General features: G+C 35.6%; 1 protein-coding gene across 3 annotated transcripts; it reads left to right on the top strand.

Moving 5' to 3' along the window:
* The first annotated feature begins 19,757 nt into the window (after positions 1-19,757).
* Positions 19,758-115,450, top strand: htr4 (5-hydroxytryptamine receptor 4). Of its 3 annotated transcripts, XM_042738606.1 has the most exons (8): positions 19,758-20,215; positions 39,122-39,203; positions 55,016-55,129; positions 60,290-60,490; positions 75,843-75,996; positions 79,898-80,454; positions 96,787-96,871; positions 114,682-115,450. In XM_042738606.1, exons 1-7 carry the CDS (start codon positions 20,140-20,142, stop codon positions 96,848-96,850), a joined length of 1,248 nt encoding a protein of 415 aa, XP_042594540.1. In that variant the 5' UTR covers positions 19,758-20,139; the 3' UTR covers positions 96,851-96,871; positions 114,682-115,450. The 3 variants fall into 3 exon arrangements, with proteins under 3 accessions (XP_042594540.1, XP_042594539.1, XP_042594541.1); XM_042738605.1 differs by lacking the exon at positions 96,787-96,871; XM_042738607.1 differs by lacking the exons at positions 96,787-96,871; positions 114,682-115,450 and adding an exon at positions 82,059-82,118.
* The last annotated feature ends 5,193 nt before the right edge of the window (positions 115,451-120,643 follow it).

A 120,643-nucleotide genomic window follows, 5' to 3' on the forward strand; every position in this document is an offset into this window, starting at 1 on the left:
TCAAAATGATCTGAAGTGGCCTTTAGTCTAACTTCTGACTTGAATCCTATAGAGACGCTGCAGGAGCTGAAAAGAGCAGTTCATGATTGAGGATCCAGCAATCCGAGCAAAGTTCTGTGAGGAGACTTGCACAAGGTTCCTCAACAGAAATACACAGTTTTCTCTCAGAAATTGCTAGTAAATTTCACAATTAATTACTAAGAAAAATCAATTAACAAAAAAACCCAAATAACACATTAACAATAAATTTACATTAAAAATTTACTCCATTAAAAATTTTCATCCACAAAATAATATTATGTGTAACTTTTTCATTTACAGTGAAAACATTATGTGTAATGGGGCTCTTAAGTTTCCTCAAGTATGATATGAGGCCGTAAAAACTATTTTCAATGAAAGAACAAAAATACAAACTGAAATGCTTCCTTTTGTCTTTACTCAAGATCCCTGTGTACCATATTTATTTTTCAATATTTCAAATTTTCACAAATATAGTCCCAATATAATATTATAATACAACTACTGAGAGAAGGAAAGAGCATTTCTTTGCAACACAAAATGTTTGATTTTCAGAATGTTTCAACGTTCAATGTCAGTTTGAACAATTTTTACACAATTAATTCTCATAACACCCATTGCGTGTCGTCTACTACCCTGTAGCATAACTCAGCCCATAAAATATAATGACAATTTAATGTCTTGCAAACAGTGTGAAAAAAGCGGAACAATGTTTGAGTGCCTGTAAACATAGTATTGCATCCGAATGCATTATTCATGCATTATTCAAGTTTACACAAAGCACAAACGGTGCTTTTCCCCACACTTTATGCAGCAGGTTTCTGGCAGCTCTGTCCTAAGTTATCTCAGCAAATAATTAAACTGCCCTCCTAATTGCCTTTGCTATGCTGTTGACAAAGAGGTGCAGGAGTCTGTGCTGGGAAAATGATTAATGTGGCGAACTGTCCCCTAATACCCAATGTGCAGCCAATTCAAATTTAGAAACTACGTCATCCATTTTCTTCCAGTTCAAATCCACCTGATAGTCCATGACTGGCACACAAGAACCCATTTATGACACAAAGGCCTAATGATAAAGTGTTTGTTTTGGCTGTGTTTGGAATTCGTAGTATCCCACTCCCTCTTCTGTTAAAGAGGCCAATGCGAAGGGTCCTCACCCTACGAACCATTTAATGAGACAAACACAGCAGATAAAGGGAGAGGAGGTAAATTAAACCGAAATGTCTGTCAGATGAAGACCTTTAAAGGGTAATTGTGTGGTTTATCAAAGATGCAGTGTTTGTTTGATAGAGCAAGGCTCATTGAGGCGTATGTGTTCAGCAGCTGGGGATATCAAACACAACATTTAGAAGCCACTGCAACATGTTTGTTTAGCGCCTGGCATATTAATTGCCTCCTTCAATTCCATTCCTACTGATGCTATTTCTGGCTGACTAAAGGTCTGAGACATGAGTGGGCTGCCCTTTTGCCAACTCCCCCCCACCAGTCCATATTGTTCGCTGAGCAATCCAATAATGTTCTTCTCCCTGTCGCACCGCAGGATGTCATGTAAATTCATAAGTGGCCCATTCATAACAACCAAGCGTCACAGATTGTCTTTGTATTGTGTCTTGTCATTCACTGGGATAAAGAATGAGCATTTGTGTTTTGGATTTTGAATTCGTCTGGGGAACTATGGGGAGCGGAGGCTGAACTATCGGCATGATCAACCCTCCTGCCAAACCTATGGAAGCCTGTTTTCGCCACTGAATAAACAATATAAAAAGTAATTATGACTTTTTTTCTTTTACATTTATGAATTCTGGCTTTTTTTCTCTGAATTGTATGATATAAACATGCAATTGCATGAAAAGAAGTTAGATTTGCAATAATTCTTGGAAAGAAGTTGGAATTGCATGTTATAAATTCAGAATTGCGAGATATAAACATACATTTGCCAGTTATAAAGTCTGAAATGCTAGATATAAACTTGCAATTTCGAGTTATAAAGTCAATTGCGAGATATAAGTCAGAATTGCAAGATATAAACTTTTAATTCTGATTTTTTTTTCTTACAATTGTGTGATATAAACTCGCAATTGCAAGTTAAAAAGTCAGACTTTTGTGATAGAAATTTTAGTTATAAAGTTACAAACTCAATTCTGAGAAATAACGTTTATAAAGCATTTCTGACTTTTTTCTCTGAATTGTTTGATAGAAACTTACAATTCTGCCTTTTTTCTCAGAATTTTGTGATTTAATGTCACAATTGCGAGTTATAAAGTCAAAATTTGGTGATATAAATTTAAGTTATAACAGTCAGAACTACAAGATATAAGCAGTTCTGGGTTTTTTCTTCTTCTTGCAATTGCAAGGTCAACACAATTGTGAGAAATATAATTACTATTACATTAAAATTATTATTTTAAAAAAATTCAGTGGCAGAAACTGGCTTCCATACAAACCACCCCTCATCTAGCATAAATGGAATTCTGGTATAAGTAGAGCCCGTCAGATTGGAGAAGAAATCAGGCTTTGATGTGAGACCCTTGACATTTAGGCTTGTCTACTCACACAGATACTCCCACATAGACTGTGTGATGAACTGAGAACGGTTTATCCACAATCCTTATCCAGAAATGTCAGAGGCACCTTGTCAAATCTTTGAACGCCTGATGTTGGCCTCTCCTGTAGCTTAGAAAAGTGCCTGAATTTGGTTTAAGGCTGTTTTTGTTGTATTGCATTGGTGCGAAGCCGTTTACGATTATACCCCTTTTCCTGCCCCTGCTGGTCTCTTTTCACATAGTACTTTTAAGACTGAACTGAGGTACGCTTGCACCATCAATGTGAGTAGCTACCGCCAAGAGTATGTTCATAGTGTATCTAGGTAATGACTAAAGACAAAAATGCACCATTGTTCTATTCATGTCACATTGGATTTATCACCAAAAGTTTAAACTTTGCGCAGGGGCATACAGTAGCTATAATCCATGGCTCAGGAAAGAAATAAAGTCACCCAAACCACACTATTGCAAAGAGACTGGCTGGTTTGTTCATAAAGGGCTTTGATAACATATTTTTGAAAATAAAATGTATTTTCAGAAAGAGTGAGATCAAAGTCTGTGTTTGAGACTGTTTACCAGTTAGTTGAACCAAACTTGAGAATAAAACTGGCCATTTTCCACCCACTTCAAAGTAATCTAAACAAAAAGTAGTATTTCATCAGGTCTAAATATATTTCAATCATAATAACCATTGTAAGATTTTAGCATGGTGATGGACATGACAATGTTAATGTATTTGGTCTTGGTGGAATAGATCTGCTGCTCTGCTGCTGCTGAATTGCTGCTCCTGTTGGTTATTGCTGTAGTTGTGGATTATTGCTGCTGCTGCAAGCAAGTAGAGGAACTTGCTACTGCCAACGCATATGGCGATACGGTGCCATGAGTATTTAAGACATACTGCTGCTGCACAAATAGCATATAAAATAACCCGTAGCAGATCTACACAGGTGGAGCTGGGGAAGTTGGAGGGTTGTAGAGAAACTCTGAAAGCACGCTGCAAGAATCTCAAGTGAATTCTAGCCAAGCATATAAATGCAAGCATGAGCTCTCTGAATATCATCATTTACAATAACAACCCGTCAGCCTGCACCATCTAGATTTCCATGACTGAACTATACATATATATATATATATTTCTATTTATTTACATTTGATTCATTTCCACATTAATCTGCCTCCATTCATTTTTGATTTTGCTCTATTTTCAATTTATATACTGCATTAAATAAATCAGTTGTTTACATCACCAACTCTTAATGCATTCTGTTGCCTTCTTGAACATTAGTAAATGTTTTCACCTTCTGTAATAGTTGTGTATGAGTCCCTCAGTTGTCCTCAGTGTAAAAATATGGATCTTAAAACAATACAGTCACTTTTGAAAAGCGTTCAGTTTTGTCTTGTGGAGTATGTAATCATCTGTTATGTGAAATAGCTTGTTCAGGACAGTACTAAATAAAATAAAAAATGTGCAATTTTCATGGCCCCTCTTATTTGGTTTCAATAATTAACATTATGCACATAAAATGTTTATGATTTTATATAAAAATTTAAGCCAAAAGCTCATCACCAAACACCAATGACTTGTACTTACTCTGCACCCATAAGCTCTAATGTAAAAGCATCCTAAAAGAAGCAAGGCATGCAGGCCCAGAATAGTGGCTGACTCATAAACTCACATACTTTATCCGCAGACGACTTTGCCACATTCTTCATTACTAAAATTAAAACTATCAGTTCACAGTTTTCCACACCACAATCTGTCAAGCACATCTTACCAGTAAACATACACTGGTTCACATCCTTTTCTTCACTCTCTGAGGCAGAAGTTTCCAAACTCATCCTTTCTATTCATCCTATTACTTGTCCGCTTGATCCTATTCCATCTCATCTTCTTCAAGCCATTTCTCCTGCAGTTGTGCCTTCACTCACTCGCATCATTACCACATCCCTTCACACTGGTGTTTTTCCCTCAGCATTTAGACAGGCTTGTATAACCCCAGTACTTAAGAAACCCACCCTTAACCCATCTCTTTAGAGAACTACAGATCGGTTTCCCTTCTTCCTTTCATTGCAAAAACACTTGAACAAACTGTGCTCAACCAAATCTCTGCCTTTCTCACACAGAACAACCTCCTTGACAACAACCAGTCTGGTTTCAGAAGTGGACATTCATCCGAGACTGCCTTGCTCTCAGTTGTTCAAGCCCTAAGACTGGCAAGAGCGGATTCCAAATCTCCAATACTTAGGACATCTCAGGAACCACACTCCAGTGGTTTGAGTCTTATCTCTCAGTTACATATCTTGGAGAGGTGAGGTGTCCAAGTCACAAAATATAACTACTGGGGTGCCTCAGGGCTCAGTTCTTGGACCACTTCTCTTCTCTGTCAACATGGCATCACTAGGTTCTGTCATTCAGAAACATGGCTTTTCATATCAGTGCTATGCTGATGACACTCAACTCTACCTCTTATTCCCTCCTGATTATCCGAAATAGCTGCTCGCATCTCAGCTTGTCTAACAGACATTTCTTGCTGGATAAAGGACCATCACCTTCAACTCAACCTTACCAAGACAGAGCTGCTTGTGGTTCCATCAACCCATCGTTTCATCACAGGCCCTTTCTTTCGGAACATGCTTCACTTGTTATACCACTTGCATATCATTGCTCTTTTGTTGATTTTGATTGCTTACATTGTCCTCATTTGTATGTCGCTTTGGATAAAAGCGTCTGCTAAATGTCTAAATGTAAATATACTTTGCTTCAGGAATTTGCCCTCCAACATGCAGGATGCAGGTATCTGCATTCTTGAAGCCCTTTAAACAGAAAGGTCCTCATCAAAACACAGTTTCCACTCTGCTCTTTTCACTTTGACTAATTTAAAGGAACGAGACTTTACTAGATGACTGACCTGTACGTAACCCTGCATCAGTGACATTTGGCTGAATGAACTATGAATAGCTATGTCTCAAGGGCTCGGGATACATTAGAAACACTTTTTTCCTCAGCCCGGCAGCGGCGGACGCGTGTACTTTTGTAAAGACATGACCCTTGTTCAGATGGTTGTAGTTTTAGCCCTTGCTCATAAAACACGCACCGCACACACATAAACCCATGCTGCTTTTCCTCCCAGCAAGGTTGTTTTCCTTCTTATTCACATGAGAGCCACATCATATTGATATCAGATAGATTGGATGGTTAAACAATTATTTGTATGTGTATGCATTATTGGGTAACACTTTGTTAGAATTAGTTAATGCATTAGTTTTAATGGACTTTAATATAAAGCATTTTTTCATTGTTGTTAGTGTTACTTAATAGAAATATAATTATTTATTGTTTGTTCATGTTCCTTCCCTTAACTCATGTAAATATATAAAAGACTCAATTCAAGAATTGATTAGCAAATGTTGAACTTAACATTTAAAAAATGAAAATTTGCTGAAAATGTACTTACCCTGAGGCCATCCAAGATGTAGATGAGTCTGTTTCTTCATCAGAACAGATTTGGAGAAATGTAGCATTCCATCACTGGTTCACCAATGGATACTTTGCAGTGAATGGGTGCCATCAGAATGAGAGTCCAAACAGCTGATAAAAACATCACAATAATCCACAAGTAATCCACACCACTCCAGTCCATCAGTTAACATCTTGTGAGGTGAAAATCTGTGTGTTTTTAATAAATGCATTATTAAGACTTTTTAACTTTAAACCATTGCTAAAATATGAGTCCATAATCCAATATTGCTTTCTCCAGTGAAAAAGCTCGTCTGAATCAGGAGAAAAATATGCACAGATCAAATACAGTTTACAAGCCAAAACAGCTGTAAACAAATATCTCAGTGGATTTTGATTTGAGAGAATAGCAGGAGATGGACTTCTTAACTGGAGGAAGCATTATTAGGGATTATGGAATACGATTATGGATTATTTTGTCCAGAAGTGACGGTTTAAAGTTAAAATACCTTAATGATGGATTTGTTTATTACAAATACACAACTTTTTTCAGAAGATGTTAATTGATGGACTGGAGTGGTGTGGATTACTTGTGGATTATTGTGATGTTTTTATCAGCTGTTTGGACTTGTATTCTGACGGCACCCATTCACTGCAGAGGATCCATTGGTGAGCAAGTGATGTAATGCTACGTTCCCCCAAATCTGTTCTAATGAAGAAACAAACTCATCTACATCTTGGACAGCCTGGGGGGGGGGGGGAGTACATTTTCAGCAAATTTTTGCTGAATTATTCTTTTAAATCAAATTAATAAATGCTTTAGAAATAGGCTATTGTTCATTAGTTCATGATAACTAATTTATTTAACAAATAAAGTCTTAATGTAAAGTATTATTGAATTGCTAAAGCTGTGACAAGACTAGAGAAAAATAAATGGCTTTGATGGCAAGCAGACGCTGGGGAATATTTGCTGCAGGACAGATGAAGATCCGTGTGTGAGAGATGTGTGAAAAATGAGTCTTTGCACTCCCTGCAGAGTTCATGATTATACCAGGTTTCATAATACAACTTCTACAAACCATAGCTTAAAGATATCTACAGGTGGTGGCATTTCATTTCGCTCTCTCCACCTACATTGCAACCTACCCACACACACTATTGAGTCTTTGTCTGTGGGAATAATCTGCGCTGTAATCATCTTACTAGTTCTCAGCAATAGACTGTTTAATCATGTTACAATGAGCCTGAGACACTTTGAAAACTTCTTGTTCACGTCAAGTTCCAGAAATCATTTCCTGCAATTCTTTCGAAAATGATTGCATCTACGTAGAAAAATATTTGTCTAGCTGGAAAGTGAGGAGAGTCAGAGTTAGAAGTGCATTTGAAGAAACTCTATCCCCTCGAGATGGTAAAGGAACGAGTGCTTCAGTCTGGACGCCTCAAGGAGAGACACAAGCGCTCAGCAGGGAGTCAAAGGCGCCTTTGTACATTTTACTCTGATGGGAAGTTTGCTTGCTCCATTGCTATTGTGCATTTACATTCCTGATCAGGGTTAAGTAGTGACTGTTCCTCACATTATGGATATCATTAGGGTAAGTGTGGGTGGACAGGATGTCTAGAATGAACAGCAGGGACAGTAAAGCCATCGGTTTTGAAACTGCAATGATCTTTATGCAAAAAGAGTGTCAGGTCTAAGTGCAGATAGGTAGTGTGGGGTAAGCTGTGCCACTTTTTGGCCTTTATTTTAAAGGAGATGCAGGTAAAGAAGTATATGTATGTGTACTTATACTGTACTAATGGTCAGACATTTTTAATATTTATTTATGTTTTTGAAATAAGTCTTATGTTTTTTAAATAAACAAGCCTCTTAATACAGTAAAAACATTAATATTGTGAAATATTATAGCAATTTGAAACAAGTATTTTCCGTTTGAATATATTTTAAAATATAATTTATTCCTGTGATGCAAAGTTGAATTTTCAGCATCATTACTCCAGTCTTCAGTGTCATATGAAAAAAATATTAATTGAATTTAATATATTTATTTAAGGTAAGTGGTTGCAATCAGTTTATTTTAGCTACATTTAAATAAACAAATTTTGCTGAAAGTTAGTCAACTAAATTTGTTTATTTAAATGTAAAATAAATTCTAAAATAAATTGATTGAGTATAGTTTTTTCAGTGTATGCTGATGTTCTGCTTAAAAATATTATTAGTGCTCAGTTGGTTATGGTTCTTATTAGTTTTTATGCTTAATATTTTTGTGTATGTTTTCAGGATTTTTTGATGAATAAAGTTAAACAGCAGGATGAGAAATGTTTCTTGAGCAGCAAATCAACATATTAATATGATTTCTGAAGGATCATGTGACACTGAAGACTGGAGTTATGATGCTGAAAATCCAGGTGTGCATCACAGGAATAAATGTCATTTTACAATACCGTATTTTTGATCAAACAAATGCACTCTTTCAGTCCTACTGACCTTAAAAATTTAAATTATATTTTGTATATTTACTGTATAATTTGACATTTAATATGACATGTAGATAATTTACTGATATTCAAAAACAGTTTTCAGCATAAAGCTTATCACTTTTCCTCCATGTGTTTATTCATCACAGGCAGGTCGATATGATTTTTAATTTATGGTCACATGGCAAAAATTCTGCGTTTTGATGGATTAAGGGGGCAATACATCTCACCCCCTGACACATCTCGCCTGCATTTTTCAGACCTCAGAGTTTATTGCATTTGCTGTGATCAATTTTTGAACATTGTTTCTGACCGACCCTGGTTTGATTCATTTCTTTTTGTCTGTATTTGTTCAGTAGCAGCAATAGGGCTGTTGTGTTGTGTAATCTGCTTGTGTTAGCCACACATGTATAGTTGTTTGACATGCAAGCAGCCTATGTCTGCACTTCTCTCTCCATCTCCCCTGCAGTTTGAAGCCACACAACCTGATTAGTGTTGTCAGCCTGTTTACTCAGAGACAGACAAGATCTACTTCCAACTGCCAAGTCGTAACAGTGCTAACAACCTCTGGGATGCCTTAAGACACTCACACAGAACTTTTCATTCACAGGCACTTAGCTTTTTGCTCGTATTGCATAATTTTGAACGTTTTTTAATGTTGTGTAGTCAGCATTAGCCAACACAGCCTTGTGGAATTGCTGTGGAAAACAAAAACAACAACAAAAACATCTAAACATCCTTAACAAGAAGCAGTTTCCTGAAAAGCAAACTAGTGTAAGATATTAAGACTAAACTTGCATAAGATATTAAGACTTGTTTTCACAGAATATTTGTATATCTTGAATATTTGCCAGTGGAGTAAGAAAAATTTATCAAATAGAGTTTTTTGTTGCATTTTTTCCCTGTATCTTATATCTAAGCATAATTTTATCTATCTATCTATCTATCTATCTATCTATCTATCTATCTATCTATCTATCTATCTATCTATCTATCTAGTATTTATATTTTGTGTTGTTGTGTTTATTAGTTTTTCTTTATATATATTTTATATACACTTTTTGGTCCCCACAATGTAGCATAAACAAGTACACACACACACACACACACACACACACACACACACACACACACACACACACACACACACACACACACATTAGGGGATCTAAAATATGGTCATGCAGAATAAGACGTTGATTAAGTACGTATAAACAGCCAATATGCTAGCAATATGCATGTTAAAAAGCAACTGATACTGAGCCAGTTGTTAATACTGAGGATTGATCCTTAAAATGAAGTGTGGGGTTTTTTTTTTTGTTTGTTTGTTTTTTTTTTTGTTTTGTTTTTTTTCACAGAGTGTGTTTAACCAGTCTTGTTTTTTGAATTTCTTGGGTTGCTGCAAGTATGAAAGTGGACCAGAGTCTCAGCGGATCACATTTTCCAGCCTGACCTGTGTCACCTGAGGGTTAGGTTCCAGGGAAATATTTGTACAGAATACAAATTAGCGAGAGTCGGCAGCAGCAGCCGGTTCGCTGAGATATCAAGTTTGGCAGTATGTTTAAAGTCATCCCAATGTTTGCTCAAGAGATGCCGGTGAGGACGTAGAAACTTCATGTTGCTAATCTAAAAAAGTGGAAACATTAAATGTTATTTTTTAAATGAGAAAATGAGTGTTTGGAGTTCAGGTGATAATTCTCTCTTTCTCTTGAGCGTCAGAGTTATTTGAAGTATTTGAAGCAGGTGTTCTTTAGTTAAATATGACGAATAAAAGGGAAGATCATTTAAACTGCACACATTTAGTCTCCTCTAGCTTTTTTGATGTATATGCAAAATCATCTGAAAACCTTCCAAGGCCTCATGTATTTGATCAGTCATTGTTATTGGAGAGCCTGGTGGTTCATTTGGTTTAATGAATTTGACAAAGGAGCATAATAAAGACACAAGCACTGCGTGACCTGGGCTGGTGCCAAAAGACAGTGTAATTAGCTTGAGATTTCAACAGGTAGTGCTTGTTGGGTTTTAGATGAAGGATGTTTTTATAGCATAAGGGGCTCTTATAATAAACTATGCAAATGTTCACTTGTCAAAAACCTCAGGGGCGCCAGGTCTGTCTGGTTAGCTTTAGCCCCTGCTTGAAAATACTGTAACTACTATCAGGTTATCATTTGACAGCACATATTCAAAAGTCACTGTGTATTCTGATTTTACAGTGTTTATTGAACAATGCGCTTGAAACATGTTTGTATTTGTTACAGAATGTGTAAAAATGCTACACCAAAACAAAATTGGTGGTGATATTTTCACTTTTTTTTTTTAGAAATTGCTAGTAAATTTCACAATTAATTATAAAGAAATAGAAAGTTAAATTAAATTAAACATAACATTTTGAAATACAAAGATTAAAATTATGTTTTATTGTTAAGCGTATTCCAGTAATCTTTAATTTATCACTTTGAAAAGCAATTTGTTACAGTGAGTGTATAGTTAAAAAAATAAACTGCCATATATGGTAAAAAACTGTAAATGGTTTGACATCACATTATATGTAATTTTACTCTAGCTACTGATACTGGTAAATTTTGGTTTTTGCAAAAAGAAACTATGAATTACAAAATAATTTATGGTGGAAAACAGTAAAAAAGACATTTCCAGAACCCCCTGCTTGACATACAGTATCATTATGTTTTCTTCTTATTTTTGTTATCAGTAATGTACATTAGAGTGTTTTGTATTAGAATGATTTTGCATTATTTTAGTGTTGTGTGTTACCATGATGACGGTGTTTTGTCTTTATGTGTTTGACTCTGTGCATCATCTACAGTACATACGAGTATTGGCCGTGCTTTATAACAACGATTCATTTACAGTGATTCATCATGTGGCTTTGTGTTGTACCACTTTTATTATCATGGTGGTGGTTATCAGTACATTTGAAGAGATGATGGTAGTTAACCTAGACTGGTATAGCCACATAATCCTTTTCTCTTTTTCTTTTTTTTTAACCATAAATTTATCTAAATATTTCTTCCTTGAAGGAACAGCCGTAAGATCAGTTTCTGTCCTGAGAGCAGAATTATGATGGGGCTTGCTGCATAACATGCCAGTATTATCATGCTCTTTCACACAACTTTGCGCTTGCTTGACTTAATAACTCACTTTCCCACAATGTGTGGAAATACTGTTCACGAATATACTTCAAGCACTTCAGTCAGTATGATATCTGTCTTATATGGAGGGTATGAATGAGATGCTGTAATGTCAAATTATGGTTACTTTGAGTATTCAGGCTTACTAGATTCAGTCTTCACATTAGCTAACAGTTCCACAAACTCATCAGTGTGAAAGTTTCACTTGGTCCTGACAGGCTTTTGTTGTGTGAATCTCTTTGTGTGTCTTTTGGCACAACTCTGCACTTGTTATATCAGCACAGTTGTTTGTCCACGCTTGATAAATGACACCCAATTAACTCAGCAGAACAAAACGCATTGTCTGCCGAATAATTTTATAGATAATTATTCGTTCAATTATATTCCCTGTGAAGGTTGTGTTTTGTCATACCGTACGGCTTGTATGTTGTCCGCAAATGTTATCTGTTTTCGGCGGAAGTGAAAAACCAATTTAAAATCAGCTAGCTTCATGAGCATCTGTGCTGACCCTGACCCCAACTCATCTCACAAAGGATGATGAGAGGTTTGATCTCAAAGAAAAGTGAACAGCACATAGTTTCTTCCAAAGAGAACAAAACAGACACATTGAATTGTTCAGTCAACGTAAATTGAATTGGGTGAATTTCTAAGGTGTTTGTTTTATGACCGTGTTTCTCAAATAGTGGGTCATGGACATTTGGTGAGTTTGTGCATTTATGGTGCTATCAATGAATTTTTCAGTCTTCAGTTTTTCATCAATTACTTTTGTCTGATAAACAATTCTGCTGCTGGGTTTGGGTCACCAACTAATGTCTGATATATTTGGAAGCTTTGGACTTTATAGCTCTCACTTGTGAGTTTATATTTCACAGTTAAAAAAAAAAATCTGAATTGCAAGAAACAAGACAGAATTGCGAGATAAAAACCTTTTACCCATTTATTCAGTGGCAGAAACGGGCCTCCATAGATATAAAAGCAAAACTACTTTCTATGGAAAGTCTGTAAGAACAGGGCATAATGTTCTGTTGAGATGAAGGAATTTTCCACAGTTGTTTTACCTGTATTTTGAATTATGCATTGTTTTGTGTTTTAGGGTTTAAGGAAATGTTCTTAAAAATGTCCTAGCAGAAAATTATCAGTATCTTTTTCTTACAGTGCAGTTGAGAACCACTGATGGGGCAAACAAAAGAAAATATACCTGCAGTCTTTGAAAGTGCATGTGGGGTGACTATAATTTCTCGAACAATTATGTAAACTCAGTGTGCAGCTAACAGGCCTCATAAAGAGAAGGTATTTGTACAGAACGTAGTCATTCTTGCACAGTTAGCTCATTGAGTTAATTATCCTCATGCATTGCTGCCCACCAACAGAATGTGCCAGTGAAACGACTGGAAAAGTTTGAGAATTGCATTTCTATAGGCAGAAAGCTTGTGCATTGTGTATTAGTTACTTAGAAGTCTAAGGGGACGTGAGTGCTTATTCATGTGGGATTGTTATTTCTTATTGAATGCATTGATCCGCCTGCTGTAATTGCAAGTAGCATTGCAAGTATGTATAAAAAGAAACAGCGTTCTGTGTTACGATAGTTACCGAAGTATTTCAGCTTTATTGCAGACAGACTGTGACAGTCTCTATTTGTCACAGACATCATAATACACAACGCACAAGCTCTGCAGCTCTGGTGAATGAGTAATCAAGTACGTCACTCTCCTCTCATATTAACCGTGCTGGTATTTTTGTCAGTTGTGCTGAATGAATGCGGAATATTATCATTTAACTGAGTACGTTGTTTGCCTTCCTCCCTAATCGACTGGCATCAAGAGGAAGTTAAAAATGAGATTGAACTAGTTTCTGTCTGTGATTGATTGACATTGTAAAAATCAGCTCATCAAGAGAGAGTGTTACATGGAACGATTAAATAACACCCTATACAGAATATAAAACCTCAACGGAGATATCTTTAATATCTCAGATGTTTCTCCCAGACAGCTGTGGGATTGATAGAGAACAAATGGAGACTTTTGGTTAAATCTTATGAGAAAAACGCCAGGGTTATCTCACAGGTGACATACTCTCTGCCAGCAATTGTATAAGATTTATTTCTCCTAGTGCAACAGTCTTGAAATTTAAGGGAGTCAGTGGAATAGTTAGAAATATATATATAGTGTCATTTATTGTAAATAAAATAGTGTAATAGTGTAATTATATTCAAATGAAATGTTAAAATTGACAGAATTTGACTTTATTACTGTTTTATTTATATACTGTATTATTCTGTTGATAACAGTGTGTGTGTGTGTGTGTGTGTGTGTGTGTGTGTGTGTGTGTGTGTGTGTGTGTGTGTGTGTGTGTGTGTGTGTGTGTGTGTGTGTGTGTGAAAAGTTTGAAAACATTATGATTTTTAAATATTTTATTGATGTCTCCTATGCTCACCAAGGCTGTATATACTTGATCAAAAATACAGTTAAAACAGTAATATTGTGAAATATTATTACAATTTAAAATATCTATTTTCTATTTGATATTTTAAAATGTAATTTATTCCTGTGATGCAAAGCAGAATTTTCAGCATCATAACTCCAATCTTCATTATCACATGATCCATCAGAAATCAATCTGAATACACAGATTGAATACACATTTGCATTGGTGCATCGGCACAAGAGTCAATAATGCAATGTATCGATTTTAAAAAGTGTGCATTGGATTCAAGTTGGCATTTGTATCGTGATGTATCATTTCTAACATAATATATATATAACCCTAATATATGTGTTTACAGTATATTTTGCACTGTGAGAGTGTTTTGTTTGCCACATTTTGGATTGCAAAAGATGGTTGAATTATGTGAAATAAATTACCTCTTGATCCTACATGTTGTATGAAGTGTTTGGAGAAATAACATTTAGCCACACATGATTATAAAGGGAATAAATGTCATGATACAACCTCGATTCCTAGTTTACAACTCTCATCATGTAATCTCTCTGTTACTATGGCACTGCGAGAAAGGACACTCAGCCAGCTTCACTTGTGCCCTTCCCACTGCATTTGCATAAATCATTTTGCATTTTAAACTTTAATTAGACCTCTACTCTTGCCTGCCAAGACCATACCTGACGACGGCAAACAGCAAAATAATATTACTCATTACAGCGGTCTGTCAGACTCCCCTCTGTATTTTGAGTGAATGACAAGTACAGTAATCTTAATTCATCAAACGCTGTATTTATATTCCCCCATCTATTTACTAAAAGGTCTATTTGGCATCCAGACTTGTATAGGACACACACCGCATATGCAGCGACATCAATTTGGATCAGACACACACACAAACAAAGATGTGTGGGTGGATGCTGAGAAGCTGAGGCCAGTTGTTATATAGAGAAGCAGTATTTTTTGTCGTTTGTTTGATGTTGATCAGCTAACTTTAAAAGACCAGAGATCTGGACACAGACACAGCTGTGAACTTCAGGAGAAAAAAAGATGATCAAAACCGAGACTGTCCGGCACAACAAACACACAGACATGCAGCATCAGAGTCCACGTCTGGCTCATGGAGCAGGCTTGTGTATGGTGTTATGAGTTTATTTTTCATGATTTATCCTTTCTAAGACGCACTGTGGGAATTCAGTTCTTGCATATAATTTACCGCTGCAAAATAAACTTTGCCTTAATATTACAGTCGCTGATTAGTGAGCATGTCCTCATATAAACTTTCAGAATATGCCAAAATACCCTGTTTATATATATTGTAAAGGTCATTGAAATATATTTTTGCAAATGAAAATATGTTTAGTTTAAAACTTCATATGCCAAAATACATTTGCAAATGTGAATAGTCTACTACAAATCAAAACTATAAATTTATAGTGATATAATAATGTTTAATTTATACAATTGATGTAATTATTATTATAATTGATGTAATTATTATTATAATTACTTTTTTTTCATATCGGTAGACCCTGTAAATGTAATGTTGCTACAAATTCCAAAGTGAAGTCTGTGAAAAGGCAAGATGCTCCATAAAAGTGCAATGGCTGCAATGTAGATAAGCTAAAAGCCAGTATCCCATAGTCTAAATGCATTTGTCTGGGTGAGACATTAAATATCATTAAGAAAGAACCACTTGATCACTTAATAGTCTGAGCAAACACACAAACACATTATCCAGTTTGCTTTCCACTTTGTGCTTGGTGTGCATCATAAGCTAAGAGCTCGTAAAGTACAGTGAGATGGAAAATTTTAGCCATCCAAACAAGTTCAAACAACTGAGCTGCAAATAATCCTTGTTTGTCCCTGGTGCGAGGACAACTTAAATCCAATAATATTGCACAGCATAACTTCTGAATCAGACTTGATTCCTCTGGGTACAGCAAACCCTTATGGTTCAGGAGGAATATTTGCTGCCTTAAGCATTGGCAGATGCTTTCTCTGAAATCCTAGCCAGGTGTGGGTAATAGTGTGGAAGGGCAGAAGAGCCAGAGAAGTGTTTCTCAGCCTCATCTCTTCCTTTATGCTCCCCGACCTTTCTTTCGTTCTCTCTGGGGAGTCGCTAACTTCTCTCATCTCAAGCAAATCACAGGCCCCTGATTGCGTCCATCAGAGGAATTGTACCGGACCTAACTAGTGCGCTCTGACACCAGCCACTGTGAGGAAGGGCATGACCGAGCAGCCTGCCATCAATATTGACATTTTTAACACGGAGTCAATAAAACATGTGGGTCAAGGGTTAAGTTGTGTCTGGAAGAAGCTGAAGATGGAGCGCTTTCTAATATGTCAGTCATTATTGATTATCCTTTAAGAAGGTTGTTTGGAGATGATATTAACTAAACGCTCGCATAACGACCTGAACTACATCTCAAGGAATTGCTTAATCTTGAAGGGAAACAGCTCTTTTATTACAGTTAAATGGAGAGTTAGAAAAAAAAAAAAAAAAAAGCTCTTTGGGGGGGGGGGGGGGGGATAGTTGAGAAAAAAAAAAAATGTCAGAGTTTTTATCTCTAAACACTGGAAGTCAGTTACCAACATTCTTCAAAATATCTTGGGTTTCGCAAAAGAAATAAAACCATACAGGTTTGGAATTATGTGAGGATGAGTAAATGATGACAGAATTATAATTATAATATAATATCGTTTTGAGATTTGTTAAAAAAATTGAACGGTATGCAAAGTTAAATATCTAATATCGGCCGATATTGGAAGTCAGTAACCGATATGTGACTAAAATTTGTGCATCCCTACACAAATTGTGTTGATGGAAGCATCTGCATTCACATACCGTACTTGTGCTGCATTTCATTTACCTTGGAAGTTAGACGCTCTAGCTGGAGAAAGAAGATAACTTGAGAAATGTCAGGGTTTTTATTCTCTATACAATAGAAGCCCATGGTCGCCAAATTGTTTGATTACCAACCTTCTTCAAGATATCTTGTGATTTGCAGAAGAAAGAAAGTCATACAGGTTTGCAATGACATAAGGATGAGTAAATAATGACATAATTATAATAATAATATATTTTCATTTTGACATTTGCTAAATATTGCACTTAGCATGCACAGTATCTAATACTGGCCGATATTATAAGTCTGTAAACGATATGACTCATGAGGGTGAGTAAATGATGACACAGAATTATCATTTTTGAGTGAACTATTCCTTTACCATCATATTTAATTAGATGCCCCCCCCCCTCCAAAAAAAAAAAAAAAAACAACAACAACAAAGCTATAAGTGAATTTTAGACCTGAATGCATATTGTATGCTTATGATGGTGGTTGTTCCATTTGTCATTTTATGGTGCTCTTTTGTGGCTATTGGGCCCATTTTTTTAATGATAATAACTGTTATAGGCACCCTAAGCAACATTAAGAATGGAGTATGCAATTACATTGTGGTTTGAATTATAGTCTGGGGTATTTTGGAAAACAATGGCACATTAAAATACCAGGATATTGGATTGTTAAGAACAGTTGATAAAAACACTTTAAAAGCTTTTTTTGCACTGATAGTACTGAAATATTCAAGGATGTGTGCACCACTGAGTTTATTGAGACACAGAAGTGCTGATAATCAATATATTACTTCTGTTGATGTGCTGAGCAGAAGGTTTGGATTCGAAGTCAGGTTTAAAATTCAAAGTTAAACTTGGAATTTTCAATATCAGATAAATGGATCACACCACTGCATAGATGTTTCAGACCTTAAACTGGCATTGGTTAAACTGATTAAGAAAAGAAAACTCTTATCATATTTGTTTGTCTGGTGGTATAAAGATAGCTCAAGAGCAAACTTGAATATATACTTCATGTCGGCACAAACAGGTGAACACACAATCATGAAAGATGTATGAATAACCTTTGAATGTGCTGGCTGCTTATTCACCCTTTACACATACCTAGAGGGAAGCAGTCAACCTATTTTCCATAATGAAGAGAAATACCAGCATTTGCACATTTCTCTAGTAACGCAAGTGGCATTGTACCAGGATGGTGAACAGAAAAGTGACTGTTTTGAAGAGGAATCTTTTTCAATTTTTCTGCCACTCTGTTGGAGAAGTGGGAGTGAGATTTCACAGGAACAATGAATAGGTGCCTAAGTAATTCGGCTCTGCACATGACAGCACAGAAAGACCTGAATGCAAGAGAATTATATACTTTGTGCGGGAGGATATGTTACAGGTCTAAGGTGAAGGTTTACGGTACTCATAGTGCCATTCATAACATATAGTGAACTGAATGCTACTGTAAGCAGAGCTTGCTCGTTCTCAGCACACTAGCCTCTCTGTTTTTGTTGATTTAGTAAAAAGTGCCTCCAATTTATATATGGCAAGACAGAGTACCGGAGGCGTAATAATGGTTCTGTCTGGCTGATGACTGGACTGGACTGTAATATCGGTTACAAAGAGAGAACACAAAAAAAGGAGAAGAAAAATGTGTGAGGCTCAGTGCATGGAAAAAAATATGCTGTCTTAATGAAGTCTTTTCAAAAATATCATTAATTCCTCCAGGAAATAATTTCAGGAGACCTCCGGTTCTCATGCCCTCTTGACTCTTTACCACATCAACAAGGTCTTGTTGACAAGACCACGAGGGATCTTGGTGGTTCTATGTTCTATTTTCTGAATTGCGTAAAGAGATTCATTTGTTATCACAGTTATATTTTCTCTGTAAGATTTTATAACTTATTTTTGTAAAATAATGTATGTAATAAGAGTTGTTGGACCTAGCCTTTCAAGCTTGATATGCCTTATGTAAACCATTTTTTGAAGCTACCTATAGATTAGAGACGCTGACAAAGGTTGTAAAACATGCAGATTAAAAAGGTTAGATACAGAGGATCAAGGGAGTAGAGCAAATCCATGTTTTACTGCAACAATAGAAAAAAAAAAGAAAGTGAATGACATTTCATGTTATTGATGTCCCTAGTTCCAGTTTTTGTTAAGATGTGTGCTGTTTTCAGTTCCCTTTTGCATGTCTTTATCTTCCTTAATACCACTCCAAAGTGAAATGTATAATGACTGCTTGTTCTGGAAAATACATTGTCATCACATGATAATATAATATACATAAATATATTCTGTAAAACTATATATATATATATATATATATATATATATATATATATATATATATATATATATACACACACACACTTTAACCCAAAAATTGCCCAGTCAAATGGACATCCGATTTTTTTTTTTTTTTTTTTTTATCATGATTTGGTGATACCGGCTGGCATTTCAGAATATTTGATAATATTTGATAAACATTTAGTGTTCTATTTTTACTTTAAAATATGTTTTAATACAGTTTTATCATATTAATAGCCTACCTCTATTGTATGGAGGATCTATTTCCAAAACTATTTTCCATTTGTAGTTTAATATTCCTATTTATCACAGCTTGCTATTTAAATGAGTAAATAGCAAACTGTCACATAGCAGGAGTTTTTATTTTTAAAGAGTTACTTATAGTCGCAGATCCTCTGGAGCAGCTTGAGGTTAGTTTCACACAAACGTCTAAATGATCATTAATAATTATTTATTTTAATTGACTGGGCTATATGTATCGTATGCATTACAGGGGGAAAAGTTTGTAATGCGTTGTGATTGTTAGAATACTACCCTGATTATGTGTTGAGTAGGTTATTGGTGCACACTGCACGCTAGTTGAAACGCAAACGCGCGTGCTTCTTCTTGACTTGCGTGTTGTAGGCACGCATGACAACGACACCGGACACGCGTTTCTTGAAAAGGGCAATAGACACACTGGAGGTGGAAGTGGTGTGAAAGAGGAGGGACCTGAGACTTCAGTTTGCGTTTCACTGTGCAAACTGAAGGGCGCTCACGCTCGGCTCTCCTGGACTGACCGCTGAGCCACGGAACTAGTTTGTGCTGACATTGCCTTCAGACGTTAAACTCCCACAGCTGTGCTCACCGCCGACCCGATGAAGCCTAGAAGTTGTCCGTTTCTTCCTAAAGCGCCACTCTTCCATGCGAGGATGTGAATTTTCACGGGAGGATTCAGAGTCGTGCCATGGTTTTGACCCGCGCGCTCCTCACAGAAATGGTGAGTGATTCATTCATCATTAACGCGCTTTATAATTGCCCTGAAATGCTGAAAACTATTCATTCGTCTGTGTGCTTTCTGTGCTAGAGATGAATACACCGAAATGTTTGAACTGCTATGAATCACACAGTGCTTAAAAGAGAGAAGTGTCCTTATATGGGAGTTATATATTAAATTATGCGCTCATTTGTTAGACAGCCTTTTAGTTTTTTAATGAACAAATGCTTGGGGTGTAGAAGAAATATGCATAATAAGTGTCAAGGAATCATACCACGTTAGGAAACGTTACTTTCTCACATTTGACAGTTTCTGTAGCCTACTTATGATATGAAGCATACTTTAATTCAGAACTACTTCATTAATATTCTAAACAGAAACAACTTTCACAGTTCTTAATCAAAACACACACGCATATTTATGTTCATTTTTAACCAGAAATCGTGTTTTTCAACAAGTGGCTTGGAAATAACGCTGTCTTTGTTAATGCTTCTCATATCATTTATTGTTCATAAATACAAATGTCATGTAACAGACATAACTTCATATTTGACATAATCTACATCGACTGACAAAGTGGACGTGTGTACCTTGCCTGAAGGTGCAAGAAGCCAGATAGTGTGATTCTCAGGTGCATAAAATGTGGATTAATTAAAGCTTACATTAAATATTAATTCTTTATGATATTTAAATATTAAGAGGCTTTAATGATACATCAAGCACTTGAATAGAGCCTCATAGTGTCATTCTGTTGTTATTGTTTTTAGTTGAGGTTGCATAGCAATATCTGTTTTATTTGTATTTTTTCAAATATGTCTTAATTTTCACTTCTCTGTTCAGCATTTTAATGTGGATTTAGTGGCTTTCAATCAACATTTAAATAATCAGACTGGATGCTGACAGTTCGGTAAATTTAATGGCAAGGTAATTTCATGATTGTCACATTTGAAAAAACGCTCTTTCACCATCACCAGGCGGTAATCCTTCTCCATGATTTGTAATTATGAAGTTCTCCAGTGACGCGGAAAGAGAGAGAAGAAAGAATGAACACTTTAGAGTTGTCTGTGTTTTTGATATATGAACGATTTTAAACCTCACAGAGTGATGGTACTGTAAAAAAGTGTTGAGCCCTTCTGAATGATCTCTAATCTGTATTGAATGTAACTTCATTTGTGAACGAGTCACAGAGCATGTTTTTGTTCATAAAAGGCGGAAATAGTATGTGAACCTGTAGAATAATCAGCTCTGTAAAGAGAGTAATTTCTGCTAGATGTTTTGATCAATGAGACGACAATCAGGTGCGAGTTTCAGCGCCGTTCCCCATAAAACAAACACAGACTTTGGCTGTTGTCATCTGAGAATATACTCCCAACTATATGTTTACAAAGTCGATCATTCCATGATTAAATGAGACTTCCAGAAAAAAGATTTGTCGATATTAATAAGACTCGGATGACTTACAGGGCCATTCTTAAGAATAAAGACTTTGACTCCCATAAACTCACGGTCATCCAGATAGCATTCAAATGAGGAAATCCAAAAGCATTGTTTCTCTTCCCATTAGTGTTCAGCTGACACGCAATACTAAATGCACAAGACTTCAGGAGCTCTCAAAGAACTGAGGGTTTCTTAGAAGTTGTGGCTATTTTAGTTATTTAGTGTATATTTTTTTGTCTTATTTCTTGCAATTGCTAACTATGAAAGCCTGTTTTCGCCACTGAACAAAAATTAAAAAAGGTAGTTGTGACATTTTATCTCACAATTCTTTTTCCTCACTATTAATAATAATAATATATTTATTAATTTTGAGATATAAACTCGCAATTGCATGTTATAATGTCAGAATTACAAGATATAAACTTTGAGTTTTAGAAAAAAAATGTAAACTCGCAATTTGCGAGAAAAAGTCAGAATTGTGAGATAAAAAGTCGCAATTACCTCACAATTATCTTTCATTCGCAATGCATAAGGCCCAGATAAAGATTCGCAAATGAATCGCACTTTTGATGCAGTTGGTCAAACGGATTTGCAAAAAAGTCTGAGATTGTTTGCAATTTATTTTCATTCTTTTGGACAGTTCACTCATTTGTACAGGATATTTCATAAGACTAAAAACAAAAAGAGCCTGGATGAGGTGGATGTTTACCTACAATCCAATAGGAAATAAAACCTGCAAATGTCAATGACGAAGCAGCACTTAATTGGCTTTTTATTGCGCAAAAAAGAGTAGCCAATTAAAAAAAAGCATCAAACCCCCTGGATGGGAGTATCATGAACTGGGTTTTTTTCAGCACCTGGAAGGATATAGGCAGCTTGTCTGTGTCACATGTTCAGTTACAACTCTCATTTTATGTTAAATGATCATCTTGTGGGATGCTTCGGGTAGTGTGTCTTAAAACTAGTCCTCTGTGCTGATATTCAGACCGTTAGCAGTAGGAGGAGTTCATCACTTATCCAGAGATCTCCTAGGTTAATTCGCCTTTATGCAATAGTGAGTGCAGCGGTCAATATTAGCGTCCCAAGCATGGAACGAATGTGTTTTGATAGATGGCTTAGTAGGGAGCTCTGGCCAGAAGATCGATAAGCTCTTTTTTTACATTGCATTAGGGCCCCACGTAGAGCCTTAAAACAAAGGTGAAGCTCGGCTGATGCCAACATGCTGCTCGCTTTACATTTCCCGAAGCTTCCGAATCAATTTTCTCTTCTGTTTTATCTTTTTCTGACCACAAGGTGTAAATCCATTAAATAAAGTTTTCCATTTTCATTCTCTGTGCCTCGTGTCGATCAGCTTGTAGTGGAAAGATCATTGGTTGGTCTAGACTAGAAAAAAAACTTGAAGATTCAGTTCACTGCTGTCAATCACAGTGTGTTAGAGCAGTGTTAATGGTCTCAGTGTTTAAATTACTGCAGTATTAGGAAGACTTGGGAGGTTTTAATGAGGTGGCGGCACAATTTTATCAGTGTAAACAAAGGGTTGTGTCTTGTCTCACTTCACTCTCTGTTTGTCCGAATATTTTTTAAATTATTCTAATCCACTCTAAAAAGTTTCAAAATTGTTACATTAAAAAGCATTACATTACATTACATTACATTACATTTTTTTTTTTGCTTTCTTTAATTGGATAGTTCACCCAAAAATGAAAATTCTGTCATCATTTACTCACCCTCAAGTTGTTCCAAACCTTTATGAGTTTTTTTGTCTCCTGTTGAACACAAAAGAAGATATTTTTGAGAAAATATTATAAAAGTCAATGGCTACCATGCATCAAAATATCTTCTTTTGTGTTCATCGGGAGAAAAAAATAATACCGGTTTGGAGCAACTTAACTTAAAATTAGTTTTGTTGTTGATATAAATTAATATATTTCTGTTGACTCAGTGATTCTAAATATTTTTATTTAAGTAAAACAAGTTACTTTATTATTATTATTGATTTTCTTTCAGAATTTAGATATAAATAAAATGATGCATTACTTTTTTTTTTTTACTAATTATTCAAATTTATATTTTTTTAATTAATAAATTAGAGTAATAATTTATGTTACAACAAATCATGCAAGGTCTTGGACTTCTCATTGCTTTTCTCAGGACATGCAGAAAAACTGTAAAATAATGTTTTAAAATGTAGTTATACATTTTGCAACCTATTGTTCTTGAATTCACAGAAAACATCATAAAAATTAGGTTTCTAATAACAGCATTGTGTCATTTCATGCTGCAAAATTATGAGAAAATGATTACTAGTTCATTCTTTTTACATCTTTCAGATTTAAAATACATATATTCATACTGTACATGTAAATATTCATGTAATATTGATTTTCCTTCAGCTAAACAGCCTGTTTGTCCTTTGGGTTATTGATGTTCCTGAATAAGAATTCCTATTACAGTTTCACAGTCATTTACAGCGGTGCAGCTTTGAAAAAATCCAGGGGCTCTGGTGCCTAGTGTGAGATATCAGAGGACTGATGGCCACAGTATTAGAGTGGGACTCACAGGAGGCATGAACCCACAGAAACACCTTGAGTTCTCTTCATTAGGCTTATGATGTCCAGCAGCATTACAGTGCATATCAGAGAAGATCACAGCAGACCCTCTCCTGCAGCGCTGGAGCCACGAAAGCACCGTTATTAGGAGGGGGCCTAAAAGGCTCTAGTTAGTTATTTCTGAGAAAGTACATTTTTACAGTGGCTTAGAGACATCGGCACTGGAGTAGTATGTACTAAACAGAGTTGTTTTATGGACTCAATTACGCCACTGCTTTAACAATTTCAAATAGTTCTTGTTCTGTGTGTAAGTCGTCATATGCTTTGAATTTTGGCTTTGCTTGCTTGAAAACATCCACTCAGATCTCTCTGTAAACGATAGGACATATTTGGTACTGTAGCATCTGGGCCCTTTTCCAAGATAAAGGCTTGAGTTTGTTTTGAACGTGTGCTTAAAGGAAATCAATAGTAAGAGAGATGCAAAACTAGACAATTAAGTATTTGACATCGATTTCCAGTGTGCATATTAGTTCAGGAAATGTACCTAAGGTTTGTCTGTAAAACACTCTAGGAGTTGCAAAATGATTTTTAAATTGTTTATCAAAAAATAAGCTTTAATTAAAGTCTCACTCGATCTGTGCTTGCTGTTCTGCCGTGCACCAACACTACTTAGGAGACTTGGAAAAAACAAGCTTGCTGCTGTCAGCTCTCGCCTGCCGGTGGACAGAAAACAAACCCAGGAACGAAGCACTTACGCTTCCGCATGCTCTCCTGGCTTGCGTAAATGTGGCCGACCCTGACGCTGATTTATCTCTGTCAGTCGTCTCTGGACTCAACTGAAGAAATCTACAGTTTATAAGTGCGTTCAGGAATGTTAAAACGTTTCGTATGCTTTAGATCTTAACCAATGCAAATGCAAATCTTACTTTAATTTGCATGGTTAGGAGACAGAAGTATGCGACATGACTTATGGGGGCAGCAGTCAATGAGTGGGGTATTGACACAGTAAGGATAATATTTGTTCTGCATAATACCAGTAGACCTTAATAATTACACTTTTTTTATTGCAAGTACTTTTACTGTGGCCAGGGCTCAATAAAGCTGCCTTTCTCTTGCCATTTGTGCGCTACATAATCGGTTGCTCTTTCTTGAAGGTGACCTCTTTGTCCAAATAGTCGAAAGTTGATTTTATTTTCCTTGCATTGTGCATCGGAATTTTAATTCATGCAGAGCAATGCGTCATCTCAGCTGATTCCAAGAAAAGTCATTATTTCAGGGTGATATGTAAATCCATGCCACCGGGTGTTGTAGTTAGATTTAGGGAGCTGCTTGCTACCTGATAAATCCGGCACCTCCAGCTGCTTGTATCTGATCCCTGCATATTGTTATACAGTGCTGTGCAGTTCCGTTGCACATCGCTTTGCCTCTGCAACTGCTCTTAGCTCAGATAAAGCAGCCTGGCTTTAACCCTAACAAAAACAGCGCTCCGCAATCCATCCAAGTCTTCTCGTCGCGTCTGCTCTCCACACGAGTTTGCACAGAGTCTGAATTCCAGGTCTGCAGCAATCCAAAAACTCCACATCTGACACTTAGACTAGGAGTGCATGAAACCCAGACAGCAAACTGTGAAGTATTTACCTCTGAAGAAAGGCAAGAGAAAAATCATCATAGTTTACCCCTTCAGAAGTGCACCAGCTTTATAACCCCTATAAGAGATGCCACCACGTCCTCCGCACCCGCTGACTCCAGAAAATAAACACTTAGAGCTACAGCCCACTTCCCGACGTGAAAATGGATTCCCCTGAGCTTTTACCCCCCTCCGGGCTTCATCCATTAAATCCATTTGGATGTGCAGCACAAATAGGGTTTGCAGATTGGCGTATTTTGTCAGGCTTTTTGCTTTGTGCAAATTCTTTTAAACAAACTTGATTTAATGAATGGATCCCCCTGAAATGTTTAATGTGTGGATGATTTGTTTTACAATGAAGATGGAATAAAATACTCCAAGCGGCCCAAAGGATGCTTTTGCTTTTCCACACATCCCTACTAAATCATTGTGATTCTTAAAAATATATTGAAATCTTTCTCTGTAAGCTCAGCATAAGATTTCAAAGCATTACTATGGAAGCCTGTTTTGACCACAGAATAAGAAATCAAGAGAGAAAAAAAATCAGAATTGAAAGACATATAACAGAATTGCAAGATATGTGCTCTAGCAAAATCTAGTTTGCAAATCACAGTTCTTTTTTGTTTGTTTGTTTGTTTCCATCACAGAGTAAAGAATAAAAACATTTAAAAAAGTTATTGCGACTTTTTATCTTGCAATTCTGACTTTTATCTTAGAATTTAGTTTTTCGTATCGTAGTTCTTTTTTTGTTTCTTTGTTTCCACCACAGAATAAAAAATAAAAAAAATAATTGTGAATTTTTCTTGCAATTCTGACTTTTATCTTACAATTCCAAGTTATTACACATGAACGTACATATCACAGTTCTTTTTGTTTGTTTATTTCCACCACATAATAAAAAAAGGAAAAGAGAGAGAGAGACAATTAGGATTTTATATCTCACAGTTCTGACATTTCTTTTTAGAATTCTATTTTTTTTTTCAGAATTGTGAGATAAAAAAGGAAACTGGTTTCCGTACGTTACAGTACATTACAGTTTTGTGTAAATAAATTAAGCCAGTGTGTACAGTTTTGTACATCACTTTGCATCTATTATAATAATTACTCCAATAATTTCATCACACCACATTATTCTTATAATATATCAAACAAAAAAAAAAAAAAAAATGAATACAAATAATTTTTTGGTGGGTTTCCTTTGGTGATTCTAAAGAGGAAAGGTAACAAAAGAATTTTCTGTGATTTGTTATATAACATTTTCTGGTCTAACATGTTGAAATACTAAAGCATTAAAGTAGATAGATCTGCAGTGCTTCTTTGATTGCTGTACCCTTCTTCATTGAGAAGAAAAATGTATAGTTAAGACTATGATTATGACTGCCACAATAATGAATTAGCTACATCTCTACTAATTGTTTCTGAACAAAAAAAAGGAGAATCATCTGTGTTGATAACTCTTTCCTGCTTACATTCATGCATTTGTCAAACATCCTCATGTTCAGCCACTTAGCACATTTACGTAAGTAAAGAGCCACAACACAATCACTGGTTGCTGTGATGATTCATTTTCAGAATGTACTTTTAAAGATGCCAATTCTCAGTCAAAAAAGTATTGAGGTTTGCAGGTAGACTCGAGCAGATAATAGAGCGCCTACAGTACCGCCCGCTTTTCCAGCTGTCTTTGTTCTGGAAGTATTCTTCTCATTCATTTTCTCCATTTCAGTAAGTTCTTCAGTAAAGCGTTTCAAGCCATCAACCAAACCAACCATCTCTGAGATGAATCACAACATCACTAACTTTGTTTTGAAGAAAGTTGTGAAAAGACATCAGGAGAATGACGTCATTTGCAGTGCTTCATGGGAGTGAGCAGTCACTGATGAGCTCTTTTGTCGTGATTTCCATTTCCGTGGTAACAGCGAGTTCTTTGGTCACGCTCAGTTAAGGATTATGGGTTTGGAAGCATATATATTCATGTAACCTCTGAGCTCCACTACACAAGCTAAACATCTGCAGTAAAGCTACGGAGTAAAATTTCAGCAGGATTGATTTTAAAATATATCACTGAATATCACTCTGGCATTAGTCTGCCGTTTCAGTCCAGGCAGGCAAGCTAGAGCAATATCTGTCCTGACGTCGTTCACTGATGTATGAAACTGGCAGGAGCTCACCTTCAGTGCCTGCAAATTGAGATCTCAGCTCAGTAGATAGGAGAGCTGAGAAACGTGGTTGCTATTATTAAACCCTCCATGAATTGAAATGATATGACAGAAAATTACAAAAGATATTGCAGTTATTGGTGAAGAAGAAAAAAGGATTGCTTAAACTTTTTGTAAGGACACATAAATAGTCATCTCTCAAATCTGGGCTAATTTGCAGGATCGGTGTGAATGATGACAAGCCTAATTTGAAAATTGTCCTGTGTTAGGCAGGACGTCGCTTTTTGTCTTTTTCAGCTGTGGGCACTTCTATGTCTCAGTTTATTTTTTTTTACTAAATCAGATTTCCATTTTTTAATGCACCCCCTTTAAATATGTCTTGTAATAAATACATTAATATTTTGTATATATATGTGTGTATATATGTGTGTGTATAATATATATATATATATATATATATATATTTAAGATTTCATATGAAAATGCCCAAAATATCAGTTTTTATTCAAGTTACAACTGATCCTCTGATCCATAAACTACAATTTTGCCTCAGAAATAATGTTTTAGGTGTCAGTGAAGACAGTGAAAAATTTTAATATCAAAATGAATTTTTTTGTGTGTTCTTCCAAATCAAGCTGTATTTTTGTGAAATTCTGTAGAAAAAAATTATTGCTGTGAAATTTGTCTCAACAACAAATTATTTCACATTTTCAGCATGTTTCGGCAAATCCATCCATCTCCACCACATGTAAAGTTGTAGTATGTAATATTGACAGCTAGAGGTTCTGCAGTCCAAATGAAAAATATTAGAGAGAGCTGTTTCTCCCATCCCTCCTCCTCAGACTTGATGCTCACACAGGTTGCCAGATTGATGATGAGCTCTACACTGTAAGTTGATGAGTTGATTTATCAACTTTTTTTATATTCCTATGGTCATAGAGCTTTTTAGATGGATGCCGGGGGATTTTAGGTCAGGCAGAATTTGCAATCACTCGCCCAGCTCGTTTGCTGGCTTACATGGCTGCAAAATGCTGTGTTCTTCAACAACTGGCAACCCAGAGTGTTGAAATACTATTGGGTAAAGTAGCAGTGGGTGGAATCACACAGGCCAAAACAAAAACAGACATTCCGACACAGAACACACGTTTCAAAGTAGAATAACTGGCTGTAGAATTGTTTTTCAGAAAAGCAAGTATGTGAACCATGCTTCCTAAATATCTGCAAACATATTAAGGTATTTTTGTGATTTAGTAGTAAAAACATTACATACAGCACCTTTCATTTATGTAACAACATGTCCATACTGACAGTTTTCCATTTCCTGTCCCATTTTTTTGGTTGTAAAAAGTTGGCAACCCTAGACAGAGCAGTGTGCAAATGATGACTGCAAACATTCTGAAATTAATTTCAGCCAATTCCATGAATTACATTACTTCAATCTTGGTTTCACACTTTACTGCAAATAATAAGTGGATCAAATAACAGATGAGCTCCCACATGGACAGTCTCGGTTGATTAACAGAATAGTAAAATGAGTGTGTTCTCAGAGGAAATTTGTTGACTGCACTAAATCATTCTCACATTTTGCAAGGTTATAATCTGGCCAGAGGACATATAGAGAGCATTACTTTTTTGGTACACCTTATCCATTTTATCCGTTTAAGATGCAAGACAATCAGCATGCTCATTTCAAATCAGCATTTTATTTTCTCTGCCTGCCCGAGGCAGTAATTGCAGCATCGGAACAATCCCATTTGTCTGTGCTTATAATTTTATTTTATTATTAAGGCTTTTACTTTGGGGTCTGTTTGAGGAATATAATCTGTGAAAGCATTTACTTCAGTTCAGTGTATACATACGTAAGTGGGTGCAGATCAAAATAAACAGCTTGCCTTGAGTTCATGTACAAGAAAGTGAATTTATCACAGCAAGGACTCCCTTGTGTTGACCAGCTGAACCATAAAGCAACTGCAAGATGCAAAGTAACATGTTACTTCTGAAATGCCTCTCACTGGGCTTTTGAGGACAGGATGACAGTTAAAACCCACTGAGAAGACATGCTTGACTGGCCGCTCTGATGAATAATTTGTCACCTAGAGTCTCTCATGGAGTTATTCTTTGCTCTGGATCTTTTCATGTTCATACCGTTCAGAGTCCCTGTACTCAGGGGCTGTTTCAAAGCTCATTCAGCTTCCAGCTAAGCAGCATTTGTTGGGCATCATAACATTATATTTAACCCTCAAAAAAAAATGCTGATTCAGATTTGGTCTGTGACCGAAGTGGCTGAGCTATGATGGCCAAAAAATTATGTCTATCATTAATTAATTTTAAGTTAATTTTTTTCCTAAGTAACATTTTATTTTATTTTATTTTTTCAAATTATGTTTTTCCTTTTTAATTTTTCTGGACTCCAGTGAGAAAATGTTACATTTAATTTTAGTATAAAAAAAAAACATGTCTAATTCATTAAAATCATGGAACTTATACATATTAGCAACAATTTATTAAAGGTTTAACAAAACTTCTTAGGGTTCTATGAAATTAATTCAATCATTTTTTACAAGTTCTGTGTCTTACTTTTTAGTTTTCCTGGATTTTAATAAAATTTTCATTAGCAATCAGTTGAATTAAGTGAATCAAGTCTAATTAACTGAAATTGAAACTGAAAAACAACATAATATTTTTTATAATAATAGGGCCCTCTGAAATGTTTTCTTTTTTTCAGTTTTTTTTTTTTAATTGTTCAGTATTTATTATTCAAAACAAATTTATTATAGAAACGGAGGTTAAATGAAGGCAAAAAAATACTAAAAATATATATAAGTACATCTTTTAAAATGGAAAAAATTATAATCTTTGGCAGACAAAGTTTTGCACAACAAAACTTTACAGGTTTGTATTTCTGTTGCAATTTCTGAACATTTATTTTGACAGGTTGTTGTAAAGTTTCTGTGTGCAGTATTTAAAATGATGATGGTTTTTCTCAAATGAAATGATGAAATGCCCATTAAGTGACTCTCAGATTAGCTCTAGATATGAAGTTCATGGATAATCTTTATATATGGTGAGACAGCAGACACTGAAAACACTATGAGTGTCACGCATGACTGAGTGATTGAAGAAGACAACACTGCGGCATTCATTCACACAGACACCCTCTACGGACACCTTGGCAATTGAATCACCATTGGCTAGTAAATTTTTTAGTTTACTCGCCAGACTATATAATAAATGTTTGTTAAATGCCACAGTTTTTTAAATATCTGAAAGTACACTCTTAACATCAGTCAGTCAAGCATTATAGTATGATAATCAAGTATTATGTAATGATAGAACTTTAGTAATTAGAATTAAAATTTAACTGAATTTAGGACTGGTGGTGGTGCTTTTTTGGTCATTCAGTGTTTCTGTAAAAAAAAAAAACAAACAAAAAAAATGGGCAAAACTAACAAAAATCCTGATAAGATAATAATATGATTTTTACTTATAAGAAAAAATATAAAACGCACTAAGGTTTAATGAGCTGCTTGATTCATGAATATTGATCCGGTTGTGTGCATTATCTCGAACTGATTTGCTGAAATCAATACAGGGACGATAATAGGTGAGTGCCAGCCAACAATAATACCGCCTTCTCATAAGCACAACCTCCGCCCACTAGCAGAGAAAGCAGCAGTTCTTAAAAGCTGAAGAATTCCAAAGGAACGCTGTTATTTTGACAGGAAAATACAACAAAGAATATTGGTTACATGTCAATTCTCTCTCTCATGACTGCGAGTCGTGCGCCTTCACACTAGAGTTTACGGTACATTAAATACAGGTGCACTGCGCATCCATTGAGATGAACTGATAATAGCACGGATCTCTCATCGGAGAGTGAAACTCTGAAGCGCTCAGTCAGTGTGTTCGGCGAGTGAAACTGTATCCGTGCTAAACGTATACTTATCCTCCAACTCACACACTGGCTAAGTGAGAATTTATTAGCCAATTTGCTAATATTAGACATAATTTAGTCCCCCAGAGTGAAGATTTAGTCTTGTATGCGAGTGATTTACTCGAAATGTAGTAGTGTTTGTATTGTTGTATTATTCACTAATCCAAATCACAGTTAGATTAAGTGCACAGCCCTACTTTTGATTTATTCTTCCAAAATTTGCCAAATTCTGTGATACTTTGCATTATACAGTACAGTGAATTATACTTTTATACCCTACTTGCTTCAAAAGTGCTGTCAGAACAATTCAAATATATCTTTAAAGCCCATGTATGTTTTCTAGCTAGGTAGTATTTTGAAACACAGGCAGAGGTTGTGTTTTTGGTTATCTCGTGGCCTACAGTAGAGTGTGTGGTCGGTGACGGTGGTTTGCTCAAAGGAAACGCTACACAATATGGGAGTCCTTGGACTCTGCTCTCAGCCTCTGACACATCAAGGAACCCAGACGGGCGGTAATTGGTCATAAAATACCAGGAGGTGTTAAGATTGTAAAACCATGACATCCACTATTGAATTAGACACAGTGACTAAATTGTTCTCAGAGAAATGACTTGATTTTGGCACAAGCCAGGGCTATTTACAGGCCTCTCTAGAAAGCAGTAGGATCTGTGAAATCACCAGAGTGTTACCGGCTAATTTACCAAGATTACATGCTGAATGTCTGATAAAAATCTTTTTAAGGCAGGGATGTGTGCCCTTTACTAGGAAGATATATTGAAGTTGTATTTAATCTCAGACTGGAGAAATTACCTTGTTCAGGTCCAGCTGTGCTACTGTTTGCATTTGACAGGCCATTTTTATACCTAATATATAGTTGTTGAGTAGCACTGCACTCTATTTATTTCCCATAAACATAATGTCCTTGTTTTAGCATATGCTGTCAGAGGATGTTTTAAATCTTTTATTCTATTTATAATAAATCTTATTCTGTTGGTTTATTATAATTTGTTATCATATATTAATGGTTAATATTTCAAAGTTGTGTTTAAACTGGAAATAAATTTTTATTTCCCATAAACTTGAATGTCTCTCAGTTAAATACATCTTTGGCCCAGAAATTTAGAGGATTTAACACACTTGCATTTATTTACATACATTTCTAAAATCCAGATGAAGTGTTCCAATTCATCTAGGTCAGATTTTCTGTGGATGAGTCATCTTATACTTCCAGTCATAGCTAATGGAAGCCCTCACAGAATATTTATTGCTCGTTTATGTATAGTCATATACAATGTAAGGGATAATGTACATCCAGACGGTTTTTATCGCATGAATAATAGCTTTTCACAGCATAAGCAAAGATGAAGACATAAAATGCGTTTTAAAGAAAGCGTTTTAAAATTAAACCTCTTTATGGTACATACATTACAGTGTACAAAACAATTTCTAGCAGCAAGACAGACAGTGAATTTTACATTCTACTGAAGAACAAGATGGTAGCAATGCTTGAACGAAAGGAGCAAAAGCATGGCAGTGTGACATAAGAGATGTGAAAACAGCGCTGTTCATAGTTCATTAACTTATGTTAACATAAGTAACTTTAAAATGTAAAAATCTATTAGTGAATGTTGAAATTAACAAACTATAACAAGGAACAATACTTCTACAGCAACCCAGAAAAATCGGATGTGGATTTTAAAACTATCTATATGGATTTTTGCTATTAGCCATACGTTTTAGAGCTCATTTTAGAGCTACTCAATTAGTCATTTGGTCTTGGAAGTATTTGATGTGAAATGTTTGAGTTTTCATATTAGCAGCTTTTACATTACATGGTTCAAGTGACCCAATTCCAATGTTTTTCCTCCCATGTGGCACAGATGTAAGCAAGATAAAGCACATGGATTTTGACATCCTCAGATCGGTTTCAGACCTTATTTATATGTGGAAATAAATCTGTTATTAATCAGATACTATACATGTATTTGCGTCTGTCATGTAAGTGCACAGATTTATTATCCCAGGTGGATGTTTTCCTAGATTAGTACATCTACCTTGGGTTGTTTCGCCAAGTATAGTGTAAATGCAGATATTGAATATGGCTAAGAAGATGTTTTTGCTCTCAATTTGATCTCACTAGCATCAAGAAGACATAATTGAGATATTAAAGTGGTCTCATGTCTGATTTTTTTTTCTTTTTTCCTACTATTCAAAGATCTGGTGGTCACTGCTCAGTAATAGCTGCATGGAGTGGTTTAATATGTCTCTTCTAAAGAGTGACGGCACGCTGAGTGTTTTTCGAGTGCAGTTTAAGTTGTACCTGCTATTGTGGGAAATTTATCTTCCATCATTTATTTCCCGTTACAGCACTCAACACTATTGACCGGCTTCAAAAAGATATTACATAACAATTCCCGAGCAGACACATCTATGTGTTTTAACAAAAAATTGATTCTCATTCAGCACGCGATACAAAAAATAAACAAGCTATTTAAACGATTTTTCTGAGAAATGTTTGGAAATGTTTCTATAAATGTCCAATCTATGGCATTAAACTGTAAACAATTAGTAATTTACAAAGAAAAAGTGAAGGTGAAAAATGAAAATATAGAACAACTCCAACGACAAATGAATGGCACTAAAAATACGTTCCAGAGAATCGGCAGATGCAAGGTTTTAAGAGTAGATGCCCCAGATCATCATTAAACCCAAAATTTGCATTTAAATGAAATGTGAAATTCCTCTGAGCTTTACACAGCCTCAAGCATAACGATGAGGCTCATTTGGAAACGAGAGCGTTTCTCTGCACTCATTTCTCTCTCCATTACTCGCAGAGCACTGTGCTGGGAGAACCTCAGGTGCTGGAGACCCTCCTCACATCTGGGAGACGGTCTCCAGCGTTAATTCAAGCTGCCCGCTGGAGAGGGCTGACTCAGCGAGGCCTGGTTTATTGAGATGGAGGAAAGTTTGAAAGGCCCTCTCAGTTTTCAGTGGGTGGCTGAGTCAGTGCCTCAAATTTAAAAGATCCTTCAATTCTGAGCCAGGAGATTGAGTTTACCTGTGAAGAGTCATGTATCTGTGATCCACGTGAAAGAATGTATGTTGCTCTGATTAGTGTCTCGTACTTTTTGAAAAACTGGTGCTGATATTGAAAAATATAATAAAAGTTTGGGATCTGTAAAATGCTTTGTTTTTGAAAGTATCTTCTGCTCACCAAGGCTGCAGTTATTTGATCAAAAATATAGGAAAAACTGTAATAATGTAAAAAATTATTACAATTTCAAATAACTGTTTTCTATTTGGTTATATTTTAAAATATAATGTATTCCTGTTTTCATCATCATCACTCCAGTCTTCAGTGTCACACGGACTTCAGAAATCATTCTGATTTGCTGCTCAAAGAAAACATTTCTTATGTGGAAATGCGGTTTAATATTTTTGTGGAAATTATATAGTTTTTATATTTTTTTATACATGTACAGTATATAGTGCCTTCAAGTCCATTTAAAGATAAACATTGGTGCACACTGTTCCAAATAAAAATTCATCATTTATTAAAATGCTTTGCTCTGCCTCCAAAATATATTTACTTTTAAACTGACATCATGAAACTCTCTTACTAACACCTACATTTCATGACCCTGTCAATTCCTGATAAAATTGAGTATTTTTTTTCTTTGTTGACTATCCTGTTTCACTTAGAAAAAAGGAGTGTAAGGTCCTGTTTCATATTGACTTCATATCATGCATATCATTTAGCTTAAAATATGAATTCTGCAGTTTATTCTGGCCAAGAACCTCCCACATAGACCAGAAGAGTCCGTCTAAACAGTTCATTTTAGTACAAATCTAAAATTTGACAGTTATATAAATAAGCAGGTGCTAGATACCTTGTTTGATGAACAAAGAAATTTACATTCTGTCATTATTTTTTCAATATTTTTTTTTTCAATTTTTTTTTTTTTACATTTATAGCTCTCAAAAGAATATTGCCATTTGCACATATTCAAACCTGCTGCATACAAGACACACAATAACCAATGATGTTTGATGTCAAACCTGCTTTCTCATTATGACAAGCCCAGTTTGCAAAAAAAACTTGAATTTTGGTCTGTTACTCTCACAAATCTATCAGTTGAAATTTTCAGGGTCAGCATTTACAGGGTCACTGATCCTTTAAAAAAAAAATCAACATGTGCTCAGCCATTTAGAATAAAGCTAGCATTTTTCACCAGCTTGCAATATGAAAATGTGCCAGAGTCTGTGGCATGCCGCCTGAAACCGGCACTACTTCCACCAGTGTAACTAGAGACGGATAAAGGCAGACAGAAGAAAACTTTCACCACAATGATCCTGCGTATCTATACAGATAAGACATTGATCACTGCAAAAAAATGAAATATTATTCTTTGTCCGGTATCACTTAACATTAGCAATGACACCTCCATATTTAACATCCTGTGCATCCTGTGCATCTTCTGCACGTGCTTTGTGAATGTGTCTCTACTTGAAGGTTAAAAGACATAATATTTTAATTAAACTGTGCTGTGTGGTTTGTACTGCTTTTCTGAACTATGTCAAGATTTGCTTCTAAAGGAGCTGAATTGAGAATACTCTGGAGTTTTTTTTTTCTTTTCCATTTTTACGTGCCACTCTAGAGTAGATTAGAAAGCCCCTTGTGGGCCAAACACATTTTGTAGCTTTCAGATTTCATAAGCATCCGATTAATTTAATTCACTCCCATTTTAAATGGCTATTGAAGTCACTTGCAAGCAAATAGAAATCGAAAGGGACTGTGAGTTACAAGAAACCGTGTCTGTGTTTTATGACTTTGGCGTACTGTATGTTTGGCATATGTTGTGCTAAAACCAATGGCATTTGGCAAGCTGGTTCAGGTGCTGTTAGCTTTAGTCATTTCTTCACGTTGTCAGAACTCATATCCTCTTTATGTATGTAATGATGGATGTAGTGGTGTGCGATATTGACTAAAAAATTATAGAATTTTTTTGCTAATGATAATGAAATAATATTTTGCTGCATGTGTTTTTTGTGCTCATACCTTGGTTGGTTTCGGCTAGTTATGGATAAATAAATACTGTATGACACCAAAACTGAATCCCTGTCTAAATGAATGATTAATTGAATCATTCATTCAAACAATTCCTTTAAAACTGCTGATTCATTTAGAAAGTAAGCAAGTGACTGTCTTTATGAATGGAGTTCAGATTTGTTCAGGAAGGAAACACTGCAGTGTTCTGTGTGTCAGTGGGTACAGTATATGAGTCAGCAGAGCCCCTCATGTGCCTGTTTGTACATCAGGAGAATGTAAAACAGAGTAACTGACCACTAACCGGGAGACTTGTGTCCTGTCTGGAGGTGTAACATCTATGTTGGTGGGCTCATGCTGGAATTCTCCTCTCAGGCAGAGCTGATGATGATGAGAATCCCACCAGTCCAGCCACGTTTACTGTAAACCTTTACCAGACCCTCTCACTCTCTCTGTCTGTGTGTGTGTGTGTTTCAGGTGGGCATGCTTCCCAACTGCAGAGCTGCTGTTATTGTGCCAGCATGGATTTATACGTCTGTGCATGTGCCGAACCCAGACACTTATTGCAGTTACAAATCTCCTTGCTTCAGATGTGAAAGAAAACAGGAGACGATTCATTTGACATGGAGCTCTCTCCAGTTAAATAAATCAAACCTCTCATAAGTGCCCCTGGAACTTGAGTGAAGTCTTAAGAGCTTTTTTTGTTATGATCCACATGGTATTCGTAACCTCGTAAATGTTCACATTAGGTTGAAAAAAGGAAAACTAGCTATATTTCTATTATCATTCATAGCTTGTTATTTATGTCATTTCAAACCTATACGTCTTTCTTCTGTGAAACACAGAGATGCTCTTAATATTATATTATGGATCTAATATCTCTGAATTTCTGTCAAAGTTATACGACAGTCAATCAGTGTTTGTGGATGCCTTAGAAATTAATAAGAGGGGCCATAAATGGGATTCTACCCATTTCAAAATTGTTTGTAACTTTTCCCATAAAACTCCATAGATCATTGCAAAAAAAATTTTTAACAGCACACATTAAAGTTTAAAATATTTAGGCCTAAATTTAAGATGTATGTGTTAGAATTGCATATAAATTTTACAACCATTTACAATCATGGAAAAATTTACAGTTTTAACCATAAACAAACTAATAAACATAATGCAGTACATATTTGTAAGTCATATAGTAATGAAACAGGTAAAAACAGGTAAGAATTCTGCACTCAAAAAAGCATAGTTTGTTATTAACTGTTTGCATCTATTTGATTTTATTTAAATAATATTTTTATGAATGCAGGAAAAAGGCTATATTCATTAGCCTTTATATATTCATCATAAAGTACGATGCAATACAGTAAGTGACCTAATTTACCTTGACCATGCAGAGTATAACTTGGTTTTAAATATGGCCACCATTAAGGTTTTTATGTAAGCCTTGAACTTATTGTTCGGCGCCCTGGGGGTTGAATTCATAACAGACTTGAAGAAACTCCAAACTCGTTAACTCTGAGTTCTCCACGCCCCTGCAATCAGCAGTGTTTGTTGAGCATCTGAGTTAAACCAATAACAACTGAGAGTCTATCAGCAGGGTTCCCATGCAAAAACAAAACATTTATGTTTAATTTCCAGGCCTTGGAATATCATGGAGATTTCTGTAGTGAATATAAATTATTGTTGCTCTTTTTAAGTGCATTCTTTGTAAAGTTATTTTTTAAATGCTTATGTATTGGTCAAAAGGTCTAGAAACTATGCATTCATTTTCTTCTCTTTTAAGCCCCTGGAAAGGACTTACTTTTCTAGCACGTTCCTTGTTTTCACATAAGCAGGCTGCTGAGCTCATATGTCATTTTACCCACTTGACATTCAACAACAGTTGTAAATTTTTTTCCTGCCATGTTACAGCCGGTCTCTCACATTGATCCCTGGGTTAATAGATAACACACATCACCCGCTGACGTATTTTTCTTCCTTTTAAATTTAGGCTGACCCAATTTCATTGAGCAGCTATTTTTGTCATCTGTACAGAGGAAACTACAACAGCAAATCATGACAACAGCCAGCGTGAAATAAACTAATAATTTATGAGTTAAAACAGATGCTGTGTCCTGACCGCTCCATCATCGTAACCTCTGTTTCTCCTCGTTTCGCAGGGCCGCTCCGCATCTACGGGTACATGAATCAGAGTTCCACCGGCCAGATGCCTGAGATGGAAGAAGTAGATACCAATGAGAGGTTAGAGCACCAATAACATCATCTGTCTTTTCCTTTAGCGTGTTTTAGCCGACCTCGAGGCCCAAGATGGTTTATAAATAGACCTTGTTCATGCATAAATCAGTAAAAAGTGTTTTAACCCTGCCTGAGGTCTTTGTATGAATTGGTGCAACATTGACATACGACCATATGTTCACCTCAGCAATCTCCTTTTTTGAAATGTCACTGCTGTAAATGCACTGGTTCGCTCAGAAATTACAAGAATGCAGTCTCTCTTTGATTTCTGGGGAATCTACTTCAGCATCAGGGGACTTGAAGGTCTCTAGAGGATTTGGGCCTGTTTGCTCAGCAGGACAGAGGAAATATGGTTTTCCTATGTTGGCATCAGCTTTCTCTCTACTGGTATCTGCTTACAAACCCTCAGTGTCCTGTAACATCACTGGAGTCTCACAGCACTAAACAACACAGTAATGATGCTTATAAATAGCACTGAGTGTGTGTTCCTCATCGCTCAGTGTCCAGTGGTCTTCATGTTGTTGTCATGTTACAGTGCTGTTATGTTTGTTTACACTCAGAGTGCTGAGTAAAGGCGTAATGGTTTTAATAATAACTGATAATTTATGAATGTGAGAGGAATTTTATACAAAACAGTTACTTCTGGTTCTTGAATCTGATAGCTGAGAGGCATTTTCAGCCATGTAATATTTTGTTTCACCATTTGTATCTCTCTGCTTGAGGCATTTCTCACAGCGACTGTCATGGCGGACAACCAAACCCACTATAATTTTACAAATACCACTGTTTTTGTGTCTCTGAATGTTTTCAGGTGAGAATGTAGGCAAGATTTTTACATTTCAAATATGCTGTATGTTTACAAAGATTACATCTATTTGAAAATTTGCTTTGACATTTTGGAGACATTCAGCACTTATGAACCCACTGAGAGCTGTCTGATATATTTATACTGTAGTGGTTAAACATGATATAGGCTATTCATTTTGGGTAAATCTAACAGGAAGTCTTTGGTCTCATTAATCGATTATTTGATCCAGAGCAAATAGTTTTGGCTGAGGACAAAATCTCATAATTTATATCTAAATTCAGTGTTGTATCAGAGCGCTGCCTATGTACTTTTGAATTGCTTAGCAAAATTTATAATGGCTGTTGGTGTTTATTAAATGTATTTTTCAATAAATAATATTTTATACAAATAATAGTAGTATTTAACAATAGTATTTGGTATTGAGAAGCAGTCTGTGTTTAATTTCATTGTTCTGCCATTAGATAGCGATAAGAGACTGCCCTTATTAGTCCTTAGCAAAGAATTTTATTTTGAAAGAGACTGAAACAGGGTTGTAAACAAGGAAGTTATTTTTACTTTTAACAACACCTTGTAAGACACAGATAACAAATCACCCTTAACAGATGAAAGGATAGTACGACAAAGATATCGTTTTCCTCGGCATACTTTCAAACTAATGTTTTATTTTGAATATGAGATTAAGCTGAAGAATGAATGCTGTATCAGACGTATCTCTCTCATTGTACTCTACATAATACAGTGAGCTTTTAATACAGTAATACAATAAGCTTACAATGAAGCAGCTCAATGTTCCTTCATTACTAGTTTATGAATTAGTAACAAAGGCTTGGGCTCAGCTGTTAAACTGTGAATTTATTATTTGAATCGGTGGCTGGCGGAAGTAGTTTTAAATTCCACTACTGAAATTTTAAATGTGAGAAAAAGACAGGGAGATTTATTCAGGAACCTTACGAACCAAATGAAAGTACGGGTAAAGCAAGACAAGCTCTGGCAGCAATCCAACTCTCGGTGAGTTGGAGTTCTAGCATGTCTAAAAAAGCTGTCAAATCCCCCGTTGTGGAAACACAATACAGCAGTCTGAGTGTGTGATCATCACTGCACCCGCAGCGTAACACTTCATCTAGGAGGACACATTGTCTCTCCAAACTTTTTTATTCATACCGGCAAACATTGCTGATATCACTGTGTGCTCAATATCACAACAAACCACATGGCAATGTCCTCCTCCTCTGAGTAGCTTATCTGCAGAATGTCCCTCTCTCTAGGGAAGGCCATACTCCTTATCCCTTTGTCACTGTGTACGGCACTCTGGATCAGCACTTCTCTTGAAGAATCTCTCCAAAGTGTCTTAGAAGTGACTGCAGTTTATGCTGAAGTAGACAGCAGAGGTTATTCCGGGTCTTTGGCATGCTTAGACGAGGAATTCTTTGATGTTGTGTTTTGAGACTATCATCATGTGGTAATGTTAATCAGAGCAGGCATAAATTTAGAAAGAATGATGGTACCACTGCAGAATTAAATTTAAATATCATCATTTTATTATTAGAGCCTGTCGTCTGCATCATCGTGAGAGGTAAATACCAGTGTGCATGAAGATTGAGCTGAATCAATGTTAATGGGTGTTTCAGTATATTTGAGGCACAGTTATTTCCCAGGGGTTGATTTTTATTCAAATTTTATTTTATTTTATTTTATTTGCAGATCACACTGGACAGTTTTGGAGAGTTTTTGCACTGACATTTATTTATTTATTTATTTATTTATTTACAATTACATTTTATTTGTTTACTTACAATGATATTTATTTAGTTAGTTTGTTAGTTATTTATTTGCAGTTACATTTATATATTTACAACTTTATTTATTTATTTACTTACTACTTATTTTTTGTTGTTTTACCCTTCTTTCAGACCTTTTTTTTAATAATGGTTTTGCACAAGTTAACTGTTTGTGGCACACATGATGACTAACAGTTTCCCTTCATGAAAGTTTTATGAACAATTTTTTTTTTTTTGTAATAAGTTATTATACTTGGTTACTAAGGAAACAACAGTGTTCGTATAGAGCTTATGGTGAAATATGAGATGTATTTGTTTTATTATTATTGTTAAATGCAAGCTGTGAAATTTTTTTCAGCCACACAAAGGAGTCAGGTTTTTTTATTTCAAAAGTTTTTAAAATGTCATTTTCATCACTGTCATTTCTACCATTTCCACATGACATGCTATTTGATATGTGGAGAAAACAATGTTTCAGAAAAATGACAGTTCTTCCGCAATGCAGGTATTGTCCACTCTTGTTTTTTAATCAGAATCAGAATCAGAAAGAGCTTTATTGCCAAGTATGCTTGCGCATACAAGGAATTTGTTTTAGTGACATAAGCTTCCAGTACACAGAGACAACAACAAAACACAGACAGAAAAAAAGACAAATATTGCAAAATAAATTGCAAAATAAATAAATTGTATGAACAGTTGTGCTATAGATTATAATGGAATAGAATAGACTGAAATACAGGGATGTACTAGGATGGAGGGGTAACAAATATATATAAGGATATTACACATTTTTATTGCATAAGTGGGGAACATTTAACTGTTCATGGGGTAGATTGCCTGGGGGAAGAAACTGTTCTTGTGCCTGACTGTCCTGGTATTTGCGGCTCTGAAGCGCCAGCCAGATGGCAGAAGTTCTAAAAATGAGGTAACTTTAATGTGAGGGATACAGAGTGATTTTCTGAGCCCTTTTCCTCACTCTGGATGTATACAGTTCTTGAAGGGTGGGCAGGGGAACACCAGTGATCCTTTCAGCAGTCCGAACCGTTCTCTGTAGTCTTCTGATGTCTGATTTTGTAGCTGAACCAAACTAGACAGTTATTGAAGTGCACAGGACAGATTCAATGATGGCTGAGTAGAACTGTTTCAGTAGCTCCTGTGGCAGGTTAAACTTCCTCAGCTGGCGAACAATGGAGTCAATGTGATTGTCCCACTTCAGGTCCTGAGAGATGGTGGTTCCCAGGAATCTGAATTACTCCACTGTAGTCACAGTGCTGTTCATGATGGTGAGTGGGGGGAGTTCAGGGGGGTTTCTCCTGAAGTCCACGATCATCTCAACTGTTTTGAGAGTGTTCAGCTCCAGGTTATTAAGACTGCACCAGACAGCCAGCTGCTCAACCTCTTGTCTGTAAGCAGACTCGTCACTGTCCTGGATGAGGCCAATGACTGTAGTGTCATCTGCAAACTTCAGGAGCTTGACAGCTTGACAGGTCTTTTGAGGTGCAGTCGTTGGTGTAGAGGGAGAAGAGCAGTGGGGAGAGAACACATCCCTGAGGGGCACCAGTGTTGGTGGAGCAGCTGTTTGGCATGAATTTCCCCAGTCTCACTATCTGTTGCCTATCTGTCAGAAAGCTGGTGATCCACTGACAGATAGAGCTAGGAACAGAGAGCTGGGTCAGTTTGGTCTGGAGGGCTGTTGGGATGATGTTGTTGAAAGCCAAACTAAAGTCCACAAACAGGATCCTCACATAAGTCCCTGTTTTGTCCAGATGTTGCAGGATGAAGTGCAATCCCATGTTGATTGCATCATCCACGGACCTGTTTGCTCGGTAAGCAAACTGCAGGGGGTCCAGTAAGGGTCCAGTGATGTCCTTCAGATAAGCCAGAACCAGTTTTTCAAACCACTTCATGACGACAGACGTTAATAGACAAATAACGTCCTGGCAGTGTGAAAAGTGTTTTAGTAGAAGTCATAAACCAAAAAATAAAACACAACAAAGGACTAAGACAAGACTAAAATCTAACATTAAATTATAATCAAGGACTTATCTTTCCTTTCTCTGCTTGAACATGTTCAGACATGCTATTTTAGAGATGCCACGGCCTTTTGATCCCAGCAATTCAACCTGCAAATTACCCCGTTGTTGTGAACTTTACTATTGAAGCGACCTGTGAACTGCTGCTATGAGCGGGGCGATGAGTCTTTGATATAGACGACCTGACTCGCTCTTAATGAGATGCAGTGGAGAGAAGTCATTCACAATTCATGCCCCCATCTAAAATGTTCCATACAATACAATTTCCTTTTGTGTTACACAAGACTAGCCCTGCTTATATATGATCTCTATAACTAAAGGGGCACTGTCTCTAGTGTATTACATACATTTCTGTGTTAGCCGAGGCAGACAGAGCAGAAAGTGGGCGCCTCGGTGTGAACTGGCTCTTCTCCAGGGGCTCGGAGTGGTCAGAGCATGGCCTCAGGGGATGGGGAAACCCAGCACTGCTCAGACGGGAGCCCTTCTTTCTTGGATTATCTGCTGGATCTGCTCTGCAGCGACAAATCCAGCCGGGCACGTAGTCCACCTCGCCCTGGAGATTTCCAGCTGACTTAATGATAACATGGCCAGAAACTAACAGCAGCGAGTCTTTGATGCTGGTTTTGGAGGAACGTTTTAGTTTCGTTGATCAAAAGATAAGTTGTTCCAACACTTTATAGTCTTAGACAACATGTTTATTAATGTTAATTCTCTGTTAAAATGAGTTTTTACTTTTTCTGATGTTCGCCTACGATGTGAGGGGGTTTTGGGTGCCTTCCAGGGCTTTGCTAAGTGATTTCTAGGGTGTTTTTGGTAGTTGCTATTAGTTTGCTGCTTACTGGTTCAAGTCAAAAGATGATATTCTGATCATATAGTTTGGCTCTATCTTATATGTACTGTAAAATCTCTAGTGGTTTGTTCAGATCATTATTGTAAACCCACTGAATCCCAAATTTTTCTTCGGATCGGCCAATGAAAAAAAAATGGCATGCCTTTTCTAAAACCGTTTTTAAGAAGTAAGTGCAAGTAAGTGGTTTATTACACACACACACACACACACACACACACACACACACACACACAGTATAACATATATATATATATATATATATATATATATATGTGTGTGTGTGTGTGTGTGTGTGTTATTGTATGTAATGTATGTACTGTATGTATATATATATATATATATATATATGGTTATATATATATTATATATATATATATATATATATATATATATATATATGACAAGTAATGATGCATTCAGCTTTAATAAATTGTATTCAAAAAAATGTGAATTGTAATACACTATTGGTGTTGTTACTGTATTTTTGAGCCTTACTTGTTTACTAACAGTTTACTAACACACACACACACACACACACACACACACACACACACACACACACACACACACACATATATATATATATGTGTATAATATTTCTCACTGTAACAATACTTTACAATTGATTTTATAATTTAATAACGCATAATTAGTTACCTATTCAAAAATGGGGCGCTCTTATTTCCCACGGCTTACAGTTATGACCACTTACACTGTAAATATGTCCTGTAAGCAAGATTTATATGTGGCAGAGATATTATTAATAAATTAATAACAGACTGTTTAAACAGTACTTTTATATGTTTTAAAATAGGTTTGGCATACTTTTTTGGTGCTTTGACACGGTTATATAACCCAACAAATTCTACTGTGGTACATAAATATATAGGCTACTGCACACATACACCAATTTACTGAAGTCTAGCAGATGTCAAAAGTCAAAGTTGTGTATGCTTTATGAAAGGGTTGGCATACTTCTTTTTGTGGCACTTTATTCATGTAGTCAGAGCCCCTCTGAACAATTTTTAAACCAGCCATGTAAAAAATGTTTACATGATCAATACATCACCAACTCCTTTTAGACCTTTCACTTAATTTGTTGTCACAAATGTGGGTTTAAATGTGTTAAATATGAGCAATAGTAGTAGTAATGCTTGCCTCAGAATATACCACAGGTTATTGTTGTGGTTAAACAGTGTGACATGAATCAGTTTTTGGTGAAATTTAAATTATACACACTTTCCATAATTAATCTGTGCTTTAACTCTGCTGTAACCATGTGCGGTGATCCAGAGAAAACAGATATATTAACATGACTTACCTTCAGCTTATCTCTAAATGGATGTTATATGTAACACAGATAACACTGAGGGTTTGGGGCACGCTTTTACTCAGCATGGCAAGAAGAATGGCCAGTATGTCTACAGCAGTACATAAATCTATACTCTGCTGCACGCACATACACACATTTACTTGTTTGAAATGAATCTAACATGTGTCAAAATAGGGAGAAAATCTGAGGTATGATGTGTTTTCAAACACCTCATCAAGGGTAAAGGTTTCTGACAGCCCACTAAATACGTTCAGCGTTGATGACATGACATCTGCAAATGCCTGTAAATTACCCAGAAATATGACGCTTACAAGCCCTAAATGATCTGGATTTGACTTCCTGCCAGTCATCCTTTGGAGATCCGCACTCGTTCACATTCATCCCCAAAACGCTTTTGTGCTCACGGATGGAAGAGTCACATGTGCCCTTAGAAAAAGCACGACTGACACGTAGCCCGACCCATTCCCAGGTGCAAGTTATTAATAGATATCCCATTTAATTACTGTCAATCCACAGAACAGGATGAAAAAAATAAATAAATAAATGACGATTTATAATAATAAGGAAACATGTTTCCCAAAGCGAGCCTATTGGATGAGATCGAAGCAGTTCAATTCCATTGAGATGCTATATTCATTCAGGGATGCGGAGTGTTCATCTGCAAATGAATTTTGGGACATTATATCACTCCTTAGATGTATGGAAAGTGAGCCTTCGTATTTGAGCTTTTAAAGTGTGCTCTTGGTCTCGTGTGTATTTTCTCATTCACCTGAAATACTTCGCCTGAGGAATTTAGCAAATAGCGCGGTGCTCCAGTGAAACCAGGCTGATGTAGATCATGTGATCAACAACCTTGAAGGGACTGAATTTATATCCTTTAAAACACTTTGCTCTATTATATTATAACATGTGTTATATAGAATCTACACTGATTTACTGTATGTCAAGAGTATTTGCCCTCACTCCCTGTGTTGAAGGTCGTCTACATTGTGGCCTTTCATATGATTCTATTTGCAATGGCCGAATGAGGTCTGAAACTCACTGGCCTGTGGAGTATATCTAATGCATAGTCACTATGGATGCTACGAAAGCCACGGATGATTTGTTCGGCATGGTCACTGCTGATTTCTCTCGGATTCTGCAGGGTGTCTGTTCACTTACTGGTCTTGGAGAGAACAGAGGCAATTGTCAAATAGGAAATAAGAATAAGCAAGGGCCACGGCTAGCAGCATATGATTTATTGGGATGGCATGTCAGAATAAATTGCAAGATGTTTTCCAAAGTTTGCTTTGGGCAAAGTTTGCAAGGTGAAGGAAAATGTCCCTGGCTTTCTGAGTTGGGGACATGACAATGAAAGAATCATGGTGGAAGAATGTCAAGTGTGGTGGACCGTAATTTAATTTACTTTGTCAATATTAACTGTACAGTTTAGCTTATTGTGTACTATATGGAAAGCTAGAAACATTATTCATTTATATGCTTTATGAGGTGTCAGGATTATGTGACAAAACTACTGTACATGTACCATCATTTTTTCGTTTTCTAAATACGTAAGGTGACCATACATCCTCTTTTTCTTGGACAAAATGTCTAAAAATTCCTAAAATGTCTGGCTATTGGCTTTATTTACCCATTAAAGTTCTCTCTACAGTCCTCCTGCATTAAATTTATGCATATTTGCATTGTTTTGACCGTTTTCTTTAGATCCCGCTTTTGCGTGCCATGATTGGTCAATATGTACAATGCCTGCATGCTATTGGTCAAACTACATTTCAGTCATTGCCTTCAGCAAGAATGAAAACAATAGGGAAAAGCAACAAAGCCAAGACCCAGACATTTTCAGGCAACTTAGAAATCCCAGTGAGTATATTTTGGGAAAACAAAGGCATTCGATCACTTTTAAATAGAGCGCAAAACTCCATTCATTTTCTCCATAGGGAAATAGATTTTTAACAATAACTGATAAACCTTTAAAGACAGACCTCTGAGCTGATGCTTGACAGAGCTCTGAGGTTGTTAATCAGTTGTATATGCTTTTGTTGAACCCATGTGTTTGCATTAATATAACTTATTTTTAAAATGTTTATGTTTAATAGAGGAATTCATGGTAAAAAGCTACGTTACCCATAATTCTGTACAGAGTCAGAGTTGCAATGAGCAAAGCATGCCAAAAGAGCTCTTTAGCTCTGCACTCCCCTTAACTGTCACTCACATTTTTGAACATAGACTTGAAAGTGCACTTTCCAAACTAAAATTTTTATAATTCATGAACAAAAACATTTTATAACATGATATTGATGTACCATTTCCGTGGTAATGCAATGTCTGATTTTAAAATGGGTTTTAAAGGATGAATTTTGATATTTTAAGTTTTCAGTTGATATATCATTTCTGATTATTCTAAAGTGTGACAGAGAAAAAGGCAACGAAGAAGACTTTTTTTTGACAAGGTCAGAACTCCTGTTATGATGTAGATTTTTGAGGGTGCACTCTTGTCATAAATTGATCTATTACTTTTCCTACATAATTTTTAACAAAAAACATTGGTAAAATATCTATTTAGGAGTCTTAGACCTTTCCAACGATATATAGTTTGTCATGATTAGATAAGGATTTAGTGAAGTAAACGTAGGCGTCCCGTATACGGGACGGGGTGACAGTTAACAGGTTAAACTCCCATATATATGTATATATTCCTAGTTTTTTCCCCTTATTAACCCGTTAACAGTCTTATACCTTTGTCATTTTGTCTGATTTTTGTTTACCTGTTTTCTCCTTGGTGTCCTCTTGTAGCTGGTTGGATATATAGTTACAGTCTTATAGTTACATCTTTCAACAGTTTTATATTTGTATGTTTCTCCATTGTTTTGATTTTATTTAGTTATTTCCCTTCTTAAATATATAAAGTACATAGTCTTAAATACAGTATATAACTCTTAGAACTCTTAACCTTTTTTTAAAAAAAAAAAAATCACTATTAAAAAAAAATACTTCAAGACCGTTGAAAATGTTGGCAGGCACTGTTGCACTAAATACATAAAAATTAAGCATTTTATGATTTAAGAGCCATGTGATCAAAGTCGTTCAGTATTCACACTATACCTTGCAAGAGTTTGTGAATATCTGAAAGTTGGTTTAATCAAAAACTTCTGACCATATTATGGTTTATTAGGAGAATTCGCTTCGCTGTTGCACATTTAGAATTGCAAATCGCTGCTTCTGCGAGGGTCAATTGTTCATTGATCTTGGTAAATTCACATCGTGCACTTTGTGCTTTTAATCAGCATATTTGTCCTTCACGAGTGTTGCTGTGAAATCAGAACATGCTGATGCCTGTTTGCACAGAGAAGTAATGAAAATGAAGGACCTTAGTTCAAGTTTAGATTGTCAGCGCTTTGACTCTTGGATGCTTTCCCGGCAATTGAGGACAAATTTCCTTTCAACCTTCATATCACTAGCAACTGAATAACAACAGGTAGAGCTGAATACGTGACGTGCTAGACAACATGATCACTCAAAACGGCCACGCTGCAGTGCTGGGCTTCAGAGACCTGTGCTTTTACATTAGCAGTCAGCATCCTTTTTAGGTGAAGAATATTTTTTAGGAGAAATAATACACAGGGCTGTAGAACTTCACTTTCTGACGTTAAATGTCTCTGTATGTAATAAATAAAAAAGAGATAGTAGCAAGAAAAAATTATTTCCCCTTTTTTGGCTGCCTCAATATTTTAGACATGTTTTCTTTTTACCAGAGAGAGTAATACTTTGTTAAAATAGTGGTGTTTATGAATCTTAAAATTATATAATAAATAGTTGATTATATAATAAGTAAGTTGATCTGCTGCCATTGTTCTCAGGAAAAAGCATGTTTTCACTTCAGTCTCAAGTCTGGAAGTTTTGACACGACTCTCACACTAAAAAGGAAACGTAAGGCTCAAGTATCATTTGGCCTAATTACATGACATCACATTACAGATAGACCATTCAAGTCAAAGTCCCTCCACTGACTCACAGCAGATGTCAGTCTGTCTTCTGCTTTTGGAAAATCAGGAGCCAGTATCACAAGTATTCAGTAATACCATTAACCTTTAGAGCTAGTTTTATTTAGGGGTTCAAGCGCGTAGTGCTGAAAATACATTAAAATTATATGGAGGGATGGAAGTACTCACACTGCATGCCTCAGATTTGATCGTGAGCCTGGCAAAATTTTTGGGTATTTCGCATTATTTGCAAAACATACTTTTGCAAACTAGTCCTAGGTTATTCACCCAATCAGAACCAAACCAGTGCAGAAAGATTCTCTGGTGAGTGAATATCAATAATTATCAAAAAAAGGGGGCAGGGCCACTTTTAGTAAAATGCCTATAACTCCAGAACAGTATAAGATATCTTCGCCAAACTGGAAAAAGTTTTCTCATGATAAAAGGAACAATATTATTAATATATATTTATTGACATTATTAATGGCATTGAATTTAGTTTGTCATACCTTGTTTGAACGGCTAGTTTTATATCAAGGCCCTTTGAGGACTCATCTAATATGCACTTGTGACACAAAAGCTTTTAATTAATTTAAATGAGTAATTATAATGCATTATTCCATAATGCATTTCTAGAAATGTGGTGTTTTGCAGTGAGAGCCAACCAAAGGCACAGCGTGTACCGATTGACCTAAGGTCAGCTTACTGAGTGCTTTGATTGAGCCGGCATGTTCTGATTGCAGCCTCAGTTCAATTACATACTCAGGGTCAAAGGTTTCACCAGTCATTACACACACACACACACACACACACACACCATGCATAATACTGGGTGAGCGAGCGGCCATTGATTCTGGTGTCTCTGAGGTTTCCGCTCTTTTGCTGATTTCCTCAATCAATACAGATTAAACATTCCACAGTGCTGGAAGAACAGACATTGCATTGTCATTGCATTGCATTCATACATATTAAAGAACCATATGCAAATTATTTTTGAAGTCTTAAAAAACAAGAGATATACTTTTCAAAATTAAAAAAGTATTGTGACAATTCCTTGCCAGATTGTGAGTGGATCATGTTCATAGTTAAATTGATGAACTACAACTGAACTGCAGTTTATTCTGCCAGCACATCTGTGTGAACTTAAGGGGATAGTTCACCCAAAATGAAAGTTTGCTGTTCATTTACTCACCCTCAGCCCATCCAAGATGTAGGTAACTTTTTTCCTTCAACGGTAAATACGATTTTTAGCTGAAACCTTGGTCCTTGGTGATTCATAAAATGCTGAAAATCAATGGCTGCCAGTCAAGACAAAATTAATACCTGTGGCTCCTGATGATGTATTAAGGTCTTATGATGTGAAACAATGGTCTGTGCAAGAAACTAAACGTTGTTTATAACATTATTCCCTGTAATCCAGAGCCTCGGTCTGGAGTGATATCTGGTTTATGAAGGAATCATTCTGTTGAACCGGTTCTTTTTAATGTATTGTGTTTTAAAATGTGTTCAGATTTTAAAGGTTGTGTGTTTTATTCCAGGCTTAAGAAGAATTGATGCCACTTGGTTTGATATAATACCTAGGTTCAGTTTTTTTTTTTACTTTTTGTAAAATATTTGTACATATTTAGTAACATGACAAGAGTAAGGACTGTAGTAGCTTTTTCCAGTAACACGCTGTTTCTTTTTCCAGTGTGCAGCTCTGTAGCTTGACAAAAACTTGCAGCATTAAGGGCCATTCACACAGAATGCATTTTTCTTTTCAAAAAGGCAGGATGCAGGGTAGTGGAATGAGAAAAAAACACAGGATCTAAAAGCATATTGTTTAAAAGTTTAACTTTTTTTAACTTGAGCACTGCGTGTCATATGCACATTGTAAAACATTTCAGGCCAAAGATTTTTTACATCTAATTTGGCCTAATTCCATTTCACTTGAATGGATTGTATCAGTTGTGGCAACAATCTGTTAACATTTGCACATTTCTAAATTATATTTTGAGCCAAAGAAAAAAAGTATTATACCAAACACCAAATCAACTTATTAAAAACATAAAAAACCTAAAAAAAAATAAAAAAAAAACATAACATCAAGTTGCCAAATTGGAAAAGAATATGTAAGTAATCCACAACAAACAAAATATATTAAAAAAAAAAATTACCAAAATAAAAATAAAAAAAAATACATAATTAATTAATAAAAAAAACTAAACTAAAACAGCACAGTAGGTTTGCAGTGAGCAAGACTATTTAAAGTTATTGACAAAAATTATAAACATCAAAAAATTAAAAAAAAAAAAAAATAAAAAAGCCTAAAAACCCAAAAAATAAAAAAAATTAAAAAAGCAAAAAGCTTTGAAAAGAGGCAGACACGACTATGTCACTGTGTGAAAACATGAATTCAAATGCAATGCACAATTTATACCAGGTCCTAAACCAAAACCATCGGAGGGTTTTCTCAGACGCATAATGTCTTGAGTGGTGAATACACACCTCTGGGGAGTTTTTTTGAGGTCAATTAAATATCTAATTTTAAAAAAGACCAATTATAAAAAAAACATAATAAATAATTATCATTCTTGACTTTGACTGAGGTCAATTAAATATGTTTGTGTATATATTTGTAATTTTAATAAAGACCTATGATATGATTACCACAATGAATTATTTTGTTTGGGGATAATTAATTGTTGTTTATTCAGCCAGTATTTAATAATACATTTTCCTAATATAATTTTGAAAAAGATGTGAGACACAAGTGCAATGGTCAAACACATTTATCTAGCATGCACACATTTAAAAAAACAATGGGAAAGCAATGTAATTTAATGCAAATATATTCTGTGAACGCCAGTGAAATGTCCTTTCTTTTGTATGTAACATTGGAAGATGCATTCATTTTAGTAAATTGGTTTAAGTACATTTAATTTGTAACTAACAGAGACCCATTTTGTTTGTTATATTGCAAAGAAAGAAAGAGAAGGAAAGACTTAGTGCCCACACAGAATGACGGCTTGATTGCAAAATGGATTTCTGTGGGCTCTAGGCTTATGTTCGATGGTATGGAAATAAAACTTAATTTTATTCTAGACGAGTGTGTTTATTTAATCCTGTCAATCATATTTCAAGGACATATAAGGACTGCTTGCCTCATTTCAGAGACAATTCTTCTTCCACCCCTCCTCTTCCTCCACATCCCCTTCTTCATTTCTTAGCACCTATAGTTCTAAATTCATGTCTATTTATATTTCTTTCTTTACTCCAGTAGTCTGGAGCCCTGCCATAATGGACAGCACACTAAAAGAACCTACGGTATCTCACTCTAGGATCATATCTTATGAAACAAACAATATATTGTCACAGTAAATAGTGAGTATAAGTGAAAGATCTAAGTAATGGTCATAAAGTACACACTTGTCTGATTTATACTCATTTGTTTCTGTAAACAACAAATTCACTAGACGTGACAGAAAACTTACAGCAAAATCAACACAACGGTAACACTATATAATATACAGTAACAAAGCATTATAAATCATTTGCAAACTAGCTAATTAATACTTTATAATCTGTAGTTAATGCATTAATAGACTATATACAAATAGTGATTTTTTTTATTCATTGTTACAGCAGTTATCATAGTGTTATTGTTTAATAAGCTTATTTATAGAATTTTATATTTTTCATGCTTTGTTAACAACTTTTTACCCATAAATAGTTCTCACTTTAGGTCACAGAACGTCAGAAGTTAAGTGCTTTAAACCTTGTCTTTATTAGACATTAATTGCATTCCTATTCAGTGTTTCTTAAAATGTTTACAAATATATTAAGCACGCACACATGCTGGGTTTCCATGTTTTTTTATATATTTATGTTTAATGTTTAGCTTCTGGGATGAGCTTAATGTATTTTAACGAACCCTTAATACTAATGCTAATTAGTAAATGCAATCCAATAATAGTTCATTTAATGCATTTTCTGATTTTCAATGACCTAATCTAAAGTGAGAACTATTAATAAGCATTCTCTAACTTTTTATATATTAGCTAATTGAAAAATAACACGTAATTACTGTGACAATGAATGAACAGCACACTACTTGTATAGATTAACTATAACTATTTACTTTAAACTAACAGTTTGCAATTGATTAGTAAATATGTTCTTACTACATACTTATTAGAAAGCTTTACCCACATAACTTCGAATTTCTGTTATGTTTTAGACAGGTAGAGCTTTATAGCTCATGTACGACAGACGTGTCAAACGCTCTGCAGTTGAACTGACTCTTTATCGGTTTATCGGCTCTTTATCTCCAGTTCCCTGCCGTTCATTAGTCTGTAATGTGCGGCGGGGGGTTACCTCTTCCTCATGCCTGCAGTCACAATAACAGCCTTCAGCCTACAATTACATAGTCAGTGTCAATCTAGAGGGAAAACACTGCGTCGGAAGAGAATTGCATTAGAGTTTATAGGTACAAGAGGCATTTTGATGATTTTTCTGCCTCTACTGTATAATAGAATATGATTTTCACATTGCAATCTAAATTGAATGTAAATGAAAACTAGAAATGAGTGCATGTGGCAGAATGGTTTTAAACGTCATTGCTAATCATTATTGATCCACCAATGATTAAAAACAGCGTCTGTGAGGTCTACCACATCAGTAACCTAAAGAAATTATCTTTTCATGAGGACGAATTATCTTTTTCGGTCACATTGTGTGGGCAATGTGCTTTCTATTCCTGGCCAGTTCTTTTACGCCACAGTTTCCATGGGAATTGAGGTGGCGAAATCTTTCTTAAATGTCAACTTTTAATAATTAGCCAATCAAACTTACTTTAAATGCATTAAATGTGCAATTAAAAGCATTTCTTTACTCACAATGATGCACCTGTAATGTCTTCTTGAACTGAAATGTCTTATTGTCTATTGTTAGTCCTGCTGAATCGCCTTCAAGGCTGTGACACTTATCAGTGTTTTCATCGTTCCATACGATCAAATGATTCTCACTAAGCCTGTGTCTTCTCTCTGTTCCCACAGCAACGGGTTGGCGAAGAGGGTTGCTCTCATCAGCTTCCTGTCACTGGTCATGCTCATGAGCGTCCTGGGCAACCTACTGGTTATGGTGGCCGTCTGCAAAGACCGGCAGCTCAGGTCAGAAACTGCCCATCTCCGCCCACCACTCTCCACTTATCTGTCAGCCCAGGGGAAAACAGCCCTTTTTAGCATTTCATTTGTGCAGCTATAGTGAACTGACATGACTTCAAGGAAATTCTTACTGGATGGATATTTTCTGCTTTTCCAGGGTTTAAATCTTAGCTGAGTGGCACAGTCCGTTCTTGTTATGCGGTATCAACTCAAATAACCAAATTCAAGTGCTTCTATTATAAGCTATAGCAAAGATCAAGTTTAGACATTTAAACTTTATTTAAAATGAACAGGATTTAAGATAAAGAGCTAAAATTGCTTAGTGCTCAGTGAGGGATTGGGTTCGCTTACGTATGTGAACCGATTTTTTTGTAATTTTGTCAAACAGATGGAAAGTTTTGTTTTAATTGGGATGTTTATAAACCAGCGAATGCCTCAAACATGACAGACTTCATTAAATCCATACTGTTTCCTGACAAAAAGTGATGTCACTTCCTGGAGGAGGATGTCTTTGTTGGTTAAAGGATTTTACAAAAGACTAATAGGATGGAGAGTGACCTTTGGAAAAAAATATACAGTATATTGTAGGGCTGGGTAAAAAATATAGATATCTCGATATTTATCGATTCTCATTTTTACGGAACGATATCAATTCTTAAATCCCAAGAATCGATAAGTCAACCTGTTTTCAGTTAATGGACGGAACATTGAAGGGCACTTCCCATCCAATATATCGCAATAAGCATTGTGCTTTGGTACTTTTAATATGAAACAAAGTCTCAGATTTCAAATTCTGTCCATTGTATTGCAGTATTCAAACTGTAAATGCCATTTGGCGCTGTTAAATTCATAGTGACAGATCGATGTAGTGCCTCAGTTCAACAGACGTGGTAGAACCGATCATCTCCTTAATACCAGCTTCAGCATAAAATAAACATGACTAAACATCCAAAGGTAAGTTTAGTCCGTATCCTGTCTCATGTAATTGCTCAATCAGTGTTTCCTCCATGCAAAGACGTCAATTTAAACAATATAAACGTCTTGTAAACAATATCACGTAATGTCACATTTACCTCAGAAAAATATTCGGTGACCATAAACTCATTAGCTATAAAATATTAAATTATAAAATAAACTGTAGAGAGGGGCATCTTGCTTAATATACAGTATGCACCAAATAACATATTCATTATAAATTTTGCTGTTCTTCAATGTTTAATTTATGTTTGAATAAAGTTTTTATGACAGCCACCTTTTTGTTTATATTTAAAAAAAAATGAATTGAAGTAGAAATATCATTATGTAAATGTAACTTTATTATTTTAAAAACTTCATTAAGTGTAATTTTAACAAATCAGTCAATTTTAATCTTCATTATAATAATGTAGTACCAACTGACTCTTAGTTAAGAGATTGTTTTCCTTGTGAAAATTTGGCATGTACTGTACCTGATATATATCCAAAATAAACAATATTAAATTGAATCGAATCAGATTGGTAATCACACTGAAATTGCTTTTGAATGCGCACTCGCTTTTTACTTTCACCCTTTAGTGGCTCTGTAGAACGATTTGTGAATCGATGCAAATCTCTAGGAGACTGAATCGCGATTCATATGTGAATAGATTTTTCCCCCACCCCTACTCTATGTTTCTTTCATTTCTCAAGACTGGAGGAACCAGTATGTTTTTTCTTCATGAAATCTCTAAAGTCATGAGAAAAATGATCTACTTTCATCAGGATACCTAGAAACTCTTTGTAGTGTCATAAAGGGAGTCAAGCTCTGAACGTTATGTCATGATGGTAGTGATAAATGTCTTAAAACAGGCTGTTTGATCACTTCTCCGGCATGTGATCTTGTCTTTGACACACAATACACAGGTTAATGGTTAATTGTTAAAAACGAGTGTACAAGAACATCATTGTTTAACAGTGTCTCTGGCAACAGTGGGTTTTTTTTTTAATTAGTTTAGCAGTTCAGCAGCTCATAAACACTTATACATAGCCATTTTGGGTTTCAATTCAGTGGGTAATTAGCAGCTTGTTAATTACTCCTTTGGAGTCCTGCTGGGTTCTTGGAAAACTATGCAGTTGTTTTTGCATCAATGAAAGATGAATGGAGCACTGAGTCCTTTATTAAAAGAAATAGTCCACGTCTGACAGGGAAGAACAGTGCTTTTATGCTTAATTTCCAGATCTGCACCCACACTCATATCTCACCATCTCACCATCATCTCAGACTGTCTAAAAAGTGTCAACAACATCACAAATGTGCAATTCTAAGGAAGCCAGTGGTATGGTTAGAGTCTTTTTTCAATGTGTATGCCATATTTAATGCTGACACAATAACCAAAAAAATTATTATTGTATTTTTTTACTTGCTGTTACAAAGTTACAACAACTAAAATAAGAACACAAGTGATGCATGCCAAAGCAACTTTTATATTTTAATAGATATTTAAAGTATTTTTAAGTTCTAATTAGCTGCACAGATGCAGGTTTCTCAGACTGCTGGGATTCCCAGCATGCACTGAGGAAGAATAAATAATATGGTTGCATTATTTGAACGTTTACCCATTTAATTAACTCTGTTGTTGATTTCATTATCATTCTCGTAATGTCAAGATGAGTTTGTCAGACTACAAATGATCAGTTGTTTTTCTTGCTCTTGTATTCTTGTACTTTAAACATCATTTAATAGAAAACAGCTATTTTAAATCCTAATAATATTTCACTGTTTTTACCGTATTTTTGATCAAGTGAAAGCAGCCTTGGTGAGAGTAAGTGGCTTCTTTCAAAAGAATTAGAAATCTTGCTGACCCCACACTTTTGAACAGGGATGTTCCTTTCATATATTTGTTTGTTTCATATGTTTCATAGGTTGCATAATGGCAGATTTTTTTTAAGTTCATGCACATTATTGTGTATCCTATGAACACTATTTTACTGTGAAGGAGAGAAGAAAGCATTTAGGGAGCTCTGTAAATGCTGTTGGTTTCTGATGTCTCACAAGCCTGGAGGCAGCGCTAGGCTTCTTATCTCCTCAAACGTCATGCCACACATCACTTCATACATTCCTTCCTCTTTTTCACATATTATACTTCCCTCTGATTTATAAATTGCTTATCCTGTCTCATACCACCCAGATTCTTTCACTCAAATGGCATGTTTCCACTCCACCACCTTTGTAATGCTTATCTAATAATAGAATTCATGGGAAAAATAATCTACATTTCTCAATGTTGCTAAGAAGACCCAAAGAGCAAGTCACACGGCAAATGTTATGAAATGAAATGTAATGAAAAATGCCTTTAAAATAGGCTGCCCTATATAGGGTCAATTGGAACATCTGGTGGCATTTTGCGTTTAATGATGCATCCAAAAGGGATTTGTAAATACTGACACACTATCTGATGGCGTAATTATCAGATGCCTGTTGCTTTTCATTCTTCAAAATTGCCGTCAAATGTGCATGAAAGCCAATCAGTGCCCTCTCTGCATTCTGTCAGACATGTATATTGTTGACAGGCAGCTGGTGGTATGCGGATTTTATGCCATGTTATGGTTATGTGACAGAATGATTTGAGCATATTAATTCTTCTCAGTGAGCTATATATAGATCTGTGTGTTCAGAAGCTCAAGCGAGAGTTTTATTACTCATTAATAGGGTGAACAGAGCTCTGGAGAGTCTCAAGGGGAGCAAACATTATGACAACCTATCAACAACGTACTGTACCACACACATAGCACATACACTTTCAACAGATATCTTATTACTGTTTTCTCCAAGTAACTGCTTTGATAGTGATTGTGAATTTTTGCTCATCAACAACACATCTTATCTAGCTGCTGTGTATACATGCATTCTTGAATTTAAAGGGGTAGTTCATCTACAAATGGACAACTTTTCTGATGTTCCTAGTGGTTCAGTGGTAGAGCATTGCATTAGCAGCGCAAAGATTGTGGGTTTGATTCCCAGGGGAACACATGTTAGGTAAAACAATGTTAGCCTGAATGTACTGTAAGTCGTTTTGGATAAAAAGCGTCTGCTAAATGCATAAATGTAAATGTAATGATACATCCATAATGATTTTGAGTCCACTTTCCTATACTTCTTTCTTTAAAATTCCCAAGAAGAGAACAGAAAGAACATTTGAGTCATTCTAATTCAAGGAACAAGTCCATACAATTCATATGTTTTGTTAATTTAATTTTGTGTTTTTCAGTTTGCTTGAACTTGCCATTAATTTGTATTTATTTTAGTTTTTAATTGCAGTTTTTGCATATCCGCTTTTTAATTGATGAGTCTTGAGTTCAAATTAATAAGATATTTAAATTAAATATCAATATTTAAATTTAAATTCAAAATCTAATTTAATAAAGAATTTAAATTAAATGTATAATTTATATATCTATATTACAGTTACATTTATATATCTAAATACCTTAAAAATAGATTTTAGTTTAGAGTTTTAAATTGAAATTTTCTTCCAAATGAGAAAGCATTCCATTTAAGTCACTGTGTTTTGTTACTAACTAAAAATATTATTTTTTTTTAAATAACTAAAAAAAAAATCAATATAACACTATTTAAGTAAAATCACACAATACATGATATGGTTTAGTAATATCACACATGCAAAAGTGCAGTTTTCCCAAATATCAGCATATGAGCGCAATCTCAAATGTAATAATGATTTTAAACAGCAGTTCAACAAACAAGAAGTTAATACTGAGTGAATTACATTTTTAGACACAATTTTGTCTGGGTTTTTTTTATTTCTGTTTTGCCAATGAAAATATTTCTAATCAAAGCCAGAGCAGAACGTTTGTGCATCTCATGGCAACACTGTGGTGTTTCCTTTCTGAATGAATGTTTTTGAATAAATCATTCAAGTCAGTGATTCTATAATCCATTTGTAAGGATAGTCCCTTGCTCATTTCTATATAAATCATTTATTTTGAACAAATTGTTTGAATGAATGATTCAATAGTTTTATTGATAGATGATAGTTTTATTAACTGAAACCAATAGTGAGTTCCCATCATACTGTATTGTTTTTACTTTTTTTGTGATGTGATGTGTAGCTAAGTTATACAATTGTTTTTTTCAGCTGAATTCATAAAAAAGAAGAAATGAACATATGCTTTTTGTTTCTCCTGCAGGAAAATCAAAACCAACTACTTCATCGTCTCGCTGGCGTTTGCTGACCTGCTGGTGTCAGTGCTGGTGATGCCGTTTGGTGCCATAGAACTGATCCATCAGAACTGGATCTACGGAGAGACCTTCTGCCTGGTCCGCACCTCTCTGGACGTGCTGCTGACCACCGCCTCCATCCTACACCTGTGCTGCATCTCTCTCGACAGGTAAAAACAAACACCCTTTCATTTCAGGACTCTCCTGAGGCGTCTTGGTTGCGTATTAATCAAGTGCTATTAATTGAAATTCCATGAACGTATAGTCTTGACACATGACTGTGGATGCTGTTGTCATGGCAGCCGTAAATTGTTTTGCCACAGAGGACTAGCACTTGAGAGTTTAGTTCTGCGGACTGTGTAGGGATGCTGTTTCCATGGCGATCTATGTGCGGCCACTCAAAGTCCCTTGCCAAGTAAATTGTCCACCAACACTGTGATTACGAACCTAATAAACTCTTAAAGTCGAGCAACAGGCAAACGGTTCAAAATATGTGAAATGTAAAAGACTGAGAAACATCTTGTTGCTGGACAGCTTAGAATTTGTAAATAGAAGGGTTTTCAGTCTAGACGAGCACTAAGAGATGCTAATGGGTCCAGAGAACATATGAGAGAGAGAATAAACAAGTCTTTTTCTTAGGCAATTAGTGTTTGAGAAACATTTTTTGTTAGAATCAGTGTTGACACTGCTGCATATTCTTGTGGAAATTGTAATTCATTTTTTCACAATACTTTGATTAATAGAGAGTTTATTTACACACATACACACATTTTTATTTATATACATTTCATATACATTTTTATGTAATTTATTGTTTTATTCTTTATAGTTGGAAATTAATTTAGCTGGAGATTAATCACAGTTATTTTATTCTATTAAAAAGTCTAGTTTTTATTAGACTTAAACATGTATACACCTGCCATTACTCAAGTAGTATACAGATTTACTAGTTTTGACATTAGTACAGTTACAGAATTTGTATATGATAAGGCTTTTAATAATTGTATTAAATTAATTAATCATTTTAATTTAAATAATACACAATGAAAATCTAATATAAAAATTATCAACATGTTTTAAGATATAGAAACATGTCTAAACATCTGTTTAAAATGTATTTTTTATTTATTTATTTTTTGTATATATGAAAATATATACCTTTATTTAGAAAAGGTGTCCCCTACAAGGGATCAGTGTATTTGATAGCCCAGAAAAGATCAAAAATCTCAGTTGTAGCAGATGTTTTTATGCAAAGCAACTTCCCTGAAAATCTCCTGGAGCAGCCGGAGGTTAAGTGCTTTACTCAAGGGCACAGTGGTGACAATATGGATAAACAATTCTTATGTTCAGTTTTGCATGTTTATGACTGACAGTGCACAAATGGCTGTAGGTTTCATGAATGATTGTTGCTCCTTGTGAAACGTTAAGGTTGTTTGTTAAAGTGTCTGTAAATCCATCCGCTTGGCTAGCGCTTGTTGCTTTTAAAGAATTACTGTAATAACCTCAAGAACGAACAACAAAGAAATACAGAAACCTCAAGAGGAACCGTTTTCATCAAACCTGCCGTTTTTCTCAGTCTGAGCTTATCTTTTTTCTGCATGTAACTTTAATTGATAATTCATCTAAATTCTGTGAATGGGCATTCAACTGTTATCTGTTTCATGCTTTGACATTCTCTTTAGTTTCTGGCCTCATTCCCGTCAGAAGCAAACACTCCATTGTGAATAATAAAAGGCAAAAAATAAAAAGGTGTTCAAACGCGGTTTAGTATCTCAAGCGTCTTGTGTGGCACATTGTGAAGCTACTCCACTTAGCAGTTCAATAAAACACTAAGCTTTAGTTAGCACTTCCCTCTGGCGTGAACCACCCTTCCAGCTCTGCCCCTTTACCCCAGAGTGATGCATTAGACCTCAGCTCTGATATTCAGGATGAGCTTTGAGTGCTCAGCTGCTTCCCTGGTTTACTTCACTCGGCCCCTGAAGTCACACGGACCGCCTTCCAGTGCCTCGCTTGTTAAAGGGGGAATAAGGGCAAAGCGAGAGGAGGGGACTCATAATATTTGGTTTGCTCTTTCTTTGTTTAACGTGTACTTCTCTCTCTCTCTCTCTCTGTTCTTTTCTCTGGCCTATGTTTCCACTGACTTGATTCAAATAATGACGTAACAATCTACGTTGCTACAGTACATACCCTGCCTACAAACAAACATACGGTGTTGCAGTCTGTACATACTAGTCTTAGCTTAAATTTCTTCTAGTAGCTGTCTTAAGGCATCATGAGCTGCATTTGATACAATGGTCATTATGTAAAAAGTTATATAAAGGGACAGTTCACCCAAAAATTAAAAAAAAATAAAAACCCAATACAATGGTCATTATGTAAAAAGTTATATAAAGGGACAGTTCACCCAAAAATTAAAATTCAATAATTTACCCATATTTTAGACAGACAACTGGAGCCATCATATAATGGGACATGCAGAAAGGAATGACTTCTATGGTTTGTGGCACGATGTATGTTAAAATACATCGTGTATACACTCACTAAACAAAGAGTGACAGCTTTTTTAGTGTTAATGAGCACTCTTTGCAAGCTTTCTAGTCTATGATCCATTTAAAATGTATAACTTTGTTTTTCAGCCACACACACGTTGCAAAGTTTCGGGAATGACATCTGCATATTTATGTGGGATTCACTCTCGAAGTAGCAGTGATTGACACAATGATGACCAAAGCAATAGACGGGATGAGAAAATGGGCATTAAGACTAGAGCACCCTCGCTAATTTTAGAAGCACCCTCAGTGATTATTTCTGGAACCTGGTTAATACGCTTTTATTGCAAAACTATATACAAAAACAACAAAATACAAATGCACTTAATAAAACAATTGAATAAATGCATATTTATAAGTTAAGCACTTAACTAAAATAAGTAGGCTATTAATAAAATAAATAACTAGTTATTACTTTTATTGCAAAACTATTTACAAAAACAACAAAATACAAATGCACTTAATAAAACAATTGAATAAATGCATATTTATAAGTTAAGCACTTAACTAAAATAAGTAGGCTATTAATAAAATAAATAACTAGAGTAGGCTGACTATAATCAGCTTGCTTCAATTTAATGAGATAAGCCTACTCCTCATCTGAATTAGAAAAAAAGCACTTCTAGTCTTCAGTGATGCAAGAACGTCTGAGCATATCTTTGAGCAAAAGCAGAGCCAATTCATAGAAGAACAATGTATATTTAAAAGCACACATCCAGTTTTGTGTGAGTGAAGGAAATCCACTTGCGAGTGGAGATTCGTGCTCGCGCATTACATGGATCACGTAACATTATGCGCTCTCGATATCTGTCAAATATCACACTATAGAAACCGCCTAAAATTAAGTATAAAGAGGAGAAGAAAGCGGCCCGTAGGCAGCTACACATGCCAGGATCCGCCACTGCCAGATGCAGTTAGAAATTTACTAAAAACAAGTCTATCGCAAGACATCTGGTGGAGGGGGGGCACCTGGGGTGGCCAGCCAAATTTCAGGGGGCCGGTGCCACCCCTGGCCACCACGTAGACACGCCTCTGTTCTGTTCACTTGTCTTTCCTGTTACTATTCATCGCATCTTGCATTCACGCTCCACCTGGCATCTACTCCCGTGCTGCATGTGATTTTCATAAGAACAGTAATGTTTTCCTGAGTGCAAAGGAATAAAGAGGATCCAGACGACTTGGCTACAGGCGGCACTTATTACAGTCATGAAATGGCGCCCATTCCAGCTATTTCACAAGTCATTTGCCCTTCTGAGTTTTGACAGTGAGGCTGGCCGGGTGTCCTTCAGGCACTCACTTAGCACATACAGCAATAATAGCCATGTCATCTCAATTTAGACTGTGTGAAATGCGCTCCGCCTTGTTCTTAAAAGCTGTTTTCTTCCATGTAATTCTTCTTCGGCCTTCGGGTTAGTAGCAGTCTCTTCTCATTTCTCACACAAACCTCACGCGCCGAGCAGCATGTGTTTAGAGTCTGCGATACGGCACGAGTCTCACTGTTGATTTTAATGCTTAATTTAGTGCTCTCCATTATGCCTCCACTCATCTGACTTATTCCAGTTGAATACTAATTGTAGGTGCTCGTTAGCTGTGTTATTTGTGCATCATGAGCCGCCACTTACACATGTTTTAGAAAACTTCCATAGTTCTTGATAATTGCTGTGTGTATCAGCAGGTGAGAAATTCATTGTAGTCTTCTGGATGACTTGTGCAATATACACGATAAGCAAGGTCATATACTTTATGGTGTTATAAACAGGCGCAGAGAATACAGCATGCAGAAAGCTGTCCCAAAGGTTTTGCACTTACATTGTGCTTACATCAGAGTAAGCCATGCAGAAAATGACACACACTGGAGTCATGGCACAAAACACAGTGTCAGCCTGCCACAATTACCTTTGCCTTGTGGCATAAAGTTACCTGAGAAGCAAACCTGCAACTGATATTAAAAACTGCAAAACAGCAGCTGATATTAAAGAGATATTTCATGCAAAAAATGGAAATATACCTTATTTTATGTATGGATGTGTCTTCTGATGACAGTATTTTCATTCCTGGTTGAAATTTCTTTTCACAGAATGCATATATAACATTTTATGTCTTGTTACATTTGTAGGTTTTAATTGTATTTCAATTCATTTTTCAATTGCAAGAATAATACATGGCTATGTGCATTAAATGACTGCTCAGTGTCAAGGGTGTAGGTTCGATTTTGGCATTGGTAGGGACATAACAACAGGCAACAGACATTTAATTATTTGATCAAAATTATTGCTAGGGACAATTTAGTGGTCGCTGGATATTGGTAGGGACATCTCATAGCTTCCCTACTAAATTCTACACACCCTTGAAAATCATAACAAGTGATGTCTGACATTGGAAAATATAGTTCTCTACTTAAATATGACGAAAAAAAACAACATATAAAATCACACAATCAATCAAATCAGAATTTAAACAATGTTAACCAACGTCTATTTAGACATTTGTTAATGGATCTTGGTAACTAAACCTTCCAAAAACCATTACAGTCGTTAACATTGTAATTAATGTTAACCAATGGCTAAATATTGTAGCTATTTAGACACACATTTGTTGGATCAATGACTTCGTTTACATGGAGATCAGTAATATAATTATTTACCTTATTCTAGGTAATAAGACATCATGATTTAGGTGTTTACATGAGTTGCTTTTAGAATATTCCTTTCATGTTCACGTTTTACATGTTATAGTGCATAGATCGATAAATGGCACACGTCTGTATACGTTATGATGTCATATACAGTTTTGGGTGTTTCATTTTTCATACCCCTAATCGCCTACGTCACTGTGATGTCACTGCTCTAGCTGGAGGCAAAACATAAGGAAGAACTCATAGCAGGCGCGCTAAAAGTTTGAGGTTTTGACTTTAAAACGTCGTCTTGTTTGGCTGCCAGAATAGAAGGAACAGCACTTTTGGTTCAAAACTAAAGTTTCACCGGATCCCGGCCGACATTCCTTCACAGAAATCAAGAAGACAATTTTGGTTGAATGCAATACGGCGTACAGACTAGACAGAGACGATCATAAATAATGCTCGTGTTTGCAGTGCACACTTCATATTAGGTAAAATAATCTATGCATATGTACTGGTGTGTTGGTTTTATCTAGTACAAATCAGCAAGTTTATGTTTTTATAGGTGAAAAGTCACCAACCTTCAGAGCACTAGCTAGCTTAAAATGTTAAACAAACATACAGCGATAGATGTGTGTGCATCATCCTTTGAATGGTCTCTTAAAATAATCCACATTGCTAATCATAGTTAGCCCAGCGATAGGTTACATTAGACAGTAAGCCTTGACAAAATTCCCCAAACCACCTGAAAGTAATTCATATGTTGTCTAGGAAATATCCAAAACCTGGTTAAAATGTTTCCAATGAGAACAAGATACAAGAACTACACCAGGCTTAGCTAAAAATAAATAAATAAATAAATTAGGCAACTGTAACCACTCGTCAATATATTTTGGTCAGATAACCAGTTTGGTCAGTGAACTGAGTGATCAACTGAATTAATTGATAAATGTATGCTAACTTCCACTTTTTTTTATTATTTTTATATATTTGGTCACGGTCCCGCAGAGTCAGTGACTGTACATATTCGGACAGTTTCCGAACCTTCTTCTGCATCCATGTTTAATAAATCCCTCCTAAAACGTGCTAGTTTACGCTTGTCAACATTGCCTCCGCGATACTCTAAGAAGTCATATAAAACTTTTCACATGGATTTATTAAAATTAAAAGAAAGGTTAATATAAATTAAAAATTGTATACGTTATGATGTCATATACAGTTTTGGGTGTTTCATTTTTCATTTTTTACGAAAGCTTCAAGTTAATTATTTGTCATGCTAAATGTGCAAACATACAAGGGCTTTGTTGAAGCCATACTCTTTCATTTGCCATCAAACTGTTGACTACTGCCGTGTCTGTATCCTGTCGCAAAATGTGGCGAAAAGTCCCTACACGAAGGTAATAATGTGATTTAGGTGTGTGCATGTCTATACTGCACGACTTTAGCCGCGTTAAGGCAATCAAAAATCTCTGTTTACATGGTAGATTCCTAATCAGAGTATTGTCTTAATCATGTTAAAATTGGAATATTGTTGTCCATGTAAACATACTGAATGTTGAAATGCAACTGAAATGCAATTGTCGAGTTTTGGAATGTCTGAAAAGTGTGCCATACTATAATCTGGTGACTGTCAGCATTGGTTTGCATAATAACAGCCTGTGCTGCCAATTATGTTATGCAATAAAGGTTACAGCAATAAATGGTATTTATAGTTTTGACAATGAACCGTCACTATTGGGATGCGTCTTGAGGCTGAACTTGACCTTCAGCCCTCATTATCCTGTTCCAAAAGCCTCTTGTAAAGTTTTTGCCAGTAATTTAATCCTCCACAATTGACTGCATTGAGGCCACTAGAATCAATACACAAATCAATCAATTCACAACTCACATCTTGCTAAACACGTAGTTTCACTGCTGACTTCAGCAGCATGGAAGAAAGAGACCCAGATGGCGCTACAGAAATGAAATGTGGAGTACCGCACCTGATCAGTCTCCACACAGAGAACAAAAGAGCAACAGGGGAGCTGTCAGGAAGTCTTTCAGCGGTGGTTACGAAATGCAGTAGTCTGCTGCGCAGTGGGACTGCAGTATTGTTCCTCATTAAGCTGATGCATTCCTGTAAGATTTCATTCGAGGTCCTTATCATTTAAATACAAATGCACCCTTTAGTATGTGTCATTTTTATTGGCAAAACAGCATGAGTGTGATACTTTCCCATTGTATCGCAGCTTCCATTTTTAGTACGAAGAACTTTGCACTTTTCTGTCCTAAATTTTATATGACAACAATAAAGATTGTGGGTTTTCCAGACTTATTTTACTGCCAGCAAGAATGATCTTTTTTAGTCTGTATAGACGTCACATGGGCTTTATGTCCAGACTACTAGATCTCTAGAACTACTTTGACAGCCTACAGTCTTTGTATGAGTAATTTATAAACTTTATAAAACCCACTAAAAATAGCCACACTTCTCTGATGCATTCATATTCCTCCATTTATGAATGAAGCTTGAATCTTGAAAGAGCCACAGAGAGGGAAACGGTCAGCAGAGGCATGAGCCTGTGAAAGCGGTGATACAGATGGCTCTCGCTCGTGATCTTCTAGTCATTAGAAGTGTGTGTCTGTCCGTTCGGCCCAGATGTTTGCTTTTCATTTGGCTGGAGGTTAATTTCTCCACATCACACGCTTGTCCGATGCCAGCCAAGCTTGGAATTGGATTTTCACGCAGACTTTCACGATGCTATTTCCCCCACAGGCCTGGACCCTCAGGGAAACCCGTTTGCACGACTGATCATTCATACATGCTTCGGGAGTTGTGCAGAAACTCCCCGCAGTTTGTGGATTCTGATCACAGGTCTGATTTCGTGTCTCTGATCAAATATAAAACCAGTGGGCACCATATGGACAGTGCTTCAGTGCTTCTTGAAATGCAGTGTGTTTTCAGAGGAAAGCCATGCGGTGGCCTGATGGGACAGGTGATCGATAATTTATCATTTAAAAGTACCTTAAAATGTGAACTCTATGATTACAGAAAATCACATATATGACCAATGAGATGAAGATTTCTGGGCTTTTTGGCTTTTCATAACATGCTGTTTCAGGCTCTTAATATGAAAACATCTGAAATGCACTTTTAAGTGTTCATTTTATTGCACTTTATCTATCTGCATCTGTAGATTGCATTTACAATGCACATATTAAAAGGCTGTTTTCTCAAAATGATTTTTTCCCCTCTTGCACTGACTACGTTTCTCTTGTACTTACACGTACCAGACTTTGCAGTATTATTCCTTTTTTGTACATTATGAAGGCTTTTACAGAGATTTATTATAGACAGGTTTTTATCATTCACCTGATTTTATACAACATTTTAATCTTAAAAACGTGGTGAAGAATTACTGATAGTTGGGTAATTTTCCATTAACATTACTATTTTTTAATTATTTTATTTGACTTTATACAGGTATTATCAATATTTTTCATAAAGGGAATGCATATGATTTATCACAGTTAATATTATAAAAATAGATCCATTTGTTTTAAGTGGCTGCATATTGTAATTAATAATGTAATTTTTGTGATTACTTAATTGTCTCACACTGTTTTTGTTATGTTATTGTCTGATGAATAAAAATAAAAGAATAAAATCAAAAGTAGGTTTTTTTTTCTTGCTGTTAACAATATTTATGGAGTGACAAAAATTCATATCCAAAATCCCCTCTGTGAAAACCTTTGATATATCAGCAAATGAAACAAGAATTTTTAATCTGTCTATATGGTCGGTAAATGTATGCAAATTAATGCATATCTAATAAGATAATGCATCAATTGCATATTCAAACAACATTTCACAAAACTTATAATACAGCATTTGTTTGCAATTCTTAACATAAGCAATCAGCTGCAGAAGTGTGGTTATATCTGTAAAAAAAAATGCCGTATTCACCCAGGGTACATTTGATCATATCTTTGAATCTTACTGTGTAGTTGATCTCTTATTTTATTAAAATAAAGGTTGTTCATCCCTCGCCTCAGGCACTGTGTGAGTCAGAGCCGATACTGTTCATTGGAACTGCAATGTTGTCTCAAGCCTGCCTGCTTTTTTTCAATTGCGATTGCTTTCATCCCTTTAGATAGCGCTTACAGGTGCCACGGTGAGAAATCAATACGCTGGTTGAGCACGTACACAGAGGTGGCTCTGTGACATCCATCTTTGACAGGGCTGTGGTTGGCAGGAGCACCAATAGACCATGGCTGACAGACAGCCCAAGAATCGCAAGTCTTCCAGACAGAATTCTTCACAGCAAACTGGATGTAGGTGTGAAAAGCTGAGCGGTGGTAATTTGTTTATCACTCGCTAATATCAGCCAGAGATGCTCATGAAAATATAAGGGCCAAATCTCTGAGGACATCTTGGGCATGTGATGATTTTAATGAGCATCTTACATATTGTTCTTTATGCCCTAAAGCAATTGCTGTAATTGTGTCACCTCATTTTAATTATGTTTCGCTTTATTAACACTGGCTGAAGTAAATGCATCCATCCAGAACAATGAGAAGCCCATTATGCTTATGTGTAGCCTTAGTTATGCTGTTCCAATTCAGCTGTTTAGAGAAATGGGAATACTCTAAGAGAGTGCATGACTTTTATTGTGGGCCAAATTGATCCAATTCAAAACAGGCACTATGTAATTAAACGAAAAATTTAAACTGGTGCATACAACCTTCAAAGCCAGACGTGTTGGGTAAAGTTGCAGAACAATAAAAAACAAAGTGAACTGCCCTACCATTAAAATTTTATTCAGCAAGGAATGCATTAAAATGATCAAAACTGACAGTAAAGGCTTTTGATACAAAATGTTCTTAATTCAATGAAACACTGTTTTTATAAATGTTCTATTCATTAACAAATCCTGAAAGAAATGATTATGATTTCTACAAAAATATTAAGCAGCTGTTTTCAATATTAATAATAACCAGAAATGTTTCTTGAGCAGCAAATCAGCATATCAGAATGATTTCTGAAGGATCATGTGACACTGAAGACTGGAGTAATGATGCTGAAAATTCAGCTTTGATCACAGAAATAAATTACATTTTAACATACATTCAAGTAGAAAACAGTTTTTTTTAAATTGTAATAATATTTCACAATATTACTGTTGTAACTGTATTAATGTTACTGTAACTTTATTTTGATTAAATAAATGAAGCGTTGGTTAACATAAGAGACTTTCAAAAAACATTAGAAAATCTTACCGACCCCAAACTTTTGAACAGTAAAACATAGTTCCTTAAAACTTATTTAACTGACCCAACTATAAAAAATGACCAAATGTGCAATTCAGAGAATCTAGTGCTGGATTGCAGCAGAGAGTTGTCTGACACAAGCTGGGAATGATTTAAGACTGTGAGTAATGCTTGCTCAGTGCTTCTGACCCGCTAACAAATACTTCCTCTCACTGCTGCAAATCTCCTAAGCCCTAACCTTTCCAAATTTGTTACAGAAGAATGATATGTTAGTCCCATTCAAATGCCCATAAATAAAGAGTCAATAAATTGCATCAGGACGTTATTTGGGGACCTAACATAGGCATTTTAGTGGAGTTATGTTGTCAGTTAGACACAACAGATGACTCAGAACACCTGTTGTGTTTCCAGCAAGGTGAATTGTGTCATTTTTGCACCACCAAATGGAATTATAAAAACAGGATTCCAGAATTAGGACGTGCATTGATGCCTTCAAGCACAATAAAACCAAAACTCTGACCTGTAGGGGCAGAGGCCATATTGACGCATGTTGTAGCTCTAAACATGCTGTGGTGAACACATGGTTGGGTTAGCAGACTCTATGGCCAGAGGCATGCATGTAAACAGGAACCTCGACACACATACAGACTGAAGCTTTGACACATCTGGGTTAAAGAGAGAGAAAAAGAGAGACCTGTCCCGTTTAGTTGAAGGGATTGTGAGTAAAGTCTGTCCTCTGTGGCTTTTTCTCTCTGTCTTTGAGATAGGAGACCTCTCCAAACACACATCATTGACAGCCACAAGGCACAAAATGTTCATCCGAGGCTCCACCACAACGTGCAATAGATGACAAAATGTGAGGCTTCGAACGTGATGGGAAGTGAAGGGTGAAAGGTTGTGTAAGGGGTAAAGGCCTTTCGGCGGATGGTCCTTAAATCTTCAGATCTTCAACAAGTCATTGACCGTTTCTATCAAACAAAAATAGTTTAACTTTTGACCTTTTTTATTTTAGTCGTTGGTAACTATATATAGCAATACCCTAATACCCTTTATAGCAGGGTTTTTGTTGTGCAGTTACTTTTTTTATGCACTTTTATGACACTTTTACTAGTTTCACCAAGTTATACAGTATATATATATATATATATATAGTATACTGTAAGTGCAGGTCAAGGATTCGCTAAAATTTGCACATTTATTTTTCCCTCTCTCAAAACTGAGAGTAGTGTTAATTAACAGTCACAAGTTTATTTTTCTTACCCTATTAAGGGTTTTCTACATCAACCTGATTGCTTGGGGAAAAATGGTATAGAGTCTGTGTGATATATACGATGGCGCCGCAGACGGCTGCTTCACTTGGCTCTCCAGTGGTTTGGTAACACTGTTTTTGTTCGTTTTTCTCGTTTTTTGTTTAACAAACACGAATCATTTTTCACCAGGGAAGAACTGCTGAACATTCGGCAGAACACACCACAAGATCTTTTAACCGGATTTCAATTATTCAGACGTTTTTACTGAGAACGAGCAGCGGCGCTGATCAAACGCTTCAGGACCGCAAACGGGGGAAGCGAGTGGTGCGCTCGGTTAGACTCAGGAAAGCGCGGATTTCGAACGCCGTTGCCTAGCATCCATCTGGCAAATCTCCGCTCTCTACCCAACAAACGACGAAATCCTTCTGCTCTCTCGGACAAATAAGGATTTCTTCACTCTTCTGCTCTGTGTTTCACTGAAACCTGGCTCAATGACGCCATACCGGACAGTGCGCTTCATCTGACGGGCTTTCAGCTTTTCATTGCAGAATCAACGGGGGAATCGCGCGGCGGCGGAAATGCTTTTACATCAATGAACGGTGGTGTACAGATGTAACTTTGTTAAAGAAGATGTGCTGCTTTCGAAACACTCTCATTAACTGCAAGCCGTTCTATTCGTTTCACTCGTTCATTTTGGTGAGTGTTTATATCCCTCCCGCCGCAAGCGCACGTAAGTCTGGCTTTACAGAAACACCAGATTACAGAGACAGAACAACAACACCGGACTCTGTTTTAATCATTCTTGGGGACTTTAATAAAGGCCAATCTCTCCCCGTGAACTGCAAAATACAGACAGCATGTTACATGTCCCACCAGAGACAGTAATATATTGGATCATTGTTACACCACAATAAAGGATGCAAATCACTCTGTTCCACGAGCAGCTTTGGGACTGTTCACTGTCTGGTTTCTCTTATACCAACCCTACAGGCAAAAACTTAAATCTGCTAAACCTGTAGTAAAGACTGTAAAGAGATAGACCTGACTGATTGGAGTGTTTTTGAAGCTTCTACCACCAATCTGGACGAACTCACAGGCCTAACATCATGGGTATATTAGTTTTTGTGAGGATATATGCATTCACAGTATTTTTTGAAGCTGCTACCTACGCTAAAAAGTTGGAAGACCCAGTTATCTTGTGGACGAAAAATACCTCAGATATAGTTTTTTTGTGAGTATATAGCGCTGTGCCATGGTTTTACAGCAAAACTCAGACATTTCGTCCCCAAAGGAGGATGCCCTACAGAAATGGGGGACATCTTGTACATCAGGCCAGGAATGAACTTAGAGCCGACCTCGCTAAAAAGTAAGACCAGTTTTACTTCCAACGATATTCAGTGTGGAGTGGACTGAGAGCCATCCCAATAATTACAAAGACACCATCCCTCCTGCACTGAGGCTAATCAACGACTTGTTAACAGACCTGAATGAGTTTTATTGTAGATTTGAAACCCCCCACACCCATTTCTGACCATCTCTCTACACAACCGTTAACACCAACCTCCTGCAATCCCCCCTCTCCACACCTCCTACTCTTCAAATCTGTGAAGATGATGTGCGCCAGGTCTTTCAGAAGAACTAAAAGAAGAAAAGCCCCAGGCCCAGTAAAACCTGTGCTGACCATTCTTTTCACAGATCTTCAACAGATCTCTGGAGTGTGGTGAAGTGCCTTCCTGCTTCAGCTCCACCATCATCCCCATTCCAAAGAAACCCAAGATTACAGGACTTAAAACAGACCTGTGGCTCTAATCTGTCGTCATGAAGTCGTTTGAAAAACTGGTTCTGGCTTATCTGAAGGACATCACTGGAAACTGGACCCCCTGGAGTTTGCTTACCCGAGGCAAACAGGTCTGTGGATGATGCAAAAGGGATGTCATCCTGTCTGGACAAAACAGGGACTTATGTGAGGATACTTCAGTTCGGCTTTCAACACCATCATCCCAACAGTCCTCCAGACCAAACTGACCCAGCTCTCTGTTCCTAGTTTATCTGTCAGTGGATTTTCTGACAGATAGGCAACAGCTAGTGAGACTGGGGAAATTCTGTCCAACAGCTGCTCCACCAACACTGGTGCCCCTATGTGTTCTGGCTGTACACCAACGATACCTCAAAAGACCCCTTTGTCACCTGAAGTTTGCTGTGGGACGGTGACGAGTAGCTGACAAGACAAGAGGTTGCTGGCTGTCGGTGCAGTCTTAACAACCTGGAGCTGAAACACGCTCAAAACAGTGGAGATATGTGGACTTCATCCCCCCACCACTCACCATCATGAACAGCACTTTGCAGTGGAGTCATGATTCTGGGAACCACTATCTCTCAGGACGCATATTGACTCCATACCACAACAAAGGCTGTATATTCGCCACCTGAGGAAGTTTAACCTGCCACAGGAGCTGCTGAAACAGTATACTCAGCCGTCATGAGTCTGTCCTGCATTCAACTACTGTGTGGTTTGTGTTCATACAAAATCAGACGAAACTACAGAGAACGTGTTCGGTGCTGAAAGTTCATCCACGTGGTCCGAAATACTCTGGATCCCTCACACAAATGTCCCCCCGTTATACTAAAAATGTGCAGATCCATCCTGATATTCTTTGTTGTACCAGCCCTTCAAGTCAATCCGCATCTGTTCCCCTCGCCACCTCTCTGAAAATGTCAGAAATGGTCTGTTTTTGTTTGGTCTGTGTCGGCCCACTGGCTAGTTTTACCCCAATAGTGCAATATCCTTGACAATCATGGGTTGCCATTTTCATGGATACACACAAAGTGTATTGCAGCCATGGAAGCCAGCAAAAACGAATTCTGGGCAAGCATACTTGGCAAAATCACAGATATATTATATATATGATATATATATATATATATAATATATATATATATAAGATATATAATATTTTTTTTTAATAATATTCCTCAGCAGTCCATCTAAAAATGCTCGGACTCTGTGGTAGCTGAAGATTTAGATTTCAAATAAATTCTGTACAGGTCTGGTTATGCTGGTGTGATACCAGGACTCTGTGGTAGCTGAGAATTCTATAGTTAAAGGTATGCATTTTGCAATTTTTCTGACTATACTACAGCGCATATATATACTGAATATATATACTGTATATATCATATGTTTGCATATATTCACGAAAAATGTTAAGTTCACATGTTTCTCTGAAAATGTCAGAATGTCTGTTTTTTGTTGCATGTCGCTCAATCCAATGTATTTTGACAACCCGGGTGCCATTTGGAAACACACAGTGTATGAGGCGGAAAGATCCAGAGAAATCTGAAAAAAGCCTCAGCTCTCCAATACCAGATTTTAAAACGCGATAAACAACTCATGGACTGCATTATACATTTCAGCTGCTAGCTGTCATTCTTACACACTGCACCTTGAGTGTCATTTTACCGACAACCTTGAGCTGATTAGAAAAGCAGATCAGAAAGGTTAAGACAACCTTGAGCTGATTAGAAAAGCAGATCAGAAAGGTTAAAAAGCTCTAGCAGACTGACAGAATGTGTTTTTTCTGAGTCTTCCAGATGCTTGATAGTTTGACATTTTGTCAGTCAGGGCCACTGACAGGTCATCATCTTTCAGGTTTTTCAAGGTTGTTGTCTTTCACATGCATATTGAAAATACATTTTCCAAGAAAATGTATACCTGTGGTTGCGCATTAAGATTTTTAGCCACATTTATGTACAATTAACAGTTTATATACAGTTATTTCATCTTAATAATATTTATGTACTACTGTATATGAAAAGAAGAGTATTCAACATGCGGTTTCTTTACCTTTCCTTCCAGGTACTATGCCATCTGTTGCCAGCCGCTGGTCTACAGGAATAAGATGACACCACTGAGAGTGGCTCTAATGATCGGAGGATGCTGGATAATCCCGACCGTTATTTCCTTCCTACCCATAATGCAAGGCTGGAACAGTATTGGAATAAATGATTTGGTGAGTCACATCCATCAGATGGTCGACTGTTTGTGCTGATAAGGTTTGTGAAGGCAGTCTGACTTTGATTCTTGTAATAATGATGTTTCTTTGATTCTCTCACCTTGCAATCAGGGCAAGCGTAGATTGTTAAAATGCCTTATAAAAAGTTCCATTGCGTGATTATGAGGGAAACCTGTGACGTATGCATAGTCTTTTTGAGGCATCTTCTCTGCTTTCTATGCATTTTACAAAAGGCAATTATGCATCCATGCATAGAAGCCAAGCCACTGTGCATGTTTCTAGAAAAGCAATTGCAGTATGTAAAGAACAGCTTTGAGGGGTGGGATGATTGAGGAGAAAATTAAATGCCAAAGTCTCAGGTAGGGAACTTAATCCATTACTTACCAGTAAACAAACAAAAATGGCCCTGGGTGAAGACTTATGCATCATAATTAGTCACACTGGAGAAAGGAAATGTTTTTCTCTATGGTTTCCATGGGTTTCATGTTACACCATTACTGTTTACAGTCTTTGGTAACTGACCAGATGTATCTAATACATCTAATACATACAATTAAACTGAGCACAAAGTTAAAATAAATAGTTGTGGCTACACAATTAATTTAAATAAAACTGAAATCGTGATATAGCACCTCAATGTGGCTTGGATTACAGTAAACGCTGCTTCTCACAAACTCATTTAACATGTATTTTGGGTAACATGTAGCTATTCCACTAAAATAAAAACAAGAAGATTTAAACATTTGAAAATTGAGAATTTAAGACAGAATAAAAGTATTGTAATTTGCAGTGTAAAATAAAACAATTATTACGCCTGTAATTGTCAAATACTCATTTTTTATTTTATAAAGCAATTGTGATAAAAGCACCGTAAAAACGCAGATGGGTGGGGAAAATTAGACGAGATGATTTGCTAACAATCCACATATTAAAGAACAAAGACACAGCAAGATCATTTCCATCAAGAGCAGCATAAATTACCGCCTGCTGTAAAACATGCTTTTTTGGGCTGTTAAATAATGGTGCAAATACCAGCAATTTGATGAGCACAAACGTTAGTATATCATTTTAACACTCTCCTCCCATAAATTTTGCATCTGAAAGGTTAAGTCCTACAAATGCATATTCAATAAGCTCAGGTGCAAAAATAACTGTCCACGTCTTTTCAAATTCTTATGCGAATCTTTATTAAATCCTAAGCCATCGTTACTATTGGGCACGCCAAAAGACGCGGTTTGCGCTGGTGCAAGGTCCTTAATCTAATTTTTTACAAATCTTTACTAATTTAATCTAATGAGTTAAAATCTTTACCTATGTTATTGTCAAATATTAATGATTACACCATGTTACAAGAATATTTCATGCGCATACATGCGCACACAATTTTAATTGATTTCTTTCCCAAATTGCATTGACTGCTCTAAAATAAATGAACACCAATGTTTAAGATCACCAATTTGTTAGGTTTATTCCAGCTCATGGTGCAGAATAACTGTCCAATTTCTGGATTATGTATCTGCTTGATCTAAGATTAACTGTTGTCTTTCCACACCGGTTGTTAGAATACCAGTGTTTTTCTGTCGTAGCTATGCAAAAGAATTTAACTACTACTATTTTGGTTTGCGAACATTATATTGTGGCAGCCCTATGTTATATTTTTGGAAGCTATGGTCCTTCGTTACCATTCAAGAGCAGCCTATAATTTCCAAGTAATTTTTTAAATGAGCAAAACGGTAGTATATCATTTTAACATCTAGAATGCCAAAAGACTGCATCTGAAAGGTTAAGTCCTACAAATGCATATTCAATAAGCTCAGGTGCAAAAATAACTGTCCACGTCTTTTCAGCGCTAATTCTTTACTGCGCATCTTTATTAAATCCTACCAGTACTATTTACACGCCAAAAGACAATTCTACGCTACTACAAACATTTAACAAAACTACTCCTAAATAATAAAATTATAAAAAACAAATTTAATCAGATCAAACAACATTAATGGCTACCTATACTTCACATTTTCACAGATGTGAATGAGTCAAGCTTCCCGTTCTGCCAAAAGCTCTTCTCAAAGGAACTAATTAGCAGTTTGATACTGAATATCAATGATAGCATAGGCCAAAGTCCAGCTTATTAAAAAAAAGTCTCATACTGATATGAAATATGTTTGCAGTTCATGAGTTTTTTTTTATTATTGATAGTGTTGGTGTTGGGTTCAGAGCTTGGAGGGCTCAGCGTTATGATTTGAGAGTGTTGGGAGGAGCAGACAGGAGAGAGAAGCAGATGAACAGTGATTAATAGCTCTCATCATGACACTTCCCTCTGTGGATCAAATCAGCACTAGGCTGTTTGTATATAAAAAAAGGTGTTTGTGTGTATGTATGTGTTTTATTTATTATTCTTACTGCTCTGGATCAGATAAAAAAATCGATATGTTAATTTCTCTCATCGAGCTCTCTTCACTTACAATGACTATTTAGTCTTAGCTATTGTTCATGTTAATTGTGGGGTTAACCACTGTTTTTCTAATGTATGTCACTAATTGCACATTAATTAAATACAATGGGATAACAGTCTGACATTGTTCTCTGTGGTTTTTTAATGGCTTATCCAGCCAAAAATCACAAAATATGTGAAGCATGCTCTTTATGTAAAGATGTTTATATTTAAGATGTGCAAGTTTGGGGTCAGTAGAATTTGTGTTTATATTTTTGAATGTCTCTCATGCTCACTAAAGCTGCATTTATTTGATGAAAATACATTAAAAACAGTCATGTTGTGAAATATCATTACAATTTAAAATAACTGTTTGCTATTTTAATATATGATTTGAATGTCAAGCGTTTTTATTAATATGAAGTGCTGAGGACTTAAATAGTGTATTTTGGGAGCTAGATATTTACAGACTCGTGCCCTCTAGCTGAGGTCTCTTCCACACCTTGAAGGTGCTTGTGTTTTACCAGATGAAGTATTGTAAGTAGTCACCTCTGCTCTTAAAGCGTCTCCTCAAATGACTGTTCCCCGAAGCCAAAGACACACAGAGTTGAATATTAATGAACGGACACAGAGGGAGAAGCTGCTGAGCACTGAAAACTAGTGAAAGAACATCCTACACTTTTAAAAATGAAAGTTCTTTATTGGAATCTGCCATAGAATCTTTAATATTCCATTTTACAAACGGTTCTTTATGGTGGAAACCAGTTCTTTAGATTTGTTCAAGTCACCTTTATTTATATAATGTTTCATACAATTTGGAAACATCTTATTTTCAGTTCACTTTAGACATTCTACTAACTATAAGTAACTTTGTCAACTACATGTCAACTAGCAGTCATTAGAGGATTAGTAGACATTATCTGGTAACACTTTATTTTGATGACATTTTACTGACTATAAGTTTACAAGTGCATATCAACTTATTCTATTAAAAGTCTAATAATACTCTAATGAGGGTTAGTTGATGTAGTTACTTATAGCAAATTTACTTATAGTTAGAATGTCTAAAGTGGACTATCAGAATAAAGTGTAACTTAAAATACAGATTGTTTCAAAGCAGCTTCACAGTAATAAATATAGCTCTTTTTATGATACAAATCATTGCAAAGCAACTTTACAGAAAATTAAGTTTCTACAACATTTAGTAGTAGCTTATCAATGGTGACTGTCAGTTTATGTGCAAGAAGAACCTTTAACATCAATGGAACCTTTCAACTGCACGAAAGGTTCTTTATAATGGGTAAAAGTTCATAAGATTTTAAAACTTTTTAAAGAACCCAAGGGGAAAAATCATTCCGTTTGTTCCTCAATTGCTGAGAAAACCCTCTTTTGGAATCTTTATTTTTTAAGAGTGTACATTCTTGTGTGTGTGATCTGAATGTGTCAACATCCCCCTCTTGACAGATAGAGAAGCGGAAGTTCTCTGGCAACTCCACAGTGTGTGTGTTTATGGTGAACAAGCCATATGCGCTGACCTGCTCAGTCGTGGCCTTCTACTTACCGCTGATCCTGATGGTTCTGGCGTACCAGCGCATCTACATCACAGCGCGGGCACACGCTCGACAGATCAGCATGCTGCAGCGGGCCGGAGGAGCGGGGAACGCGGACAGCGCAGACCACCAACGCAACCACCGCATGCGCACCGAGACCAAGGCAGCCAAGACTCTGTGCATCATCATGGGCTGCTTCTGCCTGTGCTGGGCCCCTTTCTTCATCACGAATGTGGTGGACCCCTTCATAGACTACAGTGTTCCTGAGCAGCTGTGGGCAGCCTGCCTCTGGCTGGGCTACATCAACTCCATGCTCAACCCCATCCTTTACGCCTTCCTCAACAAGTCCTTTCGTCGTGCCTTCCTCATCATCCTTTGCTGCGGACACAAGCGCTACCGCCGACCTTCCATCCTGGGCCCTGGAGTGACCTGCACGGCTACGCAGATCAACGGCTCGACACACGTCCTGAAGTAAGTGAGATTAGCATTATATTTACCAATGTGGTTCTGATGGAATTGCATTTGAAACAAGAACAGATTGTGGTCAGAAACAGTAACGTTGCCGTCCACCAGAGTTAATCTCATCAACAAAATCAACCCATGCAGGCTCATTGAACATATAAAACACTACAACACAAAACCAATAAAAAACTACCATAAAATCTTAAATTGAGATTTATACATATGAATAAATAAGCTTTCCATTGATGTATGGTTTGTTAGGATAGGACAATATTTGGCCGAGGTACAACTATTTGAAATTCTGGAACTCGAGGGTGCAAAAAAATGTAAATATTAAGAAAATCGCCTTTAAAGTTGTACAAATGAAGTTCTTAGCTATGCATATTACTAATCAAAAAATTACGTTTTGATTTATTTATGGTAGAAAATTTACAAAATATCTTCATGGAACATGATCTTTACTTAATATCATAATGATTTTTGGCATAAAAGAAAAAAATATAATTTTGACCCATACAATGTATTGTTGCTATTGCTACAAATATACTCATGCTACTTAAGACTGGTTTTGTGCTCCAGGGTCACATATGTGCTTGTGGCTGCATTTCTGCAACACCGATATTACGTACCTTATTGCATGTTTTGCGACAGTTTCAAAGTTTCAAAGTGGCATTGAAACGTGCATTCAGTACATGACCGTGGCCATGTTTTTATTACGCTGGTACGGGCACATATTGCAGTGTTTTTATTATGTTGGTTCAGGTACGCATTGCAGCGGTTCATAATTCCATTGTCCAGGGAGTGTCGCTAAAAGATTAATGCTCTATCATGTAGGAAAATAACACACCCTCTACACCAAACTCAGCACTAAAGTTACCCGATAGCACTAACAAAAGCAAAAGTTTGAGCTGTTTTGTCAAACTGTAGCTTCACTGTATTTGTACCGGAGTGCTTCTTCTCACAAGTGCAACGGTGTATCAGTTGAGCTACCGGGCAAACCTTAGAAAACATGAAGCTGTATATGTGATTCTAACGTTCAAAAGAATCAGTTTTTACATCTCAAAGCATGTAAAAATTGTTTTGAAGTCATAATATTGTGCAAAATAAAGCTTTCTTAAAGGGGTCATCGGATGCCCATTTTCCACAAGTTGATATTATTCTTTAGGTTCTTAATGAAAAGTCTGTAACATAGTTTGATTAAAATTTCTCAGTAGTAGTGTAAAACAACACCCCTTTACCCTGTAAAAAACAGCTGTTTTCAGAGCAAGCCGTTTTGTAGCATTTTCCTTTAAATGTTAATGAGCTCTGCTGACCCCGCCCCTCTCTTCCGAGCCGCTCTCTGAGGAACTGTTTACTTTAGCCGCATTCATTGTGAAACTTGATAATTAGCACATTATTAGGAAAGGCGATTTGCAGAGATTCATTATAAAACCTTATACTCACTTCTTCTGTTGGTGAAGCTGGATCATGAATGATTCACATGAACATATACGTATTTATGTAGATCGAGGGCGCATTCCCTTCAAAAGCAAGTGTAATCCACTGCGTCTTCAGTGGCTCAGATGTCAGAAGTAAATGACGACTGCTATGTTCATTATTACATCCAACAACAGAACACCTCAATCGCTTAGGAGACATTCTTGTCTACATCTGCTCCAGCGGTGAAACAATGGTGGACTGATGACAGCTCACTCAGGGCGGGTCTAAGGTAAGACGCCAGTCCAGTCTTTGCTGAAACGCTACTGTCAATCAAACCATCATGGGAGGGGCCTGTCTGTGTGACGTCACACAGACAGGCATCTGAGATCAGCTTGATTTGAGAAAGGGGAAATGATTAAACGAGATTAAAAAAAAGCATTTGTAAATGCATGTCAGAGATCTTACTGTGAACGATTCATCCATATAGGCCTATATGTTTAATTTGAACATTTTTTATCTTATAATGTTTAATCACAATGTCTTAACTCAATCAATTAAAGTTTTTGAATCATTTAGTCCACTTAAATCTCACCTACAATCCACTGCAAGCTTGCAATCATTTTAGTGTAATGCCCACAATTCAAAACTCCAATCAACAAACTCATGCATAAAACCAAATGTTCATCCTACTTTTTTTTCTTTTTCGATAATCCATTACACTTGGATGTACATCACAATAAGGAAGAAAAAAGATCTGCTGCTACTTCTGTTTCATTGCAACTATTTAATGGATATTTTTGTGAAAAAAAAATAAAAAATCCTGGTATCGTAATCAATCTTTAATTTGTGATGCTTTTAAGCTAACACTTTTGTTGTACCTGTGTTTGTTTAGATAATCAGAATTCATCTTACTACTCAAAAATAAAATATACTGGACCTGAAAAAATAAAATAAAATAGTCCAGTGGGAGCAGGGAGAGCAATCAAACTCAAACCTAGTATGAAAGCACACGTAAAGATGTTCACTTTCAGTAACGTAGAGGACTTCTAGATTGATTAATTCTCATATACTAATGCTTTTGGTTGTTTGCTTGTTGTATTGACTTATATTTGATGTTTGGTTGTCATTTGTACAAGTTCTTGGAGCAACAGGCAGCAAAGCATAAGTCCATGTCTTACTTCGTACACCTTTTACATTCACTGTCAGGTGTAATTTTCTTCCTTTGTACTCCTTCATCTGACCTTTCTAGATTGCTCACCTCCTTGACCTAACAGCATTTACTCAGAAAAGAGCACACCATGAACATCTGTATGTTGAAGTTTCTGCTGTTATGTGTCACATGGGAACATAAAATCGAACTTTCTCTGCTAGAACTCTTAAAACTCTTTTGCTCCCCATCTGCTTTATTTTTAAACTCTTCTCAGAAATATCTTGACAGAGAACGTTTATTGTTTCACTAAAACAGACTGAAACAGAATGTTTCTGTCCTTCAAGATTGTGGTGTAAAGATTGCCCAAAATTGTTGTTCGTCCATGTCACAATATGCAATATTATTATTTTACAAGGGTCCATAAGTAATGTCTTTCGAGCCAAAAATAGTATTTTATGTCCATTTTCCTCTCTCTTACTGACTCAGAAGTAAACAAACCCTCAGGCCATCCAATATGTAGATGAGTTTGTTTCTTCATGGGAACAGTTTTGGAGGAATTGCATTAATGGATGCTCTGCAGTGAATGGGTGCCGTCAGAATGAGAGTCCAAACAGCTGATAAAAACATCACAATAATCCACAAGTAATCCACACCACTCCAGTCCATCAGTTAATGTATTGTGAAGTGAAAAGCTGCATGTTTGTAAGAAACAAATCCATCACCAAGGCATTTTAACGTTGAACTATTGCTTCCAGCTAAAATATGCATTCATTATTCATAATAACGCTTCCTCCAGTGAAAAAAGTCCATCCTCTGTTCTCCTCTCACGTCAAAATCCACTGACATATTTGATTAGAACTTTTCTTTTGGACTCCTTTTGCTTATAAACAGTGTTTGATCTGTTCATATTTCTCTCCTGATTCAGTCAAGGTAATTTTTTTCACTGGAAAAAGCAATATTATAGATAGACAGATTCATATTTTAGCTGAAATTATCGAGAAGTTTGGGTGATTTTTATAGTTTCCCACTTGCCCATATAAAACTACCATACCTGACTGGGGGTTCAGTTTCAAAATATTATTTTGTTTCAAAATAAAAGTTCAATCTGTCATGATTAGACCCTTTAAACGCTCCTGTAGTGATGCAGGTCACAGTGTCGGCTGGAAGTTGATGACAGCTGTGATGGAGGAGATGTGTAGATCAGAGGATGAGGGTCAGTGGAGGACAGCTCTCTCAGGCTCTAACCACAAAACCAAGCATGTTATTTTTGATACAGCAAAGATTAAAGATTTAAGCCAGCTGGTCAAATCCCTCAAGGGAAATCTAGATTGCAAGGATGTGGCTGTTGTTATTAATGCAACCTGACATGGAAAAAAACATACTATATGCTGAGTGAAGGGCATATATTAAAGACATTAATATGATGTAACATTGTGTTGTTGAGGGCCATACATAGTGGCAGTGTGGGAGCAGCTAACCATTTTTCATTTCATGCTGGTATTCATTCATGTGGTTTTAGTCTCTCACAATGATCTATTATCAGATATGTTTATTTGAATCGGTAATTGTGATTTTTTTTTTTTGTAATGCAAAACTTGAGCCTTAGTAAATTCAAAGCAGTGAAACGAAAGCAAAAGCTGTTATCAATAATAGATGAATGATTTATTTTTTCAATAATTTATGGTTAGAGTTTGACATTTTGTTTTTAAGTAAGAGCTCTTTTATGCATGGTTTGTTGGTGACATTTAGTGGTAGGCCTGCTGGGAAGAGAGGAAAAACTTCACAGTCTCACAGAGTCCAAATATGTCAACAGCTTAACTTTGTTGCACATTACTAGAGTTCCTCTTAGATTTAATTTGCTGGAAACTATAAAACATTGCCAGTATATGCAAAATAAGAAACAGGGAGGTCATTTCAGAAACTCAGATGGGAGCATTTGTCAGATTTTTAAGAAAATAAGGATGCCAAAAAAATGGCCAGATCTGCAAAGTTTAATTTGAATCTGGTTTTGGCCTCTTCCTTACGGTTCTGATGGTTTCTTTAGCGGTGGTAATAATGAGCACACTCTGAATATTGGTGTGCTGTTTCTTCTCATTCTAATCATATGTTACAAGTCTTTTAAATTGGTTTCTCAAAAGCGATCTGTGGATTCTGTTTCCATGGAAACACCAATGGATTACCTCCATTTAGACAATGTCTTTGTATTTGGCCATCTCACTGTACACTTTGCATGGCGAGGCAGCCATAATGCGTTTGTTAATCTAGCATTTAGTTTCTTTCATTTTAAAAGAGGACGAGTGAAATGGAAGTTGTTCCCAGAGGTAATGGAAATTAGTTCCCAGACTTAATGGAATTTGGTCAGCAGGGGTAACATTACACATGGTTGAATCTGAAGACTGTCAAGAAGCATGTTTAGTATTTTATTTAACTTAAAGAAAAGAAAATTAAGCTATTTTGAGGTTTTTGTTGTATCTTGACATTATTTTCATGACAATTAAGCACATTTACATATGTAATTGGCGTACTCTAATGCGTCAAAATCTCCTTCTCTTTAATTTGCCAAATATGTAATACATGTTTAAATTGTAAAGTATGATTGCAATTATGTTTTGGCACATGAATGTGAATATGATTTTGATTATACACTACCAAAATTTGGGGGCAATACGATTTTTTTTATGTTGATGAAAAGTCTCTTATCCTCACCTAGGCTGCATTTATTAGATCATAAATAAAATAAAACTGTAATATTTTGAAATATTTTTTAAATTTAAAATGACTGGTTTTTATTTGAAAATATTTTAAATTGTAATTTATTCTTGTGAACAAAACTGAATTTTCAGCATCATTACGCTTTAGTCTTCAGTGTCACATGATCCTTCAGAAATCATTCTAATATGCAGATTTGCTGATTAAGAAGCATTTCTGATTATTATCCGTTGAAAACTGTTGTGATAAAATGTTTGTGGATACTGATACATTTTTTTCCAGGATTTTTTGAAGAATAGAAAGTTCAAAGGAACAGTATTTTTCATGCATCCTTGCTGAATAAAAGTATTAATTTCTTTAAAATAAATAAATAAATATTTTTTAAATATGAATTAAATTTACTAAACCCCAAACTTTTGAATAAAAGTGTACATCACAGTATTATTTGCTGTACTGGATTTAAAAGCTGATTTTATTATGATCATTTTCTACTTTCAAATCTTTCACATTCTCCTGATGAGAATTATCTGGAAGAGAAATGTCATGTAAATAAAGTCACAATGCAAAGAATCTTAATAGTCCCAAACCAGCCTTAATTTTCATTTTGAATAATATATTTGATAGTTTTTTTCTTCTTTTTTGATTTTGAGGTGAAGAAAGACCTGAACATTTCTTTGTGAGATTCGCCCCCACACAATTTGTATGTCCAGAAAAGTCACTTGCTATTTCCCTAATCTGTGACACCTTAGTTTAACATGGTCATAATCATGTGTTTTGACAGTGTCCAGTGTCCTTTCTGCTGCAGGTGTCTCCATGAGCACTCAGACCAGATAATTCATGGGAATGAGACACACTGTGCTGTCAACAGTGTGAGTCTTAGAGGAGCAGCAATTACTGAGTGGCGTGTCACTGTCATTTACATGTCACAGCCGTCATGTCGCAATTTACTGCTGTTTTTTCCTCCATGTCATTTTTTCCATTCTCAGACTCTATAAAGTCTCAATGCAAGTACTTTTTTCAAAAGTTTTACACTTAAATAAATACATGCACTAGCATTAAAAAGTTTGGGATTGGTAAGGTTTTTGAAAGACGTCTCTTATGCTCACCAAGGCTGCATTAATTTGATCAAATATACAGTAAAAGAGTAATATTGTGAAATAGTATTATAATTTAAAATAATGAAAATATTATATGAAATATTATTACAATTTTAAATACCTTTTTCAGGATTCTATGATAAATAAGTTAAAGAACAGCATTTATTAAAAATATTTTCTAACAATACATGTCTTTGCTATCACTTTTTAACACATCCTTGCTGAATAAAAGTAGTAATTTCTTTCAAAAAAAGGAAGAAAGAATACAAAACATACTGACCCCAATCTTTTGAACAGTATTGTATACTGCTACAAAACATTCCTATTTTAAATAAATAATTTTCTTTTTGACTTTTTATTTATCAAAGATAAATGTATTTGTTATGTATATATAAAAGCACACACATGCAGTATATATTTTGAAAATATTTACATATATTTATATATATATATATATATATATATATATATATATATATATATATATATATATTTATATTCATATAATTTATATTATATATAAATATAATATAAACATTATAAACATTTTTCTTAAATATATACATGCATGTGTTTGTATTTATATATACATAATAAATATACACAGTACACACACATATATATTATGTGAACAAAAACTTTTATTTTGCATGCGATTAATCATTTGACAGCACTAATTTCAAAGTATATTAAAATAGAAAACTGTTATTTCTTTGTAATAGTATTTCACAAAATTACTGTTTTTACTGAATCGTACTGATCCCAAACTTTTAAATGGTAGTATAGTACTAGTGAGAAATATTATTGAAATGATGCACATATTTATTCATGCTTTCATTAGACTAAACATGAATCAAAAAGACGGTTCTGGACATATCTTTGGAATACTTGTTCATCAAATCTATCTTCTTGTAAAAGCAGCTATTTCAATTGCTTCATCAGCTGCAAACAATGCAAACAGGATGTTTGCTTAAACTGGTGGAGACTGCTGGTCCGCTACGAGACGTGTGAACGTAACAGCTTCTATTGTTCCCCTTTTATCATTATAAACTGAAATCATTAATGCATCTTTAACTAAACAAGCAAGTAATTCATCTTATGTCAAATCAACTGCATTGACACAGCACATTTTTTCATAGTGAACTAATACAGATAGCAGGAACGCTTCTCTGCATAAACTGTTCACTATCATGCTAAAACAACAAGATATCATAGCCTTCCAATATACAAATACACAGGATCAGAGACACTGGCTTGAACAAGGAACCCGCAGATGCTTGAACATCTTCAAAGGCCTCTCCACCACAGAAGTTGTTACATGTCTAAACATGTCCCACTGAAAACGGGTCCAGATCGGGCTGTGCAAATGACCATAAAGGCTCTCCAGTTTGTCCTACCGCTCTTTGTTTTTCACAGCCCTTTGGAAACCTGCCCGGGACATAAATCGTGGAACTGTTTCCAAATGGCGGGGCTGTCAACATGTTAATCTGGCTGATAAACATTGGAGTGAAGTATGTTGGGATCTCAGGGGCAGCTGCTTTGGAGAGCCGGAGACGCTGGAGGCAGGAGCTGTGGGACCATCCATTGAGTTTAGGGATCCAGGCAGATTAACACAGACGACACACACATCTAAACACAGGCCTGCTGTCTTCCGTCTTAATTATTCACTAATTCACCCGCAGCTCAACATGGAGATGTTCAACTCATCTGGGTATCGAAGGCCCCTCTGGGTTCTGTCTCAGTGTCTTAGTGGTTATAATAAGCACATCAAACATGGATTTTAAAATGATTGCAGTTAAAGGTCAGCATTGTAAGGTAAATGATTCAATGACGTAATCACTTAAAATAAACGAAATACTTGACTATAAAAAAATACATGAGGTTGCTTTATTTTTTTCAGTTCTCACATTTGGATAAATCAGCAACGTTTTAATTTAGCATTGATATTTTTAACAAAAACAAAACATTAGCTGTGGTAACCGGCCCAGAGATCACAACTATGTAAATGTGAAATTAAAAAGGCTGAAATTAGTGGTTGAAGTACTTTTATAATTTCTTATTATAAAAAATATTAAACAACAACAACAATAATAATTATTATTAAATTTGTATGAAAAACTTAAACTCACAATCACATTAAACTCTTTGTGTTATAACCATGATGGAATCTGATTTTTAAATATACAATTATTTGACTTTTTTATTGTTCAAATTATAAAATTATATAACCTCAAGAAAACTTTGATTTTTAGGAATTAAAAAAGTATTATATGTCCACAATATCAGTACATTTAAAATAAAGAGAAACAAAAAAAAAATAACATTTACACTTGACACTCAAAATTCAAATTTCGGACTTAAAGTCAAAAAGAAAATGTTAAACATTTGTTTATAAAGAATAAAAATAACATGAATACGAAGAGTATATTTCTAGCTTGACAAATGTAATTTAAACTAGATTTTTTATTTTCATCATCTCAAACATCCTTATTTGTCATCATCTCAAATATTGGTGCATTAACAATAAAACACCAGTGCACTCCAGCTCCCTAGATCCTGTCCCCTCAGGGTGGGTTGTTGAAAATTGTCACAATATTTTGTTTCACACTGTCTTAAACTCCCAAATTATGCAAAGATCCACAACAGGCATCTCATATTATTATGGATTACAATCTGAGGGCACTGAATATCCTTCAATATCATCTATTGTATGTATGCATACATAATTTATTTTGTGGTGTAGTTAATAATGGGCATCAGCTGCATTACTTTAATGAATTATCAGTAGGGATGTAGGTCAGACATTATTGATCACGTGCATGACGCCGCTGTTTCTTATCAGTTTATTGCCTGTCCTGAGCAATCATAAATTAATAGCTGGGGTTTAATTTGTAAATCCTCGTTCAACATTCTCAAATACAAAGTCTAGATATTCTGCATTGTCTGAATGTGATAGTGTCTATATATATGGTATATGATATATAAAATCATTATTTTCTATTATTTTTTATTTTATTTAAAGGACCTCAAACACAGCTATTCACTTCATATTCACTGTAGTCAAAGCATCTCAGATTTGAAAGTTTTCAACAAAACTTTTTTCCCTGTTGTGTTATTCACCTTAAATTTGATTCTGCCATTTAACTGATGAAGCACATGGAAAGCAGAAATATTCACTGAGTTAGCACTTGCTAAAGGAGAAATGCGCAGTCATGAATACTTTGAAACTCTCCAGAGTCCTGATCTAACATCAGCACTGCACTTGATCGAGTGGATTGTTAATTGTTCTTTGAGTATGACTCTCTCAGGACAATGGCACATACGTCTTATTCAAAACATACTGCGGTTTTGTGAGGATGATCTTATGAAGGCCAGGCAGAGAAGTACATGTAATGTCTGCTGCTCTGAGAGAGACTGTTTGTGTTGGCTGAGGTCTCTGGCTCAAACAGCCTGCCGTAAATCACCTCTATTAAGATTTATTTGTGAAATTATGGTTGCCATAATGAGGAAGGCCAATCATTTCTGACAGTCTGCGTCAAAATCTACTCATAAAATAAACATGCAGAGCTATTATATATGAGTCAGTGATGTGACGCTCATTTTGTATTTGTCTAGATTGTTCAAAAATTCATAAAAAATTCAATTCACACAGGCAGTTGAATACAATCGTCTTTTATGATGAACATTCAGTTTCTGAATTAGAGGTAATTTTGGTGTTTTTGGGAGCATAGTGTATGTGGTGTAACTTGTATGGTTTTGTAAAAATAAATAATAATAAAAATAAAAATATCAAAATTCCACAAAAGGCTGAAATTCCTGAAAACAAAACTTATAATAAATAATAGGCATGAATATCTTGTCATGATATTTTATTATATATATATATATATATATATATATATATATATATATATATATATATATATATATATATATATATATATATACTTAAGGTACATGGAAATAATATTTTATCAATTTTTACTAGTTGGTAAATTAATATATATGAAACCAACATGAAAACCTATATGTAATTCCTAATAACTTGGCACATGCATGCTTTTAAGCAGATTTCTACAGGATTTCACCTTGCCAGTGTCCCGGACATCCTTATTTGTCATTGATCCATAAACACATTATGCACTCAGCACATTAGTGGTTTGTGAGAGATGAGGGCATTGAGCTGGATCCGAAATTAGGTCTGGGGAGGCATAAAAACCTACATATTACACACGAGCCTCAGCGCAGTCTGCTGCGGTTCTCTTGAGATTTCAATCCTTCAGACGTCTGAGGGCACAACACGATAAAGCAGTCAGCACATTTCAGTTTAAAGCTGTCTTCTTCTGAAAGATTAGTCCTATCCTCACCCTGACACCCCATCTAGATGACAAAACTAGCTTGTTCTTATAAACGGCAAAGATGTTTATACTACAAGCTTACGATGCATTGATTTTAACAGAAGTGTGACTTGTACACTAAAACCTCGTGCTCTTCCTACCTAGACATCATCATTGGTAGGAAAAGGCTGTTCCAAACAATGGGTCACATAATTGTAATGTTGTTAGTTGTGAGTTGAATTTCCCACGCACTTCAGGTGAGGAGCGCTTCAAATGTAAGACAGAAAGGCAGCTCATTAGGTTTGGGTTTGGAAAAGCTTTGCCCTTTGCAAACTTTAGCACACAGTGTGCGTGCGAAGCAGACGTTAGCTATATAAGACACGGGTGGCGCTACTAAAACCAACAGGAGTTTTACGCGTTAGCTGCGCCTGAGCTGCAGTGATATATGAGTTTCAGTGAGAGAGATTTCATGCATGTCTGCACAAGCGAGTCCTGTCTCCAGTGATGGACGTGTGTTTCTCAGCACAACACGCAGATATGCCGATGACAGCCGGCTTTTGTGCGCATCAGCTGTACAGAAGCAAACTCAAAACTCGGTCTAATTGAGCATTACGTTCAAACTGATGCCAGTTCAAACTCATGCCTCATATTTTAAAGTTATGATTCTTGTCTGCAGCTTCTATAAAACAACCCAGCTTGCCCTTTATATTTTTTAACATTAATATTGAGGTACTAGCAGTGGATTTTATGAAAGGGAAATTGTTCAGGTGTTTTTGATTGTGGATTACGTAAAGGCTTGTTCACACCAAGAATAATAACAATAAATATAACCATATTAGCATCCATACCAACAGACGATAGTGTTCTGGTTATTACAAGTGTTCACTGTAGGTTTGTTGTCTGCCACTTCAACTGCTTGAGCTCTTTAAAGGAGTAGTTCGGGGCCATACGAGATGTAATGAGTTTGTTTCTTCATTAGAACAGATTTGGAGAAATGTAACATTGCATCACTTGCTCACCAGTGAATCCTCTGCAGTGAATGGGTGCCCTCAGAATTAGGGCTGAACGATTAATTGCATTTTCGATAATATCTGGATATGAAAAATCTAGTGCTGTCAAATGATTAATCGGGATTAATCGCATCAAAATAAAAGTTTTGTTTACATACTATATGTATGTGTGCTCTGTCTGTTTATTATGTATATATAAATACACACATATGCATGTAAATATTTCAGAAAAATTTTATGTTTATATATTAAATCTATTTATTTGTAATATAAATTCTATGAATATAAATTTAGACGTAAATACATGTAAATATTTTCAAAATATATACTGTATGTGTGTGTATTTAAATATACATAATAAATATACATAGAACACACATATATGCAAACAAAAACTTTTATTTTGTATGCGATTAATCGTAATTAATCGTTTGACAGTATTTGAAAAATATGTGTTTTCAACCACAGAGGCTGCGATTACACTGTGTCACGTGACAAGCGAGAGCAGTGCCTTCCATTACAAATTTGCCCAAAACTTTTGGTGATATTTTGTTGATAAAAAAGTATTGCGAAATGACGGCGTTTCCATTAACCGATGTTATGCGACTAAAACCATAGCCTTTTGCCTCTCCTCCATAACACAAGCAAAACGATTTTGGTGATATTTGCTATATTTAATCAAAGGAGGTGTATGTGTGTATCTTTACAGAAGCAGCACAGAGAGCCGCTTCAGAAACGTGTGCAGCGCGGCTCATATAAACACAAGCATTGACTAGAGTGCCTGCAGTCAGCTTCAGTGGCCGTATCAGAGCCACACTGCGTCGCAGACGTGTGCAGTGTAAAGTGGCTAAGCATTAATGGTAGAGAAAGCCCCTTATACTGGAGAGCGGCCACGTATGAAGTGTTTCTTGGAGGTAATAGTACATTGAAGAATGATCATGACTTTTTACATATGCAATGTGACCTTTAAATTCGGGAAAAAAAAAAACATTTTCATTGCAGTTTTGCGAATTATTCCTTTTTCGCATTGCCTGAAAAACCACCACATGTGAGTGTAAAAACTTTTTTGCGATATATGGGCATTTTTGCAAAATTGATGCGTTTCCATTTGCTTTATTTTCAATTCACAATTTCAATTTTCGCAATTTGAAGGGTTAACGAAATGCGCCTCATGTCGTACAGTATTAGTCACAGAGGGTCACGTCTAAGGGCTTGTCTTCAGGCCATCGTATTGGTTTTGCACTTGATGAAGTACTTTCCTGCTCTTGGCTCTGGATTTTGATGATAAGCATATGTTATCTTGCATGAGCGATCTCTCAACACTGTCTCACTCAGGACAGGATGTTTTCTTCAACAAACCTCGGACTGAAACAACACCACGCATATGTCAGCTCTTATGCAGGCCAGCAGCGCGCCTCCAGTGCTTTGCTCTTCGAAAATAAACTTCCTCGAAAAGAAACAAGGACTGACAGGCAGATCAAACAAAATGCCCACTGAGAAGGAAACAAAATCTGTCATTTTTATCGAGTTTTATTCTGATTGGTGCTGTCAGTGAGCTTGCGCTAGCAAGAATTGAGATTAACTGTACGCACACTTCACCAGACACTCCAATGGCTTTTATAGTGAATGATCAAACCAATGGTTATCACACTAGGTTTGTCTGAATTTTGTAAATATAAATATATAGATTCTGATTTATTAATCATCCGAAAAGACAAACAGGAAAGAAATTAATTATGACCTTTTTTTGCATTGCGAATTTATTTGCATCACAATTAACACAAATAACCATCAAAACCACAATAACATAAAGAATTCCACTACTTACCTACCCATTACCCATTATTGTTTAATTATTCTCAGTAATGTTTCAGTGATATCTAATTATGATGCATTTTTTTATTGCATACAACAAAGTTAAGAATAAAGAATGGAGTAAAACAAATATTACAATGCTATTATTTTATTGTGTATACAATAATTAAATCAAGAATAAAAATAAAAAGAGTACAACAAATATTATAATGCTATTTTTATTGTTTACAATAATTAAATTAAGAATCAGAAAATAAAAAAGATTACAAAATAATATTATAATGCTATTTTTATTATATACAATCATTAAAATAAGAAAAAAAAGAGTAGAATGAATACTATTTTGATGTATAGGCTGCTTAACAGTTTAAATAATTTTTTTTTTTTTTTTTTGCACATTACTTTAATGGAAATATATAGGATTTATACAGATTTAAAAAAAAACACCTAAAAAAAAAACTAATATCCACCATAAATGAATAACTTATTTCCTTCATATAGTTTTGAGGCAAAATAAGACATGCTTTTGACAGGTTTTGTGAGATTCACCTATAAATTAAATGAATATCTACCATAGATTCTTAATATTCTTAATATACAGTGTTTTTATTGAAATTGGGTGGTTAATATAATACAGTATTTATATACAATTTGTATTGTTTATCTTACATCATTTCTATCACTTGTAGCATACAGCTTCCTAAAGACAGTAAAGTGAAGTTTAACTGAAGATGTGACGTCTGAGATGGAGAGATTCACCCACAGTTCACCCTTCACAGTTCTCATACTCACACTGCCGGTGTGCATCTGCCCACTTTTTTATTACACCTGACTGAAGGTTTCTGCAGGAATAGTTGATTTGCACTTGTATTTATTGATGGCAGACTTCTTAAGGACAGGGGTTAGGATTTCATTACAGAGGTCTGCGAGTCTCAGCACTGTTTGCTTTAACACACACATATAGAAATGGCATCCTTATCGGCTGCTTGGAGAGTGAATGTTGATCCGTAACCTTTATGAGAGGCGGCTCAGTGAGTAATGCAATGGTTCTCGGGTCCACTGCCAGCATCTGTGTTTGAGTAATTTATGTTATGAGCCTATTATGAAGCCAACAAATGAGGAACCATAGATACTGTGTATTTTAAGTGTCGCCTACTTAAAACCAGGAAAAGAGCTGTTTACATGGTACATAAAAGCCGCGGCAATCTGTCAACCTGGAGGCTCATGAGTTTTCAGGTTCTCATTCATTGAGAGGTGTTTACTTTCCATAAAGTAGGATAAACGTCATCTTTTATTGAGAGATACAGTAGCACACAAATTCTTTGTGTACACTGAAAAAAAGGTCCAGTGTTGACCTCACAGAGTTGTTTTCATGTGGTGACGTATCAAAGTTGTCCTAGTTTGTTCATTGTCATGCTCAGCTGACATGTGCTTTGGTTGGTTGTTTCTTGCCAATTTCTTAATTTATTACAGTAACCTTAGACTTTCTCAGCTAATAAATTTACAATGCAGCATTACATACGACACCCCAAAGAATAACACTCGCATTTTGTTAAAGTGAAACTAATTTCCTAATTATTACATATCTCTCTCTCTCTTTCTCCTCTGTGTTTTCGCTCAATATCTGTCTCTAATTTGGAAAGCTCATACTCTTATTGTACACATTTTGGGTTTGGAGTTTTTAAAGTTTTAACCCACTACCAATAATTACATTGTAACTTGTTCTAGAGCAGGGGTCGAGAACCTTTTTTGACCTAAGAGGCAATTTTTAATTCTTAACCATCTCCCCACAATTAAAGACTTAACGGCTCTTTTAGAAATCAAGTTTTTACGGCTTTTTCATGTTTTCATTGTTATACACTCGGGGGCGCTATTACACATCTTCTGAATGAGTACAAAACCTCCCGAACAAAAACACATGTGAACAGGACGGAGAAACGAGCGATCTCTTATGTAAACAGATGCATATGAGAAATATTGCGATCATCAGCAATAGACAGCATATAGATGAAAACTGCATAATGTTACGGAGTAAAATTATGATCCAGGAAGTGGTATATGTCTGTGCAAGCTTTGGAGGTGTTGATGGAAGCGATTTACTGGATTTATGCTTTGATAATCGTACCGAATATTATCCAGATGTAGTTTTTGATAAAAATGTGATTTTCTCACCTTTTTGCTCAAAACTATACATTTTTATGAAACCTATACCTATTCAAGTGTTGATAAAAAAAGAATGCTTTAAACTAGAATAAAACTGATTATTATTATTTTTTTTTTTGTTTGTTTGTTTGTTTGTTTGTTTAGAAGTAGAGGCTGTGATCTTTATTTTGGTGTATTGCATATTCAAATATTCATACAGCAAAATATACTGGAGGCCATAAAATTTTTGTGAAAATCATCAAAATCGCAGGCGGTGGCTGGCAACTTTTTTCAAAAATGCTGGCGGGGAAAGAGTTATATTTAGTATATTTAGTAAATGTAAATATTGTATGCACATAAACTGACAGTCACCACTGATAAGCTACTACTAAATATTATAGAAACATCATTTTCTGTGAAGTTGCTTTGCAATGATTTGTATCGTAAAAAGAGCTATACAAATAAACTTGAATTGAATTGAATTAAATGCATTTTCCCAAATGAGCCTATATATATATATATCTTATCCTCTCTCCTACAGTGTTTGTTGTTGTTTAAAAGTATGCTAGGAATAACCTGCTTGTCCTCTTCTCTCCTCCTCTTCCTCCTGTTCTTCCTCTCTGTGTGCTGCCCTCTGCTGCCCCTGTCCTCCTCTTCTCCAGCGGCTGCTCCTCTGCCTCCAAACTGCTCCTCTGGTTCTGCAACACTAGGCCTGTTCCTGTCTAGTGCTGTGTGGGGAGTTTTCAAGTGAGTCCTTGTCACACTCACACACACTCTTTTCTTTTCTCACTCAGCACCTGACTTCTCCTCATTCATTCAGCGTGGCATCTACATTTAAAAGGCTTAATGGTTTGTAATGCATGTGTCTGTTTTTGTGTGTGTCCTTTAACTGTGTATTTGTATATGCAGATTTATTCTACATTAGGTACATCTTCATGCTTTAGTGAGCCTGGAAAATAATGCCGCTTTCATTATTCTGCTTTTTTTTACCATTGCTGCTATGAATTGTGGTTCATTCAGTATTCTTATACATGTGGATCGCAGTCGCTAATCATGCAGCCCAATCATTATCTTCTTTATGGCACATTCAAAAGTTTGAAATAATATGTCCATTTAAAAAGAAATCACTTTTAATATTATTTACGCTGTGGGTAAGGGATTTAAGCAATTTGCTAAAAACACCTCAACAAAAATGAGACCTTGTGGTGTATTTTTATAGCTCAGTAAATGTGCTGTAAGGGCACTGGCTTTCATTATAAGACTGTTTGACGTTATTTAGACATGAGAGTGATGAAGAAACATCACATCTGCCTGCATTACTGTGAAATAATGATGTGTGGTTACATTTGATGATCAGATTTTGGAGTTAGCACTGTCCATTTTATATTAATCTTTTATTTTAAAGCCAGACTTCATTAATTTGTTTATTCTGAATAATAATCTTTTGTTTTGTGTACTTTACACTGAGTTCAAATTTAAAGATCAATAGAGATGGAGTGCAATTAATTATTAAATATGTGATTGACTGAATTTTTTGCAAAATATTACAGTTTTAAATAATATATAAGTCAAGGTTCAATTTGTTAACATTAATTAATGTATTGATTAATTAATTATTGATTTTATTTACATGTATAATACTGTTCAAATATTTTAGGGGTCAGTAAGATTTATTTATTTATTTATTTAAATAAATTTATTCACCAAGGATGCATTAAATTGATCGAATGTGAGAGCCTTTGAACTTTTATTAATCAAAGAATCCTGAATAAAATATATCACAGTTTCCACAAAAATATTAAACAACTATTTCCAACATTGATATTAACCAGAAATGTTACTTGAGCAGCAAATCAGTATATTAGAATGATTTCTGAAGGATCATGTGACACTGAAGACTGGAATGATGATGCTGAAAATTCAGCTTCGATCACAGAAATAAATTACATTTTACAATATATTCAAATAGACGACAGTTATTTCAAACTGCAAAAATATTTCACAATATTACTGTTTTTACTGTATTTTTGATTATTTTAAATAAATGTAGAAAAAGTATAATCTAAAATTATGCACTTTTATATATGTGTCATTTAGTTAACATAAAAGCTAAGTTCATGCTAAGTTCATTTAGCATAAAACCTGTCTTTAGTAGCACAGGTATATTTGTAGCAATAGCCAACAATACATTGTATGGGTCAAAATTATAAATTTTTCTTTTATGCCAAAAATCATTAGGATATTAAGTAAAGATCATGTTCCATGAAGATATTTTGTAAATTTCCTACCATAAATATATCAAAACTTAATTTTTGATTAGTAATATGCATTGCTAAGAACTTCATTTGGACAACCTTAAAGGGAAATTTTTTTTTTTTTGCACCCTCAGATTCCAGATATTAAAATAGTTTTATCTCAGCCAAATATTGTCCTCCTAACAAACCATTCATTAATGGAAAGCTTATTTATTCAGCTTTGATGATGTATAAATTTCATAAAATTGACCCTTGGTTTTGTGGTCCAGGGTCACGTATATTTATTAATAAACGTGAACCTAGATTAATAAATGCTGGTTAAATAGTGATATAATTGGTTTAATTCATTAACTAATGTTAAGTAATTGTAAACCAAAGTGTTACGGACTTTACAATCAAACTAATTTTTCATTTATTTCCTGCAAAAACAACTATATCATTATCAGCTTGACATACATTACTCATACATGATGATAAAAGAATTTTCTCATATCGCCCACCTCTATATGAAAGCATTAAAAACAGATCAGAGTATTATGATTGAGGTGTTGTGTGCTCGTCGTGTGTTTCCATGAGACAGACTCCCGCTTTCATCCTAATGAGCACACGCTCGCAGAGCTGCACTCCTCTCACGCAGGTTTCGCTAAATTATCCTTTGCCAATAATTGCAGTTTCTCTCCCGTTTACATGCCGTGTTGATGCCTCGTCACCGCTTTCTTCTTAGTTCACAACTCTCTAAAGATCAATAGGTGCGATAAATTGAGAAGACGGCTTTTAAACAGGAAGTCAGGGGCAGCTGGGTCTCTGTTAGCATAACACAACATTATTATTCAGCATTGAGAGTGAATGATTTCCTCCCTGAGTCCCTGTGCCGGCCAAACTGACTTGGTTCAACGTGACACGCTCAAACGTACCTCAGAGGAGCATTGCGCAGAACCTCTGGTGAACACGCTACACGCATCAATATTCTTCTAATTGTCTGGGCTGATGAAACGCTCAGAGCCATGAGCTTCTGGTCATTTGACTGTTATTATAGCAAATCAATGGCCAGGCGGCCCAGGTTACTGAAGAGCCAGAGCCGAGAGACCAGTGACCAGTGCGTCTAATAAGATGTTCGGCATGTGTTATTAGAGCCGATGTGGACATGCAGTACTGCGTCGTTTGAGGACAGATGTGTCGGGGGACGTGAGGTTAGCCGGCTGGGACTGACAGCGCAAGATTTGTCACATCTCTTTCTCTCACTGATCTGCTTCTGATGTTATAGATCAGACCTTTGGCACTGATCCTGCCTTTTAATAACATGCTACTTTCTGCCTCTGTGTTCTGAATAAAACTGCATTTTTTGTGAAGATATTAAGCAGCACAACAGTTTTTAATGATAATAATAATAAGCAGCAGCAAATCAGCATATTTGAATGATTTCTGAAGGATCATGTGACACTTAAGACTGGAGTAATGATGCTTTGACTATATACTAGTCAAAATATTAATAGTTTAGTGCAATCTTTATTTTTTACATACATTAGAATGTGTCCTGTTTCATTTTATTTCTTCTGAGAAAAACATAATATAAGAAACCCACTAAAATGTCATTCAGTGTATCAAAAGTTTAACTCAGTTTTTTTTTTCTTTTTGTCATTTTAAATCTTTACAAGTCTTTTTCTCTGTACTTCAAACCACAAGATTTTACCCAGTTAAAATATAATTTAGTATGATCACTAATATATAATATATGAGTACATGTCAGAATGAGAATGTTTCATTTCATCCATATTTTGACATTTTATTTTCAAACGTTATTTGAAACATTAAACTTGCATCGAATGTGTTTTTTCTAACTAGTAAATTAAATTGGACTCATCTTTGACCCGTAGCTTGGACCGTGAGATTTGTTTCATCTCTTGACTGTAGAAGAGCTGTGGCTTGTATGGAGTGCTGTAGTAATTAAGTGTAGGCAGCTTACGTTTCTTTGAGGTTATGAAAAACTGAGAGAACGTGGATCTGACCCAGTGATCACAACACATCTAAGTACTGCAATTACAACACTGTTTCACAGCTACTGTTGTGACATCTTTGAGACATCTAGTCTTTTTTTTTTCTTTTTTTTTGCAAAAAATAGGAAATTATATTTCACGTTAAGAAAATTATTTTGCTTTGTGATATTATTTTTATTACAATTAAGCACATTTTACTAACAAATATCCCCCTATTTTTACTTTTATTAATATACTAATTATTTTTAATGCATTCAAAACAGTATATATTTATATATTTATTTGTATATATTATTAGATATTAGTTAATTATGAATAATTAATTTTATTAAATATTATTAATATATTATTACATAATTTTATATATTTAAATAAGCATAAATGACTTTGTCTTATTTTGTGGTTAACTGTGCTCTGACGTGTTTCATGAGATTCACTAATATGAGCAAACCTGGTTAAACTAATCTTGAAACATGTCGCTCTTGTTTGAACGAGGAAAATTATTTCACTGTCGTGCCACAATGACTTTCAACAGTGGGTGGTATTCGGTGGTTTAACTGGATTAGCCTAATAAAATATTTATACAGTGGTAAGAGAGCTGAAATGATTTGATTATTTAATGTTTCATTTATTTTCTTACAAGCTCACTGAGAGTAGCTTCAGGCAGGAATATCATTCCACTCGAGAAAATGATGTCACACGGCTCGGTGTGTTTTGCATCCATAAACAGCTGGTTTTAAGTGTGGATTTTGGTACTCATACCGTGTCTGCCGGAACACATTTTCATTTCCACCCCCTCTGCTGGAAATAGTCCAGTTTTCAGGAATCAGCTCTTAAAAGCCAATGCATTCTTAGTGTACTGTGTGTGATTTGTGTTTTTATTTCATGACTGTTGGTGAATGTATTGCACGGCCGAAACACAGCAAAGACCCACAGGAAGAGGGTCAGGAAGATCTTGTGTGGTGCAGATAGCAGCGCCATTTACAGAGCTATAAGCATCATGGTTGTCATAGCTCTTTGAATGGTACTGCCATATGCACTGAACTATCAGCATCTCGCTCCTCAGTGAGCATCTCCACCTTTCTGTCTCTTTCCAAATGCTTTGTAAGTCATTTATTTCATTGTATCTGTTTCTTAATTTGTTCTTGTTTCTTGTATTCTTTTGAAATTGATGTTTTGTAACATTTCTCAGAACCCCTTGTGCAAATATGAACACCCTAGCAACGGCACGGCAGCACATAAACAACCACTCTCAGCGCATTTGCTACAGAAAATGCAAAAGTTTAGTTTAATGAACTATTTAGCATCGATGCTCTCTAATTGGAGTTACTTTTCTCTAACATGGTTTTAATAAAGGCTGAACATTTATTATGCAGAGACACAATTACAGGATGTCCACTGGATCTTATCAGTAACTTTTTGGCAGAATAGCCAGATTGAATCTGACCATTAGACGAAGTGTGGGTATTTGTGCAGTTTGCTTGCTTCTATGAGACAAGCTTGTGTTTCTCTCCTAATGAGCACCTGCTTGCAGGACACAGTATTTTATGTGTATTTTTTTAAAATCATACTTATTATTAAAATACTTTGATTTGCTGCTCAAGAAACCTTATTCATAACTTAAAAAAATAGGTGAAACTGATTAAAACGTGTGCTGCTTAATATTATGTGGTAACCATGACATATGTGACCCTAGACCACAAAACCAGTCATAAGGGTCAATTTTTCGAAACTGAGATTTATACATCATCCGAAAGCTGAATAAATAAGCTTTGCATTGATATATGGTTTGTTAGGATCGGATAATATTTGGCCGAGATACAACTATTTGAAAATCTGGAATCTGAGGGTGCAAAAAAAAATCTAAATATTGAGAAAATCATCTTTAAAGTTGTCCAAATGAAGTTCTTAGCAGTGCATATTACTAATCAAAAATTTAGGTTTTAATATATTTACAGTAGGAAATTTACAAAATATCTTCATGGAACATGATCTTTACATGATCTTTTATGCCTAATGACCCGTACAGTGTATTTTTGGCTGTTGCTACAAATATACCAAATCGATTCCAAACCAGAACAGTGCACCATTTTCACATATCTTCAGGCTTCTTTAATGAGTAGAAAGTCCATTGAACAGTATTTTTTTTTTAAACAGAAATCTTTTGTAACGTTTTAAATGTTACTATTGATCAGTGCATCCTTGACAAGGACCTAAAAGTATTAATTTCTTTAAAAAAAAAAAAAAAAAAAAAAAAAAATCTGACCTCAAACTTTTAAATGTTAGTGTTTATTTAGAAAGGTCCATCATATACAGCTCTCTGTGTTGCACTTCACATGTTTTATTGCTTGTTCTATTTCATGAGAAATTTACATTTATCAGTGTCTAAAAATATGTATCATACATGATTAGCTAATTGTTGTTGTTTTTTCTCATTTATGTAAATTATTCACATATTACTAAATGATTCAACTTACCCTTTGACACAACGCTGTTTATTCTCATGTTGTGTCATACTTAACCCTGTGTTATAGATGCTTTCTTATAACTGATGTTGAGGTGTAAGCAGACACCTTACAATATAATTATCATTTCTTCTTACACAGGCAACAGCTGAAAACAAAGAGCACACAGCTTACCCCGCTTTCCCCCTGAATATACCCTCTTATACAGTATATGCAACATACACAAAGCCCCTTTTAATACTTACAGCAATCAAAGGAGGCACCTCCCGTGTTTGTGAAAAGTCCTGTTTTGTTCCCTAACGCAAACAAATGAGTATTAAAGGAGCAGATCAATGCGCTGAACATTAGGATTGTTCACAGTAAACAGCTCAAAGTGTTCTCAAATCTCAGCAGTTCAGAAAACGTTCAGCGCTGTGCATCTCCCCTGAGTGCATTAACTCAACAGAATGGGGCGAACCTTGATAAAGCTTGTGTGGTTGAGTGCTGTTTCTATATCAGGTCATAAAGTAAAAACATAGAGGCAACTCTATTATTAGCTCTTATACGTTATGTAACAGCAATCATTGCATGAGAATAATGGGGCACTTAGAGAAGTCCAGCCATGCCCGGCATTCATTGTTTTCGTCCAGCAGTATTTGGGACTTGGAGCCAAACTTTTAAGATTGTTGATTGTTTGTTTTCCAAAAGCTGCATTATCCTCTGTGCTCTCTCGCTCTCGTAAACCACTGTTATGCTTCTAATTGCAGTTCTCATGATCACGCCACCTGCCATGTTTTTTAAATAATGCTCACCAAGGCTGCATTTATTTGATAAAGGAAAATGCAAAAAAAAGGCAGTAATTTTGTGAAATGTTATTGCAATTTATAATAGCTGTTTTCTATTTGAATATGATATTATGAATATAATATTAATGTAATTGATTTCTGCGATATAAAATTTCCAGAATCATAAGTAACAGTAAAGACATTTTTAATTTTACATATAAAACAAATAAATAGATAAATAAATGAAATGCTGTTCTTCTGAACTTTATATTCATCAGAGAATCCTGAAAAATGTGTCAAAGCTTTCGCAAAAATTTTAAACAGCTTTATTAATTCCTGTGCACCACTAATAACTGAGCAGCAAATCAGCAAAATAGGATCATGTGACACGGAAGACTGGAGTAATGAAGCTGAAATTCAGCTTTGATCACAGAAATAAATTACATTTTAAAATATATTCAAATATAAAGTTTAAACCTAAATTTTAAAATTAAACAATACCACATTAAATCTTAACTACATTTTACAATCTATAAGATCTTATATTTTATGACACCCTCTGCACACAGCTGTAAGATATAAAGTTTTGAGCACTGATGTGTTTATAGTCTGACTGGCTTCGGTCTGTGAGTGTTGTAATAATGTGGCGGTGGTTGGTCAATAGAGTCCCTCTGTCCCGCTGTGCCATAAAGCCACAGCCAGAATAAACAAGCCATTTTAAGATGATCTCTGTTTAATGGCTCGTTCACATCTCAAAGCTAGCAAATAATAATCATGCAGCATAATTCTGCAAATGACCAATTTCCCCTTTTCTTTCATCATTAGTTCAGTTTCTTTCTGAGTTAGATGTGTTAACTGACTCGTTGGTAGTCTTAGCTTCTCTCTGCAACTCAGTGTAAGACTTAAAATGTGAAGTAAATATCTTTATTTGTTTGTTGCTGTGTTTAATACTTCCGTCCTGTGCTCTGGTCCTGCTCATGCCACTGAAAGGCAGAAATTAAAAATACTTTCATTCAGCTTCAATTAAGCTTCATTTAGCTTATTATTAGATTCACTGAAAATATAATAGATGTGATAGTCTAAAATGTCTCCCAAATTCCCAAGCCAATACATCTGAAAATAAAGGGATGACTTATTAATTGATTTAATCATAAAGCTCAAAGGCCTTTTGGATTTCATAAAAGCAAAGGATGAACACACTATAAAATGAAAATCTATTTTGCTTTCAAAATAAATGAAAAAAAATCGCTGTAGAAAATGGCAAGCTATTTTGTTGTCTGCATCACTGGCTTTTGTGTAAGAGGACGACTGAATATAAATGATCCTTGAATGATGGTTAAAACACGAACACTTCTTAGGAACGGACCTGGTCATGAAAAGTTTTTTTTTTTTCTGAAGACACTATATTTTTATGAAAGATTGAACAGCAATAGAAAGCCTTATATATATTATAACTAAACTTAAGTCATGTATTATTTATTATTACAAACGTGTATTTGCTACATCTGAGTAATGACTGGGAATATATTATTTATTTATTCTTTTTTCTATGAAGGGAAAACTTATCTCTCCAATGTTCCTCTGTTTAATGTAAGTATCAGTTTTGTCTCGGATGTTTCTCCTAAAATTCCTAGTAATCAGGTTAAGCAATCTGCAATAACTCAAAAATAAAACAACTTTCCTCACACTCTATGGATGTAATCTTACATTTGTAAAGATGCAGTCCTCTGAGAGTGTTCAAATGAACATTTCTATAAATGACAGTGTTTAGCTAACAGGAACTTTGGCTGACTTTTGAAACTTTTTGGATACTTTTGAACAAAGTTTTTCCACTGACATAAATAGAACATTCGTTGAAAGTTATCTGGTCTTAAATGTTCTCAAAACATTAGCACAGGCATTATTTATATATCTTTCATGCTTTTGCAAAAAAAAAAATTTAGTTAGACATTCATCAAACATTGTTTGTTTGTTTGTTTGTTTGTTTGTTTGTTTGTTTGTTTAAATGTTACTTGTTTCAGAATGTTCAGACAACATTCAAAAGTAATGCCCCTTTCACACCAAGAACGATAATTTTTAAAGATAACTATGAAGAAAATGATATTAACGTTCACACCAGCGAATGATATCGTCTGTTTATTCTATTAAATTCTCAAGCATGTGATAGCAGGATTGATTCTGATTGGCTGTCAGTGTTTTTATCGTTCATGAGCTAGAAAAAATAATTCTGAAAGTTCCAACGATATGGTTTCTCTGTGCCTTTATCATTACAGCTGTGGTGTGGACTCAAGCCTTAACACTGCCACAATGTTTCCAAAATGATCAAATGGAATGTTCACACAGCCAAAGAAAAAAAGTAACATTTAAAAAAAATAATGAAATGTAAACATTTCAACATTCAGACACATTAATCACAAGCATTACTGCAGTAACTTTAACAGCCCTAATAAAAACAGAAACAAATCAGTCAGTTTTTGACAAACAGAGGTTTAAATGAATGTAGACAGCATAACTAGATTTTAGAGGATAAACACTGGATAAAAGATGGAATAAAGAACCATGGAAAATTCTTTGCAAATGCTTGTAGAGTGAGGGATTTATTGGTTAAATGACATTACAAATGCAGAACAAACATTGATGCTTTGAATTCTGAATGCTAAGATTAAGTCGTCATCTGAGACACCAGCTGCTCTCGTTCTCTCCTGCTTACAGGGCTTTCCTCACTGATAACACACTAGTCTAGCCGTTTCCATTATTCATGCTCTATTCGTTGCTTCTTACCTGGTGCAGTTGCTGGATAGTCCTGTGTATGTAAAGAGTGGCCTGCTGGGATTGGAAGGGTAGATCAATCCCATGCATGTAGGGTGGTATTATGAGTTCTGCATTGATGCTGTCCTTCTGGTAACTTCAGCCTTCGCTTTAGCCAGAGGGAGACTTGAAATCTTATTAGCAGATTTTGCTCTGCATGGTTTATATCATGGAAAAATGAATCGGACATTGACCTCGATAGATTTGGATTCCCTTCTGGTCTTGGTTCTTTCAATGAGTTCTGACAGACTTGCTTTGAAATATACACATACTTCTAGTGTTTTTATACTGATTAAACCTAGCTCTGTTTTAAAGTTTTCAGATTATACCATGTTTATTAAACCTCTGGTGCTCTCATTTTTGACCAAAAATAATTATGTTTTGGTTTTTTAGAATTTTTTTATTTCGTTGGAATGGTAGGTTTTGCCACTTGCTATGTGAAATCTTACTGAAAGCTCATTTTGGTGATATCAACCTCAAATTCGGAACACAGCTTGTTTAGATTTATGGCTTTGCACCGTGTTTTGGAAAATATAGACTTTGTGTAAATATTATTAGTATTTTTTGTGCATTTTTCATAATAATAAACTTCTATAATTTTTTTGGTTTCACTTTTTCTTTGGTCTTCTTTGAAATCAAACTTAATTCTGTGTTTCAAAGCATTCAAGATTTTTGAGTTCAAGTTGGGAATTAATTTTTTTTAGGTTTATGACAGGTAATAAATGGATCATAACTATTCCATAAATATAATTTAGTGTAAAATCACAATATAATCTCCTGAAAATACAAATTATTATTATTATTATTAATTATTAATTATTATTATAATAATAATTATTAAATAAAAAATCCAATATAGTACATTGGTTTCATTGAAATAAAAAAAAAACATATTTTTTAAGATATCAACCTCAAATTTGGAACACAACTTTCATTTTGATTTTCAGATTAAACTTACATCTGTACTTCAGAGCATTCAAGATTTATGCTATAAATTTATTTTTCAGGTCTGTTGAAAAAAAGTAGTTAACAGGTAATAAATGGATTATAACTATTTGATCAATATAATAAAGTCCCCTTAAAATATGATAATTAACATTATTAAACTAAAATATAGTACATTCATTACATTTATCAATTATTTTCTTTTTCTGGTGGGGTGCAGATGATTATGTTTTCTGCCCTTGTGGAATCATTTAGTGTATATTTTGTAATTTAGTATGCACACTGAGGGCAAAATGGCACCTGCACACAGGTTAAGCCTGAATGGTGAATGTTGATGCTGATTCTTTCCTTAGTGGTTTTTGTCTTTCTGTCAGTCTCATTCTCAGTCCTGCCGCCAGCCTTCTCCACAGCATATCTGTGTCTGATTTCTCTCAGAAAACAATCAGGTCATGGTCCTGTTCTGGTGCCACTCAGCTCCACAATAATCAGGTCTCCTATCTGTGCGCGTGTGTTTGAGGAGCCTCACACAGTTCTGGGAAGACAAACACACACGTATACGTGCCGACACATGAAATGGCATGATCCGGCTGGATTGACATTACCATCTGCCTGACAGTGGAGGTCTAGAGTCACATAGCCAGACGTTTGACTTCAGGCATAGCGTTTGGTTCACATTGCAGTGTATTTGGACTGGAAAGAGCCGTCTGACTGACCAGACTTATTTTTCATGCTGGTCATCAACAGCTTTCAAATTCTGTACTTGTAGACAATTCTGTTGACTGTTTCTTCCTTAAAAGTGCTTATTTCAGCTGTGTGTGTGTCGTCTGAGACTGAAACTAGTGAATGGCATTGCTTAGTTGCTTATGATTAGTCTGTCATAAATACTGCTGTTTTTCTCAGCCGATCAGGTCGTTGTTGGCTGCTGATGTCCCTGGTGGTTTCCAAACTCTTGATTTCTCCATGCCCTTTGTTTTTAATAGACTTCCTCTTTTCTTTACACTACCTGAATGGTAAAAATAAATGCTGAAGGCATGGTAACATGTTTCCATGTTCAGTTCATGTCAAGATGTCATAAATGTGCAGGAGTGGTGTTTCTCTTGGCCTGTTAGTATGTCACTGAACGAGAGCTGCGATTGAGATTGACTCATTTTGTAGTGCCCTGCCTGACCTGACTTGAACTGGAATATGTCTGAATAGATAAGTTGGTAATAGATTGCCCAGCCGCTCTTCCTGTGAAGTGGCCTGGAATTGCAGATGTTATCAGACACCAAAGAAAGTTCTCTTGCCCTGCCTTTACTGGTTAATCATGAACAGTTCAGCGAGGGGAGATTTTCCTGGATTGCCTCCTCTCTCCCGCTGAAATGATAGTGTGCATGTCACAAACTGCATCGCAGAAAGGTCATTTTATCAGATAAGAGAGCTTGATAAACAGGCTTTAGGGCTCCAATTAAATGAATCTTCTGTTATCAGCACCTGCATGAGATGTATGTGTTTTAAACCGGAGAATAGTTTGTCTTGCAGCTCTCTGCTTATAATGATGTATTGTGGAGATACAGGCCTGTTATTTATTGGAAGCATTAATTTTAGTCAGTGCTCTTTTGATTCTGACAAAAGTGGATTTTAATTAAGAAGACCTTTTGTATCAGCAGTCAAATAAAACTTTCATGTCTCTTGGTTTTTGTGCCAACGTTTGCACACAGCTTTGGAAAATGCCAGTTTTAGTAACAAGCATTAGAAAGTGTAACTTATGATGATGCCAAAAGTAATTTTTCGATTACACACACACACACACACACACACACACACACACACACACATATGTGACCCTGGACCATAAAACCAGTCCTAAGTGTCAATTTTTCGAAATTGAGATTTGAATAAATAAGCTTTGCATTGATGTATGGTTTATTAGGATCAGACAATATTTGACTGAGATACAACTATTTAAAAATCTGGAATCTGAGAGTGCAAAAAAACTGAGAACATCACCTTTAAAGTTGTCCAAATGAATTCTTAGCAATGCATTTCACTAATCAAAAATTAAGTTTTCATATATTTACAGTAGGAAATTTACAAAATATCTTAATGGAACATGATCTTTATTTAATATCCTAATGATTTTTGGCATAAAAGAAAAATCAATAATTTTGACCCATGCAGTGTTTTTTTTTTTGGCTATTGTTACAAATATACCCCAGAGACTTAAGACTGGTTTTGTGCTCCAGGGTCACATATAAGATGTGACACATCTGGTTTTATTTAACAAGCATTTGAAAATTTAACTTAGGATTTAACTAAACAAAACAATCAAAACCCTCCCTTCAGTGTGGCGCCAGACACAACATGACTGACTAAAGTAGACAAAAACAGAGACATAAACATTGAATTATCCCTGCAAACACAATTATTCAGTAAAGAGACATGTCAGTCCTCATTCTGGCAGGCCATCATTAAACCTCATTGAAGGATAGAAAAGTTCATTATTTATGTTTTTGCTCATGATAATTGTGTCCATTACATTCATTAAACCCCAGAATGAGGCATAAAAAAAATAATTGGAATATTAATAAAATTAAAATAAAATATAATATAATTAATAAAATGATAAATAACAAGATGCCATTTAGTTTCGATTATAACAGTCAATCCATTACTTCTCTGAGCAATTAGCTATAGCAATTTTTTGTCAGTTCTATTGATAATTTTATTAAATTCTTATAATGGATCAGATTTCTGTGCTTCTACGGTATTTCACGCTTTGCACTTTTGCTGTTCTGCACTCGAGATGACTGTTACTTGCACAGCTAAACAGGAAACAGTGGAATAGAAGTGAGTTAACAAACCTCTCTCTCTCTCTCTCTCTCTCTCTCTCTCTGATTTGTAGTGGGCAGTTGGGACCAATATTCCCTCTAGTTTTGTTCTTGCTAAGCAAAATCTATTTCTTGTGGGCATGGGCATTTATTTTCATTTCGAACAGTTACTAAGGCAAGGCAAGGCAAGCCAGGTTTATTTATTCAGCACATTTCATACACAATTGTAATTCAAAGTGATTCACTTAAAAGGAAATAAAATAATCATAAAAATATCACAACGATAAACTGATTTAAACATTGATTTAAAATGAATTAAAACAGTTCAGAAGTGTAACAGTTACCAAGTGCTATCAAGATAAAAAATATATATATACAGATGCCAGTAACTGCTTGAACTGCTTAAACGGTTCAGTATTTCTGCTCGTGTTCAGTTGAGTGGAATGAGAGATGATTGAGAGTTTTCACTTTTAAATACACTACAGCTCCAAAGTTTGGGGAATGTTTTTGAAAGATAGCTCTTCTGCTCACCAAGGCTGCATTTGTTTGATCAAAAATACAGTTAAATTGTAAAATATTGTTACAGTTTAAAATAACTGTTTTCTATATGAATGTATATTAAAAAGCAATTTATTTCTGTGATGCGATGCTGAATTTTCAGCATCATTACTCCAGTCTTCAGTGTCACATGTCTTATATGCTGATTTGATTTTTAAGAAATTAGTTTTATATTTCTGTGGAAACAGTGACACATTTTTCAGGATTCTTTGATTAACAAAGTTCAGAAGTACTGCATTTATTTGAAAACAGAAATCTTTAGTAACATTCTAAATGTCTTTATTTAATATGTTCCTGCTGAATGAAAATATTCATTTATTTTTGACCCAAACTTTTTAATGGTAGTGTATATATGGTATGCATTAATGTAAAGAAAGAAATCATTATAAACCATATTCTCCAAATATAGCATCAGTATCAGAAGTATTGATATTTAAGGATTGATCTGCCCAATCCTACTATTTAGAATGAGTTTCTATAAAAGTAATCTAACGCAGAGCCGTTGCTTTCTTCATTAGGCTATTTATCATTATTCTGTTTATTGCTGCTGCAGCGCAAATTAATCAGCTCTGCATATTTCCGTGTATGACATTTCTGACTCCGGTTGAATGTCATCCATTTGTTCAGGAAATGAAGGGTTGAAGATATCTGTAGTTTTTTCCACACGTTTCAGAATCTGCCGTTTTCTGTCAGGCCTGCAGCAGCATCAGAAGCGTTCACGGGAAACAGTGGTGGGACCGTGCACATATCACTGTCAAAAAATCCTGTATTTGTGATGAACCTGAACATATTTTGTCACTGTTGGTTGGTCATTTCTTTGCTCTGGTTGCTGTGGTTGCTCCAGAGCTAATGGCATGGCTCAGATCTGAATTTATTGGCATTTAAGGTAAGCTGCTGCCAATTTCATACGTCAGTGAGTGTGGAGAAGCGCCGATGCCTGGGAAGTGGTCGCTGTAGCTCGACCGTCTGGACCTGCGAGGCACATTGTTGTTGCACTTATTGGAAACCCTGTTCCAGATGGTTACTGTTAAATGAAGTCTAGGTGCAAACCCCATGGCTCAGGAACTAGGGAACTTTGTGTCTCCTGGCTAATAACCAAATATTGTGTTAATTAAAAAGTCATATAAATAATGCAAACAGCATGCATACATTAATTAGGAGATTTATTGCTCAATAAATTAGAGCAAGACCATCAAAGCAGCAGTGCAGATGGCAGGTGGTTTGTTGTAATGATTTTAACAGTTATGAGATTATATTTCAAAGGCATATCATTAAAATTTTAGTACTGAAAATTAGGTTTCTATTACCTGTAAATATTTAGTTTGTCACATAAAGCAAATACAACCAGAAAATACACTACCAAGATCATTTTTTTTAATAAACCACAATGCAATATACGGTGGCATTTATGTGAACTTTATATATAGTATTTATATACTTTCATATATATTTATTTATTGTACTGTTCTAAAGTTTTAAAAGAAGAAATGTAATACTTTTTTCAGCAAGGATGCTTTTGATGGATCAAAAGGGATGTAAACACATCACAAAAATGTATATCTTAAATAAATGGTTTGAATTTGAATGTTATAATTGGCAAAGAATCCTGAAAAAGTATCATGGTTTCTACAAAAAAATAAAAAAATAATATTAGGCAGTACAGCTGTTGCAGTACAACACTGATTATAATATTAAAATTATAATCAGCATTGTGTCACATGAGTAAATTATATATTAAAATATGTTCAAATAGAAAACAGGTCTTTTAAATTGTAATAACATTTCACACTATTATTGTTTTTTTTACAGTTTTTTTTTTTTTTAAATCAAATAAATGCAAATTTGGTGAGGATAAAAGATTATTTTCAAAAACTTAAACAGAAATCTTACAGATCTCAAACTTTTGAGCAATAGTGTATAAATAAGGGTAAAAATTTATATGTAAAATTGCAGCAGTTATACAATTTGCTTATCAATTAAAACAATTTTAATAGGTAAATGACAGATAAACGTTGCAGTTTATTTTTGACGCAACCTTATGAAACGTTAGATCATGTCAGAGGACTGGTGTGAAATGAACATCGTTTCAGCTTTCTGCTGGGAAGTCGTTTAGAAAAGTAAAGGCAACTGCTGTAGGCCTCAGTTTAAATGTGGATTTCTGATTAATCTCAGTGAAGGCAAATAAACATCACTACTTCCTGAAATACTTTCGAGGGGTTAAACCAAACCCTGCGGCGCTGCTGTCTCTCCCATCAGTCTTCAGGCTCTGTTTAGTGACTAGCGCTGCAGTTCCCTGATGTCCGGCACAAATAATTAAGAATGAAGTTGTCAGAATGAGTGATGCAGATCCTGCCTCTGTGTGTGTGTGTGTGTGTGTGTGTGTGTGTGTGTGTGTGTGTGTGTGTGTGTGTGTGTGTGTGTGTGTGTGTGTGTGTGTGTGTGTGTGTGTGTGTGTGTGTGTGTGTGACCCAAAGCTCATGTTCATGTAAATTAATGAGCTCTGCCTCTAATCCGGCCAGCTAATGTCTAGACTGGATGTACCAGCATGATCGAGACATTATTACTGGAGTGTATTGGGGACTATAGTATGTTTGCACTAGATCATGTTAATTTGACAGATGTCTTATGCTGTGCAGGGCCAACAGTACATTTATAAAGCGTCAATGTGGCAGCAATTTTGGGTTCTGCTTCATTGAAAGCCTGTTGCATGTTTCCTTTCTAAATCCCGGAACATCATTGGTTTTCTTTGTTTGTTTTCCTTTTTTCTTTTTTTTCAGGTAAATTTCATGCCCAATTGCTCTGCAGGAATTGCCTTTAGTTTGCTTGTTTATGAAAAGAGATTGTAATGATTTTTTTTTTGGCGTGGAAGAAAAGGAGGTTCATTGCTGGTGTGGCTACAAAGGAAAAGAAGCAATCACAGGTCAATGTGTTCTTCTTCAGTACTTTAACAAAGCAAGAGACGTACTGCACTGTATTGCGGTCTAGATGCTCAAATGTATGTGCAGGGTTTTTTCTGGCTAGTTTCAAACCATGTCATAAGGTTACGATTTCTCTGAAGATGGTAAAATCCAGAAGAGGTTGAGGTTTCCATAGGATTTCTATGCTGAATGTTTGATTTTGATATACAAAAATGAACATTGGGGTGGTATCCTTTCCAAAGGTACTAACATATACACTTTAGGTACTAATATATATACTTAAGGTACTAATTAGGGATGCACGATAAATATTGGCTCTATATTAATGCGCATCTCGTCAGTAAAGCCGGTTTTGTAATCAGCAGTAAATCTCCACATACGCGTGCTTTCACGTGGAGCAGCATTTACTACACAGAGCCGTTGTTAACTGACAAGCTGCGCAAAACAACGATCATAATTTGCCGATATTTATCGTGCATCCCTAGTACTAATATATACACTTTAGGTACTAATATGTACTTTTAAAGTACAGTCTTTAAGGTACTACATGTTCTATTTAGGGGTAAATAAGATGTACCTCTTTTGTACCTTAGGATACTGCCCCAGTGAAAGCTTTGTACCTTTTTTCTGGGGGAGTTGTATCTGTAAAGGTGTGTTTTACATTAAATGGCTTGACGAGCAGTTGTCTTTCCTGTTAAAGCAGGAAGTTGTGCCTAGACATTATGTTTATCTCAGTTACTTTACTGTTTATGCATTTTAATGCATCTGCCTGGCACTTTTATCTGAAGTGACTTATATTTACAGTACATATTTTATCAGTTTTACATTCCCCGGGAATCTACACTTTGACCATCAGAAGTGCTCTTAATATTCTCAGTGTTGGAGGGTTTTAGTCAACAAAATGTTTCAGCACTGTATGGTTTATATGATAATTCGTATTGCTTGAACATTAATCTAAAAGCTTGTAGAGATATGAATATGAGATTGTGACAATGTGATTGAAACCATGTCTTGTTTTTTTTTTTTTTTCGTCCTTTAAGGTATTCAGTTCTTCACAATGGAAAGCACACTGAACAGGAGAAACTGTCAATACAGAACGACACAGAGTCCCAGGAGTCATGTTTCTGACACAGGCCAGCCTCTAATGAGGAGCATCACTGGAAGGTGCCATTTCTCACCGCCCTGCCTGCAGCTCAGACCCGACCAGAGCCTTTCACGGGTCGAGGACAGGGAGCTGGACTGAACTGTTTGCTCAAAGAGCTGCTGAACAATGAGGGAAAGAACAATGTTGCCAAAGGTATCTGGTCTGTATTTTAGGATACGAATTTCCATTGCGAAGGAATGTTGGTAAGGGTTTTCCCAATGTGTTTGTTTCCTTTTTGGTTCTCCTGGGAATACTATTTCCAAACCAAAAATACGTCATTCAAGCTTTATCCAGAGAGGCTTTTATTAGCTCTAGAGATAGAATAACACTTCCTGAAAGCTATAGCACAAGTGCTGAACAGCTAAGATGACACTTTGTTGAAAGAAAGATTTATTTTTATTCTATAAAGGAAAAAATAAATTCAAACCACAGTATTAAGAGTTAGAGCTGGGAGCATTGCTGAGCGATTTCTCCAATATCTATTTTTTAATTGTTTCAATAATGAATTCTCAAATCAGCAGTTCTAATATAGGATTGTCACATGAATTTAAATGTAAAATGTTAAAAACAGCAGGCCTAGTTCAAAAGTATTTGGAAGCCTGTTTCCGCCACTCAATTAAAAAAGCTAATTGCAACTTTTTATCTCAAAATTCTGACATTTTTTCTCACAGTTCTGAAATTTTTCTCAGTATTTTGCGAGTTCTAAAGTCAGAATTGCATGATAGAAACTCAGAAGTCTGAGAAATAAAGTTGCAAATCTGAGAAATAAAGTTAGAATTACAAGATATAAACTCGCAATTGTTAAAAAAAAATAGAATTACGTGATATAAACTCGCAATTCTGAGAAATAAAGCCACAAATCTGAGAAATAAAGTCAGAATTGCAAGATCTAAACTTTTTTCTCATAATTGCAACTCTTTATCTCGCAATTCATTTGCAAGTCTCATTTCCCCTCAGAACTGGACTTTATAAATGCAAATTCATATCTCAGAAAAGATATGAAAAGAAGTCCAAACTTCTAGATAAAAACTTGCAGATTCATCTACTTGTAGTTTATATCATGCAATTCTGAGAAAAAAGTCAGACTTGTGAGATGAAAAGTTGCTATGACCTTTTTTTTTTTTTTTTTGTCAGTGTCGGAAACAGGCTTCCATAAAAATATGCCCCAAGATTCTTCAAAATGATTTAATAAAAACACTGCTTTTTAGACTTTATACAAAGGATTCTGACAGGAAATTAACTCTTGTTTTCTTCTAGCCATGAAATCTGGCTTGAGGAAAACATACAATCTCCATTTTCTTACTGTGAACGGAAATCTCATTTATGTAGTATAAGACTTGAGAAGTTCTTTGGGGAATGAAATGCACTACTCACAGACTGGTTGATGTAATTTGGCTTATTGTAAACCTCTCTGAATACACAGACCCACAGGTGACCGTTCTCAGGCAGGTCAGCATCCCATGCATCACTAAACGCGTCCATTTGCACGATGGTTTCCTCCTCTGCCGTGATTCACTGGCATAAACAGTGCAGTGTTTTTCTGAGAGCGCTAAAACTACATGATGCCTGCTGACTGAGAATATGTCAAGCCACTCCAAACAAAACCTCTGCTGACAGCAACCAGGGCCAGTTCTCCCAGAGACTGTCTTAAAATGTTTTAGCCTTACTGAAGATGACCATCGGTTACTGCAAGACTGAAATGTTTGAAAAGAAATTACCTTAAGTTGTCCTTGCAAAAGTTCTTAAAGGCATAGTTCATCCAATAATAAAAATGTACTATTTATTCACCCTCATGTTATTTCAAACCGTGTTAGCTTCTGTGAAACAAAATGTCATTATATATATATTCATATATTCAAAATAATGAATTTTTGCAGACGAAAACCAGTCGTTTTAATACGAATCCACAAAATTGAGAATTACCATGCAGATTTCACTTTGGGTTCAATTTGGTCAAGTGAATTTGCCACATTGACAAACCATCACACTATTAAAAAAATAACCAATAATAAAAATAATACCCATACATTTCTACACTGTTGACAATGGAGCTTTTTGCCTAAAAACATTTGCCAAGATATTGTAATGAAAATAGGAGGAAATAGACCATGAAACAGTGTGTGTGTGTGTGTGTGTGTGTGTGTGTGTGTGTGTGTGTGTGTGTGTGTGTGTGTGTGTGTGTGTTTGTTTGTGTTTGTGTTTGTTTTTGTGACATATCAGGACACAACTTTGTATAATGACATGGGTATGACACAGGTATTACAAGGAGAGGGTGACTTATGAGGACATAACCCATGTCCCCATTTTTCAAAACGCTTATAAACCATACAGTATTAGTTTTTTTGAGAAAGTAAAAATGCACAAAGTTTCCTGTAAGGGGTAGGGTTAGGTGTAGGGTTGGTGTAGGGCGATAGAATATACATTTCGTACAGTATAAAAACCATTACGCCTATGGGATGTCCCCACAATTCACAAAAACAAACATGTGTGTGTGTGTGTGTGTGTGTGTGTTGACAACTTATACAAGCTAATCTGTTATTACTCATGCATAAAAATGACATGCTATATAATACTGAGCTAACAACAAGTTTAACATAAACAGTCTTTTATGACTAGTTCCACAATGTTCTGAAATGTTCCAGAAAGCACTGGAATATTTCAGAATGTTACCGAAACTTCTAGAATGTTCCCTTCCTTGCAAAAGCAAATTATATTTTTTTTAAAAAAACATGCAAAATTAGTAAAAAACTTATCTGAACCAAAAAAAATGTTCTATAATAATGATAGAAGTTCTACAATTTACTTAACCTAAATATTTACCAAAATACTGATGCTACGTGAAAATATAGTACAGTAATACTTAGCACCACAGAATTACAGAAGAACCATAAAAAAAAATTAAATGAAGCAAAATTGCGAAATTCTCCTACCATTTTCCATAAAAGAAATCAAGTCCATATGGGTTTGGAACAACATGAGGGACAGAATTTTCATTTCTGGGTGAAGTATTCCTTTAAGAATATGCCATGCGAATGATTTATGAGGAGAGGAAATACAGCTGCTGCAGGAGTTTGTCTTGAGAAAACAAATTAAATGGAAAAACCATGCAGATGAATTTTTTTCCTTGGCATTTCTAACTAAAACATCTCAACGCAATGATATGCCATAATAAAGCTCGCTTCCAGAGCTGAGGACCCCAATAAACACGCTCCTCAGAGAGCCTGGACATAGCAGAACTGATCCAGAACAATCTCCATCCCTCATCCCATGCCTCTGCCTCAAATCATTACATTCGGGAACACCAATTGTTTGAATTGATCTAAGAGATGTAAATAGTTTTAAACAACTATGTTTTATGTGTCAGCCATCAGAAAAACAGATTTGGTTTTATTTGCTATTTTGCAGGGATGTACTGACAGCACCACACGTACGACACTAAAAACATCGAACATGTACAGCTCAGCACCGTTTCCTGATTTTAAAAACGAAAACTCTCCTGCAAATAAAGCACTTGTAGCACTTTTATAACATGAAGATTATTGCATCCACAAGTCGTTCAGTATTCTGGTCACGAATATGTTATCGCAGACCAAGCTAATATTGGAGGAATATGAAAGTTGATGAATGAATTTGACTCTCGTGATCAGTTTTGATAAATGTAATCATTTCGCTGTGGTGACGTGATGAAGGAACAAATAAGACACTAAGATTCAATCAATCAATGGCTTTATTTGTTCCAATATGAACAGAGCTAGCTACATTACCTAGCTCCATCCCCACTTTAGCTTTCTTTTCTCATCTTCTCATGTTTTTATCAACCAATATTTAATTTCTAAAGGTAGAGCTTAGTTTGATTTTATTGTATATAGGAATATATTTTTTATGCAAATGATTTGATAGTGGTCCGTGTGTTCCTTTAAATGCTTTAGTCGAACGCGTTTCTTCTTCCAGTCTGGTGTATCAGCGAACGCTGGCCATGAATCTAGCGTGTCATTGGAAGCAATGTCCAGAGAAGCTGTATGCCAGGCTACTTGTTTTTTTTTTTATAATCAAACATGTACATGGCCGTGCCTTCACAGCTATCTTACAGATGTACAGAGCATTGTGAAACTGTGCAAGTTCATGCTGGTAGTGGTCGAAAATGTTTCCTTTTAAGAGGTTGTAATGTACAATCAAACGCAAACCAGCCACCCGCAGGGCTCTGGCGAGTTATAACATCCAAATTATCGATCTTTGGTTTTCATTTGTACAATTTTAATTCTGTAACACCTTTTAGTTCCGAGGTACTTTGCTGTTATTTATCAGTGGTTTTGTCAGTCCAACAACAGTCCAATAATTTCCTATCCGTGTTCTTTGGATGTCATTATGTTGGAGATTTTGCAATGGTTTTGTCGCTTAGAAAACAAGAAATACATGCTGAGCGCCGAAGGATGTGGAAGGAAGGATTTAAGGGAATGCTGGTACTCCATAGCCATGACAGAAGCAAAAACACTCCTACATGAGCCCTGAGTTATTGCTTGGAAAAGATTTGCGTCAGAAATAACTCTCCCCGAACCTTCATGGACCTTCAGGGTAGTCATTACCGTCAGGATTTTATGCGAAATGATTCCCAGCCCCGCAAACCTCACATATGAAGCGTGATCAAACACCTCGAGGCCCTGAAGGCAGAAGTTCTAAGCATGAATGTGTTGTAAATCTCCCAGCAAGCTGTAGAACTTTTGTAAACTCAGTATTTATTTTGGTGGATTAAGATTGATATTTTCATGTAAGGCTTCTCTTTCAGGGAGCTATGTGTATTACTTTTTCTGTTGCTATGTGACAGCTCTAAAAATAATAATTAAAGACTACGAGATGTTATTAATCCTTATGTGTTTTGTGTTTTATCAAAATGTCATGCCAGATTTGCACACTATCAATCAAAATGAATCCTTGTATATTCTGTCTAAGGACAGATGATAAAGACATATCATCATGAAGCAGAATGATATTTTTGGATACATTTGTGAAATCTGACAGTGATTATGAGACGAGTAAAACTCTTCTCCACATGGCCCTTTCTTCTTTTGCAGATGTTGACAGATATGATCCACACATAGGGGAAACATCTTGTTTTCCACATGTGCACAGTAGACTAAATAGAAATTTGTGCACTGGAATTTTTTATATGATGCTGATTAGAAACAGCTGTTAAAGCAATACATTTGTTCTTTAATTAAAGACAGTAGCCATGTTCAGAATGTAATTCTGGTTTCACTGTGGACTATACTGCCAATGATGTGGGAAAAAATTTAAATAGTTGTTTGATGAAAAATGAAAACGTGTGATGGCATATTAAAGTGTTTACTGAAAACAAATATTAAATATTTTAGACTTTTTGGACAATTTGATGTCTTGTTAAAGTCATGGTAAGTCATGGTAACATAAGATTTTACACACACATACAGAAATATGGATGTATATTAAAATTTTCATGCAAAATTCCACGCTGATCTGTTGTATTATAATGCATATACAGTTTTCGAAAAAAATAGTTTCAAGTGTCAATGTTTTCCAAGCATTTGAACTCATTCTCATATTCATGCATCGACATCCTTTCATTTTCTTAACATCCTCACTCTTTCTGTCCATCCATCATCTATGACTTACTGTACATACAGATGTTTACATTCTCCACTTATGTTCCTTTTCTCTTGTTGAGAGAAGGAAGCCCAGCACTTAATTATTCATCAATGTGAAAAACAGCAGGCTGGCAGTGAGCCCTGCAGTAATGAGGTTCAGCTCCGCGCTCACCTTTGCCGGTGCCAGAGCTCATTTCCCTTTACCAATTTGATGGACCATAAACTGCTTTAAAAGCTCTC

This window comes from Cyprinus carpio, chromosome B14 (genome assembly GCF_018340385.1).
Source record: "Cyprinus carpio isolate SPL01 chromosome B14, ASM1834038v1, whole genome shotgun sequence".
NCBI classification, from domain to species: Eukaryota; Metazoa; Chordata; class Actinopteri; order Cypriniformes; family Cyprinidae; genus Cyprinus; species Cyprinus carpio.

Coding starts and splice junctions, on each gene's coding strand:
- htr4 (XM_042738605.1), top strand. CDS start 20,140: ATGCGAGGATGTGAATTTTCACGGGAGGATTCAGAGTCGTGCCATGGT. Junction 39,204..55,015: donor GAAGTAGATACCAATGAGAG/GTTAGAGCACCA, acceptor CTGTTCCCACAG/CAACGGGTTGGCGAAGAGGG. Junction 60,491..75,842: donor TGCTGCATCTCTCTCGACAG/GTAAAAACAAAC, acceptor CTTTCCTTCCAG/GTACTATGCCATCTGTTGCC.